The sequence below is a fragment of the Pelobates fuscus genome, chromosome 2 (genome assembly GCF_036172605.1).
Source record: "Pelobates fuscus isolate aPelFus1 chromosome 2, aPelFus1.pri, whole genome shotgun sequence".
Lineage (NCBI taxonomy): Eukaryota > Metazoa > Chordata > Amphibia > Anura > Pelobatidae > Pelobates > Pelobates fuscus.
The window spans coordinates 35704995-35849173 of record NC_086318.1 but is presented as its reverse complement, the minus strand read 5'-3'; the positions used below and the strand labels follow the sequence as shown (position 1 = coordinate 35849173).

The 144179-nt window shown below is 41.9% G+C and overlaps 2 protein-coding genes across 2 annotated transcripts; both read left to right on the top strand.

The window, feature by feature from the left end:
- Positions 1-28590: 28590 nt before the first annotated feature.
- LOC134586128 (cytochrome P450 2K1-like) lies at positions 28591-46047 on the top strand. The gene is made up of 3 exons (XM_063441638.1): positions 28591-28747; positions 42409-42550; positions 45866-46047. Exons 1-3 carry the CDS (start codon positions 28688-28690, stop codon positions 46045-46047), a joined length of 384 nt encoding a protein of 127 aa, XP_063297708.1. The 5' UTR covers positions 28591-28687.
- A 36499-nt stretch (positions 46048-82546) lies between these two features.
- Positions 82547-137742, top strand: LOC134586525 (cytochrome P450 2K6-like). The gene is made up of 9 exons (XM_063442084.1): positions 82547-82752; positions 88023-88185; positions 113670-113819; positions 114686-114846; positions 121163-121339; positions 127165-127306; positions 130808-130992; positions 132896-133037; positions 137561-137742. Exons 1-9 carry the CDS (start codon positions 82576-82578, stop codon positions 137740-137742), a joined length of 1479 nt encoding a protein of 492 aa, XP_063298154.1. The 5' UTR covers positions 82547-82575.
- Positions 137743-144179: the final 6437 nt, after the last annotated feature.

Below are 144179 nucleotides of genomic sequence, written 5' to 3'. Positions count from 1 at the left end.
AGCGGCGCCTGTGTAAATTCGGCTCGCTAGATCTCAACCTATCTTGGCTAAGTGGGAAGGCGTGTAAATTTGGAACCCACTAGACTATTGATAGAGTAGATAGACTAAGAGGGTATTGTTGTAAATTCCGCCCTCTAGTTCGCTATATGTGGTGCTTGGGCAGTGTGGCTAACCAAAACGTATGTAGATAATTTTAGGTAGTCCATCAAGGTACTGGCCAATAGATTAGTTGGGAATTGTAAATGTGCTAAAGATTGTTGTAGTAGCGTGCATATCCTGCTAGATAGCGTGAGCTCTGCCGCCTAGCGAGAGTGTGAATAGTGTGTAATTGTATTATAGCGCACGGTACCATAACCATGTATAATTACTGACACTGTAAATAAGTACTTATAATTGTCGTCTATGTTGTATGTTTAACACCATAACCACTACTAATTGAACTGTGACTTTAAATTGTATTCTAACCAATGCTAACCGTACTATAACTACTGTTTGTAAAGACAATGTTACTGGGGTATGTTATAGACGGGTAATTCAGATATAGGGAATTATAGCGTGGGTGACCGTATAGTTTTGCCAAAGGTCACAGTATTAGATACTTAGTGACTGGTGTAACAGCTGTGTGTACGGGAATTCCCTGAGTGTTTTGTTGTGTGCGTTTCGCTTAGTAACTGTACCACGTGGTGCTGTTGCCGAGGGTGTGACCGTTGGAAGAGTGTGACCGTTGGAAGAGTGTGTGTTTAGTTTCTGTTGGAGACGACGCTCCATTGTTAAGTATGGGCGCGTCGGATTCGACGATTTTGGATCCCTTAGGATGTATGATAAAAAACTTTAAAAAGGGATATACTGCATGTGATTTTGGGGTAAAGATTTCTCCAGCACGCTTGTCTACTTTGTGTAGTAGGGAATGGCCTACTTTGGTTGCCGCATGGCCACCACGTGGCAGTTTGGATCCTAATCTGGTACAGCGTGTACACGTGGCTGTATCAGGTAGGCGTGAACTTTACGGCCAGTAAATGACTCGCCAAAATGGATCCGAGTATGCCACGAGGAGCAATGTTGCCTCATGGTGGCCAGGACTCGCTTGTCCACTAAGGCCGTAATCACGCCCATTTTGGACACGCCCCCTGAGATCCCCATGCCGCCCCCTTACTCCTCCTCCACCGGAAGAGGAAGAGAAGGTGCTGTTGGAAACGCTCCTCCCCTTGCCCCGTTGTCCCCACCTACTCCCTCCTCTAGGTCAGAGTCCAGCCCCCTTGTTTCAAACCCTCCCCTTCCGGTACCTACTTCCGTTAACTCCACATACCCAGATTTGGCACCATATCTAGTTTCCGGTCAGGCTCTTCCTAGCCCGGCCCGGAATATTCTACTCACCATCCTTCCCCTTAGTAAGGCTTCCCCATCCCCTTGTCTTACTACCCCTCGACCGGAACCCCTAACTGACGCATCTCTACGAAGCCCCATACTAACCCGACAACTGACCGGTACCCTCCAACCCCGACATTATCAAATGCCTCTTCGATTGACTCCTGGCCCGACACACATTAACGATGACGGCCAGATACAATATGCTGATCCAGTCTAGGTCTATGTCCCTTTCACAACCACCGATCTCTTTAATTGGAAGACCCATAACTCCTCTTACCGAAAAGCCTCAAGCCATGACGGATTTGTTTACCTCAATAGTCCAGACACACAATCCCACTTGGGCTGATTGCCAGCAATTATTAATGACATTGTTTAACCCCTTAAGGACCAAACTTCTGGAATAAAAAGGAATCATGACATGTCACACATGTCATGTGTCCTTAAGGGGTTAATAATGAGGAAAGGACTAGGATAAATCAAGCGGCAATTAAAGCGCTGGAAGAAGAGGCCCGTACACAAAATCAGGCCAACCCAGCAGCATGGGCCGCAGCCCATTATCCAAACAACGATCCAAATTGGAATATCAATGGCGCAGACATGGTCCATTTAAAAGCTTACAGGGACGCTATTCTTGCTGGCATGAAAGCTGGAGGAAAGAAGGCGATTAACATGTCTAAGACGGCTGAGGTATAAAAGAAATGTGATGAATCGCCCAGTGTCTTTTATGACCGATTATTGGAGGCATACCGTTTGTATACCCCCTTTAATCCGGAGACTCCTGAGAATTCCCGAATGGTTAACTCTGCCTTTGTCAAGCCAAGCCTACGGGGATATAAAGTGCAAGCTACAAAAGTTAGAAGGGTTTGTAGGGATGTCCATAACTCAACTGATGGAGGTAGCAAACAAGGTATATATGAATAGGGAAACCGAGACAAAGAAGGAGGAAGAGCGCAAGATGCGTAGAAAGGCAGATATGCTAGCGGTAGCGATCGCAGGCGTAGATAGAAGGGAAAAGTAAGTGTATAGGGGAACGGATAAAGGCGAGAGTAAATGGAATAGGGAACCCCTGAGTAGGAATCAATGCGCGTACTGTAGGGAAGAAGGGCATTGGAGAAGTGAGTGTCCACAAAGGGAACATTATGAGAGAGACAGACCTAGGGCAGGATATAGCAGTAATTATAGAGGTAGAGCGAGAGGTAGAGGAGGCCCTGGAGGGAATAGTGGTAGCAATAGAGGAAGTGTTAGTGGAGACAGGTACTATCCAGCAGAGACCCCACGATAGAGAAGATAGGGACTTTGTAGGTTTGGCTGACACAGTCATGGAGGACTATTGATACCGACCGGGCTCCATCCCCCTTGGCCGAGCGGAGCCTATGGTCGATGTAGCAATAGGGGGAAAAAGGAGTGCGTTCATGATCGATACTGGTGCTGAACATTCAGTAGTGACGGACCTAGTTGCTCCTCCATCTGGAAGAACTATCACCGTAATAGGAGCAACTGGAAGGAGTGCTGCTAAACCGGTTCTTAAAAGTTGACTCTGTACATTGGGAGGCCACGTAGTGAAACATCAATTCCTTTATATGCCTGAATGTCCAGTCCAACTGCTAGGACGTGATTTGTTGTCTAAATTACAAGCACAGATAAGGTTTCTACCTAATGGAACAACATCTTTAAAGTTCAATGGACCTTCAGGTTTAATGACAATATCTGTACCAAAGGAAGAAGAGTGGCGACTTTATACAGTGTTGACTAGCCAAAACCCTAAGAGTGATGAATCCTTGTTCAATATACCAGGAGTGTGGGCAGAGAACAACCCACCAGGACTTGCTCGCAATATTCCACCAATTCGAATCGAACTGAAACTTGGGGTTTATCCAGTGAGCTTAAGACAATACCACATCCCACAAAAGGCCAAGAAGAACATACAATCATATTTAGATAAGTTCATACGGTATGGTATCCTAAAATTCTGTACTTCCCCCTGGAACACCCCATTGTTGCCTGTTCAAAAGCCCGGTACAGATGAGTATCACCCTGTGCAGGACTTGAGAGCAGTCAATGATGCGGTCGTAAGTATACACCCAGTTGTGCCCAATCCATATAACCTGCTTGCTTTAATTCCAGTCGGGGCTACCTATTTTACTGTCTTAGATCTCAAAGATGCCTTCTTTTGCCTTCGAATTGCTGCGGAAAGCCAGTGTATCTTCGCATTCCAATGGGAAAATGCTGTAACGGGCTCGAAACGCCAGATGACTTGGACAAGACTGCCCCAAGGGTTTAAAAATTCACCTACCCTATTTGGATCAGCTTTAAGTAAAGACTTACTGGATTTCAAGTCCATCCCAGGAGAGTGTGTACTATTGCAATACGTCGATGATTTGTTGATAGCGACAGTTACTAGAGAAATTTGTCAGCAAGCAACACATGATTTACTACACATTCTCTGGAAGGCAGGATACAAGGTGTCCAGAAAGAAAGCTCAGTTGTGTCAGCCAACTGTCAAGTATCTGGGATTCCATATCTCTGAAGGTCAAAGAATAATGGGGCCAGAGAGAAAAGAAGCTGTATGCCAAATACCAATACCCAAGAATAGAAGACAAGTGCGGGAATTCTTGGGGGCAGCAGGCTTCTGTAGGATATGGATTCCCACTTATGCGATATTGGCGAAACCTCTTTATGCAGCTATAAAAGGCACAGAACACGATCCCTTCCTGTGTACCCCTGAACAGCAAAAGGCATTTGAAGATGTGAAAAAGGCTTTGATGAGTGCCCCAGCATTAGGTCTACCTGATCATACACGTCCATTCTACTTATATGTACACGAGCAAAGAAGAATGGCTGTGGGAGTATTGACACAGTACTTGGGATCATGGCAACGACCTGTTGCATATATGTCCAAACAGCTGGATGCAGTGGCTAGTGGTCTTCCACCTTGTCTAAGAGCCGTGGCTGCCGCTGCCCTGCTGGTAGCCGAAGCTGATAAACTCACTCTGGGTCAAGAACTCTATGTGCGAGTCCCGCACGCAGTACAAACGTTGCTAGACTATAAAGGCAATCATTGGTTTAGTAACAGCCGCATGACTAAGTATCAAGCTATGTTGTGTGAAAACCCAAGAGTGCATTTAGAGACTGTTAACACCTTAAATCCAGCTACCCTTTTGCCACAACCTACTGAGAGTCAACATGATTGCCTGGAGGTGATGGATGAAGTATTCTCAAGTAGACCAGATCTTCGTGACTTTCCCATCCAGAACCCTGATGTCCAGTACTATACGGACGGCAGTAGTTATGTGAAAGAAGGGATTCGCTATGCAGGATATGCAGTAACAACCATAGACAAGGTGATAGAAGCCCGGTCATTGTCAAAAGGAACATCGGCACAGAAGGCAGAACTAATTGCACTCACACGAGCGTTACAATTGGCTGAAGGTTTAAGAGTGAACATCTACACGGACTCCAAGTATGCGTTTTTAACCAATCATGCCCACAAAGCTTTGTATAAAGAAAGAGGATTATTGAATTCAGAGGGTAAAGAAATCAAGTACGCAGCTGAGATATTACAACTACTGGAAGCTGTGTGGGAACCGAAAGAAGTTGGTATCATACATTGTCGGGCGCATCTGAAAGGAGATGGTGATGTAACCAAAGGAAATCGGATGGCAGATAATGTAGCTAAGCGTGCCGCTGAATCAGGAAGACAGGAGTATGTGGAACATGTAGCTGCTCTTATACCGACTCCACTGTCTCAATGGACTCCAGTTTATACAGCTCAAGAAGAAGAGTGGTTAAAGACTGAAACTGGGAAATACCTGGAGAACAAATGGTATCAGTTAGAAGATGGAAGAATAGTTATTCCACCATCACTAGCTGTAGAAATTGTCCAGAACTATCACAACGGGACACATTCTGGAAGAGATAGTATGGAAGAATCTCTCAGGAAACACTTCTATATACCAAGATTGTCCAACTTGACTCAAGCCATTGTACGAAGATGTGTGATATGTGCCAAGAATAATGCAAGGCAAGGACCAGTGAAACCACCGGGAGTCCAGTATATGGGGGGACTCCCTATGTCCGATCTTCAAATAGACTATACTGTAATGCCTAAATCCGGTGGACATCGCTACCTACTAGTAGTTGTGTGTACCTATTCAGGTTGGGTAGAAGCATGTCCTACTCGTACAGAGAAAGCAGGAGAAGATGTACGATTCCTGTTGCGAGAAATAATGCCCCGATATGGACTACCATGCTCTATAGGATCGGATAATGGTCCAGCCTTTGTTCACCATTGCCTACAACAACTGACTCATATGCTTGGTATTAAGTGGAAGCTTCATACAGCATATAGACCTCAGAGCTCTGGTAAAGTAGAAAGGATGAACAGAACTATTAAGAACCAATTGGCAAATAAGTGTCAAGAGACTCAGCTTAAGTGGAATGTTCTTTTGCCCATAGCTCTGTTGTGTATTCGTAGTACACCTACCAGAAGGATGGGTCTTTCACCTATTGAAATCATGTATGGGTGTCCACCTCCCGTACTTGTTAACTTAAGGGGGGATTTGAGTCAGTTGGGAGAAGGAATTACCCGGCAGCAGGTTGTAGAGTTGGGTAAAACTATGGAGGAGGTACAGAAATGGGTACAAGATAGATTACCTGTGAATATTTATCCCCCTGTTCATAGTTATCATCCAGGAGATCAAGTATGGATTAAAGAGTGGAACAGTGTACCGTTATGGCCTAAGTGGAGGGGTCCTTATGTTGTTCTTTTGTCTACCCCTACAGCTATAAAGGTGGCTGAAGTGACTCCGTGGATTCATCACTCCAGGGTTAAACCAGCAGCAGTAGATTCTTGGCAAGTTCCAACAGATCCAGAGAATCCCTGCAAGATCCGGTTAAAGCGCACGACTCAGTCGGAGTGACGAGGAGATATCGGGATTTCAAGTGTGTTTAAAGAGATCAGCAAGTGAGTGTTTTGACGGCCATAATAAAGCCTTACCACTTACCCACGTGTCATAGCCAGGGTGTCTTGAAGGGACCTCTGTGAAGGGAAGAGAGGACCTGCAGAACTCCATTCCTTGCAGCCCTTACATCCTGGAAGCTGAGGTGCCATCGCACGGACGAAGACTGAGGATGAAAACATTGAAAGAAGTGCTTTTGATAATGTATATTTTTGTGATTTTAATTATTCAGGAAGGTAGAGGTACCGACACACCTAGCTGTGAGGTTTGCATTAAGACTACTATAACAGGTAATCATATTTCCCAGACCCTTATTTGGCATTCACAATATGAGTGTAAAGGATATGTATCTAGGTGTAGATACTTAGGTATAGAGTATAGTGTATGCCATTTAGGAGTAGGAGTACCTAAGTGCTTCAATCCAGAGTATCAACCCGTACAATTTGGTTGACCCTCCGGAATGGAGACCCACAGGGGACCCTAATAAACAAAACAGTATTAGAAACCGTACATTCTTCGGGTGTTCTGCTATTTGATGCATGTAAGGCGATATCAAGTGGTAGAAAACCGTGGAATGTATGCGGGGATCTTAAGTGGGAGAGAACGTATGGGTCTAATGATAAGTATATTTGTCCCAGTAGTAAAAACAAGTACGTAAATCCAAAATGCCCAGATAGGGATTATAATTATTGTCCATATTGGTCTTGTGTGGGGTGGGCAACTTGGGGACAGACAGTAGATAAGGATATGATTGTTACTAAGTTGCCTACCAAACCATATTGTAAGTCTATGGAGTGTAACCCAGTCCATATACTTATTAATAATCCTGAACAATTTATAGATAGGTTCGGAAACTTATTTGGGTTCCAGATATATGGTACGGGTTTGGATCCTGGGACAATATTATTTATAGGGATAGAGACCGATACCGTAGCATCCCAAACTCATCAGTTTTTCCATTTTTTTTATGAAGAGGTGAGTGTAGAAAATAAGATCCCCCATAATGCTAAAAACCTGTTTATTGATCTAGCTGAGAGTATTGCTGGTAGTCTTAATGTGACCAACTGCTATGTGTGTGGAGGTACTAACATGGGAGACCAATGGCCCTGGGAAGCAAAGGAGGTAATGTATTCTGGTTCTGAGACACTTGAACAAATAATATCTTCTCAAGCCGATTATCAAATGAGTGTTAGAGGTAAATCTGAGTGGCGATTAAAGACCTCCAATATAGGTTATGTTTGCATAGCAAGGAAAGGAATATGTTTAATACATCTGTAGGAGAATTAACTTGTCTAGGGCAAAAAGCTTATGATGATAATACAAAGAATACAACCTGGTGGTCGGCTTCAAATGTCTCAGAACCACCTAACCCGTTTGCAAGTTATGCCAATTTAAAGGACGTGTGGTTTGATCTATCTATCACATCTAGTTGGAAAGCCCCGGCAAATTTGTACTGGATCTGTGGTAAGAAAGCCTATTCGGAGTTACCACAGGACTGGGAAGGGGCATGTGTGCTAGGTATGCTCAAACCATCCTTCTTCTTGTTGCCTATTGAAACAGGAGAGACTTTGGGAGTTAAAGTATATGATGTGAATCATAGGAAGAAAAGGGGCCCCCTAGAGATAGGTACCTGGGAAGATAATGAATGGCCTCCCCAGCGTATTATAGATTATTATGGGCCAGCTACATGGGTGGAGGATGGTACGTTTGGATATAGAACCCCAATATATATGCTCAACCGTATTATAAGGTTACAGGCAGTGGTTGAGATAATTACCAATGAGACATCACAAGTGCTCAATCTCCTAGCGAAGCATAATACTAGGATGAGGACAGCCGTTTACCAAAATAGATTAGCTTTGGATTACCTATTGGCAGTAGAGGGAGGTGTATGTGGGAAGTTTAACCTAAGCAATTGCTGTCTTCAAATAGATGATGAAGGGCAAGCAATAGCTGAGCTTACTAGCCATATGGTTAAACTAGCGCATGTGCCTACTCAGGTATGGAAAGGGTATAATCCAAGTAGTTGGTTTGGTAATTGGTATGAGCAGTTTGGAGGACTTAAGGCATTGGTAGGTGGAGTCATGCTAATCTTAATTCTGTGTCTTCTTCTACCATGTCTTGTTCCTTTGGTAGTTAGGTCTGTGCAGGGCATTATAGAAAATATAGCAGAGAGAAAGGCTGCTGCACAGATAATGGCCATATATAGATATGAGGCTCTAAATCAGGGAGAACCAGTGCAGGAAGAGGAATGTTGAGGGATTCATGTCATTAGTCGCAAAGTCTGGTCTGGTTCATGGCAACCTGAGGTATATGCAAACTATGGTTAAGTGATGCCTCCGGAATTGTGAAAATATCAGAGGCATCAAAGGGGGGAATGTGGTGGAATCTCGGTAAAAATAAATTTAGTAGGCCGAGATTACCACGTGGCATGTGTACGTGCATATAATGGTGTATCGGTTGGTTGCTGGCACGTGGCAAAGATACAATCAGTAGTGTACGGAGCATGTGCGAGAATACCGGATGTAGTATTCCCCTCCTCCATTCTGCTGGGCAAGCCATGCGGTCAAACAGGAAGCTAGTTCTTGTTCGATTGATTGGGTAAGAGTATGTGTGGGTGGAGCTTATTAAGGGAGGAGTTACATGCCTATATAAGGAGCCTACACTATTGTCCGGGGCTCAGATCTTGTTGTATTTTGGTGACATTAGTCCCTCTGAGTCCCGTTCGGTGAATCGAATTAAGAATCTCTTCCTTCCTGAAGAAACCTGTGTCCATCTCTCTGTGCTTGGCTTCCGTCAGTTTCTCCGGTATCATAAGGTGTGTTAAGTAGTACTATTCTTATCAGTTTAATCCCTGTTACGAGTAGAGGACTATTTCCTTGTTTCGCCAAACCCCTTCAAAGATGGAAAAAGCGGTATGAGTGGAAGAAACAAGGAAATGTGGTCAGGTGGTGGTGCCAGCCCCACCGAGGGATTGTACCCAGGTATGCTAATAAACTGAAAAAAGAAAAAATCTCCCAAGAAGGAGATATAAAACTGGCAGAGGAAAAGGTTAGACAACTATAATAAAGTGATACCTACAAATCCTAGTGAGCATAGGTGTATAATAGAGGGAGAAAGGGAAAGCAGAGTAATGCTTCCTAATACCGTGGTTAGTACCCTTTGTTAAAGTAAATTGAGTAATGGACAAAAGTCTTTATTGTATCATTTATAAATAACAAAGGGATACTATACTCATCCCCCTATAGTGGCTAATGGTGTAATAATGGTAATACTATTACCTATTATATAATATTGCCTGGGGCAAGGAAATTCCCTCTAAATAGATGGGTATAGGCAGAGAGTATGGAGACCGGAGTGATGCTGTCATAAAAAGTGTCAATAAGGTGATATAAAGTTAAATGTATCACAGACACACGGCCACCCTTTCTCTTAGCTAGTTTCCAGAAATGCTGGATAGGTAGAAGGGCTATAAAGACTCAGAGAGGTCTAAGAAGAATCCTCTAAACTATCCCTAATCTCCTTAAACACCTTCAAGGGTGTTCTAAGCTAAAGCTCAATCTAAACGTTTAGATGACTGCCTGATTTCCCATCACAGATGCTGGCTAGGAATAACAGTGTGCAAGACAAAGAGTGGGTCTAAGTGCCCATAGTGAAGTGAAAAAGAGAATAACGAGCTGGCGCCCATCGATTTTAGGAACTGGGAGATGGAAAAAGATGCTTGGTCGGTCCTCCTACTTCAAATTTGGGGCACTGCGCGTGCAATCAAATGTGCCACCAGATAGGAGTGGTGTGTTAAGTAGTACTATTCCTATCAGTTTAATCCCTGTTATGTGCCTTTTTTTTGGTTTGGTTTTTGAAGCCACAGTGCAGCACCAGAGGCCCGAAAAATTAGGCATGTACACATGCCTGAAAAATTAGGTGTTTGTTTCCCAGGCAGAAAGTGCCCTAAAACATTGCGGCTTGAACCCTAGTTGGTGGCGGATAAGTCACGCAAGTCAACCGGCATTCGGAGCTAAAATACAGCAACGTGTGGACCATTTTTAGCCAAAGGCAGCTCATCTCATGAGGCCTTTTTTAGTCAAATGTATCGCCCACTGTCAGTCCCTTCGGGATCCATCCCTCATTCATCTTAATAAAGGTGTGGTAATCTAGACTTTTTTGACCTAGGCGACTTCTCTTCTTAGTGACAATATCTCCTGCTGCACTGAAGGTCCTTTCTGACAGGACACTTGAAGCGGGGCAGGCCAGAAGTTCTATCGCAAATTGGGATAGCTCAGGCCACAGGTCAAGCCTGCACACCCAGTAGTCAAGGGGTTCATCGCTCCTCAGAGTGTCGATATCTGCAGTTAAGACGAGGTAGTCTGCTACCTGTCGGTCGAGTCGTTCTCTGAGGGTGGATCCCTAAGGGCTGTGGCAATGTGTAGGACTTAAAAAGCTCCGCATGTCCTCCTTCATCAACACGTCTTTAAAGCGTCCTGTCCTTGCCGGCGTGGTCGTGGGAGGAGGAGGATGACTTTCACCTCTTCCCCTGTTAGATTCCCGTTGTGCTGTGACATCACCCTTATACGCTGTGTAAAGCATACTTTTTAATTTATTTTGCAAATGCTGCATCCTTACCGACTTGTTGTAATTTGGTAACATTTCAGCCACTTTCTGCTTATACCGGGGGTCTAGTAGCATGGACACCCAGTACAGGTTGTTCTCCTTCAGCCTTTTTATACGAGGGTCCCTCAACAGGCACAACAGCATGAAAGACCCCATTTGCACAAGGTTGGATGCCGAGCTACTCATTTCCCATTCCTCCTCCTCAGTGATCTCAATGAAGGTATGTTCTTCCCCCCAGCCAAGTACAACACCACGGGTACCAGATAGGTGACAACGAGCACCCTGGGATGCCTGTTGTGGTTGGTCTTCCTCCTCCTCCTCAAAGCCACATTCCTCCTCTGACTCCTCTTCCTCACAATCCTCTTCCAGCGTTGCCACAGGTCCAGCAAGCGATGCTGATAAGGCTGTTTCTGGTGGTGATGGTGACCACAACTCTTCCTCTTCCTCTTCACGCTCATCTACGGCCTGATCCAGCACTCTTCGCAGGGCACGCTCCAGGAAGAAAACAAATGGTATGATGTCGCTGATGGTGCCTTCGGTGCGACTGACTATGTTTGTCACCTGCCTACAGGCATTGCGCATGAGCGTCCAGTAACGTGCCAAAAAAATTCCCAGCTCCCAAGAGGCTGTCCTAAAACCCCGGTCATACAAATATTCATTAACGGCTTTTTCTTGTTGGAGCAGGCGGTCGAACATTAGGAGTGTTGAATTCCAACGTGTCGGGCTGTCGCAAATCAAGCGCCTCACTGGCATGTTGTTTCGCCGCTGTACATCTGCAAAGTGCACCATGGCGGTGTAGGAACGCCTTAAATGGCCACACACCTTCCTGGCCTGCTTCAGGACGTCCTGTAATCCTGTGTACTTATGCACAAAGCGTTGTACGATCAGATTATACACATGTGCCATGCACGGCACATGTGTCAACTTGCCCAACTTCAATGCCGCCAACAAATTTGTTCCGTTGTCACAAACCACTTTTCCGATATCCAGTTGCTGCGGAGTCAGCCACTTTTCCACCTGTGCATTCAGGGCAGACAGGAGTGCTTGTCCTTTGTGACTTGCTTTCAAGCAAGTCAAACCCAAGACGGCGTGACACTGTGACACTGTGGAATAGTACCTGGGGAGCTGGGGGGGTGCCGTTTATGTGGAGCAAGACGCAGCAGCAGAAGAGGACTCAGCCGAGGAGGTTATGGAAGAGGATGGAGTAGGAGGAGTAGAGGAGGTGGCAGCAGGCCTGCCTGCAAGTCGTGGCGGTGTCACCAACTCCTCTGCAGAGCCACGCATTCCATGCTTGGCAGCCGTCAGCAGGTTTACCCAATGCGCAGTTTACATGATATACCTGCCCTGACCATGCTTTGCAGACCAGGTATCAGTGGTCAGATGGACCCTTGCCCCAACACTGTGTGCCAGACATGCCATTACTTCCTTTTGCACAATTGAGTACAGGTTGGGGATTGCCTTTTGTGCAAAGAAATTTTGTCCGGGTACCTTCCACTGCGGTATCCCAATAGCCACAAATTTTTTGAACGCCTCAGACTCCACCAGCTTGTATGGTAAAAGCTGCCGGGCTAATAGTTCAGACAAGCCAGCTGTCAGACGCTGGGCAAGGGGGTGACGTTCTGACATTGGCTTCTTACACTCAAACATGTCCTTGACAGACACCTGACTGTGGGCAGATGAGCGTGAACTGCTCAAGGCGAGAGACGGAGTGGCGGATGGTTGAGAGGGGGCAAGGAGGACAGCAGTGGTTGATGTGGCTGAAGATGCTGGACCAGGAGGAGGATGGCGGCTTTGAGTTTGTGTGCTGCTTGTACTCATGTGTTGAGCCCATAGGCGTTTGTGATGTGCGATCATGTGCCTACGCAAAGCAGTTGTACCTAGGTGGGTGTTGGACTTCCCACGACTCAGTTTCTTTTGGCACAGGTTGCAAATATCATCGCTGTTGTCAGAGGCAGACACACACAAAAAAAGCCACACTGCTGAGCTCTGCAATGACGGCATTCTGGTGGTGGACACAGCATGCGTTGATTGGCGTGCTGTCGGGCTGACCCCGGGTGCCAATGCATGCTGTCTGACTGTGCCACTAGCTCCTTGCGACGACCTCCCCCTGCTTCCAACTCGTCTCCTCCTCGCTGTCTCCCCATCTGAACTTTCGCCCTGTTCTTCTTCTTGCCCAGCGGGCACCCACGTGACATCCATGGACGCATCATCATCAACCGCTTCACTTGTATCTGACAACTCAGCAAAGGAAGCAGCAGCGGGTACAACATCATCATCATCACACCATATGTCCATGTGTGTAATGCTGCCTGCCTGTTATCTACATCCTCTGACAATAATGGTTGCGCATCACTTATTTCTTCAAACGGATGTGTAAATAACTCCTCTGACATACCAAGTGAAGCGGCTGTGGTGCTAGTGTTGGTGGTGGCGGCAGGCGGGTGATTGGTATCTTGAGAGGTGCCCGAAGCTAAGCTGGATGGTGCATCAAGGTTGCGAGCGGAAGCTGTAGAAGATTGGGTGTCCTGTGTTAGCCAGTCAACTATGTCCTCATAACTTTTCAAGTTCAGGGTACGTGGCCTCTGAAAACTGGGCATTATTCTAGGGCAATAGGGAATCACAGCACCACGACCACGAAGGCCCCTGCGGGGTGGCCTGCCTCTGCAATTTTTTTTTGATTAGTGGTACTATGCGTGCAAGCTACTGTGAGACCAGATATGAGTGGCACTGTGCAGTGGCAGAGGTTGGCAGAGTACACGCTGTAGGCCTGACACACCCTCTTGAAGAAAACTAACTGCTATTTAATCTATAACAGTGAAAAAAGTTTTTGGGTTTTAAATGCACACTATTGTGACACCAGAAATGAGTGTCAATGTGCACTGGCAGAGGTTGGCAGAGTACACGCTGTTGGCCTGACACACAGACGCTTGCAGACAACTAACTGCTATTCAATCTATAACAGTGAAAAAAGTTTTTTGTTTTTAAATGCATGCTATTGTGCCACCAGATATGAGAAGCACTGTGCTCTGGCAGAGTACACGCTGCTGGCCTGACACACAGACGCTGGCCTGACACACAGACGCTTGCAGACATCTAACTGCTATTCAATCTACAGGGAGTGCAGAATTATTAGGCAAGTTGTATTTTTGAGGATTAATTTTATTATTGAACAACAACCATGTTCTCAATGAACCCAAAAAACTCATTAATATCAAAGCTGAATATTTTTGGAAGTAGTTTTTAGTTTGTTTTTGGTTTTAGCTATTTTAGGGGGATATCTGTGTGTGCAGGTGACTATTACTGTGCATAATTATTAGGCAACTTAACAAAAAACAAATATATACCCATTTCAATTATTTATTTTTACCAGTGAAACCAATATAACATCTCAACATTCACAAATATACATTTCTGACATTCAAAAACAAAACAAAAACAAATCAGTGACCAATATAGCCACCTTTCTTTGCAAGGACACTCAAAAGCCTGCCATCCATGGATTCTGTCAGTGTTTTGATCTGTTCACCATCAACATTGCATGCAGAAGCAACCACAGCCTCCCAGACACTGTTCAGAGAGGTGTACTGTTTTCCCTCCTTGTAAATCTCACATTTGATGATGGACCACAGGTTCTCAATGGGGTTCAGATCAGGTGAACAAGGAGGCCATGTCATTAGATTTTCTTCTTTTATACCCTTTCTTGCCAGCCACGCTGTGGAGTACTTGGACGCGTGTGATGGAGCATTGTCCTGCATGAAAATCATGTTTTTCTTGAAGGATGCAGACTTCTTCCTGTACCACTGCTTGAATAAGGTGTCTTCCAGAAACTGGCAGTAGGACTGGGAGTTGAGCTTGACTCCATCCTCAACCCGAAAAGGCCCCACAAGCTCATCTTTGATGATACCAGCCCAAACCAGTACTCCACCTTGCTGGCGTCTGAGTCAGACTGGAGCTCTCTGCCCTTTACCAATCCAGCCACGGGCCCATCCATCTGGCCCATCAAGACTCACTCTCATTTCATCAGTCCATAAAACCTTAGAAAAATCAGTCTTGAGATATTTCTTGGCCCAGTCTTGACATTTCAGCTTGTGTGTCTTGTTCAGTGGTGGTCGTCTTTCAGCCTTTCTTACCTTGGCCATGTCTCTGAGTATTGCACATCTTGTGCTTTTGGGCACTCCAGTGATGTTGCAGCTCTGAAATATGGCCAAACTGGTGGCAAGTGGCACGCTTGACTTTTCTAAGTTCATGGGCAGTTATTTTGCGTCTTGGTTTTTCCACACGCTTCTTGCGACCCTGTTGACTATTTTGAATGAAACACTTGATTGTTCGATGATCACGCTTCAGAAGCTTTGCAATTTTAAGAGTGCTGCATCCCTCTGCAAGATATCTCACTATTTTTGACTTTTCTGAGCCTGTCAAGTCCTTCTTTTGACCCATTTTGCCAAAGGAAAGGAAGTTGCCTAATAATTATGCACACCTGATATAGGGTGTTGATGTCATTAGACCACACCCCTTCTCATTACAGAGATGCACATCACCTAATATGCTTAATTGGTAGTAGGCTATCGAGCCTATACAGCTTGGAGTAAGACAACATGCATAAAGAGGATGATGTGGTCAAAATACTAATTTGCCTAATAATTCTGCACTCCCTGTATAACAGTGAAAAACGTTTTTTGTTTTTAAATGCACGCTATTTTGCCACCAGATTTGAGAAGCACTGTGCACTGGCAGAGTACACACTGTTGGCCTGACACACAGACGCTTGCAGACAACTAACTGCTATTCAATCTATTACAGTGAAAAAAGTTTTTTGGTTTTAAATGCATGCTATTGTGACACCAGATATGAGTGGTGGCACTGGACAAGTGGGCACAGTATCCACTGTGAGCCTGACACACAGACACTTGCAGACAACTAACTGCTATTCAATCTATTACAGTGAAAAAAGTTTTTTGTTTTTAAATGTACGCTATAGTGACACCAGATATGAGTGGCAAAGTGCACTTGCAGAGGTTGGCTAAGGTTGGCAGAGTACACGCTGAAGGCCTGACACCCACTTGAAGTACACTGACTGCTATTAGCTTACAGTGAAAAACTTTTTTGCTTTTTAAAGGCACGCTATTGTGACACCAGATATGAGTGGCAAAGTGCACTTGCAGAGGTTGGCAGAGTACACGCTGAAGGCCTGACACCCACTTGAAGGACACTGACTGCTATTAGCTTACAGTGAAAAACTTTTTTGCTTTTTGAAGGCACGCTATTGTGACACCAGATATGAGTGGCAAAGTGCACTTGCAGAGGTTGGCAGAGTACACGCTGAAGGCCTGACACCCAGACGCTTGCAGACAACTAACTGCTATTCAATCTATTACAGTGAAAAATATTTTTTTTTGTTTTTAAATGTAAGCTTAAGCTATTGTGACACCAGATATGAGTGGTGGCACTGGGCAAGTGGGCACAGTATCCACTGTGAGCCTGACACAGAAGCTGGCAGACAACTAACTGCTATTCAATCTATTACAGTGAAAAAAAATATTTTTAAATGCAAGCTTAAGCTATTGTGACACCAGATATGAATGGTGGCACGGGGAAAGTGGGCACAGTATCCACTGTGAGCCTGACACAGAAGCTGGCAGACAACTAACTGTTATTCAATCTATTACAGTGAAAAATATTTTTTTGTTTTTAAATGCAAGCTTAAGCGATTGTGACACCAGATATGAGTGGTGGCACTGGGCAAGTGGGCACAGTATCCACTGTGAGCCTGACACAGAAGCTGGCAGGCAGGCAACTGCTATTCAATCTATTACAATGAAAATATTTTTTTTGTTTTTAAATACAAGCTTAAGCTATTGTGACACCAGATATGAGTGGTGGCACTGGGCAAGTGGGCACAGTATCCACTGTGAGCCTGACACAGAAGCTGGCAGACAACTAACTGCTATTCAATCTATTACAGTGAAAAATATTTTTTGTTTTTAAATGCAAGCTTAAGCTATTGTGACACCAGATATGAGTGGTGGCACTGGGCAAGTGGGCACAGTATCCACTGTGAGCCTGACACAGAAGCTGGCAGGCAGGCAACTGCTATTCAATATATTACAATGAAAATATTTGTTTTTGTTTTTAAATACAAGCTTAAGCTATTGTGACACCAGATATGAGTGGTGGCACTGGGCAAGTGGGCACAGTATCCACTGTGAGCCTGACACAGAAGCTGGCAGACCACTAACTGCTATTCAATATATTACAGTTAAAACATGTTTTTGTTTTTAAATGCAAGCTTAAGCTATTGTGACACCAGATATGACTGGTGGCACAGGGCAAGTGGGCACAGTATCCACTGTGAGCCTGACACAGAAGCTGGCAGACAACTAACTGCTATTCAATCTATTACAGTGAAAAAAATATTTTTAAATGCAAGCTTAAGCTATTGTGACACCAGATATGAATGGTGGCACAGGGAAAGTGGGCACAGTATCCACTGTGAGCCTGACACAGAAGCTGGCAGGCAGGCAACTGCAATTGCATTACACAAAAAAAAAAATAGCAGACTGATGTTCTAGCCCTAAAAAGGGCTTTTGGGGTGCTGTCCTTACAGCAGAGATCAGATGAGTCCTTCAGGACTGTAGTGGACACTGAATACACTAGCCTAGCTATCAATTTCCCTATCAAATGAGCAGCAGCTACACTTTCCCTCCTCTATCTAAGAATGCAGCTTCAGAATGAATCCAAAATGGATGCTGGGAGGGAGGTGGGAGGGTCTGGAAGGGAGGGTCTGCTGCTAATTTGCTGGAATGTATCTGCTGACCGTGAGGCACAGGGTCAAAGTTTAGTCAATGATGATGAATAGGGGGCAGATCGAACCGCGCATGTGTTCGCCCGCCGTGGCGAACGCGAACACGCTATGGTCGCCGGGAACTATTTGCCCGCAAAAACAGTTCGGTACATCACTATGTAGGGGGAACAGTCCTTATTCTGCTCTGTCAGTGTGTATCAGGGATCCTTAGGATAGGTGTCAATCCATATCTGCCAAGTGACCCTATGTAGGGGGAACAGTCCCTATTCTGCTCTGTGTCAGTGTGTATCAGGGATCCTTAGGATAGGTGTCAATCCATATCTGCCAAGTGACCCTATGTAGGGGGAACAGTCCCTATTCTGCTCTGTGTCAGTGTGTATCAGGGATCCTTAGGATAGGTGTCAATCCATATCTGCCAAGTGACCCTATGTAGGGGGGAACAGTCCCTATTCTGCTCTGTGTCAATGTGTATCAGGGATCCTTAGGATAGGTGTCAAGCCATATCTGCCAAGTGACCCTATGTACGAGGAACAGTCCCTATTCTGCTCTGTGTCAGTGTGTATCAGGGATCCTTAGGATAGGTGTCAATACATATCTGCCAAGTGACCCTATGTAGGGGGAACAGTCCCTATTCTGCTCTGTGTCAGTTTGTATCAGGGATCCTTAGGATAGGTGTCAATCCATATCTGCCAAGTGACCCTATGTAGGAGGAACAGTCCCTATTCCGCTCTGTGTCAGTGTCTGGGGGGAGTATCTGCAGTAATACAGAGTGTTTGGAGGGAGTATCTGCAGTAACACAGGGTGTCTGGAGGGAGTATCTGCAGTAACACAGGGTGTCTGGAGGGAGTATCTGCAGTAACACAGAGTGTCTGGGGGGAGTATCTGCAGTAACACAGAGTGTCTGGGGGGAGTATCTGCAGTAACACAGAGTGTCTGGGGGGAGTATCTGCAGTAACACAGAGTGTCTGGGGGGAGTATCTGCAGTAACACAGAGTGTCTGGGGGGAGTATCTGCAGTAACACAGAGTGTCTGGAGGGAGTGTCTGCAGTAACACAGAGTGTCTGGAGGGAGTATATGCAGTAACACAGAGTGTCTGGGGGGAGTATCTGCAGTAATACAGAGTGTCTGGGGGGAGTATCTGCAGTAATACAGAGTGTCTGGGGGGAGTATCTGCTTGTAACATTTATATGCACTGAAAAAAAATAAAAAAATAATAATAATAAATTGAAAAAAAATGAATGCAGCTTCCGAATGAATCTTAAATGGATGCTGTCCAGGAGGTGGGAGGGTCTGGAAGGGAGGGTCTGCTGCTGATTGGCTGGAATGTGTCTGCTGAATGTGAGGTACAGGGTCAAAGTTTACTCAATGATGACGAATACGGGGCGGACCGAACATCGCATATGTTCGCCCGCCGCTGCGAACGCGAACACGCTATGTTCGCCGGGAACTATTCGCCGGCGAACCTTCCGGGACATCACTAATACCAAAGGACAAAAGGGCCAGGAAAGCATATTGTGCATTTGTTTGAGGACTGCTTGTAGGATTGCATGTGTGTACAGTGAGCTGATTGTGGTGTTTTGTGTAAATAGTTTGTTTTCAGTTGTGTTGTGTTTGTGGTCTACTCTGTGTAGCTCAGGACTAGTGACCAGAAAGCAGCCACGGACTGCACAAATTCAATCTAGTGGGTCTCATTTTATATATAGTGGCAAAAAAGTATGTGAACTCTTTACAAATGACTGAATTTACATAGTTACATAGTTACATAGTTACACAGCTGAAAAGAGACTTGCGTCCATCAAGTTCAGCCTTCCTCACATATGCTTTTGCTGTTGATCCAAAAGAAGGCAAAAAACCCAGTCTGAAGCGCTTCCAATTTTGCAACAAACTAGTAAAAAATTCCTTCTTGACCCCAAAATAGCAGTCAGATGTCTCCTTGGATCAAGCAGCTATTAGCCCACTAATTAGAAATTGTATCCCTGTATGTTATGTTTTTGCAAGTATTTATCCAACTGCAATTTAAACATCTGTATAGACTCTGACAAAACCACCTCTTCCGGCAATTTGTGTATAAATTTGTTTTAAAATCTGGTTTAGGCTTATCTAAGATATGTTAACCAACAAACACAATCTGTTTGTACTAATTACACACAAATGAAAATGAATGTATTGTTCTTATGTGCATATTGAATAAATCATTCAAATAGTCACAACATAGGTTGGGAAAATTATGTGAAACCTTAGGCTAATGACTTCAACAAATGCTAATTAGAGTTGGAAATTGGCAAACCTAGCCAGTTAATGAAAGGAGATTGGGGGTGTGAATTAAAGCTACTTTGACTTACAAAAACACTCAAACATTAAAAGCATCTGTTGATGTAAACTGTAAACATCAGCATAAATTGTTTGTGATGGCACAATATATAAAATATTACTAATTTGAAAGTGTTGCCAAAAGGCACTGTATATTCAATAAATTTGCATGAAAAACAAAGTGCAATTCAATACTATTTCAATCACAATTAAGTATTTCAAACTAAAGTGTTCAATAATTACATAGATCATATAAATCCATTTAGCATATATGTAAAAGAAAACAATATATATAGTGTAACACTATATATACATGTAAAATATCACTAACACAAGTGGAGCAGGCAAGACTGCTCAGGCTGTAGGTGGTTCTCTCCACCACTGTAATGGGTGGTTCTAGTAGATGCCACAGATGACAGCAGCATCTTCCAAAATTCTATATTTGCCAACATATTAAAACAGTTTCAAGTGCAGTTAAAAACAAGGAAAACATTGATTCTAAGTCAGAGGTGGAGCAATGATGTAGCAGGCATAGCTGTGTCCTCATGGAACGTGGCTGAGGGGGTGATGGAGGGAGCTGACGGAGTGCAGAGAGGACTGCACGGGCTGCTTGGTGTGCTATGCAGTTTCCAAGGAAACCATGAAATAGGCCACATTGACTGCCAGAGGTATGCCACATTGCCAGCTCTATCACAACCGAGTGTGAAGCAAGGAGCAACGGAGGGAGCACGACCTGAGAACGCCTAAGCTACTGGTCGACAGGGAGAACCCCCAGGAGCATATAACAGCAAGCTATACTAGATCATAACTGGAGTTTAAAAGCTAAGTGCCAAATTATATGTGAATATCTTTAATTTGCAAGAATAATAGAACTCAGGGAGCAATATATGTTTTAAAACCTGCCTGATTCTGCTTGCAGTGCTGTGTTGATTGTCTAATCTACTAAACTATGCTCTGGAAGGTGGGTTAGCGTCTCCTCTGTTTTTTTTTTATTTGTTTGGATTTTTCATTTATGTATTTAATTTACGTATTTATTTATTCTCTCTTTATGTTTGTTTTTCACACCTTCTCCTACTATTCCACTAACTTCAGGGATATGTAGATGTAAGAGATAATAGGAAAGACACAATATATCTGTTTACTAAAGCAAAGAGGATTAGAAAGGGTTAAAAGAAGGAAGGAAAGATTCAACAAATGAGAGGAATAATACCAAAGACACCATCATACTAAAGCATTTATAATCTTTAGAGAGAGATTAAATAAATTAAGAAACAAAATGGCCACAAAAAGACACAAAATGGCAAACAAGTGAAAAAAGAAAAAAAAAACTAAAAATAAACCAGAAAAATGGCCCTCTTTTTTTCTCACCATAACCCCCCCTCAAATCTGGAGGAATCTCTCCTCTCAAATATTCCACTAGAGGGAGATATCAACAAAGGAAAATTTGAGGAAAGTAAAGAGTTAAGAGAAGAAAGAAATGACTATTATCATCTACTCGGACATCTAGATGCACAATTTGGGAAACTGAAAGAAAAAATCCAAGCCAACACTCTGGAGATTAAGAAAGAGCTGATGACTCTTACTCCACGATTGCAAAACATTGAAGAAGAATTAGACCTGATGGAACATAGGGTAAGGGCCCACAAAGATGAACACCTGGCACTGGAAAGGAAAATGGCTGATACGAAGAACAAATTGATAGACTTAGAAGACAGGTCAAGACAAAGCAACTAAAAAATGAGAGTAATATCAGAACAAATAAATACAAAAAACCTGTAGCCATAAATAGAAGACTTTCTCAAACATCTGGCGGTGGAATGGGGAAATACCACAGAGTGAATAAACCTAAAGGTGTCCCAGACCAACGTCCAAGAGATGTATTGATATTCCAGGATCTGCCATGGCCAACTAGATAAAAGAGGAAAACCTTTTCTGATGGCAGATCAATTTTGAGAGATAATAATATTGAATACCGATGGGGGTCCTTACAAAAATTAAACCAAGCAGAAGACCTAAAAAGCTGGCTAACCATAAATAAAATTGAATGTGGCTCCAATGACCAGTTAATAAAACAGCGAGGTTCCAACTAATTAAAATAAATTGGCAGTAGCGATATTCAATTTTCCTAATTGGAGAGGATGGAAGAGAGGAATCTATGAAAATAAGAAATTCTACAGATAATTCTGTGTGTATGTATGCATTATGTATAAATATGTGCACACCTTCATCTTTCTTTTTCTATTTTTTTTTTCCAAGTTATTTATTTTGTTTGTGTGGCTAGGGCACATTGGGATAACGGGTAAACAAAACTAGACAACGTACTAAGAGAAACTAGAAACTAAGGAAAATAAAACCAGATAATATGGTTAATGTTAAAATGTAGATCATGTTTAGGAGTGGATTAAGCACTTACTCAACCCAATAAGCAAAGCATTAAGTGAATTGTAACAATCCATACACATAGTTCCTCAACAATTAAGAGTGAAATGTAGACTTGTGCAGTTCGTTTCATTCCGAATGTAAATTCGGCCAAATTTCGTGAAATTTGGACATTCGGATGCTAACGAATGTTCGAATTCCCGAATTTCTGAGGTGCTGAAGTTCGAATCTCAGAAGTGCCGAGCCGAACCGAAGTGCGGAATTTCCGAAGTGTTGAATTGCTGAAGTGCCGAAGTGCTTCGGATTTCTGAAAATTATCACAACAAGAGAGAGAGAGAAAGTTACGTGAATGATGACAGGAATCTTAACCAATAAGCTCATTCCTGGCACTGGGAGCCCTATAGATGTGTAAGTAGTTGTGGTGGTGGTCCATGAACTGGGAGCCCTATAGAAGTGTAAGTGGTTGTGGTGGTTAGGGTTAGGGTTTTGGGGTTAGGGCTAGGGAGCCCTACAGATGTGCAAGTGGTTGTGGTGGTAAAGTGCTTCGGATTTCTGATAAGTGGCAAAACAAGAGAGGGATGCTTATGAATGTCCAAATTGCTGAATTCTCGAATTGCCGAAGTTACGAATTTCGGAAGTGCCGAACCGAACTGCCGAAGTCCCGAATTACCAAAGTAAAATTTGTACATTCGGATGCTCATGAATGTCTGAATTGCAGAATTTCCAAAGTGCTGAAGAATAGTGCTGAAGAATAATGTTGAAGAGAGAAAATAACTAATCTCTTCTGTTTAGAAAATAAAAATGAAGGCACACCGGACTTTACAGTCTGGTGTGCATATAAATGTTTAATTAGATATCACATGAAAAAAATGGCAGCCACTGCAAATAAAAAAGAAGCACCTGCCCTCTCCAAACTATATAGAATAATAAGTGATTATCAGAACAAATAAATACAAAAAACCTGTAGCCATAAATAGAAGACTTTCTCAAACATCTGGAGGTGGAATGGGGAAATACCACAGAGTGAATAAACCTAAAGGTGTCCCAGACCAATGTCCAAGAGATGTATTGATATTCCAGGATCTGCCATGGCCAACTAGATAAAAGAGGAAAACCTTTTCTGATGGCACATCAATTTTGAGAGATAATAATATTGAATACCGATGGGGGTCCTTACAAAAATTAAACCAAGCAGAAGACCTAAAAAGCTGGCTAACCATAAATAAAATTGAATGTGGCTCCAATGACCAGTTAATAAAACAGCGAGGTTCCAACTAATTAAAATAAATTGGCAGTAGCGATATTCAATTTTCCTAATTGGAGAGGATGGAAGAGAGGAATCTATGAAAATAAGAAATTCTACAGATAATTATGTGTGTATGTATGCATTATGTATAAATATGTGCACACTCCCAAACATCATCACAGAAATGCAATTTTACGGAAAAATTTCATTTTTTCAAGCTAACCTCGCAAAATGTGACCTGATGCCAATCTATCTTCCTGACTCCATTTGTCAAAAAATCAAGTCCAACTTTGCATTCCAATGGACTACGACTTCCATTAAATATCTGGGAATACACATACCACACAAATTGAACTCTATATACTCAGTGAACTTCCCACCTCTAATTGATTCAATAACTAAAGACCTATCCAGATGGCACAAACCTTGCTTTGGGTTATTTTGTCGTGTAAACATTATTAAAATGAATATCCTTCCTCGTATCCTTTACCTATTACAAACAATCCCGCTACTAATCCCATCAAAATTTTTCTCTACCATCAAGTCTTTATTTTTGAAATTTATATGGGCACACAAATCTCCACGCCTAGCCTACCAGACGCTGATTAAAACTCGAGAACAGGGAGGATTAAATCTACCAGATTTATACAATTTCTACAAAGCGACCCATCTACAAAGGCTTCATGAATGGTCGAATACTTCTAGCAAGCTCCAATGGGTAGAGTTGGAAAATAGCTTCTCAGAAGTTCCGCTCCACATACTCCCTTGGATTCAAATCGACAATCAACTTATGAGAAAACTCAACAGACATCCGACGATCTCGACTTCCTTACATATTTGGCTCAAACTGAGATCCCAAACAGAAGTAGCTCCATACCCGTCACCAATATACCCTTTAACATCAAATCCCTACTTACTTGAAGGTACTCATGGGAAACAATGGGGTCTACAATACGAAGGCCCTTTCCTGAAACTATGCGAAGCAACGAAAAAGAACAAACTAAAACCCATAAAAGAACTTACTGGCACAGACGAACATTCTGGGATTCAGTGTTTTTTCTATGAACAAATGAAACACTTCATAGACTCTAATCTGCTCTTACCGAAGGGTACAAGATCTCCTACCAAATTCGAATGTCTTTGCATCGAGCACCCGCCAAAACTCAAAACCCTCTCAGCTATGAACTCAATCATTAAAGAAGCACAATCACAAAATCTTCCCGCTTTCACACAAAGATGGACAGAGGAACTCAAAATTACCCTTAATAATACACAATGGAAACAGGCCTTTACATTCATCCACAAATCATCGACCTCTACGCACGCACAAGAATGCAACTACAAAAAACTGACCCGTTGGCACAACTCGCCAGTTAACCTACACACATATTATCATAACTCCCTTGACCTATGCTGGAGATGCAATGCCCCAGGAGCCCACCACTCCCACATATGGTGGCAATGTCCAATAATATACAAATACTGGGAAAGAATCCACAAGATCATTATACTTATATTCCAAAAAACCTTCCAATGCACACCTGAACATTATATCTTTCTTCTCCAACCGAAAGAATTTACTAAACTAGATCACGCACTATTCTGCCATCTAGCAATGGCGGCATCGCAGCTCCTCCCTAAATATTGGAAACAAATTCAACCCCCTTCGATTCGGGAGTGGGTGTTAAGAGTCGAAGATATCAAATTGATGGAAAAAATCACATCAGCTAAACTAGGCAGACTCTCTAAATTTCACTCTATCTGGAATCATTGGAATACATATAACACCCTTAAACCTCAGGTAACCGAATAAATAGTTACAAACATACTAAAGAACTACTCCTAACTTACTAATAACTGATGATATAAACCATTAACATAAAATACATGCCGAACTACTTGCACTATTTTATATAAGTCATAACTACTCCTAAATTTTCTTGATCTTCCGATTTCTATTTATACACACATAAACTATGTTGATATAAAGATGTACAGTGACAATGTTTTTCATATTTACACTATTAACTATTAACTTGTGTTATTTAGGATGATATTTACCATACACAGGTTGTTGTTAACCTAAAGTCCCGTTCCAAGATTCTCTGGATTGATAATTAGACGAACTGCTAGCTTGGAATTTTCAACCATCCTAAGCTCAATGAGACAATTACTTTACTGCTTTATTAATGTTTAATCGTCACTGTTAACTTTCATATTTTATCATAAAACCTTCAATACTTACTCTCTAACATTATGTATAAGTATTATGCAAAAAGTACTTTGAAATTGTATATTCTTCATAACATCCATTATAATGTTTTTCTTGGAACATGTTAAAATAAGCGTATAATTTTCTGTTATTTCGCTATATCTGAATGTAAACTTGTTATGTATAAAATACAAAACAATAAAAACATTGAAATAAAAAAAAAAAATATGTGCACACCTTCATCTTTCTTTTTCTATTTTTTTTTCCAAGTTATTTATTTTGTTTGTGTGGCTAGGGCACATTGGGATAACGGGTAAACAAAACTAGACAACGTACTAAGAGAAACTAGAAACTAAGGAAAATAAAACCAGATAATATGGTTAATGTTAAAATGTAGATCATGTTTAGGAGTGGATTAAGCACTTACTCAACCCAATAAGCAAAGCATTAAGTGAATTGTAACAATCCATACACATAGTTCCTCAACAATTAAGAGTGAAATGTAGACTTGTGCAGTTCGTTTCATTCCGAATGTAAATTCGGCCAAATTTCGTGAAATTTGGACATTCGGATGCTAACGAATGTTCGAATTCCCGAATTTCTGAGGTGCTGAAGTTCGAATCTCAGAAGTGCCGAGCCGAACCGAAGTGCGGAATTTCCGAAGTGTTGAATTGCTGAAGTGCCGAAGTGCTTCGGATTTCTGAAAATTATCACAACAAGAGAGAGAGAGAAAGTTACGTGAATGATGACAGGAATCTTAACCAATAAGCTCATTCCTGGCACTGGGAGCCCTATAGATGTGTAAGTAGTTGTGGTGGTGGTCCAGGAACTGGGAGCCCTATAGAAGTGTAAGTGGTTGTGGTGGTTGGGGTTAGGGTTTTGGGGTTAGGGCTAGGGAGCCCTACAGATGTGCAAGTGGTTGTGGTGGTAAAGTGCTTCGGATTTCTGATAAGTGGCAAAACAAGAGAGGGATGCTTATGAATGTCCAAATTGCTGAATTCTCGAATTGCCGAAGTTACGAATTTCGGAAGTGCCGAACCGAACTGCCGAAGTCCCGAATTACCAAAGTAAAATTTGTACATTCGGATGCTCATGAATGTCTGAATTGCAGAATTTCCAAAGTGCTGAAGAATAGTGCTGAAGAATAATGTTGAAGAGAGAAAATAACTAATCTCTTCTGTTTAGAAAATAAAAATGAAGGCACACCGGACTTTACAGTCTGGTGTGCATATAAATGTTTAATTAGATATCACATGAAAAAAATGGCAGCCACTGCAAATAAAAAAGAAGCACCTGCCCTCTCCAAACTATATAGAATAATAAGTGATTATCAGAACAAATAAATACAAAAAACCTGTAGCCATAAATAGAAGACTTTCTCAAACATCTGGAGGTGGAATGGGGAAATACCACAGAGTGAATAAACCTAAAGGTGTCCCAGACCAACGTCCAAGAGATGTATTGATATTCCAGGATCTGCCATGGCCAACTAGATAAAAGAGGAAAACCTTTTCTGATGGCACATCAATTTTGAGAGATAATAATATTGAATACCGATGGGGGTCCTTACAAAAATTAAACCAAGCAGAAGACCTAAAAAGCTGGCTAACCATAAATAAAAATGAATGTGGCTCCAATGACCAGTTAATAAAACAGCGAGGTTCCAACTAATTAAAATAAATTGGCAGTAGCGATATTCAATTTTCCTAAGTGGAGAGGATGGAAGAGAGGAATCTATGAAAATAAGAAATTCTACAGATAATTATGTGTGTATGTATGCATTATGTATAAATATGTGCACACCTTCATCTTTCTTTTTCTATTTTTTTTTCCAAGTTATTTATTTTGTTTGTGTGGCTAGGGCACATTGGGATAACGGGTAAACAAAACTAGACAACGTACTAAGAGAAACTAGAAACTAAGGAAAATAAAACCAGATAATATGGTTAATGTTAAAATGTAGATCATGTTTAGGAGTGGATTAAGCACTTACTCAACCCAATAAGCAAAGTAGCAATAAGCAATAAGCAATAGTAATTTATCTCTATATCCTAGCATTAAAATGCCTTCATTGTCATTCGGATACTGAGATTTTTTCCACTTGACAAAAGGGGAGGTTTTCTAAGGGCTCTAAGCATATCTTGGACACGGTTATATTGTATCCTCTCTACAGTTCTTTTCAATAAAGTTACAGTGTATCACTGTTTAGGCTAGGATACATATTTATCTAGTGTTACTATGCTTTCCCTATAAAATACCTTTCTTACTCCTTTTTGGCACTTACCCAAGGTATATATATTTTTTGTACAACTAGTGTTCTTTTTCAAATACCAGTTGGATTGGGAGTTTCCCCTTATCTTTGTTTAAAGGGGAACTATCCAATCTACAGATTTCTCTGCAAATCATGTGTTAATTGGTGTACACCTTTTTTTTGCTTTATATTGTGTGCTTTAGCATTATCATGTTACAGTGCTGCTTATTAAAGGTTAATACGTGGTTAGGGGCTCACAAAAATAGCTCAATTTAAGTCTAATTAGAGATTGTGCCTTTTAGCTGAAAGCAGCAAGGTGAATTGATAGCGTAAATAGTTTACATTTATTAAACAATGTGGAAATCATTATAGATTTAAAATGTATTGTAAATTGCCATTAACAATTATCTGTAATCTTACTGCCTGCAGAAAAAGTCCAAGATGAGATTTCACAGGTGATAGGATCCACACAACCAAGATATGACCACCGTTTGCAAATGCCATATACCAATGCGGTTATACATGAAATCCAAAGATTTGCCAATATTTGCCTATGAATTTGCCCCAATATACTACTAAAGATGTGAACTTTAAAGGATATTTTATTCCAAAAGTATGTTTTCTCTATATATATAACTACATGTTTTGTATTAGTGTTTGTAGAAATGAATGGGGTTATTCTCTAAAGGGAAAATTCAAAGTGAATTTCATATTTGAGGCCAGAGTAGCTAAACACTGAAAACATAGCTGACTCACAGAATGTTTCCAGTTCAGCTACTTTTGACCTTACATTTTATATTCTCTTTGAATTCTCACTTTGGTAAATTACCCTGTTGGACTTTGTTTCATTATACTAAGTGTGTCCTCTAATATGGATAATTTTCCATGGCATCATTACAAAATGTTCCCTAGAAACGTACAGTTGATGTATTATTAATTCCAAGTATAAAATAAAGTTTAATTTTAATTTGTTTCACAAAATTAACTTGGTAGTGAAAAGGCACCAGTAACTTTGGTTTTTGATTTCTAAAAGAACCTAGAAAGATTAGATTAGGGTGAATACTCATATCCTAAATTGAAGATATTGGGGTGTTCATCTACATCTTCCAGAGTCATTTACTAAAGTGTGAATTCAAAGTATTTTTTACATTTTACAATAAAAATGGCAGAACTGAAAATATAGCGGACTAAGATTTTTTACAGTTTGGTCACTGAAAGCTAAAAATTGAAATTCACTGTCAATTCACTTTAAATTAGTAATAATTTCTACTTTGGTTAATAATAATGTAAATTTCTCATCTCACCTAAATTATCTTTACTTTTAAAACTGAGCAATGTATATATGATGCTGTTTAACCCCTTAAGACCACAGGGTGTTCTATGCCGTCCCTATTTTGATGGCTCTAAACGCTGCAGGGCGGCATAGAATGCCCTGCAATCTTATGTACTTACCCGGTCGCCGGCGATCCCAAGCCAGCGATCGTGGTATGGGGACTCACCTGGGAGACCAGGAAGTCCTCCTCCATCCTCTTAAGCCCCCCCTGGGCCATGTGATCGTGAGGTCCTTGCAAGGACCTCACGATCACATGGACGGCATAGCCTTCCAAGGCATTGCCAGCAGTGGGGAGTGCCTTTAATGACAGGTACTCCCCCTGCTGGATGAAAATTTTTTTAAAGATGTTAAAACAGTGTAAAATTAAATAATATATACTTAGATCATATATATAGATATATATTTAATAGATATATGATCTAAGTATATATACACACATATACACACATATACACACATACAAATACACTAAGTGTATTTTAATATTAATATATACATAATTATAAATATATATATATATATATATATATATATATATATATATATATATATTCAAAAATCTCTGGCACTCTTCCCCCACAAAACTTCAAATAAATCTCCGACCAAGGTGCCTCTCCGTGCAAATATGTAATCCAAAAAAATGAGAGCACTCACTGGTTTTCAATAAATCTTGTGTATTAAATATAAAGCATATAAATCAACGTTTCGACCGTCAAACGGTCTTTATCAAGATCTTGATAAAGACCGTTTGACGGTCGAAACGTTGATTTATATGCTTTATATTTAATACACAAGACTTTTTTGAAAACCAGTGAGTGCTCTAATTTTTTTGGATTATATATATAAATAAATATAAAAATACAAGTACAATGATATATACAAGTACAATGATATTGATTAAATATATATATAATTTTCATTATATATATATATATATATATTTATATATAATAAAAAATAAATATGTAAATACGTTAAAAAATTAATTTTTAAAAATAAAAAATAAATAAAATATATATATACATGTGTAATTTCGTTCTAACTGTATTGATATCAAAATACAGATAGAACGAAATAATATATCTATATACATAAATATATATGTATATATCACTATATATATACCTATATATAAAGAAAAATAATTAAAAAAAATTATATATATATATATATATATATACATATATATATATATATATATATATATATATACACACTAATTCTACATATATATTTATGTAATAATTTTACATAATTAGGTCATTTTATTAATTACAATTTGCAGAACCTGCCTGACAACCCAGGATGAAAGTTCAAGAAATTTTATTTGCTAGCACTATTTTTAACCCTGTAACTTTCCAAGACACCATAAAACCTGTACATGTGGGGTACTGTTTTACTAGAAAGACTTCGCTGAACACAAATATTAGTGTTTCAAAACAGTAAAATGTATTACAACGACAATATCGTCAGTGACAGTGACTTTTTTTGCATTTTTCACACACAAATGGCACTTACACTGACGATATAATTGTTGTGATACGTTTTACTGTTTTGAAACAGTAATATTTGTGTTCAGCTAAGTCTTCCGAGTAAAACAGTTACCCCTCATGTACAGGTTTTATGGTGTTTTCAAAAGTTACAGAGTCAAATATAAGGTTTGCGTTTCAGTTTTGTCACATTAAAATTCACCAGGTTGGTTATGTTGCCTTTGAGACCGTACGGTAGCCCAGGAATTAAAATTACCCCCATGATGGCATACCATTTGCAATAGTAGACAACCCAGGGTATTGCAAATGGGGTATGTTCAGTCTTATTTAGTAGCCACCTAGTCACAAACACTGGCCAAAATTGGCATTTAAATTAGTTTTTTGCATTTTCAAATATTAACACTAACTTTGGCCAGTATTTGTGACCAAGTGGCTACTAAAAAAGACTGGACATACCCCATTTGCAATACCTTGGGTTGTCTACATGTGCAAATGGTATGCCATCATGGGGGCAATTCTTATTCCTGGGCTACCATATGGTCTCAAAGGCAACGTAACCAATCTGGGGAATTTCAGTGTGAAAAAAACTGAAAAATGTAACACGCTATATTTGACCCTGTAACTTCCCAAAACACCATAAAACCTGTACATATGGGGTACTGTTTTACACGTGAGACATTGCTGAATACAAATATGTGTATTTTATTGCAGTAAAAGTAAACAGTATTTTGACATTCACAGTTAATATGTCACGTAGAACTAAGAAAATTATTTTGTTTCATATTAAATAGTGATGTACCGAACTGTCCGCCTGCGAACAGTTCCCGGCGAACTTAGCGTGTTCGCGTTCGCCGCGGCGGGCGGACACATGCGCAGTTCGATCCGCCCCCTATTCGTCATCATTGGGCAAACTTTGACCCTGTGCCTCTCGGTCAGCAGACACATTCCAGCCAATCAGCAGCACTCCCTCCCTTCCACACCCTCCAACCTCCCTCCCAGCATCCATTTTCGATTCATCCTGAAGCTGCATGCTTAGTGAGAGGAGGGAAAGTTTAGCTGCTGCTGATTAGATAGGGAAATTGATAGCTAGGCTAGGGTATTCAGTGTCCACTACAATCCTGAAGGACTCATCTGATCTCTGCTGTAAGGACAGCACCCCAAAAAGCCCTTTTTAGGGCTATAACTTCAGGCTGCTTTTTTTTTTTTTTCCTGTGTAATGTAATTGCAGGTGCCTGCCTGCCAGCTTCTGTGTGAGGTTCACATTGGATACTGTGCCTACTTGCCCAGTGCCACCACTCATATCTGTTTTAACAATAGGTTAAGCTTTAGATTTAAAATAAAAAAATTTTTTTCACTGTAATAGAAGAGCAGTTGCCTGCCTGCCAGCTTCTGTGTCAGGTTGGATGCCTTGCCCATTTGCACAGTCAGTGCCACCACTCATATCTGTTTTAACAATAGGTTAAGCTTTAGATTTAAAAGAAATATTTTTTTTTTCACTGTAATAGAAGAGCAGTTGCCTGCCTGCCAGCTTCTGTGTCAGGTTGGATGCCTTGCCCATTTGCACAGTCAGTGCCACCACTCATATCTGTTTTAACAATAGGTTAAGCTTTAGATTTAAAAGAAATAATTTGTTTTCACTGTAATAGAAGAGCAGTTGCCTGCCTGCCAGCTTCTGTGTCAGGTTGGATGCCTTGCCCATTTGCACAGTCAGTGCCACCACTCATATCTGTTTTAACAATAGGTTAAGCTTTAGATTTAAAATAAATATTTTTTTTTTAACTGTAATAGAAAAGCAGTTGCCTGCCTGCCAGCTTCTGTGTCAGGTTGGATGCCTTGCCCATTTGCACAGTCAGTGCCACCACTCATATCTGTTTTAACAATAGGTTAAGCTTTAGATTTAAAAGAAATATTTTTTTTCACTGTAATAGAAGAGCAGTTGCCTGCCTGCCAGCTTCTGTGTCAGGTTGGATGCCTTGCCCATTTGCACAGTCAGTGCCACCACTCATATCTGTTTTAACAATAGGTTAAGCTTTAGATTTAAAAGAAATAATTTGTTTTCACTGTAATAGAAGAGCAGTTGCCTGCCTGCCAGCTTCTGTGTCAGGTTGGATGCCTTGCCCATTTGCACAGTCAGTGCCACCACTCATATCTGTTTTTACAATAGGTTAAGCTTTAGATTTAAAAGAAATCATTTTTTTTCAATGTAATAGAAGAGCAGTTAGTTGTCTGCAAGCGTCTGGGTGTCAGGCCTACTTCAGCGTGTGCTCTGCAGACCTGTGCCAGCGTGCTTTGACAGTTGCCAATCATATCTGGTGTCTCTTTAGCGTGCTTTTACAAAGAAAAAAGGTTTCCAGTGTAAGCTAATAGCAGCCAGTCAGTGTCCTTCAAGCGGCTCTGTCAGGCCTTCCTTCAGCGTGTGCCCTGCACAACCCTGCCAGCGTAATTTGACAGTTGCCACTCATATCTGGTGTCTCTATAGCGTGCTTTTACAAAGAAAAAAGGTTTCCAGTGTAAGCTAATAGCAGCCAGTCAGTGCCTTTCAAGCGGCTCTGTCAGGCCTTCCTTCAGCGTGTGCCCTGCACAACACTGCCAGCGTGCTTTGACAGTTGCCAATCATATCTGGTGTCTCTTTAGCGTGCTTTTACAAAGAAAAAAGGTTTCCAGTGTAAGCTAATAGCAGCCAGTCAGTGTCCTTCAAGCGGCTCTGTCAGGCCTTCCTTCAGCGTGTGCCCTGCACAACCCTGCCAGCGTACTTTGACAGTTGCCACTCATATCTGGTGTCTCTATAGCGTGCTTTTACAACCAAAATTTTGTTTCCAATGTAATAGAAGAGCAGTTGCCTGCCTGCCAGCTTCTGTGTCAGGTTGGATGCCTTGCCCATTTGCACAGTCAGTGCCACCACTCATATCTGTTTTTACAATAGGTTAAGCTTTAGATTTAAAAGAAATTATTTGTTTTCACTGTAATAGAAGAGCAGTTAGTTGTCTGCAAGCGTCTGGGTGTCAGGCCTACTTCAGCGTGTGCTCTGCAGACCTGTGCCAGCATGCTTTGACAGTTGCCAATCATATTTGGTGTCTCTTTAGCGTGCTTTTACAAAGAAAAAAGGTTTCTAGTGTAAGCTAATAGCAGCCAGTCAGTGTCCTTCAAGCGGCTCTGTCAGTCCTTCCTTCAGCGTGTGCTCTCCAGAACTGTTCCAGTGCACATTGCCAATCATATCTGGTGTCTCTATAGCGAGCTTTTAAAAAAAAAAAAAAAATTTTTTCACTGTTATAGATTGAATAGCAGTTACTTGTCTTCAAACGAGTGTGTCAGGCCTACAGTGTGTGCTCTGCAGAACTGTTCAAGTGCACATTGCCAATCATATCTGGTGTCTCTATAGCGTGCTTTTACAAAGAAAAAAGGTTTCTAGTGTAAGCTAATAGCAGCCAGTCAGTGTCCTTCAAGCGGCTCTGTCTGTCCTTCCTTCAGCGTGTGCTCTCCAGAACTGTTCCAGTGCACATTGCCAATCATATCTGGTGTCTCTATAGCGTGCTTTTAAAAACAATTTTTTTTTTTCACTGTTATAGATTGAATAGCAGTTACTTGTCTTCAAGCGGGTGTGTCAGGCCTACAGTGTGTGCTCTGCAGAACTGTTCCAGTGCACATTGCCAATCATATCTGGTGTCTCTATAGCGTGCTTTTACAAAGAAAAAAGGTTTCTAGTGTAATCTGGTGTCTCTATAGCGTGCTTTTAAAACCAAAATTAGTTTTTCACTGTTATAGATTGAATAGCAGTTACTTGTCTTCAACCGGGTGTGTCAGGCCTACAGTGTGTGCTCTGCCGAACTGTTACAGTTCACATTGCCAATCATATCTGGTGTCTCTATAGCGTGCTTTTACAAACAACATTTTTTTTCACTGTTATAGATTGAATAGCAGTTACTTGTCTTCAAGCGGGTGTGTCAGGCCTACAGTGTGTGCTCTGCAGAACTGTTACAGTTCACATTGCCAATCATATCTGGTCTCACAGTAGCTTGCACGCATAGTACCACTAATCCCCAAAAAAATGACAGGCAGAGGCAGGCCACCCCGCAGGGGCCGTCGTGGTCGTGGTGCTGTGATTCCCTTTTGCCCTAGAATAATGCCCAGTTTTCAGAAGCCACGTACCCTGAACTTGAAAAGTTCTGAGGACATAGTTGACTGGCTAACACAGGACACCCAATCTTGTACAGCCTCCGCTCGGAACCTTGACGCACCATCCTCCTCCAGCTTAGCTTCAGGCACCTCTCAAGATACCACTCACCCGCCAGCTGCCACCACCAAAAATAGCACCACAGCCACTTTACTTGGTATGTCAGAGGAGTTATTCACACACCCGTTTGAAGAAATGAGTGATGCGCAACCATTATTGCTAGAGGATGTAGATAACAGGGATATGTCTCAGGCAGGCAGCATTAAACACATGGAGGTACGGTGTGATGATGATGATGTTGTACCCGCTGCTGCTTCCTTTTCTGAGTTGTCAGATACAAGCGAAGTGGTTGATGATGACGATGCGTCCATGGATGTCACGTGGGGGCCTGCTCGGCAAGAAGAAGAACAGGGCGAAAGTTCAGATGGGGAGACAGAGAGGAGGAGGAGACGAGTTGGAAGCAGGGGGGGTCGTCGCAAGGAGCTAGTGGCACAGTCAGACAGCATGCTTTGGCACCCGGGGTCAGCCCGACAGCACGCCAATCAACGCATGCTGTGTCCACCACCAGAATGCCGTCATTGCAGAGCTCAGCAGTGTGGCATTTTTTTGTGTGTCTGCCTCGGACAAAAGCGATGCCATTTGCAACCTGTGCCAAAGGAAACTGAGTCGTGGGAGGTCCAACACCCACCTAGGTACAACTGCTTTGCGTAGGCACATGATCTCACATCACAAACGCCTATGGGATAAACACATGAGTACAAGCAGCACGCCTACTCTAAGCCGCCATCCTCCTCCTGGTCTAGCATCTTCAGCCACGTCAACCACTGCTGTCCTTCTTGCCCCCTCTCAACCATCCGCCACTCCGTCTCCCGCCTTGAGCAGTTCCCGCTCATCTGCCCACAGTCATGTGTCTGTCATGGACATGTTTGAGCGTAAGAAGCCAATGTCACCAAGTCACCCCCTTGCCCAACGTCTGACAGCTGGCTTGTCCGAACTATTAGCCCGCCAGCTTTTACCATACAATCTGGTTGAGGCGTTCAAAAAATTTGTAGCTATTGGGACACCGCAGTGGAAGGTACCCGGCCGGAATTTCTTTTCACAAAAGGCAATCCCCAACTTGTACTCGATTGTGCAAAAGGAAGTCATGGCATGTCTGGCACACAGTGTTGGGGCAAGGGTCCATCTGACCACTGATACCTGGTCTGCAAAGCATGGTCAGGGCAGGTATATCACCTACACTACGCATTGGGTAAACCTGCTGACGGCTGACAATCAAGGAATGCGTGGCATTGCAGAGGAGCTGGTGACACCGCCACGAATTGCAGGCAGTCCTGCTGCCACCTCCTCTACTCCTCCTACTCCGTCCTCTTCCATAACCTCCTCGGCTGAGTCCTCTTGTGCTGCTGCGTCTTGCTCCACTTCAACGGCACCCCCCCCCCAGCTCCCCAGGTACTATTCCACATCCCGGATACGGCAGTGTCACGCCGTCTTGGGTTTGACTTGCTTGAAAGCAGAGAGTCACACCGGACAAGCACTCCTGTCCGCCCTGAACACACAGGTGGAAAAGTGGCTGACTCCGCAGCAACTAGATATCGGCAAAGTGGTGTGTGACAACGGAAAAAATTTGATAGTGGCATTGAAGTTGGGCACATGTGCCGTGCATGGCACATGTGTGTAATCTGATCGTACAACGCTTTGTGCATAAGTACACAGGCTTACAGGACGTCCTGAAGCAGGCCAGGAAGGTGTGTGGCCATTTCAGGCGTTCCTACACGGCCATGGCTCACTTTGCCGATATCCAGCGGCGAAACAACATGCCAGTGAGGCGCTTGATTTGCGACAGCCCTACACGTTGGAATTCAACACTCCTAATGTTCGACCGCCTGCTCCAACAAGAAAAAGCTGTTAATGAATATTTGTATGACCGGGGTGCTAGGACAGCCTCTGGGGAGCTGGGAATTTTTTTGCCACGTTACTGGACGCTCATGCGCAATGCCTGTAGGCTCATGCGTCCTTTTGAGGAGGTGACAAACCTAGTCAGTCACAAAGAAGGCACCATCAGCGACATCATACCATTTGTTTTCTTCATGGAGCGTACCCTGCGAAGAGTGCTGGATCAGGCTGTAGATGAGTGTGAAGAGGAAGAGGAAGAGTTGTGGTCACCATCACCACCAGAAACAGCCTTATCAGCATCGCTTGCTGGACCTGCGGCAACGCTGGAAGAGGATTGTGAGGAAGAGGAGTCAGAGGAGGATTGTAGCTTTGAGGAGGAGGAGCAAGACCAAACACAACAGGCATCCCAGGGTGCTCGTTGTCACCTATCTGGTACCCGTGGTGTTGTACGTGGCTGGGGGGAAGAACATACCTTCAATGACATCAGTGAGGAGGAGGAGGAACGGGAAATGAGTAGCTCGGCATCCAACCTTGTGCAAATGGGGTCTTTCATGCTGTCCTGCCTGTTGAGGGACCCTCGTATAAAAAGGCTGAAGGAGAACGACCTGTACTGGGTGTCCACGCTACTAGACCCCCGGTATAAGCAGAAAGTGGCGGAAATGTTGCCGAATTACAACAAGTCTGAAAGGATGCAGCATTTGCAAAATAAATTAAAAAGTATGCTTTACACAGCACAACGGGAATCTAACAGGGGGAGAGGTGGAAGTCATCCTCCTCCTCCTCCTCCCACGACCACGCCGGCAAGGACAGGACGCTTTAAAGACGTGTTGTTGATGGAGCATCGTCACAGCCCTTCGGGATCCACCCTCAGAGAGCGACTCGACGGACAGGTAGCAGACTACCTCGCCTTAACTGCAGATATCGACACTCTGAGGAGCGATGAACCCCTTGACTACTGGGTGTGCAGGCTTGACCTGTGGCCTGAGCTATCCCAATTTGCGATAGAACTTCTGGCCTGCCCAGCTTCAAGTGTCCTGTCAGAAAGGACCTTCAGTGCAGCAGGAGGTATTGTCACTGAGAAGAGAAGTCGCCTAGGTCAAAAAAGTCTAGATTACCTCACCTTTATTAAGATGAATGAGGGATGGATCCCGAAGGGACTGACACTGGGCGATACATTCGATTAAAAAAGGCCTGAAGAGATGAGCTGCCTTGGGCTAAAAATGGTCCACACGCTGCTGTATTTTAGCTCTGAATGACGTTTGACTTGCGTGACTTATCCGCCACCAACTAGGGTTCAAGCCGCCATGTTTTAGGGCACTTTCTGCCTGTGAAACAAACATCAATTTTTCTGGCCGCTGCGACAGCAGTGGCTGCAACAATACCAAATTTTTCAGGCATGTGTACATGCCTAATTTTTAGGCCCACTGGTGCAGCACTGTGGCTTCAAAAACCAAACCAAAAAAAAATCCTCCAAGATGGCACCAATATACCAGTGGTCTAAGAATCTTCCCACCTTGGCCTAAAAAGGGGAGGTGATTCAACAATTAAAAATCTCTGCCATTTACACGTCCACTGATAGGAGACGCGGAAGGTATTAAACTGATATGAACAATACTAAACCCACACTCCTATCTGGTGGCACATTAGCTTGCCCGCGCAGTGCCCCAAATTTCAAGTAAGAGGACCGACCAAGCATCTTCTTCCATCTCCCTGTTACATAAATCAATGCCATATCCATAGAAATTGTAGAGAATATCCAGGATAGTTTTACAGGGCCAAATCATGTCGCCTGTTGAAAGAGGTGACCTTGCTCGGGTCCCAGGTGTGCGGTTCCTAAAATGGCTGCCATATACACGTCCACTGATAGGAGACGCGGAAGGTATTAAACTGATATGAACAATACTCCACTCCTATCAGTAGGTCCGTCCCATTGTGATTTATGCCCCCCACCCACCGCGCAGGGATGGGGGCCGGGGGGGAGGAAAGTAGGCCCCCCCATTGTGAATTATGGCCCCCACCCACCGCGCAGGGGTGGGGGCCGAGGGGGGGAGGACAGTAGGTCCCCTCATTGTGATTTATGGCCCCCACCCACCGCGCAGGGGTTGGGGAGGACAGTAGCTCCCCCCAGTGTGTATCATGGGCTTTGAGGACAGGTGTCAATCCATACCTGCCAAGTGACCCTATGTAGGGGTAACAGTCCCTATTCTGCTCTGTGTCAGTGTGTATCATGGTCTCTGTGGACGGGGAACAGTCTCTATTCTGCTCTGTGTCAGTGTGTTTCATGGTCTCTGTGGACGGGGAACAGTCTCTATTCTGTTCTGTGTCAGTGTGTATCATGGACTCTGTGGACAGGGAACAGTCTCTATTCTGCTCTGTGTCAGTGTGTATCAGGGGCTTTGAGGACAGGTGTCAATCCATACCTGCCAAGTGACCCTATGTAGGGGGAACAGTCCCTATTCTGCTCTGTGTCAGTGTGTATCATGGTCTCTGTGGACGGGGAACAGTCTCTATTCTGCTCTGTGTCAGTGTGTATCATGGTCTCTGTGGATGGGGAACAGTCTCTATTCTGCTCTGTGTCAGTGTGTATCAGGGGTTTTTAGGACAGGTGTCAATCCATATCTGCCAAGTGACCCTATGTAGGGGGAACAGTCCCTATTCTGCTCTGTGTCAGTGTGTATCAGGGGCTTTGAGGACAGGTGTCAATCCATACCTGCCAAGTGACCCTACGTAGGGGGACAGTCCCTATTCTGCTCTGTGTCAGTGTGTATCATGGTCTCTGTGGACGGTGAACAGTCTCTATTCTGCTCTGTGTCAGTGTGTATCATGGTCTCTGTGGATGGGGAACAGTCTCTATTCTGCTCTGTGTCAGTGTGTATCAGGGGTTTTTAGGACAGGTGTCAATCCATATCTGCCAAGTGACCCTATGTAGGGGGAACAGTCCCTATTCTGCTCTGTGTCAGTGTGTATCAGGGGTTTTGAGGACAGGTGTCAATCCATATCTGCCAAGTGACCCTATGTAGGAGGAACAGTCCCTATTCTGCTATGTGTCAGTGTGTATCAGGGGTTTTGAGGACAGGTGTCAATCCATATCTGCCAAGTGACCCTATGTAGGGGGAACAGTCCCTATTCTGCTCTGTGTCAGTGTGTATCAGGGGTTTTGAGGACCGGTGTCAATCCATACCTGCCAAGTGACCCTATGTAGGGGTAACAGTCCCTATTCTGCTCTGTGTCAGTGTGTATCATGGTCTCTGTGGACGGGGAACAGTCTCTATTCTGCTCTGTGTCAGTGTGTATCATGGTCTCTGTGGACGGGGAACAGTCTCTATTCTGCTCTGTGTCAGTGTGTATCATGGACTCTGTGGACAGGGAACAGTCTCTATTCTGCTCTGTGTCAGTGTGTATCATGGTCTCTGTTGACGGGGAACAGTCTCTATTCTGCTCTGTGTCAGTGTATATCATGGACTCTGTGGACAGGGAACAGTCTCTATTCTGCTCTGTGTCAGTGTGTATCAGGGGCTTTGAGGACAGGTGTCAATCCATACCTGCCAAGTGACCCTATGTAGGGGGAACAGTCCCTATTCTGCTCTTTGTCAGTGTGTATCATGGTCTCTGTGGACGGGAACAGTCTCTATTGTGCTCTGTGTCAGTGTGTATCATGGTCTCTGTGGACAGGTGTCAATCCATACCTGCCAAGTGACCCTATGTAGGGGGGACAGTCTCTATTCTGCTCTGTGTCAGTGTGTATCATGGTCTCTGTGGACGGGGAACAGTCTCTATTCTGCTCTGTGTCAGTGTGTATCAGGGGTTTTGAGGACAGGTGTCAATCCATATCTGCCAAGTGACCCTATGTAGGAGGAACAGTCCCTATTCTGCTCTGTGTCAGTGTGTATCAGGGGTTTTGAGGACAGGTGTCAATCCATATCTGCCAAGTGACCCTATGTAGGGGGAACAGTCCCTATTCTGCTTTGTGTCAGTGTGTATCAGGGGTTTTGAGGACAGGTGTCAATCCATATCTGCCAAGTGACCCTATGTAGGGGGAACAGTCTCTATTCTGCTCTGTGTCAGTGTGTATCAGGGATCATTAGGATAGGTGTCATTCCATATCTGCCAAGTGACCCTATGTAGGGGGAACAGTCCCTATTCTGCTCTGTGTCAGTGTGTATCAGGGATTTGACTATCTTTATTCAGATTCAAAAATTACAATTTTAGGAAAAATTTAACAAACATTTACAAGAACATGTTATGCACATAATAGAAACAACGTGAACCTCTTTAAAGCCACAAACTTAAGACAAAAAATACGTACACACAATGTGTAAGGGTTTGAAAGAATATTCTGAATCCTTACATGTTTACTTTATCGTTTGTTTGATTTTTGTGAACCATATATAAACTACAAGCAGCGTGAAAACTATAAAAACTCAAGTGGCCATGCTGATCAAATTAAATAGTATGCTTTACCCAGCGTATAAGGGTGATGTCACAGCACAACGGGAATCTAACAGGGGAAGAGGTGAAAGTCATCTTCCCCCTCCCACGACCCCGCCATATGTGCCAAGTGACCCTATGTAGGGGTAACAGTCTCTATTCTGCTCTGTGTCAGTGTGTATCATGGTATCTGAGGACGGGGAACAGTCTCTATTCTGCTCTGTGTCAGTGTGTATCAGGGGCTTTGAGGACAGGTGTCAATGTTAGGTGATTTCTGCCCTTTATGGATTAAAAGCAGACTCTGCATCAACTATGTAATTTTCCATGGGAGTTTTGCCATGGATCCCCCTCCGGCATTCCACAGTCCAGGTGTTAGTCCCCTTGAAACAACTTTTCCATCACTTTTGTGGCCAGAAAGAGTCCCTGTTGGTTTTAAAATTCGCCTGCCCATTGAAGTCAATGGCGGTTTGCCCGGTTCGCCGGTTCGCGAACATTTGCAGAAGTTCCCGTTCGCCGTTCGCGAACCAAAAATTTTGTGTTTGAGACATCACTATTAGTTAATCTATGAAGTGGCCTATTTTATTTAGCAAGAACTGCTTTCTTTTTTGCTTTAGATTTCTATACAGGATTTGATTTAGACTGTCTGAATGTGATGTGACATGAAGTCATGCTTCGGGTTCGCGACAACACTAATATTAAATTATGTTCCATACCTAAATATTTGATGTTAAATGAAAGCCCTGTTTCCCCTGAATAAAATGATATATAGTAAGTGTGGGTGCATTTAATATGAAAGAAGTGAATTACGGTTGGACAGACATATAGCGCAAATGCCAGGTTTTGTTTACGTTTTGTTTTGATCACAACTTGTACATTTGGCTGCGGTCTTAAGGGGTTAAGTACTAAAAATGATGCCAACTACTTCTACATAACATTAATATTGACATTACATTCTCTAGGGAATTACTATTGTCCCATTACTGTACTCAGTTCTTCGTGATAAAACTCAGTTTGCCGAACCAGAAAAGTTTAATCCAAATTATTTTCTGGATGCACATGGGAACTTTGTAAAAAAGGACGCTTTTATGCCATTTTCTGCAGGTATGTAAAAGCCTTGTGAAGTTATTTATTAAGGATGACAGTTTCTAATAATCAAACCTTAACCACGTATAGCATTCTGACAATTACGTAATGCTTATTTTATTTGTTATTCTCAAAAGTTTTTATTTTGTGGATCTGCAATGAACAGTCAACCATTTTGAAAATTGTAGTTTAAAACTGTTATTTATTATTGTTTTTTAATCTCAATTTCAGACTACATTTGTGTCAGTTGTTTTTTTTTTCTTTTTGGGGACAGAAAAAAATTAAGACTTCAATTAGTAAGCACTATTATTATTCTTTACAGGTATTTTAGACATAGTGGCCCCTCCTCTCACTACTATCAGTAATCAGGGGGAAATTTAGGAGTGGGTAGTTGCTAGGGAAACAGAGACCGCTGAGAGGTTGATATATTAGAGGGACGGTGAGGTTGAGGTAGCTCAGTTGGTAAATTCCCTGACTGTTCAAAAAATGGAAAGGAGAGTGGACTACTGGCAGCCCCTAGCATGTTGGGTGGGGGCATAAGGAAGGACTGTCCCCCCACAAACTTTCTAAATTTTAGGGGTTTTTTTTGCATTCTTTGTGATGAGTGTCTTACAAGAACTGACCAGTCAGCATGTTATGTAACAATAATATTACCAAGGTTTTTTTTTTCAACTCAATAGCAGTTAAATGCAGGGCCAGATTAACATAGGGGCTGATGGAGCTGCAGCTCCAGGTCCAGGCCCGTTGAATAGGCCTCCAGAATTTAGATGCAAAATATATTTATTGTATAAAATTATTTTAAAAATATTTAAAAAAAAGTATAGGCACTAATGGGCACTATGGGGGTGGAACCCAAAGCAGACAATAGTATATATAGCAAAATTGGAGTTCCACTTACCCCTATATTTTTGCAGCCCAGAGTGTCAAAAATACACATAAAATAACAAATATAAATATGCAGAAGATTGAAGCAGACGCGTTTCGGCTAACAGCCTTCCTCCAGTGCTTGTCTTCATGTTCTGTTGGGTCTTCTTTTATAAGTCCTATCTGTCCCGTTCACCTGGATTCAATTTCGTACCGGCGTCGCGTCACTTCCGGTTTAGCGGGTGATGTCACTTCCGGTTTTTCGGCCGGCTGGAACGCACGCTGAAACGCGGCGTTCAGGATGTTGGTTGCTCTTAATTATTATGATTGAGTCCCCATAGCAACCTTAACCTCCATATTTGCAGGATATCATAACGAAATAAGAAAAATAAAGATTAAAAATATAATCTATAAATGGCCTACACAATGCAAGTATTATATTAACTAACATCAATCTCTTTGTGTTTAAAATTAAAATAGAGCAATGTATTCTTAGAAGAACTATTTAATTACATACATTAAACAATGCAATGTGTAACCACAGAAACTTCACATTTAGATAGCAATTAGACAGAAAGCAAGTATAGCCTTCTAAACCTGGTAATTCAAATAAAATAAATTCTAAAAAATATGTATGGATTCTATAAAAAATGTATAAACTCAAAATCTAAATTCAATCCCTTCGGGGATAGGGTATTAACATCGAAAATCCACTTGCCCTCTATCTTCGCTAGCTCTTTGACATTATTATCACCCCTCCAATTCTTACATTTCTTGAAGATGACAGTGTATGACAGTAAAGAAGGATCACCGCCATGTTTCTCAGTGAAGTGTGCTGATACACTATGTTTCATATACCCCCTCTGGATATTGCCCACATGTTCCGCAACCCTGGTTTTAAATGCTCTGGTAGTCATCCCAATGTAAAATAATTTTATACAATAAATATATTTTGCATCTAAATTCTGGAGTCGCATCTATCTGGATCACCTGGATCGTTAGCCAGTATTGGCACGCCTGAGCCTGTTTTACAGAGCCTGGCACGGCTCTGGAGAATGTGAGTGAGAGTCACACACTTATCTATTACACATTTTTTATTATACAGTTTGCACTATGTTGTTGTCTTTTATTTTTTCTCTATTTTAGTTTATACCCAAGTCCAGTTCCACGCTGTTTGCATTACAGTCCAGTCCCATATTGGTCCTATATTGGTAATATTACAAATGTCTCAGTGTCCCCATGTCTCCCAGTGTCTCCAAATCTCTGTGTCCCCATGTCTGTGTCCACAAGTGCCCCCATGTCTCCCAGTGTTCCCAAGTGTCTCAGTGCCCCCATGTCTCTCAGTGTCCCCATGTCTCATGGTGTCCCCATGTCTACTCATTGTCCCCTAGTATCCTAGTGACACGGAACACACTGAGACATGGGGACACTGGGAGAAATGGGGACACAGACACTGGGAGACTAGGGGACTGGGCAACATGGGGACATTGACACTGTGATACATATGACACTGATGCCAGACTGGCCTTCCAACAATTCTTTGGACAGACATACCCCCTTTTTGGGCATGTTTGCCCCTTTTGGCAGTTCTGGTCACATGATTCGCATCAGTGGTCTTTTACCCTTCCTGCATCACTGGACACTGCTGTTAGGGGGTATGGATTTACTTGAAAGATGAAAACATAAATTAGAGAGAGATTAGCATAGAGTATGTGTTTTCTTATAGCTGCATCCTTTGAGTTTCCCTCCAACACCAACTCCATCAGATACATGACACTTGAGAGGTATGACTGTTTTAGTGTTTTTGGTCGGTAAGATTCTGTCATTAGGCCCCATCATAATTGTCAGCACCAGGCCCACTGGGCTCTTAATCTGGCCCTAGTTAAATGTATTTATTTATCTGATTTGACTGTCTCTGGTCATAATCTAGTTGGAATATGGAATATGTTTGTTGTTTGGTATGAATGCGAACCTTATTTTCTATAGGATGTACATGTGTAAATGACTGATTTTAATCGAGACACTGAATGAATGTTTGCTGTTAGTGAATATGAGAACATCAGTCGAAATCTACCTGGAAAAATTCAGTGCTTATTGAATAATCCTCTCAATGTGGGCATAGATCCTGGGTGTTTGTTTTCTTTTTCATTGGATTTCACGGGTGACAGGTGTATTGCTTTTCTTTCTTTTAACCCCTTAAGGACAAATGACATGTGTGACATGTCATGTTTCCCTTTTATTCCAGAAGTTTGGTCCTTACTTAAGGGGTTAAAGCTGTTAGGTGTCATTTTGTGCTTTTTTGTTTTTCCCAATAAATTTGCCATTACTAGATCTTTTCACTATAAGATTAAAATGCAAGGGGTACAACAGGCTATATAAAAATCAGAATTAGCAACTTATGTTGTTGTATTTATATATTGTGCTTATCTTTTTGTTGTGTTTTTTTTTTTTTTTTTTTATGGATTGCAGGTCGCAGAGTTTGCGCCGGTGAAACTCCAGCAAGAATGGAGCACTTTTTGTTTTTTACAAGTCTTCTACAAAAATTTCACTTTTGTCTACCTTCTGGCGTTATTGATGTTGATCTCACCCCTGGAGTTGGAATTCTGACACCTCCTTTCCCATATAAGATGTGCGCAATACCAAGAGCTTAACTGCATACGCTGAAAACATAGTTAAAAAATTATTTTTTTGTTTTATAATGTGCATAAAGTGAGAAATAGGTGGTGAGGCTGCTCATTAACGGCAGGCACATATAGAAAAAAGCTAGCATGCTACACAAAAAAAAAAAGCTAAATGCACATAAAGCATAAAACAGTGATCCAGGACTCCCACTGTGATGGTTCTCCTCTTGATCTCCAGCTTTTTCCCCTTGATCTACAGCTTATACATTTTTAAAAATGGAAAAAAAATAAAGGTACTGCAATTGAATTTATTGCAATTGAAAGATGCTGTGTATATTTGATGTTACCTGTGTGTGTTCTCATAGATATGTACTTTTGAAATTTTAAATAGAACTGGAATCTATGTCATCAGCTCCCCTCTAAAATTAAAACCCAGTGTTTATATATATTTTATATTTGGACTGCCTGTAGTTCAACTGCAAACTCAGTTTTTCCGCCTTCTCCTACTTCTGTTTAAGTGTTGTTCTGTTTAGTTAGCTATTCACACAATTCTATAAACCTGAAACTGAGGAAGTCTGTAATTCATACTGCACATATCAGGAATAATAGCTTGGGTGATGCCCTGCTATTTCTCCCAGGGAAAAAGCACACCATCTAAAACAAAGGCCTCAATACATCCTTCTAAATTCTGCATATGTATTCAAACATAGACATTTCCAAATCTGCACGCTTCACCCCATGTTTTATTTTTATGTAGTTTTGAGTATACATTTTCTTTTAGCATCCCTAGTGAAATGTGAGAGATGACTGTTCGATGTGTATCTTGATGATCCAAGATATGGCCTATTCATCACTTTCTTTGCACACACTTTCAACAAACATATAATATTCCTATTTTTGCTCCAATATTACAATATTACAGACCTATGTGATACAAAGCTGCCATATGAATATAAACCTCCTAGTATTATTTGTTGGGCCCATAGAGAATTGTTGTGCATTGTGGAATAAGAGCAGTACTTCCAAATAAAGGTTAGAGAGCAATGTGATTGGCTAGGTTCCTTTCTGGACAAAACTAATTGCAGAAGCTGCAAAACGTGGGGTTTACAAAACCCTTTATTTTTATGTTTTATTATTTATTCATTGATTTTGCATATATATTTAGAGAATTTTCTAACCAACATATTCAAAAGGGCCAACAGCAGCCTAATTTGTCTCTTAAACTAACGTAACTCTTTGTAAAACCAATGTTCTACCAATTTTGGGAAGAGTGCTGTATCTTCAATCTATTCTCCCACTCAGTTCTAATGTGAAATCAATACATTTCTCCCGTTTGATCATAAATTCATAGATACACTCATGTAACAAAGACTGGTCCAAAACAATTGGCATTTATTCCCCTGAGAAGGAATGAAGATATGCCATTGATCTCCTCTGAAGAAAAGAACAAGCAGTAATGATCGCTCAGAAGAATTGATAAAGCAGCAATAATGGGATCAGGCAAAAGATTATTGAATACATCTACATATGTACATTTTTTAAATGTCTTAGAAACCGATTAAGGACCAAGCAGTGCGTAGTGTATTTTTAGTTATAGGGTTATGTCATAAACCAGAAAGCATCATGAACTGACAAGGGTCGTGCCCGTTTTACACCAGAAAAAGCTGAATTAAAACATTATTCACACTTTTGCCCTAAATTTAAGTGAAATGTTATTGTTATTTCTCTATGATTAACAGTTTAGTAAATTACCATTTTAGTAAAATGTATGGATCATGCTTCTAACAGGGCTGTAAAGATATCAATGTTGATATCACTGTTTTGTCCATATAGTGTATCTTGTCAATCTTTATTTTATTGAGGCATGTGGTTATGGTGATACAGAATAAAGAGAGGGAGACATGCGGGGGTTATACAGGTTGTACACATCATGGCAAATTGCAGTATCTCCTAAGGTTAACGGCCTCGTTTTTTAATTATATAAACAAGCTTAACTGAGAGAGTACAAAATAAAGTTAAACGGTCAAGATGATGGGCAGTCAGTGTGGTATACATGGCTTAACAACGTAGGTTCTTAGCAGTAACAGGCGAGTGATTGTTATAATGAGGCATAGGTTTAAACCGAGCTAAGAATTTACACCAGACTTAATAACAAGAATATCTCAGGATTATCTAGACTAGTATGTAGCATGTTAAGTTAACAGTGCTGTGTGAAGTACACGTTAGGTAGGTTCTATATTATGCATTTATACATGAACAGTTTCAGCTGTCTCTAGCCAGCAACAAAAACAAACAAAGTGAGCTGCGAACAGGTTGATTCTAAACATACATGTGCATATGAGAGCATATTATACACAGGCTTAAGGTCCCTAACACGTAATGTATGTATTCAGTTTCGGATAAAAAGGCTTAAACAAACAATAACATTATAAACACAAGCCTATCATCGCTAAACATTTAGGTGGTAGGTAACACAGTAGACAGGGTAGATATTATGCCGCTCTCAGGGTAAAGAAACATTTTGCTCTATGAATAAAATGAAGTAACAGTTGTCAGTGCAGGTCTAACAATATCCTGACGGCATATCTGTGATGAGCGATGCGCTCGAGTATTGCATGTGATAGGAAGACATATTAGCTGTAAACACATGCTGTTGCAATTAGATCTATCAATATGTCGAGCGTGTGTGGACTTGTGTAACTTTAATTATCTGGCTAGGTATACAAAACATATGAATATGAATAGAGGCTTGCCGGTATCCGAATTGCACATGTTAGGAAGTCCTGCAGAGGTTTGGATGGGCTAGGTAGGTAAAATACGTCTGTCAGCTGTGGAAAAGTGTGTCGGTAAGTTCTTAAAGCGGGAACCATTATATTCCACTGCGAGAGGCTGCGCTTCCCATGATTCGTGCCTCATGTCCCAAAGTGACCCCTTTATCCTATGCCCTCGAGAATGTCTTCCGTGCTGTGTTTTCCACTCAGGGGCTCACCCATCTCGGCTGTCGGGTCTGGGTGCCTCGTGGACCTCCATGTCCGCCTGCTCAGGCAGTGATAGATTGCTGTCTCCACTGGATCCCCTATCCGTGCGGTATGAGTCTCTCTGGTGTTGGGACGCCGGCTCCTACCGGTTCTGGCAGCGGATTGTACTATGGTTGGTTGCTTAGGTGAGGCTGGCTGTGTTTCGCGCCTGGTGATTGTCGTTTTCGGGCGCCGCCATTTGCTTTTCCCTGCCGGCATGAGAGGGAGTTTTCTCCTGCGCCATTTTATTTTGGCTCGCTTGGACTTACTAGGTGAGTAGAGTGGATGGGAGGGTCCTTTGCTGCCGCCGCGTGGGTGCTGTGAAGACCGGGCACCATATCTTGCTGCAGTGTTCTGTCTCATATGCAGTTCTAGCTTGTGCCAGAATGTTTGAAAGATGGCGTCCAAGTGTGCCGCATAGTCAGAGCGGTCTGCTTGGTCTCGTGTTGCGGAGTCGGGTGCGTCCGCCATCTTGGGTGTCGCTGCTTGTGTTCTGCACGAGGGTGTCACAGCTGCCTCTGCCTTGTCCAGGGCTGCGGTCGTCCAGCTCGGCAGGGACCGGGATATCCCCCACCGGTCCAGGGGGGGGGGGGAGGCAATACAAGAGTGCTCCCTCTTCAGCCAGAGAACCGGGAGAGCGGCCGCCTCTCCTCGGCTCCCACCCGTGTAGGCCGCAGTCTGCGATGTGGTCGATTCAGCCACGGAAGGTCTCATAACGGGTATCCCCCGATGCAGCATCACCCCCTGGTTAGGATTATCGCTATCCACAGCCGGTACGCTTGGGTGGTCGGGCGTTAACACCCAAATCTTGGCCTCAGGCTCAGGAGCTCTTAGCAGGCACGTCTGCTTTGCTCGGCAGGCAAGCTCCGCCCCCCCCATATAGTGTATCTTGAACGTGAAATAATTGTGTAATGCCAAGTCACTCTCCCCAAAATGGATGAAAACATAAGTAACACAAAACTCAAACAAAATCAAAATGTGCTCAAAAGTGAAAAATTACTAAAAACTATTATAATAGATGTCTTGTCCATATGTACATTCATTATCCATTATAAAGGCTATTACTATGATATACTGTACTGTAGACAATATCAAGAGTACTACTCACTCCATATGTATATGTATCAAAATATTACAAATGTGTAGTACCATATATATACCACTAGATGGCTACAAAGGCTTAAATTGAAAATACAATAAGACTGTATAAGATTGACCAAACGTACTCTAAACTGAAAACAAAAGTAATCTATAGTATAAAGTTTAGACAGAGAATTGTATATTATGTTAATATAGTGTACCTATAATCTTAATTTTAATAATGACAGGAGGCGAGTTCTTTGCATAACTTTCTTTACTTATGCCTCCAGCAACACAAGTCAGTCAAGAAACTTTAAACCAATCAGAAACAAGCATCACATCCATATAAACCGTGATCTGCACATCACTTCCTCTTTCTTTGATGTGAAAACAGTCTATGAGACTATCAGGAAACAACAAAAACTTGAATAACTTTGAAATGGTCCTGTTTGTCCAATTCCGGATCACTGAATGACGATTGCACTGAAAAGAACAGAATCAAGTGAAAGGTGGTGGAAAAAAACGTGTGTCCACATATTAAACTTTATTCAGTTTAGACGTTTTGATAATTTATAATATAATCTAACAGATATTACATTTCTAGACTACATAACCACAATAGAAAGGTATTAACCTACACGACATATGATTATACAATATTATACAAAGAAGTGTCCCTGTAATGTAAATCATGGTAATATAAGAAATGTAAACAATGCATGTAATAATATCACATGAGTATAGGGAGGGAAACCCAGGGAGGGAAAATACTAGCCTCCTGCCATTATTAAAATTAAGATTATAGGTACACTACGTTAGCATAATCTATAATTTTATTACATGACAGGAGGCTTCCTATTTTGCATTTTCAACGCTGTGGCAAAAACGAAAAGGACGCGTGTGAAGTCTGGTGGAAATAAAAGACTCTGAAGGTATCTTCTCTGGTCCAATCCGCTGTACGTAGAATATCAGCTAGGGAGGCCCCCGCTGTGAAGGCCCGAGAAGCGGCCACCCCCCCGCCCTGAAACACGACTCCACTCCCGCTAAGGATAAAAGCCAATGTACCCATCTAGCCAATGTGGTCATAGTGACTGGCTTGTACGGTTTGGTATAAGAGACCAAACGTTGACCTGATCATGAAGACTGAATGGGAGTAGTAATCTCTACGTAGTGAAGTAAAGTGCTCACGACACAGAGACGGGGAACCCCCGGGAAAAAGTGGTATGACACGGATGAGGAGTCCGTCTTGGTTCTACAAGACACCATAAAGGAAACACCCTCTGGGGATACCGAAAAACCGTCCACATCGAACGCTCGAACATCCGAAATAAAATAAAAGCAATGTGAGTTTGGCTGATAGTTGTCGGAGCGAGAGATCTGATAAATTATCCGTCTAATTTAGAAGGAAGCGAATAACCAAATCTACGTCCCACGGTCGATTATACTTCGGAGCCGGGGGTCTGGATAGTTTGATACCCCATAGTAAGCGGCACATCAAAGGATCCTGTCTGATCTGAGTGCCGTTTATCGGAACGTGTGCAGCCGAAATTGCCGAACGTATCACATTCATGGAACGAAACGACCAACCTGTTGAAAAAAAGGTTAATAAAAAATTTGGCACTCTGGTAACAGGTGCTGTAAAGGGAGCGTAATCCCTCACCATACACCAGTGATTCCAGATATTCAATGTGGATATGCAAACAAAATAGGGTGAATCCAACTAGGGGAAATAAAAATAGAACATAGTGCAACTCTGTAAAACCCAGATAAGGTAATTATTAGTGCTAATGGGTCACTCACACTTTGATTGAATAAAAAGGGCATTCAGCAATCATTGGAGATCTCAAGAGGTGTCTCTCTCTTAGTAGTTGACATTGCAGGTCTCAGCAGCATGTACAACAAAGTGCATCCAAAATAAGGTGAAAGTAAATTGAAGTATAGTGTACAAATCAGTCAGCATCAAATACAGATAATATCTATCCAACGTGTTTCATCCCACTCAGGGACTTCCTCGGGGACAGTTTCCCATTCAAAAGACAAGTACAAAAATGCATAAAAGCATCTCCCCCTCCCTCTTAAATACACCCCACAATAAGTCCATTATTACTATCCATATGGTGCTGCTATGTTGGCGGATGCTGTCCGCAATCAAAACTTGATTACTTCCTGTTTCAGGGTGTCTGACGTCATCACGTTCCGTACGGAGCGCCGTTCGTGCATTCCACATGCGTTCCAAAGATCTGTTGTGTTCACATGTGGGCTTGTGAGTTCCACCATGCGTTCCATTGTGGAACAGTCCATAATTGCACAAGATTGTGGGTAAATAGAAACGGATGGGTATGGAAAGGGGAAGAGATATTACTGATCATATAAAACAAACATATCCAAAGTATACATATATATAAACATCGGACACCCTGTAATCAATTTCAGAGGGCCCTTGGCGGTGCCCTTCCAGTGTCTCTTGGATGCTGAGGTGTCTATTTTGGAGTAGTCGGGATGCTTGGTGTCTGCGGTAGTTGCGGTGTCAGTGCCCGCCATGTCGGGGGAGTTGTGCACCAGCGTCTTTGCAATAGCTTTCTCCACTGAGGCTGCCACTCCCACATTTATCATTGACTAGAAGACAGGAGAGGGTGGTTGAGGTTGGTCGCTCATTGTGGGCTATTAAATCTTCCCGTCTGTGGAAGATAGAACAGGTTCAGGTACAGAAGTACAGGTGTTGTTACACAGTGGACCTCCACGTACAACTTGGGGTCACCCAGTGTAGTCCGTCAATCAGAATCACTTGGTTTAAGGTAATGGTAGTAAGTGTTTTTTTTAAGGAGGGGGTCACCCTCTATAAGACCGGGATGAGCGGTCAATTGTAATTGGGTCAGAACCTGTGTAAGGTGAGGCATGAGAAGTCTTTATATCGACATTTGCCACCGGTAGATCCCCACTACTCCCACAATGCTTTGCCAGCTATGGATCTACCATTTGCCCATCCTTGCAGGTTTGTATTTAGCATTAGGCAGTGTTTGAATGTAAGCATGTTTTTATATGGAGTATGTGTGTGTGAATGTAGGGGTGTGTTTTTATGTAGTGTTGACATTTGCATTGAGATGTTTCTGAGATGTATGCATATATATACACATTCATACACACACTGATACACATACAGATACACAGATGCAGATACCCGGACAAACAGATGTATGCACAGACCAACAGATAGATACACAGGTAAACACACTGGCACAGATGCAGATACACAGATACAGATAGATAGACTAATAGATTCACACTGACAGACAGATACACAGACACACAGGCAATGACATGTTTTCTTTCATAAACCTGTAATATACAAGTATAATTGTTTTTATAAAAAGAACTATAAAATATAATTTTATTTATTACCTCAATGAAATTCTTACATTGCTAAGGTCGAACAAACAACAATTATGGCCATCCCCATATGCATGATTAATAATACTAACAATACATAGTGGACCTACAGAGAAGTGGACAGAGTTTTCCATTAGTTAAAATGCTACTTTAATGTAAAGTAAAGAAAAATACAACATTGGCATATCTCACATCAAAAGTGAAAGCCATGTTTTCACACACTTTGAGGACACAGACCTCTCTTAACTATGCCATCTTTTTCCTACCCTATATTCTACCTCAACTTCTCACTCCTTTGAAATTGCATTGCCATATATTTTACCATGCGAGAAAGATTTGGGCTTGTTGGATGATCATATAATCTGACAAGACATCTGAGACTATACTTCCTCCTCATCTATATGTGTAACATATAAGGAACAAAAAACGAAGGTATTCTTAAACAAATTAAAGAAACTACAGACCACTTTTTTCAAGAAAATAGAAATAATAAAGTTTCCCCATCAATGACTTTGTGTGCATACAAATCAGTAATAAGAGGAATTTTATATGAGTTTAACAGCTAAAGAAACTAAATTAAATAACAAAAAGGCTAATCTAGCAGAGCGGTCAATTGTAATTGGGTCAGAACCTGTGTAAGGTGAGGCATGAGAAGTCTTTATATCGACATTTGCCACCGGTAGATCCCCACTACTCCCACAATGCTTTGCCAGCTATGGAACTACCATTTGCCCATCCTTGCAGGTTTGTATTTAGCATTAGGCAGTGTTTGAATGTAAGCATGTTTTTATATGGAGTATGTGTGTGTGAATGTAGGGGTGTGTTTTTATGTAGTGTTGACATTTGCATTGAGATGTTTCTGAGATGTATGCATATATATACACATTCATACACACACTGATACACATACAGATACACAGATGCAGATACCCGGACAAACAGATGTATGCACAGACCAACAGATAGATACACAGGTAAACACACTGGCACAGATGCAGATACACAGATACAGATAGATAGACTAATAGATTCACACTGACAGACAGATACACAGACACACAGGCAATGACATGTTTTCTTTCATAAACCTGTAATATACAAGTATAATTGTTTTTATAAAAAGAACTATAAAATATAATTTTATTTATTACCTCAATGAAATTCTTACATTGCTAAGGTCGAACAAACAACAATTATGGCCATCCCCATATGCATGATTAATAATACTAACAATACATAATGGACCTACAGAGAAGTGGACAGAGTTTTCCATTAGTTAAAATGCTACTTTAATGTAAAGTAAAGAAAAATACAACATTGGCATATCTCACATCAAAAGTGAAAGCCATGTTTTCACACACTTTGAGGACACAGACCTCTCTTAACTATGCCATCTTTTTCTTACCCTATATTCTACCTCAACTTCTCACTCCTTTGAAATTGCATTGCCATATATTTTACCATGCGAGAAAGATTTGGGCTTGTTGGATGATCATATAATCTGACAAGACATCTGAGACTATACTTCCTCCTTATCTATATGTGTAACATATAAGGAACAAAAAACGAAGGTATTCTTAAACAAATTAAAGAAACTACAGACCACTTTTTTCAAGAAAATAGAAATAATAAAGTTTCCCCATCAATGACTTTGTGTGCATACAAATCAGTAATAAGAGGCATTTTTATAAGTTTAACAGCTAAAGAAACTAAATTAAATAACAAAAAGGCTAATCTAGCAGAGCTGTATATAAAATTGGATAGCTTGCTTTGCCAAATTAAAAAGAACCCATCGAATAGTATTACTAATACAATAACAGAAGTTGAAACATCAATAAACGAACATCTAATGGCAAAGGCTAATAAGGCCCTGATTTGTATGAAGCAGAAGTGGTATTATAAGGGAAATAGAGCGTAAGCACTAAAGCCAAAAAGGTTATTACTAAAATCATTCATAAAGGCAAAGTTTTATTAAGGTCAGAAAAAATAGGGGAAGCCTTTAAAAACTTTTATCATGACTTATAAAATATTCTGGTCAAATTAATAAATCGGACATCAGTGAGTTTTTTAAGAATATTAAAATCCCGAAAATTACTCATTTGCAATTACAAGAGCTGAATAAAGCATTTCAAGAGGATGAAATGATATTTTGTATTAATAAACTTAAAAAGAATAAATCCCCAGGGCCAGATGGATTTAATAACCTCTTTTATAAACTATTAAAATATAATATTAAAGTAGATTTGATTGAGGTTTTTAATTCTTTCGGGACATCTAATGACATCCCGGCAGAACTGTTGCAAACAAATATAGTCCCAATCCCAAAGCAGGAAAAAGATACAGAAAAAATTAAGAACTACGGCCCAATTTGCCTTTTAAATACCGATATTAATCTTTATTCGGCAATGATAGAGGAACGCTCGAAAAAAATCATATCAGACGTGATTAATAGGGATCAAGTCGGGTTTGTCCCAGGTAGGTCCTCCACTCATAACATTAGAAGATTGGTGGACATTTTGAACTCCGTGCAGAGGATGGGAACTCCCATGTTGAACCTGTCTTTAGATGCTGAGAAAGCATTTGACAGGGTCAAATGGGAGTTCATGAGGCAATCACTTCAGGCAATTGGGTTAGAGGGAAGACTTTTTGAAAATATCTTGGCTCTATACACCGTACCAACAGCTAGAGCTATGGGAAATGGCTTTAGATCGGAATGGTTCCCATTTTCTAACGGAACAAGACAGGGATGCCCATTGTCTCCGCTACTCTATATAATATCGTTAGAACCCCTGGCCTTGGCCATTAGAAAAGAAGAGAAAATATCAGGTTTTGATTACAACAAAGAAAACATAAAAATACATTTATATGCCAATGACGTGATCCTAACAATAGAAAAACCTTTACAATCAATAATACAACTTAGGAAAATGATTGAGAACTTTTCCCCGGTTCCGGTATATAAAATAAATACTGACAAATCAACTATCTTAGCTAGTAATATAAATATAGAAGAAAAAAGGAGATCATAAAGACGTTTGATTTTGTCTGGGTTGAGAAATCATTTAGTTACTTGGGAAATAATATCTGCACAGATCCCCCCAAAAAATTGAGATTAATTTTCTCCCACTTCTTATTTAAATGAACAAGCTTTTAAGGGGATGGAGAGTGATGGAATTTTTGTGGTGGGGCCGGATTAATATTATTAAATCTTATATTTAACCAAATTGGCTATATGTGTTTAGAACGATTCCCTTGAGGGTACCTGATAGTTGGTTGTTAATGATTCAACAGTCCTTCTTTAAATTTATATGGCAAGCGAAAAAAACAAGAATGGCAAGAAAATTTCTAGCGATAAATCAATCCCATGGAGGGGTAGGATTCCCAATAATTCAACAGAACTATAAAGCAAGTGTTATTTTCCACTGTATTATTTCGCAACTGGCAGGCTCCAAATTAGAAAGATGGTATGCTGTGGAATAAGAAATGTCAGATAATAAAGATCTATTAACGCTTTTTTGGTCTACTCAAGAAAGAGACACTGATAAGACTCAATTAAGATCTGAAAGCATGGTGATAGAATCCATTAGAGAAATATGGAGCAAGATAAAAAAAAAAGTGCAGAACTCAAAAAATGTATTATTAATACTGTGACAGAGTCTATGGGAGGGTAATAGAAGGAAGGTATTTAGGACCCAGAATCCTCCATAGCCTCTACTCATTCACCTGCCCAATTAGCAACTGCTGAGGCTTTAATTAGCAGGTCTCAGAGCAGAAAGGAGGAGATACAATCTGACCTGCAGAGAGAGCAGCTCTGTGCAGAGCAGCACCAAACAAAGTGCTAAAGGTTGGTGAAACCAATGTTTATTTTGTTGATTTGTGTAGTTTATCCTGGTTTAGTAAGGGACATTACTTTATGTTCAGTTAGTGCTCAAATTTGAGCTAGGATTTTGTTTGTAGACTTTCCTTTCTGTTTTGCTAGAGTTTTGAACAAACTGATTGCTGCATGGATTTTTGTGCCCAATGTAAATAAGCCACATCATTTTTGCATAAGAGACTGTTGTTCTATACCTGTTACCCTAGAGGACTGTGTTGCTTTGTCCATAAAGCTCACAAGATGGTGGAGGATGTGGGCATTTAAAGCACATTTATACGGTCTGTGGGTATAGAGGCCTGAGGTACTGTGACTCTGCAAACTGAGACTGGTTGTTTGAAACAGAGGCCTGCAGGTGTGGTGTGTGGTATTTACCAGGTGGCTGGAAAAAAAAAAGCAAGATGGAAGAGTTAGTAAAAGCCTTGGTACAGGCTACTACTACCCAGCAAGACACAAACCGTGTAACAGCGGCTCAGATCAGTAGCCTCATGGAGTCACAGCGACAGGCTGTTGCGGCCCAACAGGAGACAAACCGCTTATTGGCCATACAAATAAACTGCGTTATGGAAACACAGCAGGAAGACAGAGTAAAGCTAACAAGTGCTTTGCAACAAACCATACTGTCAAGTGTGACTACCCCTACTATGGATAGAGGGCGCCAGATTAGAGTTACTGACTTTTTACATAAAGTGAGTGAGGTTGATGACATGGAGGCTTACCTGACAACCTTTGAAAGGATTGCTACCCGAGAAAGATGGCCTGCAGGTCAGTGGGCAGGATTATTAGCCCCTTGCCTCAGTGGAGAATCCCAAGAAGCTTACGATGATTTTCCTCTCAGTCAAGCACAAGACTATGACAGATTGAAAGCAGAAATTCTAACACGGCTTGGAGTTACGCCTGCAGTGCGAGCCCAAAGATATAATGATACCGAGAAATCTACTAGGTCACAAATGTATGACCTCTTGAGACTTGCCCAGAAGTGGCTACAGCCAGAAATCAACTCTGCTGCAGTAATCATTGAAAAGGTGGTTATGGATCAGTTTCTCAGGAGTCTGCCAAAAGAGCGCTACGGCTATGGGTCAGTCAAGCGGATCCAAAGGACCCAAAAGAAATGATGAACTTGACAGAGAGATACCGGTTTGCTAATAAAACTCAGAGTAAAGAACCTTACCTCAATGCCAAATTGCAAAGTAACAGGAAACCTGCAAAGAATTCTGGAGGGTTTAAAGAAACAGATGAAAAAAAAGATTCTGTACAGACCCATAGACAGACTGACTACGTGGAAAATTGGGTGCCCAAGTTCCCAACCTGGCCACAAGGCCAGACTGAGAGACAGATAAAGTGTTATAGGTGTCAGGAGATTGGACATATTGCACATAGCTGTCCACAGACTGATGAACCTATGGAATGTAATTTGGGGAGGGGGGAGAAACATGGTGCATTGTTGGTATACACACAGATGTCTGCTTTAACAAGTACTGGTGGTATTAACCATGTCAAATCTGTAAATATGGAGGGGAGGAGTGTGCAAGCACTCTTAGATGAGGTTTCATTGGTAAAGAGATCTTTACTTCAGAGTGAGCAGGTAGATAAAATTCACGTGTTGGATATAATATGCATACATGGTGACACCCACACGTACCCCACGGCCGAGGTGGAATTTGCTACCGTGGTAGGGGTGATAAAACATAGAGTTGGGGTGGTACCATCATTGCCTTATGATGCTGTATTGGTGCGTGATTTTTCCCTATTTCGTAAAATTTGGGAAGATACTGCAATAAAACAGGATAAGCGTACAGAGGTAGAGGCAGAAACAGTGGGTTTAGAGAATGTTTTCCCTTTTTCTACGATTGATTTGGAACAGTATAGTGAAAATGAACCCACTGTAGTATGTTTGGGTGAGGAAGGGGAACACAATGAAAGTGATTCCTCCCAAGTAGAAAATCTAAGGGAAGAGGTGGAGTTCCATCATGGTATCAGTTCAGGAAATTTTCGGGCTGCCTAATGGGAGGATCAAACCTTGGTAGCTGCCCGTAACAATGTTCAGGTAGTGGAAGGTACTCCTTTTAACCCGGAAACCCAATTGTCCCTTCCCTATTTTGCAGAAAGGAATAATTTACTTTACCGAGTAGAGAGGAGGGGGGTTGAAGAGGTTGAGCAATTACTGGTACCTAAATCCCACAGGAACTTAGTCTTAAAACTAGCTCACATGTATTAGGGGGGCATCTTGGGATTGAAAAAAAACAGGGAGAGAGTACTAAGAAGATTTTACTGGCCAGGAATCTACTCTGCTATAGAGCGATTTTGCAAGTAATGCCCAGAATGCCAAAGAAAGGCTCCATTCCAAGCTTTCCGTAATCCCCTCATTCCTCTTCCCATTATAGAAGCCCCATTTGAAAGAATTGCTATAGACTTGGTTGGCCCTTTACTTAAATCCGCTAGGGGGCACCAATATTTATTGGCAGTACTAGATTATGCTACCCGCTATCCCAAAGCTATACCTTTAAGAAATACCTCAGCTAAAACCATTGCCAGAGAGTTAATGTTTATGTTCAGCCGGGTTGGAATACCTAGAGAAGTACTTACAGACCAAGGTACTCCTTTTATGTCACGAGTGATGAAAGAGCTATGTAACTTGTTGAAGATTAGACAATTGAAGACTTCAGTGTATCATCCACAAACTGATGGGTTAGTGGAAAGATTTAATAAAACCTTAAAAGCAATGCTCCGTAAGGTAATTGATAACGATGGTAAGAATTGGGATCGGTTGCTCCCATATCTAATGTTTGCTATCAGAGAAGTCACCCAAGCTTCTACAGGGTTCTCACCTTTTGGATTGTTATATGGCAGACATCCTAGAGGTCTCCTTGATGTTGCGAAGGAAACATGGGAACAGGAACACACGCCTCATAGGAGTGTTATTGAACATGTGGCACAAATGCAGGATCGCATTGAGGCCATAATGCCAATTGTCAGGGAAAATATGGAGAGAGCACAGGAAGCCCAGAAAGCTAGTTAAAACAGGAATGCTAGACTTAGGGTCTTTCAACCCAGAGACAGGGTTATGGTACTAATCCCCACAGTAGAAAGTAAATTCCTTGCAAACTGGCATGGCCCATATGAGATCATTGAACGAGTCAATGAGGTGAATTATAAGGTGAGACAACCTGGTAGAAGAAAGCCCAAACAAATATACCATATAAATTTACTTAAACCCTCGACATACAGAGAGGTTTTGATGGCCATGACAGACAAAGTTCCTCTAACCAAAGTAGACAAAGTACTAGAGGTTAACATTGCTGACACTCTAGCACCTCATCAGAAAAATGAGGTCTGAGAGTTTGTTGCTAGAAATCGGGATGTGTTTGCTCCAGTACCAGGAAAGACTCATGTTATTGAACATGACATAATTACGGAACCTGGAAAAAGGGTTAACTTAAAACCCTACCGAATCCCAGAGGCAAGAAAAGAAGCAATTAAAGCAGAGGTCCGAAAGATGCTTGAGCTAGGGGTTATCGAGGAATCACAAAGTGAATGGAGTAATCCTATAGTGTTGGTACCCAAGCCAAATGGAGAAATCAGATTCTGTAATGATTTCAGAAAATTAAATGAGATATCAAAATTTGATGCTTATCCCATGCCTAGTGTTGATGACCTAATAGAGAGATTTAGGACGATCCAGATATCTGACTACATTAGATCTGACCAAATGTTATTGGCAAGTTCCCTTAACAGAGCGGGCCAAAGAAAAAACTGCTTTTTCCACACCAGAAGGTTTATTTCACTATAAAGTCTTACCTTTTGGATTGCATGGTGCACCTGCCACCTTCCAAAGAATGATGGATAGAATCCTTAGATCCCATAGTGAATACTGCCTACCTTGATGATGTGGTTATACACAGCACAGATTGGGAAATACACCTTCCCCGAGTTCAGGCAGTAATAATGTCTATACGAGATGCAGGTCTAACTGCCAATCCATCCAAATGTACAATAGGTTTGGAAGATGCTAAGTATTTGGGCTACACTATTGGGAGGGGTCTCCTGAAACTACATAAAAGTAAGGTAGATGCTATTTGGGATTGGCCACGTCCTGTGACAAAGAAACAAGTCAGGGCATTTTTAAGCTTTGTGGGCTACTACCGTAGATTCATACCTAACTTTGCTATGATCGCAAACCCGTTGACAGAGCTAACTAAGGCAAAAGGCCCTGTTATGATAAAGTGGACTCCCGAGGTAGAGAAGGCATTTAGTACCCTGAAGGAGGTTTTGTGTGCTGACCCAATTTTGGTTGCCCCAGATTTTACGAAATAATTTTTGGTACAGACAGATGCGTCTGATGTGGGCATAGGAGCGGTTCTTTCTCAAGTACACAGAGGAGAAGAACATCCCATTATGTACCTGTGCAAAAAGCTGAATCCCCATGAACAGAGATACTCAGTGGTTGAGAAAGCATGTTTGGCCATAAAATGGGCACTAGAAACACTTAAGTATTATCTATTGGGGAGAAGGTTCAAACTTGTCACAGATCATGCGCCCTTGACGTGGATGAGACAAAACAAGGAAACAAATGCCAGAGTAACTAGGTGGTTCCTTAGTCTTCAGCCATATAACTTCTCTATGGAGCATAGAGCTGGTAAAGACCAGGGGAATGCAGATGGTTTATCCAGAGTCCATTGTTTGTGGTCAAAGGTCGCTACGACCGATGGGTCTAAGCTGGCGGGGAGGATATGTGACAGAGTCTATGGGAGGGGAATAGAAGGAAGGTATTTAGGACCCAGAATCCTCCATAGCCTGTACTCATTCACCTGCCCAATTAGCAAATGCTGAGGCTTTAATTAGCAGGTCTCAGAGCAGAAAGGAGGAGATACAATCTGACCTGCAGAGAGAGCAGGTCTGTGCAGAGCAGCACCAAACAAAGTGCTAAAGGTTGGTGAAACCAATGTTTATTTTGTTGATTTGTGTAGTTTATTATCCTGGTTTAGTAAGGGACATTACTTTATGTATAGTTAGTGCTCAAATTTGAGCTAGGATTTTATTTGTAGACTTTCTTTTCTGTTTTGCTAAAGTTTTGAACAAACTGATTGCTGCATGGATTTTTGTGCACAATGTAAATAAACCACACCATTTTTGCATAAGAGACTGTTGTTCTATACCTCTTACCCTAGAGGACTGTGTTGCTTTGCCCATAAAGGTCGCAATACCTTACCAATTTCAATACTGGAAAATAATATGCAAGATCTAAGACTAAAAAACTGGAGTAGGGTAGGTATACAAACTATAGAAGATATAATGACAGGATCAAATGTTAATCCATTCGAATAAATATGTATCAAGCTTGGTCTTCCAGAAACTGAAAAATATAATTCTATGAGGATTAAAAGTTACCTAATTAAAGCTCTGAATAAAGAAAAATAGGAATTTAGCAGCAAATTAGGAAATTTATCAAAAGGAAAATATATGAAAAACTTGCTAAATAAGTGTTACTTGATATTGAGACAGGGGGAGGAAGACCTTACATTCCCGGCTATGGAGAAGTGGGAGAAAGATCTGAAAATAAAAAAAAAGATCGACAGACAAGATTGGAAAAAAGCATGGCTAACAGTTGCTAAATATATCAATTGCTTGAATTTAGCGGAGTAGCACTTCAAGATAATTAACAGACTTTATTTGGTCCCTAGCCGCCTAAACAAAATAGATCAGAATATATCAGACATATGTTGGAGATGTGACGGGGAAGTGGGAGACTGTGTACATATTTGGTGGAGTTGTCCCCTAATGGGGGAATTTTGGAAATTGTTTCTATCCAAAATTGAAGCAATAACTGGAATTAAATTCCCCCTCTCTCTCGAAATTATCTTACTGCATTTATACCTCAATCAATATAACTAAAAGGACTGTTGATATAGATAGGTGGCTAAACAAGCTGACTTTGATAGATTAATTTAGGATGCAAAGTAAGGACTAAAAAGAATAGGAACAACAAAAAGTAAAGATAACTCATATATCAAAGGAAGAAATATTACGGAGGACAATTAGGGAGGGTATGTCACCATATTTGTGTTTGTAGAGTATATATATATTTTTTTCCTTTTTTCTCTTTGTCTTGCTATCTGGAAAATTAATGTTTTATAGAGTAAAATAGGTTATATGAGCAAACGAAAAACATTAATGATGACTAATGTACCAATGCCTGAGATGCAGGGACCTCAGCGTGTTATATAAGGCTGGTACTGCCTGGAAAAAACAAACAAACATATAAGGAACAAGGTTACAAAACCCTACTATGCTGGTATCAAACTGATTTTAAGCTTTTTAAAATGCATCAAACACTTATTTGCCTTTGCTAGAAGGAATGTGGTGCACGGGGAACTTATATTCATTGTTGGTAGACGTGCTTTCAAATTTAGTTGCTTTGGTCTGCTGTGTCTTCACTTATTTTTTCTATCGTACCCCACAAGAACAGAAGATCACCTTGCCAAGCCAGAGGGCTATAGCAGAACTGTTGGCTGATAGTAAACTTCCAAAATATGACTATGACTATGATTATCCATAAAGTAAATAAGACATTGGAATTTGATAAAAAATTACTGCTGCAGCACGATACTCTCAGAATTTTCCAGAAAGAAACCAAGCTCTTGGTTTCTCCTTTTACATTTTTTTTTTTTATTTATTTATTTTTATTTATTTTATTTTTATTTCGATTTTGCAAGTTAAACATTTCAATTCACATACACTTATATTAACATGTGTGACGATATCACAGTATACACATGAGTTTCATATACATTTTGAATAACATTGATGATGTAGTTTGTTTTAACAATATTGTATAAATCTTCTTTTGAGATCAATAGTAACTCTTTGCAAGTTAATGTAAATCAAACAAAAACATAAACATAAACAATAACAATAACAATTCCCGCCTACATGTATTTATTGGAGTGTCGGTATTATAATTATAATGAAAGGGGTTTAATAACATTGTAAATTTATACATGGAACCCCCAATATCAGATACGAGTTCTGGGTGTTACTTCATCTCTATCCACTTGTAGAATTACTTGGGGTTGTTCAGAAATGAATTCCATGGGTCCCAAATTGAGTGGTACATTTGAGAGTTACCAATTGAAGCTAGTCTAAGTTCCTCCATCTTATTTATGTATTTAATTTTCAGAAACCACTCTCTTCTAGAGGGCCTGTTACTGGTTTTCCACAGGCCAGCTATCACTAGTCTGGCTGCAGTTAGGAGGTATAGTGCTAGGGAGTGTTTGAATTTTTTTACGGGAATAGGTAGGAGGTAAAATAGAAGAGCCTCCGGCGAGACTGTTGGAGTAATGCCGCTTAATTGATCAGTGATTCTCTGTACCTCTCTCCAAAATCCTTTTACTCTGCTACATTCCCACCATAAATGTTGGTAATTTCCCTGTGCCTTCAGGCATCTCCAACATAGCGGAGATGTATTTGGGTCAAATTTGTTTACATCTAAAGGGGTTATATACCATTGAGATAAAAATGTGTAATTAATCTCTTGTATCGTTATGCTAGAATGGGATTTTATCATTTTCATGAAGATCGCTTTCCATTGTTTTTCCTCTAGTGGTGCGGGAAACCATTTGTTATTCCTAATTGTATACCATGGAAGTGTACTATTTGTGTTGTCTTGTATTAGTTGATAACAAGTGGATATTGTTTTCGTTTTGGGTGGAGAAGAGCAAAGTATTTCAAATTGAGTTTTTTCTCTAGGATGCCAATGTGAAAGACCCTCTTTAGATAAGAAGTGTTTAATCTGGTGGTATTGTAGAATTTGAGTCATCGTCGGCCTCGTCGAGTCTGCTAACTCCGTTAGAGGTTTGAGTCCCTCTGTGGTGATTAGATCTTGTATTGTCACTCCCTCATTTTGAGGTCTATGGTGTAGATTAGTTAAGAGTGCATTGTCTCTACCTGGGGGAAATCTAGGATTGTTAGATATCGGGTAGTATGGAGAAGGCGTTGGTGTGAAGTCTGTATGTAAGCGTATAGTTTTCCAAATTTGAAGAGTGGAAGCAATGGTTGGCAATTCTCGTGTTGATTGCTCCACATTTTTAGGTGAGTCCCATGGAAGGGAATGCAGTGGAGTTTGTAATTGTGCTTGTTCTATATTGACCCAGGCTTTTTTGTCCCCATTTCTTGACCATTCTAGAATCCTCCCCAGGTGTACAGCTTGGTGGTATGTTTGTATGTTGGGGCATCCTAGCCCCCCCCCTTTCCTTAGGTTTAGTTAGTAAGTTAAAGGAAATTCTTGGTCTTTTATTGGCCCAGATAAATTTGGTAAGTATTGATTGTATGTTCCTAAAGAAAGAGCCCGGGATGGGAATAGGGATGGTATTTAAAAGATATAGAATACGTGGCAGGATGTTCATTGAGATAATGTTAATCCGTCCCATCCAGCGGAAGTGCGGTTTATTCCATCTGTTTAAGTCTTTTTGGATTGCTGATGTTAAATCGGGGAAATTCTCTTTGTATAAGGTTTTATGTGTATTAGTTATTTTAATCCCTAGATATTTAATGGATTGTGTGGCCCATTGAAAGGGAAATATAGCTTTTAATTTCTTTACTTGGTTTGGGGGGGTGTTAATGTTGAGAATCTCACATTTGTCGGTATTGATTTTAAAATTGGAGAGTTTGCTATATTCCTCCAATGTTTGAGTTAGTTTGGGTAAACTGTGTGTGGGCCGTTCTATAGTGAAGAGTAAATCATCAGCAAAGGCCGATACTTTATATTCTTGTCGTTGAATTTTAATGCCTTTAATGTCTGGGTGTGTTCGGACTGCCTGTAGTAGCGGTTCTAGTGTTAGAATGAATAATAATGGGGACAGCGGACAGCCCTGGCGGGTGCCGTTGCTTATCGTGAATGGTCTGGAGAGTTGTCCGTTTACCTTAAGACGGGCAGTGGGTAGCGAGTAGATGGCCTTTATCCATTGTAACCATCTCCTACCAAATTCCAGCGCTTCTAGGGTATTGAACATGAAGGACCAATCTACTCTGTCGAATGCTTTTGCTAGAAGTAGTGTCGGGTTGTTGGTGTATTTTGTATTGTATATTAAGTTGATAATTTTTGAAGTATTGTCTTTCGCTTCTCTAGCTGGGACAAAGCTTGCTTGATCTGTATGTATGAGATTTTGGAGGAATGGCTTGAGTCTAGTTGCTAGCATTTTAGTAAATAATTTGATGTCTACATTTATCAGGGAAATAGGCATATAGCTGGCACAGTTTTCAGCGTCCTTTCCTGGTTTGGGTAAAAGTGTGATCGTTGCCTCTAGAGCTTGTTTTGGTATTAGTTCGTGTTGTGAGATTGAGTTAATTGCTTCGAGTAAATGTGGACTAAGCTCCGTTAGGAACATCTTATAGTAAGATGCTGAGAACCCGTCGGGTCCCGGGCTTTTATTGTGTGGAGTTTGTCTTATTGCTGAACTAAGCTCGTCCATGGAGAATGGCTCTTCTAATGATCTTGTTGCGGCCGCTGGAAGGATAGTGTCAAATTTGGTTTCAAGGTATCTTTTAATGTCTTCTGTGTTGTTTCCTTTCTCTTTCAGGTTATAGAGAGATGTATAATATGCATGGAACGTGTCTGCTATGTCTTCTGTGGTATGTGCATACGATTTATTTGGACGTTTGATTTTAGGGATGTATGTGAGCATCTGTTTTTGTTTTAAGGCCTGTGCTAGTAATTTCCCACATCTGTCTCCCTGTGTGTAATGCAATTGTTTTGTCCATAAGATAGCTTTTTTCGCGTTTTCTTGTAGAAGAGATTTGAGATCTGCTCTGAGTGCTAACAGCCTGCAGTACACCTTGTCTGACATATGTAGTTTGTGGTCCTCTTCTAACTGTGAGATCTGATTGTGGAGTTCGTCTATTTTTTTGTTTCTTTCCCGTTTAATGTGTGATCCCCATTTTATTAATTCCCCTCTGACCACTGATTTGTGTGCTTCCCATTGTGTGAAGGCGGTGGTGTCTGGAGTTTTGTTTTCTTGGAAGTAAAATTGTAATACTTTATCTATTGAGTCCTTTACTTTTTTTGTTTGTAGTAAGTTGGGGTTTAGTTTCCATATCCCTTTAGGGCGGGGGAGTGAAGGGATGGTCATAGTGAGGTAAATCGGTGAATGGTCTGACCAAGTCATTGGGCCTATGGAGGTTTCTGATATCAGACCTAGGTCTCTATGTCCAACTAGGAAGAAATCTATTCTGGAATAAGATTTGTTCGGGATGGAGTAGTGTGTATAGTCCTTCGTTGAGGGATGGAAGATTCTCCAGCAATCAGATAGTTGATGGTTTTTGATGATGTTTTGCATTTGGGTTCTGGCTGTGTTAAGATGGGTGCTGTGTGTCGAGGTGCTGTCTCTTATGGCATCTAGCGAAATATTAAAATCTCCCCCTATTATGAGAGTACCATTTGTGAGTTGTTTAATTTTTGCCATTATTTTTCTCAATGCACCGCATTGGTGTTTGTTGGGAAGGTATATAGCGACTAGTGTTATAGGTTCCGTTCCCACTGTACCTTGTAATATGATGAACCTTCCCGATTCATCTGATGTATGTGAGGAATATGTGAATGAGACTTGTCTTCCTATTAATATTGCTACCCCTCTCGATTTGCTCTGATTATAATTGTTGTAGTATACGTGGGGGAAATTTGGATGTTTAAGTTTCGGGGCATCTGGTCCTCTCAGGTGCGTTTCTTCTAGGAACGCTACGTCTATTTTGTTTTTAGTCAAGTCAGTTAATACTATTTTCCGCTTTTCTGGTGTGTTTAGTCCTCTTACATTTATGGAACATATTCGTATTGAACCCATCTTCGATTTGGGGTTTTCGTTTAGTGCTTGTTGCTATTCGCTGTTTTCTTAGGGGGGTTATTTGTGTTTAAGGTAACCCTTGTGTACGACACTAGTAGCGGGGTGTCGTTTAAGTTGTTTGTATGAGGTTGTACAATGGCCTAAGTATGGCCAATCAGAACAAAAATACAGAAATTATTAAACAATATGAACAATAACTATTTACAAGACAATTGCAGTTTGTATCGAATACGATGTACTACGAGGGGAGGGTACAGCAGGGTGTCCGGATCCCCTCGTGTGTAAATTAGAGGTCTACCTGTAAGTGTGGTCTATGCGTAACGATGTGGGTGCAAATCTGGACAGACCTCCGATTAGGAGACGGTACTATTGCCTGAGTGGGTCCAACAGTAGGAGCTTGCTCAGGAGAAGTTATATTTATATGATGTAGAATTTATTTATGTAATTTGTAACGCTCTTGGACCTTGAAGGCCCTATACTGTGTCCTATGAGAGCGTGGACACTGTGTTTGTTTGTGTGTTTATTTTAAGTAATATCTTCGTCAGTAATACGGCCTACTCTTCTCCTTTGTTGCTAAATAGCTTTCCCTGAGGCGGTACGTTGACGCTTCACGTTAAGTACTGGTCTTATAACAAGTGTGGAGTTTAGTCGTGTTATGGGCTAGGTATCTGTGTGGTATTAAGTGATAGTTTTGTTGTAACAAGTTTTGTTTGATTGGATTAGTTCCTATGAGATGTACATTTGAGCATTCAACTGTAAATTAACATTGTTTCGGGTGCGATTGTTATATACACCATGTTAATAAATTAACATCTATCTATATTGAATTCAGTGACCCACGTGGAGTCTCTCGACGGAAGCTGGCAAGCCGGAAGCCGGAAGCTGGCAAACAGCGTTTTCACAATTTTTCTATAACAATAAAATACATTAGATTCTATGTATAGTTACCCTTTCAATTGCTGTAGAATGAGCGGGTGGGTAAGGTGTATATTGCAAATGAAAGTTCTGAGTCCATTTCGCTTTAGCGATATTGTCCCTTTTCTTTATAATGTCCTTTCAGTTTATTTTCCTGGGGGTCATGGGATGTTTCCTTGATCTTAGGAAGGGCGATGCAGGTGGAGTCTTCCAGGACGTTCTTTTCCTCATATCTACTATCTGCCTGACTTGTTTCTGGTAGTGGGTTTTCGTCTTTTCGGGTTCAGACAAGTCGTACCAGTCGGGTATGTCCATGCTGGGTAAGCCTAGACATTGAGTAAATGCATCTACTTCCGCAGAAGAGGTTAATGTGGCTTGTACTCCTTGGTGGGAGGCCATTAGAGCAAAGGGAAATCCCCATCTGTATTTGATATTAGCTTGTTGCAAAGCTAATGTTAGTGGTCTTAGTGCCCTTCTGCCCCTTAGAGTCAGCCAAGCCAAGTCTGGGAGGATCATTATCTTTGTATTATTAAACATTATGTCTGAAGTGTCTCTGGCCAGTCTCATGATCTCCTCCTTTTCATTGTAGTAATGTACTCTACAAATTACATCCCTGGGAGAGTCTTGAGGTAGGCCTTTGGGTCTCAGGGCCCTGTGTGCTCTGTCCATTAGAATAGGTGTTTCCTCCGGCCTCTGTAATATTTTGTTGAATAGGGATTGTAATATGGAGGGTAGGTGATTTGCGCGGGCAAGATGGCGCCGCCATGCTTCCAGTTAAGTCTCCTCCGAGAACTTTCACTGTGTCTTTGAAATATTTATCGAGTCCGTTAGAATTTCTCGGCGTGCCCGATTCCTGGGAGTGCAGGGATTGGGTTTGCTTCATTTTCTTGCCCATTAAAGATTAGTTTTCTCTTGTTTTAAGCCAGCTTTTCTACCGCCGGACGGGAGCTCTCAGCAAGTGCGACCGCTCACATCGGGTGTCAGGCCATGCCCCCCTTTACATTTTTTTTTCATCCCTTATCAAATTTCTCTTTTCTTTCCTTGTACATGGTCCATTATCCCTACTGCTTCCCTTATCCCTCCTCTTCTAGAGGGTGAAATGTAATGCATGTGACCACCTCTATAAAAGTAAGTTTTAGCACTTTGCTAAAACAATTTAAAGTCCATCATTCTACAGTGAGGCAGTTTATGCAAAAGTGGAACACATTCAATACAGTTGCCAAACTTACCAGGAGTGGACATCTTAGTAAATCCACCCCACACCATGCAAAGGGTTACATCTCACACGTAACAGGCCTCAGTTAGCATGTTAAATGTTAAGGCCCTGGGGAGATAGCGCAGCTAAGCGGACAAGGGCACATGTAGGAGTGTGGGGATAGATGCATGGGAGTGTCTTGTTGAAGTGCACTCATGCTGTTTATTCAAGCATCAAGTAATACAAAGAAGTGTCGACGTTTCAGTCCTTGCCGGTGTTGAAAAAAGTCCAGCAAGGACTGAAACGTCGACACTTCTTTGTAATAATTGATGCTTGAATAAACAGCACGATTAGAAATATTATTGAGTCATGTGAGTGCACTTCAACAAGAATATATATATATATATATATATATATATATATATATATATATATATATAAAATGTCAGAGAGGGCCTTCTTTTGTTTAGTGCCAAGTATCTTGGGAATCAAGAAACAAAAAAACATACAATAGTGTAAAAGTGGAGGCAAGAAGCCAGCAAAATGTATGGAAGAATCCAAAATAAAATCAACATAAATTACCTATAAAATTATTTAACTTGTATTTATTATTATTATTATTATTATGATATTATAGAGCGCCGTCAAATTCCGCAGCACTTTACAATGCGTGGACGAACAGACATGAAGTTGTAACCAGACAAGTTGGACACACAGGAACAGAGGGGTTGAGGGCCCTGCTCAATGAGCTTACATGCTAGAGGGAGTGGGGTAAAATGACACAAAAAGGTAAGGATAGTATTAGACTAATGACAGTTGCAGAAGAGGAATTTTAGTTTAATAAAGGTTATTACCATTTTCTTTGTTACGTTTACTTTAGGAGGTAATCTTCTAGAGTGAGATTGAATCCCATTCACTTTTGAGTGAGTGGTTTTTTTATCCCACTCTTTCAGTAGGTAGTTATTTACTTGTTGTGGGGTTAAGCCCCTGTGTTACCTCTTGTAACCTACTTTGGGGTTTTGACGTTGGCTAGTCCAACATCACCACTCCTATCTCATATTGATTCAGTGATTGATCAATAATTTCAGCTGTTAATTGTGGATTCTTGTTGGCTTCATTGTAAAACTTTGAATACTTCTTTTTGTGAGTTACCCGAAGGGACATTATACGGATCATCATGGTTTTGTAGTTATAGCCTACTACAGGCTATAGAAGCGTCGCCCTGAAGTAGCGTTGTGTGTATTTGCCTGCCCATATCTTTAGGGGCTTCGAGGAAGCAGATACAGTCATAATCGATGCGGTGCGCATGCCATTCGAATGTGACATCACACAGAAATATCAGTCCCAGTATTTATGAGCTTGCGAGTGCGCACAAATCCATGCAACTGCGCACGCGTTAATGTTCATACAAAAAAATGAAGAATCGAGAGGTTTTAAAAAAATGAAATGCGAAATTGTAATTTTTAAAAGCAACTTTAAACAAAGTGCAATTAAGTGTTTTTTTTAAATAAAGCATTAAAGATTGCCCCCACGAAGACATCCAATCCATTTTAACTTTTATTGACATAAACAATGAGAAACAATGAGAAAAATAGTGAAAACCCTAAAAATATAGATAACGTAGAACAAGTTGATAATTTTAAGAAAAGTTAAAAAAAAAAAAAAAAAAAAACATCTTCCTTTTATCCATCCTATTTTAAATCTAGCACATTAGGAATTTTTGATAAAAAAGTATTCAAAAACATTAATGCACTAGGCAATAATAAGAGGATAAATATATTTTTAACCTAACTTAAAAAAAAAAAAAGGGAACCTAGAAAGGAACTACAAAATGATGAAACTATTGTAATTACAACAGCCGATAAAGGCAGAGGCTTAGTCATCCTATCAAAATAATTCTACAAGGAAGAGGCCTACCGACAACTCAAAGATATTAATGCATATGTAAAACTCACCAAAGACCCTACCCCCGACATCAAGGCTAAAAAACAAATATTAGACAAAGAGAAACTTAAAAAAATGTTAAATTCACAAGAATACCATCATGGGGGTAATTCTCATTCCTGGACTACCATATGGTCTCAAAGGCAACATAACCAGTCTGGCAAATTTCAAAGTGACATGCTATAAATTACCCTACAACTTTCCAAAACACCATAAAACCTGTAAATAGGGGGGTACTGTTTTAATCGTGAGATATCGCTGAAAACAAATATGTGTGTATTATTGCAGTTACAGCTAACAGTATTATGACATACACAGTTAAAATTCCATGCAGGGGAAGCGGAGCCATCTGCCGATCGAGCCGGACGCACACTGTGGGAGCTCCAGACTGATAGCCCTGCTAAAGGCTGTAATCGGCCACAAGAACCACAGCTGGTACCCGGAGAAAGGATCTACCTGCACCTCAAACGATGGGGAAACGCTACAAAAAACTCCGGGCCGATAGGAGCCCGGGAACCCAAGATATCGGCACATTCCAGCTGCAGCCGACCAGGCCCGCACCAGCAAAGATGGCACCGGCAACGGCCTCCACCTCAGATTCATTTGATGCAGAGAGCTTACCGGAGGAACTATCCACCTTCCCAGAGGTACTTACTACCACCCACCAGCCCCCAAAAGAGGGAGATACTGCCCCCTCGACCAAAGCAGACATCACAGCCCTTTTGCATGAGATAAGGGCCATGTCCAAGCAGATGTGGCTGGGGTGAGGGAAGAAGTGGCCACCCTCACTGACAGGATTGTCAGATTGGAGGATGACTTGAACATGACGAAAGTGGCCCAAACAGCCACAGATACTGCCCTAGGCTCGCTGCAGAAGAGCAATGAGGACGTGCTCAACCGCTTGGCTAATATGGAGGACAGGATGAAAGCAAGAACGTGAGAATTAGGGGAGTCCCTGAGACCATAACTGCTAAAGAACTGCCACATTTTATCCGGATACTCCTTGCTCCAGTGCTCCCCCCAAAGCAGGCGAAACAAGTTGTTATGAACTGCTGCTTCCGACTACCTAAGGCCCCCAGAGCCCCTCCAGAGTCATCACTAGACATTCTTGTAAAGCTTGTTCGTAACTCAGACAGAGGCGCTATTCTGACGGCAACCAGAGATACCCCCAGCACTACCTTTGAGGGGCACCAACTGACATTTTATAGGGACATATCCCGCCATACCATCAACTGGCGACGGTCACTACGCCAACTCACCCAGCACCTCCAGGAAAGCAAAGTACCGTATAAATAGGGCATACACAAGCTGACGGTAGAAAGAGGGGGCAAGACACACTCACTCACCTATCTGAATCCCACCATTTCCTACGGGACCTGGGACTGCCTGTGAGCACGTTCCCATTGCCGCAACAACCCTCCTGGCCAGTAGACCACATTACTCCGTTCATCCCAAGAGAGGCCGCAGGGGGATCCCGCAACTCGCCTCTGTGAAGAGGACTAATGCATTAACTTGTCCATCTCACCACACAAGCTCCATGCGAGCTCACTTTCTCTCTAGGTGTTAGCATGGACACTAAATATTGTTTGGTGGTTTTATGGTTTTTAAATTTTTTTAAAATATATTTTTAAGGTCTTAATCTAAATTGGCTCCGTTAGTAATAGCTACACTAGTTCTGCAGAGTTGTATACCCCCCACTTACCTACCCACCGTGCCCAATTCGACCAGCAGCTCCCACCAACAAGCAGACAGCAACCACTTTTCATATTGGTTCTGATTTTGATATTAAAATTAGTACAATTCGCTACCAATAACAGTAGACTGAGGATGAGAAAACAGATATGACCACGGCAGTATGCCATAGGTACCTCAAGCAGTCCCCTCACCCCCACCCCCTCCTATTAACCCAGATGACCGTAGGTTTTAACACCCTTTGAATACGGCTGACTACCGTTTCTGTACTGTACAAGCAGGGGCGGACTGACCGGCCGGGCACTTCGGACATGGTCCGAGGGCCCGGCCGGGAGGGGGGCCCGCCATCAGGGGGCCCGGCCGCCCCTTTAAATGCTGCAGCCGCCTGAGCGCTCTCTTAAGAGCGCTCAGGCGGCTGCAGCTTCTCATCTCCCCTCCCCGTAGCGTGGCCGAGCTGCTCTGCGTCCGCGGTGCCGGCCGGAGTGATAGGAAGGTGCACACACACTGAGTGTGCACCTTCCTGTCAGTCCGGCCGGGTACAGGAAACAGAAACTGCAGCTCCTCTGGGTCCTTCTTGCGCGAGCTCAGATCGTTGCTGCGGTTACCACGGCAACGTTACGGCTCTTGCGAGAGTAAACTCTAGCCCTGGAGCTACGGGCTAGAGTTCACTCTCAACACTGTGACCACCAGGTATTCCTGGTGGTCGCAGTGGTGAGAGTGAACTTTAGCCCCATAAACACACTGCCCCCACACACCATACACATTCACACACTGCCCCCCATACACACACACTGCCCCCACACACACCATACACATTTACACACATTGCCTCACACACACACACATACACTGCCCACCCATACACACACAGCCCCCCATACTAACATTGCCACACACATACACAGCCCCCTCGTACACACATTGCCCCACACACCCTACACATTCACACACTATACCCCCTCACACACACTGAACCTTTCACACACACTGCACCGCTTACATATTGCACCACTGCTCCTATACCCTACTACAGCCTCATATCCCAGCAGACCCCAGGTAAGTTGTCAAACTGTTCTTAAACGGTTTAACTCCTTACTCTGGGAGGGGGCCCGGCCCTCCTGGCACCATAACGACTACACAGAGTAGTAGTGGTTATTGTGCATGGATTATTTCTTTAAATAATCTACGAGTGCCCCAGTAGCCAGCAAACCAGCCAGCCCACAGGCTGGCCAGTAGACAGCCAGACAGCCTACAGGCCACCAGTTAGGCTTAAAGCCAGCAAACCCACAGCCTGCCAACCGCAGCCAGCAAGCCACAGCCTGCCAGCCAGCAAGCCACAGCCTGCCAGCCGCAGCCAGCAAGCCCACAGCCTGCCAGCCGCAGCCAGCAAGCCCACAGCCTGCCGGCAGTAGCCAACAAGCCCACAGCCTGCCAGCAAGCCCACAGCCTGCCAGCCGCAGCCAGTAAGCCCACAGCCTTCCAGCAAGCCCACAGCCTGCCAGCCGCAGCCAGCAAGCCCACAGCCTGCCGGCAGTAGCCAGCAAGCCCACAGCCTGCCAGCAAGCCCACAGCCTGCCAGCCGCAGCCAGTAAGCCCACAGCCTTCCAGCAAGCCCACAGACTGCCAGCCAGCAACAGTAATTAAGGTAAGAGGAGCCAACTTGGCCTAGGTATCAGCTATGTTGTGTTGCTATATTGTGAATAGGAACCAGAGTGTTGGAGAGACCCCCCTCCAGGCCCCATTAGACTCCATTGTAGTCTCTAATGGGACCTGGAGGAAATTCTTTCTAACACACTCTCTAAAGGACACTGAGATAGCCTCTGCTAGAATGCTCCCCCCCCTCCATGGCCCATTAGCCCTCAATTGTAGTCTCTACTGGGGCCTGGAGGCGACTGTTTCCAGCAAGGACACTGAGATGGCCTCTGTTAGAAAGACCCCATTCCAAGCCTATTAGACTCCATTGTAGTCTCTAATAGGGCCTGGAGGGGATTCTTTCTAACACACTCTCTAAAGGACACTGAGATAGCCTCTGCTAGAAAGACCCCCCTCCATGGCCCATTAGCCCTCAATTGTAGTCTCTACTGGGGCCTTGAAGGGATTATTGCACTTTTGTTCCTTGTGTCTAAAGATTGTGTAGGGTGTGGCTGGAGGCGGGACATGGGTGGCGCTTGCTGCGGAGTATGGGTGGGGCCTGTAAGGGGGCCCTTGATTTATTTTGCCCGGGGGCCCTGAGGGTTCTCAGTCCGCCCCTGTGTACAAGTGAGATTATCATCTATATTATAAAACGTGCTGTATAACTGATATGTTTTGTTACAATGCTATGACCAATGTTACACTGTTGATGACATGTCTTATGGCAAGTTGTGCACCTTACAAAGCACAACAAAAATAAAGAATTAAAAAAAAAATTCCATGCAGAACTAAAAAAATAACAATTTCTCCCATATCGTTATATTTTATTCATATTTAATTATGTTTCTCAGCTAACAATTTGATGTTAAATGAAGACCCTGCTTTTCTGGAATAAAATGATATATAATAAGTGTGGGTATACTTAATATTAAAGAGGTGAATTACGGTTGAACAGACATACAGCGCAAATTCCATTTTTTGTTAACATTTTGTTTTGATCAAAACGTATACAATTGGCTTCGTCCTTAAGAGGTTAACTTTAACTAAATAACATATATTTTGTTTTAAAGAGCCTCTTCAGGCACCCAGACCTCTTCTGCCCATTGGAGTGGTCTGGATGCCAACTCCCACTACCCTTAACCCTGCAAGTGTAATTATTGCAGTTTTTTTATAAACAGCAATAATTACCTTGCAGGGTTAACACCACCTCTAGTGGCTGTTTAGGGCACTTCCTGGTCCATAGCACCGAAAACCTGTGCTAGAGCGTCGCTGGACGTCCTCACGCTGTGTGAGGACCTCCAGTGTCCCTCAATTCCCCATTTTCAATGCTTTCCTATGGAGAGCTCTAATACACATGCGCGGCATTGCCGCACATGCGCATTAGGCCTCCGCGGCTGGCGGGCAGGATCATTCTTGCCCACCGGCCAACATAATGAGGAGGAGGAGGAGCGGCGGCGACCTGAAACCACCGCCGAGGGACATCTGCGGGGGTCTCAGGTAAGTGACTGAAGGGGTTTTCACCCTTTCAGCAACTGGGGATTGGGAGGTGGGAGGGAGAGGGGACCTGCAGTGGCAGGAAAAAGGATTGTTTTCCTGGCACTGGAGTGTCCCTTTAAGGGTTTTTTTTTAGGTTTTTTTTATACTGTTTTCTGAACTTTTTTTTTTATAAAAAAACTCTTCTAAAACTATCTAAAATGTTTCAACCCTAGTCACCCTAACACTAGATTCCCCAATTTCCCACTAGCTTCCATCCATCCAAACTAACTAAATAACTTAATTAAAACAAATAAAACAAGAAATTAAATAAATGTAACCCCTGTGGGTAAAAATAGAAATCAGATCATTGCTAAACACAGGGCTTACACCTAGCAAAGCAGAAATGTTTTGACTTTAAATAAATGACTTTTTTTTCACTTTTTATACTTTTCTAAACTTTTAAGAACTTTTTTTATATTTTTTCACTTTTTACAAACTTGTTTAAACTTTCAAAAACTTTTCAAATTCCTAGCTACCCTCACACTGAATTGCACAATTTCGCCTAGCTTCCACCCACCCTAGCTTACTAAAACACTTAAATTAAAGTAAACAAATAATACATCTATTTAATCCCTAAGGGGTTTAAAACAAAATAAAGTTAACCCCTGAGAGTTTAAAAAAAAAAAAAAGTACTGCGATCCATATTGTAATCACTGCTATCAGTGATGAAATGGTTATTCCCTGGTAATTTTTGTATCAGGAATGGGCTTGTGTGTTAAAATCTTCTATTTGTGAGCAATTCCTTCTTTTGTTAAAATTTCTACGACTCAGAAGAAATTGCTCACAAATAGAAGATTGTAACACACAAGCCAATTTTTTAAAAGACAAATTAATTGAGAAAAATTACTCACCAACCCATCTCAACACCACCATAAACACCATTACCAATAAAGATAGAGCAGACCTCCTAACTTACAAAACCCAACCTACTACTAACTCCATGCCTCTCCCTGTCATTTTCAATTTTAATAATAAAAGTGGCCATATCAAAAAAGTTATCAAAAAACACTGGCACCTCTTAAAAGAAGATGAAATACTAAAAAATATCATACCAGACAAACCAAATGTTGTTTTTAGAGGTGCCCCCAATTTTAAATCCATTCTGACCACAAATTTTACTAAAGAAACTAAACCTGTTATTAACTCTTTTATGCCCAATGCCAGCGGTTTTTACAAATGTAAACAATGTATTGTATGCAAGAACACAGACCCCTATGTCCCTTCCAAAACCACTAGTTTTAAATCCAACAGGTGGGGATTATACCACCAATGCCTATTCATAGAGCAGTACCTCTGCTCTATCTTTGTGAGTATTATTTTATCTTCTATTTTACTCTCTTATCCCATCACAATTGAGAGCACTATTGTTGCTTTTTATCCTTCTCTCTTGGAGCTTTGGATTACCAGACGGTGCTGACGGACGTACTGCCGCTACATATCCCATAAGCGGGGATTATACTGCTGTACGCTATCCACACCAGAGCTGGCCATAGCTCCCTCAAATGTGAGTTCTTTACCTTTCTCTACCTATTGCACACTGAACCCCATCACAATTGAGAGCACTATTGTTGCTTTCTATTTTCTTTTCCGAGTTTTGGACTACCAGACGGTGTTGACTGAGACCCCCTCTCTACATATCCCATAAGCGGGGATTATACCGCTGTACACGATTCACACCAGAGCTGGCCATAGCTCTCCCGAATGTGACTTCTCTACTTCTGTTATTTATTGCACCCTGAATTTTACATACTGCACCATTGGTCACCTCTACCTCTCTTGTATTTTCATATACATAGACTGTCAGTCTCTTCATTTACCTGTCAGAACACTCTGATTGGATGGCTTAAACCCACCAATCAGAGTGCTTTGAGCCTAATTGCAGGATGGGGCAAGGCTTTATCAGCTTTCCCCCGCACTGCAGAGCTCAGTCTGCGCGGAGCCCTCCATGGGTGAAGATGGATAATTTTTCTTTCTTTTTTTTTTTTTTTTTTTTTTATTGCGTCGGTTATTATGGTTTTTAATTTGGCCTTTTTTGGGGCTGAAAAAAGAAGATTTTAGAAGAAATAAAACATTGAATGGTAAGTTTTATTTTATTTACAGGTACTTAGTTAAAGGTTCCCCCCCTCATTATTTTTAGGGTGAGTGGGGTAGGTAGGGGGGGGGAGGAGGTGAATAGTGGTTTGGGGACCCCTAGTCACCTGGGGGGTAACATTTTTTTAGGGCCCCCACACGCCGCTCAGGGCTGGGGGCCGGGGGGAGGACATTAGGTCCTCCCCTATTGGTATTTAGGGCCCCCACCCACTGCTCAGGGGTGGGGGCCAGGGGGGAGGTCATTAGGCCCACACCCTTATTTTACTGTAGAGTCCCCACCCACCGCTCAGGGTCCTATAGCGAGTAGGGCCAGGGGGAGGACATTAGTTCCCCCTTATTAGTATTTAGGGCCCTCACCCACCACTCAGGGGTGGGGGCCAGGAGGGAGGACGTTAGGTCCCCCTTATTTTACTGTAGGGCCCCCACCTACCGCTCAGGGTCCTATAGCGAGTAGGGCCAGGGGGAGGACATTAGGTCCCCCTTATTAGTATTTAGGGCCCCCACCCGCCGCTCAGGGGTGGGGTCCAGGGGGGAGGACATTAGGTCCCCCCCTAATTAGTATTTAGGGCCCCCATTAGGTCCCCCCCTTATTAGTATTTAGGGCCCCCACCCGCCGCTCAGGGGTGGGGGCCAGGGGGCGGACATTATGCCCCCCCTTATTATAATTTAGGGCCCCCACCTGCCACTCAGGGGTGGGGGCCAGGGAGGAGGACATTAGGTCCACCGCCTTTTTAGTATTTAGGGCCCCAACCCGCCGCTATGGGGTGGGGGCCAGGGGGGAGGACATTAAGTCTCCCCCGCCTTATTATAATTTAGGGCCCCCACCCGCCGCTCAGGGGTGGGGGCCAGGGGGAAAATAGTTTTAAAAGCACCCACTCGCACGTCGCGGGTGGGGGCTCGGGAGGGAGGACCTTATTTTTCTTTTTTTAACAGTGAGCAGCCGCAGGCTTACTAGACATGCCCCTACTCACGGTATAGCGAGTAGGGGCATAATTTACTAATACTAAGTAATCTTTACTTAGTATTAGTAAATTTGGATGAAAGACCAATTCAGGTCTTTCAGACTTTTAGTAGATAACTCCCTAATACCGTGGGAATTAGGGAGTTATCTACTTATTCATCCCTGTCATTACCTTGACAGGCTAAGTAACTTACATTTTATATGAATGTTTGTTACTTGAAGTGTTGCAAATGCTTACAGCTGAATCTTGGCTATGTTTGTATACTTTTTATTTAAAATTGTATACAATGTAACATTCTTCTTCTTTCGCTGTGTAAGTATATTTGTACTTAGGCAATACTGTGCTTCAGAACTTTGGCACACACATGGACTTTCCAGCATGACAATGACCCTAAGCACAAGTCCAAGTTGACCCTCCAGTAGTTACAGCAGAAAAAGGTGAAGGTTCTGAAGTGGCAATCACAGTCTTCTGACCTTATTATAATCGAGCTAATATCATCGAGCTTAACCCCTTAAGGACACGTGACATGTGAGACATGTCATGATTCCCTTTTATTCCAGAAGTTTGGTCCTTAAGGGGTTAATAAGACGACCAAAGACTTTGTGTGACCTGGAGGCATTTTGTCAAGACGAATGGGCAGCTATACTACTTGCAAGAATTAGGGGCCTCAAAGACCACTATTACAAATAACTGCACACTGTCATTGATGCTGTAAGACTATACATACCTTTGTTTTTTTCTGTTGCCATGTTTTGTTTTATGATTGTACTTTTGTGTTATAACCTACAGTTGAATATGAATCCTGTAAGAAATAAAAAAAAGTGTTTTCCCTGCTTACTCATGTTTTCTTTAAAAACAGTACATATATTACCAGTTCCCCAAGGGTATGCAAACTTTTGAGCACAACTGTATATATTTGTTTATGTTTTACACATTCAAGGGCTAAATATCAACTGTTTTGTTTCCTTATACTGTCTGTCACAAGGTTGGGGAATCCGTGTATAGATTCATAGATTCCCTGCTGCCTCACCCCAATACTAGCGAGCACCTAATACTCTGCCAGTTTCCAATTTGCTGTCTATATGCACCTGAGTAGATGCTCCACTCTTTGTATTCAATACACCATTTGTACTACATTAAAGAATTATTTTGAAATCAACATTTAGGTGATATTCCTCCTTTTTGGAATATGCAGAAATCAGTGGAGCATACTAGGTGTCCAATTTATGTACTGCGATTATAGGTGTTACTTTCATTCAATTAACACTATTTTGTGGGAGATTTATTATTGTATCTTTATTTACCACCTATTTGGTATAAGAAACCAATGTTGATTTGTTTAGTGGATTTAATTCATTACAACTTACTATTTTTGTAGTCTTTAACATATATATATATATATATATATATATATATATATATATATATATATATATATTTATGGATACTTTGTTATTTGTTCAGTTTGAGGTATCTATGATGTAATAAAAAAGTTAAGTTTTAATGACAAGTGTCCATTCATAGTTCCACTCATTTTGCTCCCTCACTGTATCCTCTAAAACACTTCACTTTCTTCAGCTTTATGATGGATTTTTTTTGTGGGTCACATTGTGGGTCACAGCATAATTTCTCTGATATGTATTTTACATAAATATGTTTATTTTAAAGCAAAATGAATTCTTTCTAAATGCATACTGCTGATCCATAATCCATGTCCCCACCATTGCCCCCCAATAACACACGAGACACCTTTTTAGTGGATAAGGGCAACGGCCACAGCTTTATTAAATGTATAACTTTTAACATTATCCAAATCTGTCAGCTGTTGAGCGGTTGCCCAACAGACCGTTCACCCAACCTTTTTCCATAAGCCTAAACAGCCGGCACTCCGCCATCAGCTCCCGTGCGGGCTGTCATCTCCCCAAAGCGACTCTTCGTCTTCACATTTTCTTTGCGCTGTCCAGGATACCGCCAAGCTGTGACAAAACAGAAAAAAAAAGCTAGACACCAAACAACCAACTGGGTGGGCGGACGGGAAAGTCAGTACTCTCCTGTCCCGTGTCTCTGCTGACTGGTGAGTCTCCTCCCCCAGCCTCTTACCAAACTGACTACTTTGCAGCATTGTATAATTTTGTTATCCAGCCCCTTATTCATGTGCAGCAGTCATGCTCCCCCTTCCTAAGTTTTCCACGGGGAAACTATTCCTTCCTAATCTTGCTGCTCTGTAGTGACAGTGTGGGAGGTGCCATCCCTGTGTATCATTAGACAGGGTGTGTATGGAAAAACATCAAACCATCTCAGAACTTGCATTAGTGGGATATTTTTTGCTTGCTGTGTTGAATGCGATTATACAACCCACTGGAATACAGAATAACAAGCTATTATAGACATTGTGACATCCAAAATGGATACTACATATTTAATAATATTGGCAATGATATGCATATTAACACTTTTATTTCTTTACAATGTCTTGTGGGACTGGACACCACCAAATTATCCTCCTGGACCCAAACCTTTACCCCTGATTGGAAATCTAAACATTCTGGATATAAAGAGACCATATTTAACACTAATGGAGGCAAGTAATCACGTATAAATATTATGTTAAGGAATTTATAGTGTTATGTAATGTCTCTATTTCCATGGAGAGGGGGAGGGAAAGACAACATTTTATTTTACTAAAGAGGGAAAAAAGTTACAAAAATTTTAATAATCTCAATATATAAAAGTTTGACATTGAGAAAGATGCATATAAATGTTTTTTTTATTTCTATTATATATATATCAACAAATATTTACTATCACAGGAGTATGATCGCAGTGGAGTGTTAATAATGTCATCGATTCCTGAATGTGTACAATCATATGAGTGGGGTGCTCATGGGGTGAGCCCACATTTTTACAGTTATATGAGTGTGGTGATCATGGGGTGAGTGCATGTTGGCACAGTTTTAGGAGCGAGTTGAACATAGGGTGAGTGTAGCATACATTAAGCATACATTGGATGTATCATTCAGTCAACTGCTAATTCTTCGAGTTTACATCTATTCATGGAAATAAAATGGAAAAAAGCAACCATCTTAAGCCATATTTGGGATGGGCACCTGGGACACTAGGGTGATGTGCTGCACAGGATCCAGACAACCAGGCCTACAGACAATTGTGTGATCATGGTAGCTGAAATCCATTGCTTAGGTCAGTAGGTGGGACTCTGGTCAGATCCCACAAAAGTAAAAGTTTTATTTAATTGGTCTGTCATCAGGACCAAAAATTTACAAACTGTGCACATCAGATACGACTCATTAATTCATTATCGTGGACTTACATATTTCAGGTAGACTTTCTGTGGAAACCAGGTTATCCTTAATGCTCAAATGGAAGAAGTACTTGAAATTGTGCATAAATGCCCTACAAGGAATTACAGAATGTGCCAATTACACTGAAATACGTGATACTAATCCTAATACTTTTCTACCAGTTTCCTTCTTAATTGTCCTATCTGTTTCCATTCACTTCCCCAAATTGTTAGCTATGTATAGCCAGTGGGAGGCCTCATATGAGATATTGTGGCAATATGTTCTAATTCATTACAAATCCGCTCTTTGATCCAAGAAGTAATTAGGAGTGTTCTCCCTTCTACTCCCCAGTACTACTACTCCCCTCTCTTTCAGCTGTTGCCAAATCATATAAACAATTCATTATGAACAGGCACGCACACAAGTTAGATGACATGAGAATTTTATTAACAAAAGCAAAAAGCAAACCAGCCAAATTAGGGTGCTCACTCAAAAGATGCTATTTCTCCAAGGACCTAAATAATCTATAGACAATACCAAAGGAAGAGCACAACCATACTGATAGAAAATAAACATTATTAATTGGGTCTAATAAAAAGAGGTATCCCAAGATACAAACCAGCAAAAGGACAATCTTGGTAATAATATCACATTACAGAGAGTTACAAAATGTATCAAAATTCTCTATACATAGCAAATAACTACAAAAAGAAGAAATGCTAATCCAGATACAAATTTGATTAGTTATCCAGAAAGAGCAACCCAACAAATTCCTTTATCAAAACAGCCTCATAAAAGGCATTATTGCTGAAATGTTGGGGGCTTCTTTTTGATTGTTCTCCCTCTACTCACTACGTCTGGCATTTTTCCTCTTAAGGTATGCATGATTTGTTGGGCTGCTCTTTCTGGATATCTAATCAAATATGTATCTGGATTAGCATTTCTAACAGACATGTATCTGTAAACAGACGAGTTGGATGTACAGGAACAGAGGGATTGAGGGCCCTGCTCAGTGAGCTTGCATGCTAGAGGGCATGGGGTATAGTGACACAAAAGGTTAGGGTAGGGTAGGAAAGTAGTTTGCTAGGATAGTATTCATTGAGGGCTTAGTGTTTTGTTTTGATGACAGTTTCAGGAGAGAAATCAGGGTATGGGGAGGGAAAGCTGTTCAATGCTTGTTCATGTGATGTACATAAGGATTCTTTTAAAAAAAATATTAGCTTTGCTGAGAAAGGGCAACAAATATATGAGCAAATAAGGAATTGCAATCTATCAGATGACATTAATAAAATAAAGACTTGATCTAAACTGGTTTTGTTTTGCATGATCATGTGCTTTTGAAATAACATCTTGTTTCAAGTGTGTATTCTGACTTTGTTTAATTATCTGGTATTTTTTTTCTCAAAACAAACATCTTCTTTTTGTTCTTTTTTCATGTGCCTTAATTATATTTTTAAGCTTAATAGTTTTGTTTTGGGTTTTTTAAAACAAACAAGTCTCCTCCAAGGGTTAGAATTCCACAAATAGTTCACCCATAAAATAATGAAGTAAAGAAATAAAATATGTTAACATAAAAATGTTTTAAAAGGTGTATTCTTTAAAGAAAAAAAAAAGAAGTCTTTGTATACATACAACATTTTTATATACCTGATTTTGAAGTCATGCAATAAATACAGAGTACATATAGCAAAACAGATATAAGCGTATTTAATCTGGGTTTGGTAAATTCCTCCCACCATTGGAACTTGGTGAGGACTTTGACTTTATTCCGAAAAGACTGAGCTCTGGAGAACCCCCTCACGTGTTTGGCAGATTGTATTTATACACAAATACAAGCAAGAACAAAACAATACTGACACTATTGGATAAAAGTCCCATCAGGTCTGTATGAGAACAATGCCAAATAATCTAATCTAAGCATCTTGTTTTCTTTTGGTTTCTCACTCATGCTCTCTTTTCTATATCAAATGTGATATTCAGTCTCACGATGTTCATAAAAATGATATAAAAAGTTCCATCTATGGCATGACAATATATTGAGTGACTACTTTTCACAACAGAGAAAAATATCTGTTCTGATACCATACAAATGTAGTTATTGGGGCGTGGCAGGGAGCTCAATGGAGACAGAATTGTAAGGCTGTGCTTTGGACCGGTGGCATTCTACTGCAAGTTTCCACAGCTTAAATCCCCACAGTAGCAAACATTAAGATAAAGAACACTGCAAGAAACCTTGAGAGAGGACCTATCTTAATTAGACAGAGATAGAAAAGCCAAGGTTCAGGCTATCCTAGACCGAATCGCTATTTGGAAGAAAAAGCAGATCAACTTTGAAGGCAAAGTGGCAGGGCACAAATTTAGTGACTGCCGAAATAAACACATATCAGAGGTAACAGCAGCAGTAAGTCATTTGAGGGGTAGAAAGGTGGATGCTGGAGAAGGACAAGGAGGCCAGCATCTCGAACCACTTCTTTCCAAAATGGTTGTATAGTGGTACACATTCACAAAGTTTGGAACATGGTGCCCTCCTCCATCCCATATCTCCAACATAGAGATGGTATAGACTTATTTATTTTATGTAGCCTACTGGGCATTCAGTACCAGTGGTATACCAGATTGCAGTAGCCCCAACATGTTGGTAGGACTTGGTGGTAGCTAACATCAGCAGACGGAATCCCTCAGATGTAATATCAGGGGGTGGTATTAGGAAGTGGTATTAGAGATTGGGATTTAACACTAAAATAACTATCAGTGTGTTAGTTAATGAAGACCAGGAAGAGGCAGCATTTTTAAATAACTAGTTTTACTCAATATATATATATATATATACATTTGTTTTCCTCAGTATATATTTATATATATATATATATATATATATATATATATACATATATATAGACTGAGGAAAACTAGTTATTTAAATATGCTGCCTCTTCCTGGTCTTCATTAACTAAAACACTGATATTTATTTCTAATCTCTAATACCACTTCCTAATACCACCCCATAATCTTACCTCTGGGGTATTTCATCTGCTGATGTCAGCTACCACCAAATGCTACCACCATGTTAAGGCCCGTTGCAATCTGCTTTACCACTGGTACCAGTTTTAGTTGTTGTAGCACCGTATCTTGAGTCATCCAGTCACAATTGTTTTGCAGGTTTTTTTCCATATATATTGCCTTCTTTTAGATCAAGATTAAAAACATGAGAAAGGCTGAACTCGTTAAACACATGTCTCATTTCATCCTCTGTAAATGTATGTACATTTTGCAATTAGGATTTGGATTATAGGTAGGATTAGTGGTTGGATAATAGGAAGGACAAGGGTTGGATTATGGGTACGATTAGAGATTAAATTAGGTGTTGGATTAAAGTTGGATTAGGGGTTGTGGAAATTGGTTAGATTATGTGTTGAATTATGGATATGATTTTTGGTTGGATTAAGGGTTGAATTATAGCTTGGAAGTCTAGCTTCTCTGTTGAGCAGTCCAAATATTTGTACTGTATGAACTTGCACATTCTGCTCACCCCAATCAAGTCAATCTTCTTTCCTTAAACAGTCCTGGTGTGAGTGTATTATTATTATACTTATTATTATTATTATTATTGTGATTTATATAGCGCCAACAGATTCCGTAGCGCTTTACAATATCATTAGAGGGGGGATTTAAATATAAATAGGACAATTACAAGAAAACTTACAGAAACGAAGGGTTGATGAGGGCCCTGCTCAAACGAACTAACAGTCTATAGGAGGTGGGGTATAAAACACATTAGGACAGGAAACAGCAGTCAAATTAGGTGGGAATGAAGCAGAGCTGGAGGAGAGAGTAGAGAGCTGCCCATTAGGAGAGAGCAAGAGACAGGTATGTGAAGTAGAGGTTAGTCTGGGAGGCCGTAGGCTTTCTTAAAGAAATGAGTTTTAAGGCACTTCTTAACTTATTGAAGACTAGGGGAGAGTCTGATGGCAGTAGGCAGGCTATTCCATAGGAAGGTAGATGCCCGCAAGAAGTCCTACGGGTACGAGTAGCGGACAGAAGAAAGTCACGGGCAGAGCAGAGAGACCGAGAAGGGGCATACCTATGGATCTGTGAGGAGATGTAAGAGGGGCTAAAATTATTCAGTGCTTTATAGGTATGGGTTAGCACTTTGAATTGGCTGCTATAGTATACAGGAAGCCAATGTAAGGACTGACAAAGGGGTGAGGTGTGAGAGGACCGACAAAAGAGGAAAATCAGTCTGGCGGCAGCATTCTTTACAGACTGTAGCGGGGCAATATGGCTATTGGGAAGACCAATTAGGAGAGAGTTACAATAGTCCATGCGAGAGATTACTAGAGCATGGACAAGCTCTTTAGTAGCATCTTGTGTAAGAAAGGGGAGGATGTGGGCGATGTTTTTGAGGTGGTATTGGCATGATTTGACAACAGACCAGATGTGAGGCTCAAAGTTGAGGCCAGAATCAAAAGTAACACCAAGTGCACATTACGTTATTCTAAACTAGATGAAAATTTTGCACAGAATAACATGATTTTGTTTTCTTCTCTTTCAGCTGTCTAAACACTATGGATCAGTGTTCTCCATACAGATGGGAATGAATAAAATTGTAGTTTTGACTGGATACGAGACAGTTAAGGATGCTCTAGTGAACCATGCTGATGAGTTTGGAGAAAGGGCAGATTTTCCTTTAATTCACAATATTGATAATGGAGCAGGCAAGATAAACAATATATAATTTATTATTCTATGGTTGGGAACAGAGAGTGGAAACATTGTATCCTAAACGACAAACTTTCATATGAAAAGAAAGAAAGACCTTTGTATACATGTTTAACTTAAAATAATGCATTTTCAGCGATCTTTGTGCCATAGGTAGTCAGATTAACTTAAAATTAAAGGAACTTTAGTTACTTTAACAACTTCATCTTTTTGAAGTTGTTGTAGTCCCAACAGTTCTGCCCCAGTCCTAACCCCCAAGACCCTTTATTTCATTAACAGAAAGCTTTGCAGTGTTAAGACCATGCCTCAAAGCATTCTGGGTATGAGAGCTGACATGAGCAGTGCCATCACTATCAACCATAGAGAATCATTGGACGCAATGATTTTCTATGGAGTAATCGAAGGTGCACCATGATGAGTACTGCACAAGCAAGTGGCTTCCATGTGATCCAGTGGAATAAGCTGTGGCTAGGGAATTGTGGGTTTCCATTCATGAGAGCTGTGAGGAAGGGAAATTTTAGCAAGTTTGGAAGGATGGGAGCAGTAAAATCACTCTAAGTGTCATAGACGCAATTGTTTCCACTGGAACCTCTGTTGGTGCAGCTCTGGGGGACATCCTTGGAACTCCCCATTTTGCCTGTTTGAGTCTGGCGGCCTTGCTTACCATGCATGGCATGTGTGCTATAGGTTGCCAACCCCTGTTGTATTATTATTATTATTATGATGTTATTATTTATATAGCGCCATCAAATTCTGCAGCGCTTCACAATGGGTGGACGAACAGACATGTAGTTGGAACCAGACAAGTTGGACACACAGGAACAGAGGGGTTGAGGGCCCTGCTCAATGAGCTTACATGCTAGAGGGAGTGGGGTAAAGTGACACAAAAATGTAAGGATAGTATTAGACTAGTGACAGTTGCAAGAGAGGAATCAGTTGGGAACTATTAACAGTTTAATTGATACTCTTTTATGAAGAAGTGGGCTTTTAATGGTTTTTTGAAGGAGTGGAGACTGGGTGAGCATCTCTCGGAGGAGGGAAGCAAGTTCCACAGGAATGGTGCAGCCCTCAAGAAGTCTTGAAGGTGAGCATCAGAGGTGGGTGTATGGACAGAAGATAGACGTAAGTCTTCAGCAGAGACCTAGATGGGACATACTTGTGTATGAGGGAGGATAGATAGGTGGGAGCAGCATTATGTAGGGATTTGAAAGCAAGAACCAGAATTTTAAATTGAGCCCTATATCTTACAGGAAGTCAATGTAGGGACTGACAGAAGGGTGAGGCGTGGGAGGTGCGGGCAGACAGGAAGATGAGCCTCGCTGCGGCATTCATTATGGACTGTAACGGCGCAAGTTGGGAGCACGTAAGACCACTGAGAAGTGGATTACAGTAGTCAAGGTGAGAAAAGAGAGTTGAATGGACCAGCACCTTAGTCGCATCTTGAATCAAGTAGGGTCGGATGCGCGCCATGTTTTTGAGATGGAAACGACAGGATTTGGTGATAGACTGAACATGAAGCTTGAAGGAGAGGTCAAAGCTTGAAGCTTGAAGGAGAGTCAAAGAGGACACCTAGGCAGCGACCCTGAGTGGTGGAGCTGATGGTAGCACTGTTGACTTGGAGGGAGACAGACACAGGAGTAACAACACTTGAGGGAGAAAAGACCAGAATTTCAGTTTTGGTCAAGTTTAGTTTAAGGAAGTTGGCAGCCATCCAGTTAGAAATAGCAGAGAGGCAGTCAGAGACACTAGTCAAGAGGGACAGGGAGAGATCAGGAGAGGACAGGTAGATTTGTGTGTCATCTGCATAGAAATTTTATTGGAGGGGGGCGTGGCCTGGACGCCGAGTGAAATGACAGCATAGACGGTGAGCTCCCCGCTGGCTCTGCTTAATTCCTCGCTGAGCTGCATGTCGGATCCTGAAATGGGGAAATCACACAGGGTAACACAAGCCGCCAAGTCTGCTGACACCATGAGGGGGTCCCCAGCCCCGTCAGTAAGGCAATACCTAACTAAGCCGGCCGACCTTGCATCACAGGCCTCCAACGATTCAGAGGCTGCGGACTTCACTCCGACACCTACCTGGGGAGGGGAACCTGCCCCACATGGCGCACTAGCGATGCCTCCGGAATGGATGCAAATGCTCAGCAACCTACCGACGAAATCAGACTTAAGAGAGGCAAATAAAGCCCTGCAACACTCCATTACGGAGGAACTGCACGCAATGAGGGAGGACCTGCAAGTCTCACAACTGGAGGCGGACACCGACCATGTGCAAACAGTGCAGATGGTGAACTCGGACGCCATAACTAAACAAGCAGACCAACTCCGACAGATGGCTTACCACATCGAAGACCTCGACAACAGAGGCAGAAGACAAAATATTAGAGTACGGGGTATTCCCGAGAGCACATCAAACTCAGAATCAGTGAAGGAGATCCTGACAGGCCTCTTCAACAAAATACTCGGAAGACCAGAGGCCTCCACCATAGAGTTCATTAGGGCACACCGAGCTCTCCGCCCTAAGGGGACTCCAGAAGATCCCCCAATAGACATTATATGCTGTTTGGCCAGTCCTACAACGGGCCAGGGAGATGGACGGGGCACTGATTCAACTATTCCCAGACCTCTCCCCAGCGACACTGGCCTACCGCAGGGCCATGCGCCCACTTACAAGGATCCTACAGTCAAACAAACACCATTACCGCTGGACTTTCCCGACTGGCTTACAAATTTTCATGCCGACAGGCCCCTTCCTGGTGTGGGAAGCAGACGATCTGCCAGAGCTGACCCGGGAGCTGCAACTTCCCCCGATCCAGATGCCATGGCCGGACCCACTGGCCTTTTACTTACCAGCTACAAACGCTCAATTACTCCAGCCGAGACCGCAAAGACAGCGACGGGGCCGACAACAGGCGATGTGCCCGTCCGGGGCCTCAGTGTAGACCACGAGGCATGGTGCTCAGGCCCCCGCCGGGGTCCAGGACCCATCCACACCTCGGGTAACACCGCCCCTTGACACCCAGACACCATGCTCCAGATAATCCCAGCACCCACCAGGTTCTCCCGATGCCAACCTGGCACAAGAAGGAGGGACGGGTCTGGCCTGACCCCTGGTGACTCTATGCCAATACAAAAAGAGAAGTCCTGCGCTTAAGCAGCAAGGACTACAACACACATCAGCCCCAATATATAGTAAAAACCAAAGAAAAGAAAATGTTACTTGCGCTTTCTCCTTAATCCCTATGTATATTTAGACAAATGGAGGTCATTTAGTTGCTCCAATGGCCATTGGAGGGAATGCCCGCCTGCCAACGTCAAGGCAGACCCCCCTAAGCGGGTCCTAACACTGACCCTTCAGCCTGCTTCCTTGAGCTTCTGGCAAAGATATCTTTAATGAGACAGAAAGGGGTATTTTTTATATACACCCCTTTACTTATTAACCCTTAATAGGGAACACATGGGATGGGTAGCAGCATTGTAACCAGGCTGTGTGATGCAAAGTAAATACAAATACAAAAAGAGAAGTCCTGCGCTTAAGCAGCAAGGACTACAACACACATCAGCCCCAATATATAGTAAAAACCAAAGAAAAGAAAATGTTACTTGCGCTTTCTCCTTAATCCCTATGTATATTTAGACAAATGGAGGTCATTTAGTTGCTCCAATGGCCATTGGAGGGAATGCCCGCCTGCCAACGTCAAGGCAGACCCCCCTAAGCGGGTCCTAACACTGACCCTTCAGCCTGCTTCCTTGAGCTTCTGGCAAAGATATCTTTAATGAGACAGAAAGGGGTATTTTTTATATACACCCCTTTACTTATTAACCCTTAATAGGGAACACATGGGATGGGTAGCAGCATTGTAACCAGGCTGTGTGATGCAAAGTAAATACAAATACAAAAAGAGAAGTCCTGCGCTTAAGCAGCAAGGACTACAACACACATCAGCCCCAATATATAGTAAAAACCAAAGAAAAGAAAATGTTACTTGCGCTTTCTCCTTAATCCCTATGTATATTTAGACAAATGGAGGTCATTTAGTTGCTCCAATGGCCATTGGAGGGAATGCCCGCCTGCCAACGTCAAGGCAGACCCCCCTAAGCGGGTCCTAACACTGACCCTTCAGCCTGCTTCCTTGAGCTTCTGGCAAAGATATCTCTAATGAGACAGAAAGGGGTATTTTTTATATACAGCCCCCTGGACTTACAATGCTGGTGGACCACCGGAGCTCCACATATGCACCCTGGGGACTGAGACGTGCTGTCCTACCGGGAGGCCGGAGGGACCTTGCACCGGCGGTAATGTTTTCCCTGGTAGCCTTAATCCCTATGTATATTTAGACAAATGGAGGTCATTTAGTTGCTCCAATGGCCATTGGAGGGAATGCCCGCCTGCCAACGTCAAGGCAGACCCCCCTAAGCGGGTCCTAACACTGACCCTTCAGCCTGCTTCCTTGAGCTTCTGGCAAAGATATCTCTAATGAGACAGAAAGGGGTATTTTTTATATACAGCCCCCTGGACTTACAATGCTGGTGGACCACCGGAGCTCCACATATGCACCCTGGGGACTGAGACGTGCTGTCCTACCGGGAGGCCGGAGGGACCTTGCACCGGCGGTAATGTTTTCCCTGGTAGCCAGAACTGTGAGGGCCGCGAGGCCATGTAGGGGGGACCCGGGGCAGTGGGAGGATGGGGGGTTGCTGGGGGTCTGTGCCCCGGCTGGGTCGGTGGTCCCCCTCCCTGATGCGTGACGACCCGTGTAGGAGAGTACGTGGGGAGGGGTGCCTCCGGCCGGGCTGGGGGGGCCCGGGCCCTCGGAGAGGGAGATGTAGGCCGTAATGGTTGGCGCATATGGGCAAACTTAACAGGGGGGGTAAATCTGAAGTGGGTGGGGGAGAATGGGCCCCGCGGGGGCAATGGGTCCACCGTGCATGGCAGAGATAAGGCTCTAGTGTAATACCTGTTTTCTTTAATTTTTAAGCAAAAGTTCCAATGTTTAAATGTTACCTGGTTACTATATATCCCCCCACAAACTCAAATCTCCTGAACCACTAGAGATTCGACATGCAACAAGGCTAAATGGCCCTAGGGCTAAGTTTTATGCAGCGAGGGACACATGCACACGATGAGCCAATAAGGGACGGCATAGGAAGTGAAACCCAGGACTCAGGGGACTGGTGCCACAACAGTCCTCACACTCACAAGCGCAGTTAAGAGGCTCGTGACCTCCCTCGACCCCCGACAGGAAGGGGCAACCAACCCCGAGCAGGGAGTCACCTCACGCCCCTGGTGGGAGGGTTACTAGCCCTTCTCTGGCAGCCCACGTCCTAGACAGCGATCAGACAGACGCTGGTTCACTACATACGAACTACCTACCCCTCCCTTTTCCATAGACTACCTCCTCCAGACCGACATCCTGGGGTCCCCTAAGGGAACTGACATGTCACTACGCCAAGCAGACCTATGCATCACCACTATAAATGCAAGGGGTCTAAACAAACCCGAGAAACGCACGAGCGCCCTGAGAGACTTCCATAAATCCAGAATAGACGTGGTTTACATCCAGGAAACGCACTTTAAAGAAGGGCTCCGGCCTAAAATGACAGACCACAGATATACCAAGGGATACTATAGCGAATACAAGACAAGCAAAGCGAGAGGGGTCGCCATACTAATTCATAAACGGGTACCATTCCACGAAGCAGAGACCAAGACGGACCCGGACAGACGATATTTGTTCCTGAAGGGCACCATAGCTGAAACCACATATACATTTGCAAACATATATGCCCCTAACCAACGGCACTATAGGTTCCTAAACCGCACCCTACGCAAACTACAAACCTTCACGGAGGGCATATTGATTTTAGGGGGGGACTTTAACTTGTCCAAGCACCCTAAATGGGACTCATCCTCCGGGTCATCCAGGGTCCCGACACAACACCTAACTCTCATAAAAGCCTTTCTAAAACGCTCACAATTGATAGATTGCTGGAGAGCACACCACCCAGATGAAAGGGACGACACGTTCCTGTCCCAACCACACAACACATATTCACGACTAGACTATTTCTTCACAACACACCCCCACCTAACCCTGGTGAAGACAACGGAGCTGGGAACAGCAACGTGGACTGATCACGTGCCGGTAACGCTCACTCTCTCCTCACCATTATATAGACCCAGGGCGTCCAAATGGAGACTGAACGACTACATGCTGTCCCTACCAGACGTCCTGACGGAGACGGATAAGATACTGAAAGATTACTTCACGACTAACACACCAGACCAGACATCGCCCACATACATATGGAAAGGTACATAAGTGCGTGATAAGGGGCCACCTTATACAAAAGGGGTCTTGGCTAAAGCGACAAAGAGAGACGCGCATTACGACATTAATACAAGACATACAGACAACAGATGACTCTAACAAAAGGGACAGCGTCCCCACACACCAGGCCAAGTTGCTCCAGTTGAGAAGGGAATTGTCTACACTCCTGAACGCCAGACACCACAGAGAAGCAGCAAGACAAAAATAATTTTTTGAGGCTAACAGCAACAAAAGTGGAACACTGTTGGCGAGAATGCTGGCCAAACGTAGACAGCAGACATATTGTCAGGGTACCTGAGGTCTCTACCTCCGAAAGAGGTAGAGACTTAGCCGTTCATCCATCCGGACGGTCTGATTTCCCCCTTCCTCGCGGTTTATCCGGTCATGCAAAGCCGGCCGCGAGGGAGTGACTCCCTTTTATAGCATGACGTCCGGAAGTCGACGTCAGGACGCCAACCCGGAACGACCTGTCACTCAATTGCTTCAGGACCAATCAGGACGCCTTGGAGGCGTGTTTACTTATCTGAACAGGGCATTTAACAGTGCTTCTTTCATTAGCTCATTGCCCTGTCGTGGTTCTAGCTTGTTCTAGTCACTCAGTGCTCGTGTATTCTAGTTATCCCTTTTGGTTTTGACCCGGCTTGTTTGCTCTACTCTGCTTATCTCTGTTACCCTTGATTCGGCTTGTCTCTCACTTACCTGTCTTCTGTTACCCTCGACCTCGGCTTGTCTTTGACCATTCTCTACTGTACTACTTACGTTAGTCCGGCCATTCTAAGGTCCGGTATACGTATCTGGCTACTGTTTGTACTCTGCGTGTTGGATCCCTGTCCCGATCCTGACATTACGACAGGGCCAATGGATCCTGCAAGTACAAACAGTCAGCTTGCTTCTCCTGATCCTAGGTTTGAAGCCATGGATCACAGAATGGATCAGATGGCGCTAGCGCTACAGGCGTTATTATCTCGTGCCAATAACCCACCAGAGGAGATATGTACTACTCCTATCTCTCCTGTAAGTTCAGGCCTAGAGGTAGCCACAGTAGGTGCTTCTTCTCGCATTACCCCACCAGTACGTTATGGTGGGGCTCCTGAGAAATGTCGTGGTTTTTTAAACCAAATTAGCATCCACTTTGAATTGCAACCTCGCTCCTATCCTACAGATAGGGCAAAGGTAGGATTTATTATCACCTTACTCATTGAGAAGGCTCTGAGATGGGCCAACCCACTATGGGAGAACGATAACCCGTTAGTATATAACTATAACGCATTTGTAGCTGCTTTTAGAAGAACGTTTGACCCTCCGGGTAGAAAGGTTAATGCAGCCAGATCACTGTTGCGCCTGAGACAGGAGAACCGAACACTTGTGGATTATGCACTAGAGTTCAGGTCTCTGGCGTCAGAGGTCAAGTGGAATGAGCAGGCGTATATGGATGTATTTTTGAATGGGCTATCAGATGTAATCCTTGACGAGGTTGCTACTAGAGAACTTCCTGAAAATCTAGAGGATTTAATTTCATTCATTTCTCGTATAGATGAACGTTTAAGAGAGAGACAGAACACTCGAGAGAGGAACCGGAGACCTTCCTTTAGGTTAGCCCCCGCATTTCCCAGCCCTGACTCCACGGTCTCTCTGCTTCCTGAACCTATGCAGATAGGCTATACCCGCCTCTCTGAGGAGGAGAGACAGCACAGGAGAAGGGAGGGGTTATGTATGTATTGTGGAGCCAGAGGTCATTTATTCTCGAACTGTTCTAACCGCCCGGGAAACGCTCGCACCTAAGTTTCTCTAGAGGACAGGCCTTGGGTGTTTCTATTTTGTCCTCTACTCCTAATTATAAAGATCACAGGCTTCTGCTACCAGTTTCCTTAACTTGGGAGAAGGAAGTAGTAAAGGCTATGGCGTTGATAGATTCCGGAGCTGCTGAGAATTTTATCGACCAAGCCTTTGCCACTAAACACAATTTCCCATCCCAGTTAAGGGAGACACCCTTGGCCGTTGAGGCCATAGATGGTAGACCACTACTGGACCCTGTTATCTTTCGTGAGACCATACCCATTAACTTAAATGTTGGTATCCTACATGTGGAGAATTTATCTCTTATGCTCATTTCGTCCCCTTCTGTTCCCATAGTTCTGGGGTATCCATGGTAACCCTATTATCGATTGGGAATTAGGGGAGATACTCTCGTGGGGCCAGAACTGCCAGGAGAGGTGTTTACGCAAGGTTTCTCCATTGGCTAATATTAACACACATGGTAGTCCTACTCAGTCCACAGAAAAGCAGATACCGTTCCTGTACCAAGACTTAAAGGCAGTATTCGACAAGAAGAATGCCGATTCTTTACCTCCACACATGTCATTTGATTGTAAAATTAAGCTTCTACCTGGGACTATGCCCCCGAGGGGTAATGTATATCCTTTATCTGTTCAGGAGAACTCTGTTCTAGAGGAATATATTCGTGAGAATTTAGAGAAGGGATTCATTAGGAGGTCTTCTTCCCCTGCCGGGGCTGGGTTCTTTTTCGTTAAGAAAAAGGATGGCACGCTGAGACCTTGTATTGATTACCGAGGCTTGAATAAAATAACTATCAGAAATGCGTATCCTATCCCATTGATTACCAAGTTGTTTGATCGTCTTAAGGGCTCCAAAATCTTCACCAAGTTAGATCTCAGAGGGGCATATAATTTGGTGAGAATCCAGCATGGACACGAGTGGATGACGGCGTTCAATACCCGGTATGGCCACTATGAATACACAGTTATGCCGTTTGGACTTTGCAATGCTCCTGCAGTATTTCAAGATTTGATTAATGAGGTACTTAGGGAGTTTCAACATGATTGTGTTATTGTCTACCTGGACGACATACTGATACACTCTAGGGAGATTGAGACTCACCATAGACAAGTCAGAAAGGTATTACACAAACCGTTACACCCTTGTGGGTTCTTCTCTAAGAAATTATCTGGGCCTGAAAGCAGATATGACATCGGCGACAGGGAACTGTTAGCGGTCATTAAGGCTTTAAAGGAGTGGAGACATTTACTAGAAGGGACATTACACCCTGTTACTATTTTAACAGATCATAAGAACTTGTCTTATATTGGGGAGGCTAAGCGCTTATCCGCCAGGCAGGCTCGTTGGTCCTTGTTCCTCACTCACTTTAATTATGTACTTACTTATAGACCTGGTTCTAAGAACTCTAAAGCCGATGCTTTGTCTCGTCAATATGAACCGTTCACTATAACTGAGCCAGTCCTTTCCTCCATAGTTCCTAAGGGTAATATCATCGCTAACACGAATCTCAGGATTCACTCTCCGTTGCTTGCCGAGATCATGAAATTTCAGCATCTTGCGCCCAAACAGACTCCTGGGGATCGACACTTCGTTCCTGCCACTCTCCAACTAGAAGTATTACGCTGTTTCCACAACAGCAAGGTGGCTGGACATCCTGGCATTCGCAAGACGTATGCTCTGATCTCTAAAGATTTCTGGTGGCCTGAGTTACGTAAAGATATTAAAGAATTCATCGGGGCATGTGAGGTTTGTACCAAGACCAAGCAACCTCATTCGCTTCCATGCGGATTTCTGCACCCTTTAGAGGTTCCTGAAAAGCCATGGTCCTGTTTGGCTATGGACTTCATTGTTGATTTGCCTGTCTCTAAAAAGCAGACTGTTATCCTCACTGTGGTGGACAGATTTACTAAGATGGCTCACTTCATTCCCTTACCTAAACTCCCATCTTCGCCCGAATTAGCGGAGATATTCGCTAGGGAGATTTTCCGTTTACATGGGATACCTTCCCAAATTGTATCTGACAGAGGTTCCCAATTTGTTTCCCGTTTTTGGAGATCCTTCTGCTCTCAACTAGGCATCAAATTGAATTTCTCTTCTGCCTACCATCCTCAGTCCAATGGAGCTGCTGAACGCACCAACCAAAAGGTTGAACAATATTTACGTTGTTTCGTTTCTGAACACCAGGACGATTGGGTCGGTTTGATTCCTTGGGCGGAGTTTGCTCACAACAATCTCGTCTGTGATTCTACGCATTCTAGCCCCTTCTTCATGAATTATGGCTTTCATCCTTCCATTCTTCCTTCGGAGCCCTCTTCCCAAGGGGTACCGTCGGTGGATGTCCATGTTGCCAATTTAAGGAAGTTATGGGACCAGACTCGACAAATTCTTCTGCACAATTCTATGCTGGTTAAAAAACACGCTGACAAACGTAGAAGGGCAGCACCGGTGTTTGTTCCAGGCGATAGAGTATGGTTAAGTACTAGAAACATTCGGTTAAAAGTGCCTTCCATGAAGTTCGCTCCTCGCTATATTGGACCTTACAGGGTACTGACTCAAATTAACCCAGTTGCGTATCGTCTAGCTTTGCCTAATGCCTTACGCATTCCTAACTCATTTCATGTTTCCTTGCTAAAACCACTAGTATGTAACAGATTCTCCTCCACGATCGCCCCTCCTCGCTCTGTTCAGGTGGAGGGTCAGGAGGAGTATGAAGTCAATTCCATCGTCGATTCTCGAATCTCCAGGGGGAGAGTACAATATCTGGTCGATTGGAAAGGATATGGTCCTGAGGAGAGAAGTTGGGTACCTCAGGAGGAGGTTCATGCTCCCCGTCTCCGCAGGGCATTTCACTCTCGCTTCCCTTCTCGTCCTGGTGCCTTCCGCCCGGTGGGCGTATCTGAGAGGGGGGGTACTGTCAGGGTACCTGAGGTCTCTACCTCCGAAAGAGGTAGAGTCTTAGCCGTTCATCCATCCGGACGGTCTGATTTCCCCCTTCCTCGCGGTTTATCCGGTCATGCAAAGCCGGCCGCGAGGGAGTGACTCCCTTTTATAGCATGACGTCCGGAAGTCGACGTCAGGACGCCAACCCGGAACGACCTGTCACTCAATTGCTTCAGGACCAATCAGGACGCCTCGGAGGCGTGTTTACTTATCTGAACAGGGCATTTAACAGTGCTTCTTTCATTAGCTCATTGCCCTGTCGTGGTTCTAGCTTGTACTAGTCACTCAGTGCTCGTGTATTCTAGTTATCCCTTTTGGTTTTGACCCGGCTTGTTTGCTCTACTCTGCTTATCTCTGTTACCCTTGATTCGGCTTGTCTCTCGCTTACCTGTCTTCTGTTACCCTCGACCTCGGCTTGTCTTTGACCATTCTCTACTGTACTACTTACGTTAGTCCGGCCATTCTAAGGTCCGGTATACGTATCTGGCTACTGTTTGTACTCTGCGTGTTGGATCCCTGTCCCGATCCTGACACATATATAGATAGAATTAGAGATGGAAAGGGGATAGTGCACCGCCTCCCTTCCGAAATACAAAAAATCATACGCTCCTACTACAAAGATCTCTACCTCCTACCAAGCCCGCAAGATGCGCAATCGCGAGCCAACCTCATGACCCAGATAACTGACTTCCTCCAAACCAACACGCACACACACATAGAACGAGAAGTAGCAGAAGCATTAGAGGAACCCATCGCTGTTGAGGAAATCGCAATGGCAGTCAAAGCCTCCAAACCGGGCAAAAGCCCGGGTCCTGATGGCCTCTCATTAAGCTACTACAAAAGCTTTGCGGGGACCCTATATGCGCCAATGCTATCCTCTTTTAACGCGATTAGGGAAGGGCACCATCTGCCCTCGCAGTCCCTAATTGCGCACGTCATGCTCATCCCAAAAGAGGGGAAGGACGGCGACTACTGCAATAACTACAGACCCATATCACTCATAAACAGCGACACAAAGCTACTAGCGAAAATACTGGCGACCCGCCTGCAACCGCACATTCCCACCCTGGTACACCCGGACCAGGTGGGGTTCGTGATGGGGCGGGAAGCCAGGGACAACACGATCAGAGCTTTGTCATTAGCCCACAGGGAGTCAGAGGAAGTCGGGGGCCTTCTCTTGGTATCCACGGACCTTCGACAGAATCGGGGGGACCTACCTATTCCAGGCCCTTACACACCTTGGCATGGGGGCACACATGAGAGGATGGATAGAGGCAATATATAGACAACCCAAAGCTCAGATTATTGTGAATGGAGCACTTACAGAAGACTTCACAATACAAAACGGCACTCGGCAGGGATGCCCCCTGTCGCCAATTCTTTTCGTTTTAGCTTTAGAGCCATTCTTACAAGCAATAAGAACTAACCAGGACTAGTGATGTACCGAACTGTCCGCCGGCGAACAGTTCCCGGCGAACTTAGCGTGTTAGCGTTCGCCGCGGCGGGCGGACACATGCGCAGTTCGATCCGCCCCCTATTCGTCATCATTGGGCAAACTTTGACCCTGTGCCTCTCGGTCAGCAGACACATTCCAGCCAATCAGCAGCACTCCCTCCCTTCCACACCCTCCAACCTCCCTCCCAGCATCCATTTTCGATTCATTCTGAAGCTGCATGCTTAGTGAGAGGAGGGAAAGTTTAGCTGCTGCTGATTAGATAGGGAAATTGATAGCTAGGCTAGGGTATTCAGTGTCCACTACAATCCTGAAGGACTCATCTGATCTCTGCTGTAAGGACAGCACCCCAAAAATTCATTTTTAGGGCTATAACATCAGGCTGCTTTTTTTTTTATTTCCTGTGTAATGTAATTGCAGGTGCCTGCCTGCCAGCTTCTGTGTGAGGTTCACATTGGATACTGTGCCTACTTGCCCAGTGCCACCACTCATATCTGTTTTAACAATAGGTTAAGCTTTACATTTAAAATAAATATTTTTTTTTCACTGTAATAGAAGAGCAGTTGCCTGCCTGCCAGCTTCTGTGTCAGGTTGGATGCCTTGCCCATTTGCACAGTCAGTGCCACCACTCATATCTGTTTTAACAATAGGTTAAGCTTTACATTTGTAATAAATATTTTTTTTTCACTGTAATAGAAGAGCAGTTGCCTGCCTGCCAGCTTCTGTGTCAGGTTGGATGCCTTGCCCATTTGCACAGTCAGTGCCACCACTCATATCTGTTTTAACAATAGGTTAAGCTTTACATTTAAAAGAAATATTTTTCTTTCACTGTAATAGAAGAGCAGTTGCCTGCCTGCCAGCTTCTGTGTCAGGTTGGATGCCTTGCCCATTTGCACAGTCAGTGCCACCACTCATATCTGTTTTAACAATAGGTTAAGCTTTAGATTTAAAAGAAATAATTTTTTTTCACTGTAATAGAAGAGCAGTTGCCTGCCTGCCAGCTTCTGTGTCAGGTTGGATGCCTTGCCCATTTGCACAGTCAGTGCCACCACTCATATCTGTTTTAACAATAGGTTAAGCTTTAGATTTAAAAGAAATAATTTTTTTTCACTGTAATAGAAGAGCAGTTGCCTGCCTGCCAGCTTCTGTGTCAGGTTGGATGCCTTGCACATTTGCACAGTCAGTGCCACCACTCATATCTGTTTTAACAATAGGTTAAGCTTTACATTTAAAAGAAATATTTTTTTTTCACTGTAATAGAAGAGCAGTTAGTTGTCTGCAAGCGTCTGGGTGTCAGGCCTACTTCAGCGTGTGCTCTGCAGACCTGTGCCAGCGTGCTTTGACAGTTGACAATCATATCTGGTGTCTCTATAGCATGCTTTTACAAAGAAAAAAGGTTTCTAGTGTAAGCTAATAGCAGCCAGTCAGTGTCCTTCAAGCGGCTCTGTCAGTCCTTCCTTCAGCGTGTGCTCTCCAGAACTGTTCCAGTGCACATTGCCAATCATAGCTGGTGTCTCTATAGCGTGCTTTTAAAACCAAAATTTTTTTTTCACTGTTATAGATTGAATAGCAGTTACTTGTCTTCAAGCGGGTGTGTCAGGCCTACAGTGTGTGCTCTGCAGAACTGTTCAAGTGCTTATTGCCAATCATATCTGGTGTCTCTATAGCGTGCTTTTACAAAGAAAAAAGGTTTCTAGTGTAAGCTAATAGCAGCCAGTCAGTGTTCTTCAAGCGGCTCTGTCAGTCCTTCCTTCAGCGTGTGCTCTGCAGAACTGTTCCAGTGCACATTGCCAATCATATCTGGTGTCTCTATAGCGTGCTTTTAAAACCTAAATTTATTTTTCACTGTTATAGATTGAATAGCAGTTACTTGTCTTCAAGCGGGTGTGTCAGGCCTACAGTGTGTGCTCTGCAGAACTGTTCAAGTGCACATTGCCAATCATATCTGGTGTCTCTATAGCGTGCTTTTACAAAGAAAAAAGGTTTCTAGTGTAAGCTAATAGCAGCCAGTCAGTGTCCTTCAAGCGGCTGTCATTCCTTCCTTCAGCGTGTGCTCTGCAGAACTGTTCCAGTGCACATTGCCAATCATATCTGGTGTCTCTATAGCGTGCTTTTAAAACCAAAATTTTTTTTTCACTGTTATAGATTGAATAGCAGTTACTTATCTTCAAGCGGGTGTGTCAGGCCTACAGTGTGTGCTCTTCAGAACTGTTCAAGTGCACATTGCCAATCATATCTGGTGTCTCTATAGCGTGCTTTTACAAAGAAAAAAGGTTTCTAGTGTAAGCTAATAGCAGCCAGTCAGTGTCCTTCAAGCGGCTCTGTCAGTCCTTCCTTCAGCGTGTGCTCTGCAGAACTGTTCCAGTGCACATTGCCAATCATATCTGGTGTCTCTATAGCGTGCTTTTAAAACCAAAATTTATTTTTCACTGTTATAGATTGAATAGCAGTTACTTGTCTTCAAGCGGGCGTGTCAGGCCTTCAGTGTGTGCTCTGCAGAACTGTTCAAGTGCACATTGCCAATCATATCTGGTGTCTCTATAGCGTGCTTTTAAAAACAATTTTTTTTTTGACTGTTATAGATTGAATAGCAGTTACTTGTCTTCAAGCGGGTGTGTCAGGCCTACAGTGTGTGCTCTGCAGAACTGTTCAAGTGCACATTGCCAATCATATCTGGTGTCTCTATAGCGTGCTTTTACAAAGAAAAAAGGTTTCTAGTGTAAGCTAACAGCAGCCAGTCAGTGTCCTTCAAGTGGCTCTGTCAGTCCTTCCTTCAGCGTGTGCTCTGCAGACCTGTGCCAGCGTGCTTTGACAGTTGCCAATCATATCTGGTGTCTCTATAGCGTGCTTTTAAAACCAAATTTTTTTTTTCACTGTTATAGATTGAATAGCAGTTACTTGTCTTCAAGCGGGTGTGTCAGGCCTACAGTGTGTGCTCTGCAGAACTGTTCAAGTGCACATTGCTAATCATATCTGGTGTCTCTATAGCGTGCTTTTACAAAGAAAACAGGTTTCTAGTGTAAGCTAATAGCAGCCAGTCAGTGTCCTTCAAGCGGCTCTGTCAGCCCTTCCTTCAGCGTGTGCTCTCCAGAACTGTTCCAGTGCACATTGCCAATCATATCTGGTGTCTCTATAGCGTGCTTTTAAAACCAATTTTTTTTTTCACTGTTATAGATTGAATAGCAGTTACTTGTCTTCAAGCGGGTGTGTCAGGCCTACAGTGTGTGCTCTGCAGAACTGTTCAAGTGCACATTGCCAATCATATCTGGTGTCTCTATAGCGTGCTTTTACAAAGAAAAAAGGTTTCTAGTGTAAGCTAATAGCAGCCAGTCAGTGTCCTTCAAGCGGCTCTGTCAGTCCTTCCTTCAGCGTGTGCTCTCCAGAACTGTTCCAGTGCACATTGCCAATCATATCTGGTGTCTCTATAGCGTGCTTTTAAAACCAAAATTTTTTTTCACTGTTATAGATTGAATAGCAGTTACTTGTCTTCAAGCGGGTGTGTCAGGCCTACAGTGTGTGCGCTGCAGAACTGTTCAAGTGCACATTGCCAATCATATCTGGTGTCTCTATAGCGTGCTTTTACAAAGAAAATTTGTTTTTCACTGTTATAGATTGAATAGCAGTTACTTGTCTTCAAGCGGGTGTGTCAGGCCTACAGTGTGTGCTCTGCAGAACTGTTACAGTTCACATTGCCAATCATATCTGGTCTCACAGTAGCTTGCACGCATAGTACCACTAATCCCAAAAAAAATGACAGGCAGAGGCAGGCCACCCCGCAGGGGCCGTCGTGGTCGTGGTGCTGTGATTCCCTTTTGCCCTAGAATAATGCCCAGTTTTCAGAAGCCACGTACCCTGAACTTGAAAAGTTCTGAGGACATAGTTGACTGGCTAACACAGGACACCCAATCTTGTACAGCCTCCGCTCGGAACCTTGACGCACCATCCTCCTCCAGCTTAGCTTCAGGCACCTCTCAAGATACCACTCACCCGCCTGCCGCCACCACCAAAACTAGCACCACAGCCGCTTTACTTGGTATGTCAGAGGAGTTATTCACACACCCGTTTGAAGAAATGAGTGATGCGCAACCATTATTGCTAGAGGATGTAGATAACAGGGATATGTCTCAGGCAGGCAGCATTAAACACATGGAGGTACGGTGTGATGATGATGATGTTGTACCCGCTGCTGCTTCCTTTTCTGAGTTGTCAGATACAAGCGATTACCTCACCTTTATTAAGATGAATGAGGGATGGATCCCGAAGGGACTGACACTGGGCGATACATTCGATTAAAAAAGGCCTGATGAGATGAGCTGCCTTGGGCTAAAAATGGTCCACACGCTGCTGTATTTTAACTCTGAATGGCGTTTGACTTGCGTGACTTATCCGCCACCAACTAGGGTTCAAGCCGCCATGTTTTAGGGCACTTTCTGCCTGTGAAACAAACATAAATTTTTCTGCCCGCTGCTACAGCAGCGGCTGCAACAATACCAAATTTTTCAGGCATGTGTACATGCCTAATTTTTAGGCCCACTGGTGCAGCACTGTGGCTTCAAAAACCAAACCAAAAAAAATCCTCCAAGATGGCACCAATATACCAGTGGTCTAAGCATCTTCCCACCTTTGCCTAAAAAGGGGAGGTGATTCAACAATTAAAAATCTCAATGCCATTTACACGTCCACTGTTAGGAGACGCGGAAGGTATTAAACTGATATGAACAATACTAAACTCACCACTCCTATCTGGTGGCACATTAGCTTGCCCGCGCAGTGCCACAAATTTCAAGTAAGAGGACCGACCAAGCATCTTCTTCCATCTCCCTGTTACATAAATCAATGCCATATCCATAGAACTTGTAGAGAATATCCAGGATAGTTTTACAGGGCCAAATCATGTCGCCTGTTGAAAGAGGTGACCTTGCTCGGGTCCCAGGTGTGCGGTTCCTAAAATGGCTGCCATATACATGTCCTCTGATAGGAGACGCGGAAGGTATTAAACTGATATGAACAATACTAAACTCACCACTCCTATCTGGTGGCACATTAGCTTGCCCGCGCAGTGCCCCAAATTTCAAGTAAGAGGACCGACCAAGCATCTTCTTCCATCTCCCTGTTACATAAATCAATGCCATATCCATAGAACTTGTAGAGAATATCCAGACTAGTTTTACAGGGCCAAATCATGTCGCCTGTTGAAAGAGGTGACCTTGCTCGGGTCCCAGGTGTGCGGTTCCTAAAATGGCTGCCATATACACGTCCACTGATAGGAGACGCGGAAGGTATTAAACTGATATGAACAATACTCCACTCCTATCTGTAGGTCCGTCCCATTGTGATTTATGCCCCCCACCCACCGCGCAGGGATGGGGTCCGGGGGGGAGGAAAGTAGGCCCCCCCATTGTGATTTATGGCCCAACCCACCGCGCAGGGGTGGGGGCCGAGGGGGGGAGGACAGTAGGTCCCCCCATTGTGATTTATGGCCCCCACCCACCGCGCAGTGGTTGGGGAGGACAGTAGCTCCCCCCAGTGTGTATCATGGGCTTTGAGGACAGTTGTCAATCCATACCTGCCAAGTGACCCTATGTAGGGGTAACAGTCCCTATTCTGCTCTGTGTCAGTGTGTAACATGGTCTCTGTGGACGGGGAACAGTCTCTATTCTGCTCTGTGTCAGTGTGTTTCATGGTCTCTGTGGACGGGGAACAGTCTCTATTCTGCTCTGTGTCAGTGTGTATCATGGTCTCTGTGGACGGTGAACAGTCTCTATTCTGCTCTGTGTCAGTGTGTATCATGGTCTCTGTGGACAGGGAACAGTCTCTATTCTGCTCTGTGTCAGTGTGTATCAGGGGCTTTGAGGACAGGTGTCAATCCATACCTGCCAAGTGACCCTGTGTAGGGGGGACAGTCTCTATTCTGCTCTGTGTCAGTGTGTATCATGGTCTCTGTGGACGGGGAACAGTCTCTATTCTGCTCTGTGTCAGTGTGTATCATGGTCTCTGAGGACAGGTGTCAATCCATATCTGCCAAGTGACCCTATGTAGGGGGAACAGTCTCTATTCTGCTCTGTGTCAGTGTGTATCAGGGGTTTTGAGGACAGGTGTCAATCCATATCTGCCAAGTGACCCTATGTAGGGGGAACAGTCTCTATTCGGCTCTGTGTCAGTGTGTATCAGGGATTTGACTATCTTTATTCAGATTCAAAAATTACAATTCCAGGAAAAATTTAACAAACATTTACAAGAACATGTTATGCACATCATAGAAACCACGTGAACCTCTTTAAAGCCACAAACTTAAGACAAAAAGTATGTACACACAATGTGTAAGGGTTTGAAAGAATATTCTGAATCCTTACATGTTTACTTTATCGTTTGTTTGATTTTTGTGAACCATATATAAACTACAAGCAGCGTGAAAACTCAAGTGGCCATGCTGATTAAATTAAATAGTATACTTTACACAGCGTATAAGGGTGATGTCACAGCACAACGGGAATCTAACAGGGGAAGAGGTGAAAGTCATCCTCCCCCTCCCACGACCCCGCCATATCTGTCAAGTGACCCTATGTAGGGGTAACAGTCTCTATTCTGCTCTGTGTCAGTGTGTATCATGGTCTCTGAGGACGGGGAACAGTCTCTATTCTGCTCTGTGTCAGTGTGTATCAGGGGCTTTGAGGACAGGTGTCAATGTTAGGTGATTTCTGCCCTTTATGGATTAAAAGCAGACTCTGCATCAACTGTGTAATTTTCCATGGGAGTTTCGCCATGGATCCCCCTCCAGCATACCACAGTCCAGGTGTTAGTCCCCTTGAAACAACTTTTCCATCACTTTTGTGGCCAGAAAGAGTGCCTGTTGGTTTAAAATTTGCCTGCCCATTGAAGTCAATGGCGGTTCGCCGGTTCGCGAACATTTGAGGAAGTTCGCGTTCGCCGTTCGCGAACCGAAAATTTCGGGTTCGCGGCAACACTAACCAGGACATCACAGGGATAGATAGAGGCAGCACACATCACAAGGTTGCGGCTTACGCCGACGACCTTCTCTTCTTTGTTTCCAAACCCGAAATCTCGCTCCCTAATATAATTAAAGCTTTTAAGGAATACGGAGAGATATCAAATATGAAAATAAACTTCGCTAAATCATATATCCTCAACATCTCCATACCCCAACATCGGGAAACACCACTCCGCCAGAGCTTCTCGTTCCAATGGGCAGACTCTAAAATCAGGTATCTGGGCATTTGGCTCACACAAAATAGCACGGACCTCTTTAAAGAAAACTTTGCCCAGATGCTGGCTGTGCTCAAGAGGGATGCGGGGGAATGGTCCTACCCCCACATCTCCTGGTTCGGCCGTGTCCAGATCATTAAAATGAACTTTTTACCGCGGCTGCTGTATTTGATGCAGACAATACCTATACGTATCCCTAGGACATATTTTTCAACCCTACACAGGACCCTGAGAGAATACGTCTGGAAAGGGAAGATGCCCAGGCTTAAATTCTCACAACTCACGCAGCCTAGGGAACGGGGAGGCATGGCACTGCCAGACTTCCACCTCTACTATGTAGCGTGCCACCTCCGTAGAATACTGGAATGGTCCAAACTCAACATCCGCAAACAATGGAAAGTAGTGGAGGAGGCAGACCTGCAGATCCCTATAGCGCTTGCCCCATGGTTACCTAGAGGGAGACGGGACAAGACACCCATATACATGGGGAATACCCTACAAGTATGGCACGGTATAGCAGACAGAGCCGGCCTAACCCCGCACCTGTCACCTCTGCTTCCCTTGACACATAAAGCGGACACATAATGCAGATTTCCCACCGGGACTCGACCCGCTAACTCTTAGGAGTATTATCCCAGACCAACTACCTAGGCTCCACCACATCCACATGCCAACGGGCCGGAAGACTCTCTCAGATCTCACAGGAGACCGGCCCCCGACCTTCATACAGAAATTCACATATGCACAACTGACAAGCTATCTCCAGACTCTACCTCAGGGGAGTTCAAGCAACTGTGTCTCGACCCGGAACCACTCCCACGTGGGATATCCAAATGATATGGCCTGCTACAAAAACAGATCCCAGTAGAGACACCTAGGTTTAAGGGAAAGTGGGAAACGGCCTTGAACCGACGGGGAATGGGACAAAATATGCACGTTGACACACCATTACGCTGTCTTCAGCAGACACCAGGAGACGCATATAAATTGCTCACGCATTGGTACCGCACTCCGGACATACTACACAACATACACCCAGATCACGCCACACAATGCTGGCGATGCGGGACAGGAACAGGGACACACATACACATCTGGTGGTTCTGTGAGAAGATACAACCCATTTGGCGAGGGATACACAAAATGCTACAGAAATTCTCAGATCACCCTCCACCTTTTGACCCAGCGGCAATGCTCCTACACCACACTACTGTGCCTAGCAACAAATACAAAAGATCACTGACTATAAGGATATTAAATATTGCAAAACAACTCATTCCCCAACACTGGAGGGACACAGAGGCCCCTACCCTTAGGGAATGGTTTGTGAGAATGGAAGACCTCAGGGTGATGGAAGACATACACATGACGGCTACAGATAGGGCACAGCGATACCTGGACTTCTGGACACACTGGATTCTGACAACGACAGCGGACAAATTCTTGGACGTACTCGGGGAGACCAGTCAACTCTAAAGACCCTTGACCCCTAGAGGCATAGGTTGACAACCCCTACGCGATTCACGCCAGAAAGCAATACCTGACCACTACACCCCGACCCCCCACCACCACCCCACCCACCGACGACGGACGCCTGACTGACTGATGGGCGAAGCCATACACGAACCTTAGCTTGACCTTGGTCGCTCACACCGAAAGCGGACATAACGAGGCCAAATGCACTAACGTACATAGATTTCTGAAATGACCCTTAGACTGACACATCGGGACTTAATGTCCCAAGACGATACAATGCACGTTGAACGCCTGAGACCTGTGAGTCTCCCGTAACGCGCAATTAGGAAAGACAGAGGCCGGAGAGCCTCCACACACGTTACATCTATAGTTGGACCTACGAGTCCTGCCTGAACCCATGCTCCGAAATGCCAATTCTGCTCACCGATTTTGTTTTACGGTTACTAAGCAACCTAGTGTACTGATATTGACATCACCTGACTATTTAATATATATTAACAATCTCACTGTTTACACGTCATGCAGGGACCTGAGTGTCCCATAGTGATTTACTGTGCCACACGTCTGAGAGACCTGCTAGTCTACCATGTATATTTCTTAGACAGAAAAGGGGGCCTGCGCGCCTCAATTCTCAACACCATCTGGGAGAACGAAAAGTCTCATCTTTACGAATGTTTAATGTTGTATACCATGGCAATAACTCCTGCAAACTACATAACAATAAAAATTATATTTACAAAAAAAAATAAAAAATATTGGAAGCCAAAGGAGCTGATGAGTTTACCAAGGGAGGCAGTATAGATGGAGAACAGTAGGGGACCAAGGACTGAACCTTGGGGGACAACAACATAGAGATATTAGTGGAGAAGAAGCAGAGCCAGAGAAAGAAACACTGAAAGAGTGCTGGGAGAGGTAGGAGGAGCGCCAGGAGAGAGCAATATCTTGTAGATCGATATTGCGGAGGATGAGAAGAAGCTGTTGATGATCAACAGTGTCAAAAGCCACAGACAGGTCAAGGAGAATTAGGACAGAATAGTGATCACAAGATTTTGCAGCGAGTAGATCATTGGATACTTTGGTCAGTGCCGAAAATCCAGACTGAAGTGGGTCTAGCAGAGAGTTGGACTCGAGGAAGTCTGTCAATCTCGCATACACAACTCTTTCAAGGATCTTGGATGCAAAAGGCAGTAGCGAGATAGGACGGTAGTTGGATGGGTAGTTAGGGTCAAGGTTGGGCTTCTTTAGAATTGGGGTTACAGTTGCATGTTTGGAGGGCGATGGAAATATACCAGAGGAGAGAGAGAGATTGAGAATTTTAGTGAGAGGTGGAGAAAGAGAAGAAGACAGAGTACGGATGAGATGCAAGGGAATTGGATCTAGGGAGCAGGTGATGGGGCGGAAGGACTGGAGCAGAGCAGAAGCCTCTTCCAATGTAGCGGGTGCTAATTAACATAGAACAGCAGAGGGAGTGAAGTTAGGGGAAGTATTGTAAGGGGAAGAAGAAAGATGAGAGATCTCTTCCCTGATTGTAGAGATCTTGTCAGGGAAGTGAGTTGCAAAGACTGAGGTGGTCAAGTTAGTAGGTGTAGGAGGAACAATAGGGCAAAGAAGAGAGTTAAATTTGTGAAATAGTTGTTTGGGTTCGCGGGAGAGTGTGGTTATGAGGGTATTGAAGTCATTTACTTTTGCAGAGGAAAGAGCCAAACTGCATGAGCTCAGCATAAATTTATTAAAGAAAGACACTCCTCTTCCTCTAAAGACTGGGATCCTTGGAAGGCTTATATGAAAAATAGGATACAATTGGGCAGGGCCGGATTAACATAGGGGCTGATGGAGCTGCAACTCCAGGCCCAAGCCCATGGAATAGGCCCACTGCTTTTAAAAAAAAAAAATATATATTTTTTTTTTTTTTACACACACTACACTTAGGTTTGCCAGGTATTTCTTAGGGTTGCCAGATATTTCTCAGAAGTATTTCTCAGGTATTTAAGGCTGCCTAGCCAGTGCTGGTATTGCAGTTATACCGGAAATACAAATGTCATTCTCAGCATAAACAGAGATTATTCTGCAATACCAGCGCCAGCCATTAGGGGTCGCTGTTTGTGTGGAGAGAGGAAGGGATAAGAAGTTACAGCATCTCCTTCCCTGCCTCTCTCTACTCACTTATCTGTGGGAGTAGCTCTGCACAGAGAGTCCAGACAGAAACTCCGAGCCTGCAGAGACAGCCTACAGCTCAGGTAAGTGAGGGATGGGGCAAAATGCTGCAGGGAGACATGGGAAAACAGAAACTAGGGAACATTGGGAGACACTAGGGGACACTGTGAGACATGGGAACACTGAGACACTAGGGGACACTGGAAGACATAGGGACACTTGGGGACACAGACACTAGCGGGCACTGGGAGACTTGGGTACACAGCCACTAGGTGAAACTGTGAGAGATGGGGACAGTGAGACACTTGGGGACTCAAAGAGACATAGGGACACTTGGTGACAACGAGACACTAGTAGGCAGTTGAAGACCTGGGGACACTGAGACACTAGGGTAAACTGTGAGACATGGGGACTGTGAGAGACTTGGGGACATTGAGACATTGGGACAATGGGAGACATAGGGACACTGGGGAACATGGGGACCCGGAGACACTAGGGACACAGTGGCCCCCTAGTCTCTCAGTGTCCCCATGTCTTCCAGTCATTGTCCCTAGTATCTCAGTGTCCCCATGTCTCCCAGTGTCCCCATGTCTCCCAGTGTCCCTGGTGTCTGTGTCCCTAGTCTCTCAGTGTCTCCCATGTATCTCAGTGTCCCCTAGGTCTCAGTGTCCCTATGTTTCACAGTGTCTCAATGACTCTAAGTGTCCTAGTGACATGGGGACACTGGGAAACATGGGGGCACAGACTCTAAGGGACACTGGGAGACATGGGAATACAAACACTAGGGGGCACTGGGAAACATGGGGACACTGAGACACTAGGGGACACTTTGCGACATGGGGACACTGGGCAACTTTGAGACCTGGGAGACATGGGGCACTCTGGTGTCCCAATGTCTCCCAGCCAGTGTCACTAGTAACTCAGTATCCCCATGTCTCCCAGTGTCCCTGGTGTCTCTAAGTGTCCGTAGTGTGCCAGTGTCCGTAGTGTGCCTATGTCCCTAATGTCTCAGTGTTTCCTAGTCTCCTAGTGTCTCAGTGTCCCAATGTCTTCCAGGGTCCCCATGTCTCCCAGTGTCTCAGTGTCCCCTAGTATAAAAGAAAAATCATAGGCACTCACTGTGATAGATTTAAGCAGCTTTATTGGACACCGCAACATTTTGACCTGTACCCAGGTCTTTATCAAGTCTCCAGGGTCCCCTATATATCACAGTGTCCCCTATGTATCACAGTGTCTCAGTGCCCCATGTCTCCCAGTGTCCCCTCATGATTCAAAATCACCCAGTGTCTCCATGTCTCCCAGTGTCCCAAAGTGTCTCAGTGTCCCCAGGTCTCCCAGTGTTCCCTAGTATCTCAATATCCCCATGTGTCCCAATTTCTCTCAATGTCCCCTAGTGTCCTAGTGACATGGGGACACTGGGAGACATGGGGACACAGACACTAATGGACTGGGAGACATGGGGACACATACATACCTTTTTGGGTATGTTCGGCCCACCCTTTTACCCCATCCAAAGCAGTGGACACTGCTCTTAAGGGGTATGGATTTACGTGAAAGATGAAAGCATGAGATTAGCATAGGGTATGTGTTTTCTCATAGCTGCATCCTATGAGTTTCCCTCCAGCACCATCTCCATCAGATACACGACGCTTGGGAGGTAGGGCTGTTTTAGTGTTTTAGGTCAATAAGATTTTGTAATTAGGCCCATCATAGTTGTCAGCACCAGGCCCACTGGGCTCTTAATCTGGCCCTGCAATTGGGGGTATATAAGCCATGGCACATTCCCCCTTACCTCCTCTTTTTTTTCCTTCGGTGCTGGTAATGTTTTGTTTTATTTAAAGATACATTTGAGGACTGCAGGATGATAATACATTTTGGCATAAGAGAATATGTTTATACATGTTAATTCAACTGTTTTCTCCCACTCTATTGTGAACACTGTTTTGCTCCTCAAAAAATAAAAGAATGTAAAAAAAAAAATGAATGTAAGTTAATTTCCATTTGTTTTTTTATTCTTTATATTCGTTTCTTAGCCCTTTGAGTGTGTGCAATAAAACTTTATCACGTATCACGTACTAGGAAATAATAACCAATTTCCATGCAGGTTTAGCATTTTCTCGTGGAGAGAACTGGAAAGTTATGCGGCGATTTACTCTTACAACCTTAAGGGAATTTGGAATGGGGAAAAGCAGCATAGAAGAGAAAATCATAGACGAATGTGATTATTTGGTTCACCGATTTCAATCATTCAATGGTACGGTAATATAATTTTGTAAGATTTCGAAGTGTGCTTTTACAAAGTAATTTAGGTTGGCAAACAGACTGGTGTCTATCAACTTAAAAATGTATTTAAAAAAAAATCTTAAAAATCTAAAGAATCTGATAAAACAACCTCTTAAGACAGAGAATGTCACATATTTATAGTTCTTACTGTAAAAAAAACAACAAAATAAAACCATTCCTGTTCATTGGGAAATGTCTTCTTTCTTCAAATTATTGTTTTTGTAAATTATTTGGTGAATGACTAATCTGTGATTTCATGTAAGTTAAAGAAACCCTTTGGGCACCATAACAATTTTACTGAAATTAAGTTGCTATGGTGCCTGGAATTGACTTACTTTTATGGGTAAATCTGTTCATGAATGGTTTAACCTTAAGTCTTGAATCCAGCATGGTTTTTCTCTGCCCCTTTCCTTCTGCTTCTTTGAGACCTTTGGAAAAGGAATGTATGGAATTGTCAGCTGCTACTCTAAGCCAATCAATAGCTCCCCATTCATATAAAAAAAACTAAGAATTTTTTTAAACAATTTCAAGCCAGTTTTTTTTAATATGGAGCTACTGATTGGCTTAGAGAATCAACCGATGCTATCAGACAATCAGTGGTGCTCCTGTCTTAGGCTACCTCTTTCAAGAATCTCAGAGAAGCAGAATGACAGGAAAAGTGATAATTGGCACTGGATTCAAGGCTTTAAGCACTAAAGGTAAGCCAGTGCTAAGGACCCTTCTTGTTCCATAAACTTAATTCTAATGAAGTTGTCAAGGTGCCCAGAGTGTTCCTTCAAAATCTAAGCAGGGCAATAAATTTGACTTACAGGAGTATTTGTTTCCTTTTTTTTTTAGGAAAGCCAGTTGACAACTCTGTGCCCATTATGTCAGCTATTGCGAACATAATAGTGTCAGTAATCCTAGGACACAGGATGGAGTACGATGACACAACCTTTTTGAAACTTATGAGTCTGACAGTTGAAAATATAAGGCTAGCTGGATCTCCGATGATTTCGGTAATATGCAACAAAGAACCTTTACTTATACTGGATAAAATTGACTATTTGCTAAAACTCCAAGGCTTATTTATTAGAAAGCAAAATGTCAAAATGAAAAGAACAAAAATCAACTAGCCATTAATGTCTATTGACTGGTAGGGAGCAGGGCATCAGATGTTAGTGCCCCTTACACACTGTATACATACACTAATCAGCAACAAGACTAAAACTACTGACAGGTGAAGTGAATACCATTGATTATGTTGTTACAATTGCTCTTGTCAAGGTATGGGAGAAATATCTTAGATTAGGTGGATGGACGGGGATGTGTGTGTCATTTACTTGGGGAAGAGCAGGCAGCAGAGAGCAAAATGGGAAGAAGGTAGGCCAGAGGAGTCAGTGTTATACTAAGGGCAATGTTCTGCTGGGAAACATTGGGTTCTGGCAATCATATGGATGTTACTTTAATACGTACCACCTATGTAGAGATTGTTGCAGACCATGTACACCCCTTCATGGAAGTTGTGCTCTCTAAAGGCAGTGGCATCTTTCAGAAGGATAATACATTCTGCCACACTGCAAACATTGTACAGGAATTAAAAAAAAGAAGACTCACAAGGAGTAAGTGTGTGAGAAAGCGCTTAAGACGTGTCTAAAAAGTAGTAGCGGCTCTTGACACCCGTGAGGGAATACCTTTCCTCCTCACCAAAATATGAAACCAAACCAACAATTATCAAGATAGAATCTTAACAATAAATGAGTGGAACGCTTGATAGTATTTACATACTGAATTTAGTGTGGAAATTCTAGTGTACCTGAATACATAAAAAGGGGGATAAAAACACAGAAAAAATGCTAGTGCAGATGGTACTGATATACAGATAAAGTGCAAAATAATTAGGAGAGAAAACTCACAATTTCCAGAGCCTGAGAATTAAGACTCTATACAAGCACGGTGGTGCTCATATAGGTGGCACCCACCTTCCTCTCTCAGGTTAAAACAGACAAAACAGGAAAAGCTTAAAGAATAGTATATTGAGGAAGAAAAGAAGTGTCAAAAGTATACAACAAAGGGACTCTCACCTTTTTAAGAGCCTATTGATTCCTTGGCTCTAAGGTGGGAACTCTTAGTGTAAATATTTTGGAGTGACACTTCCCTATCTGGAACTGAAGTGCTAAAAGACTAGTGTTTATTTATCAAAAAATAAAATAATAAAAATAGTTAAAATAAAAGGACAAGTCCACATCAGGACTGGACTTAAGAGACTGTTACATGCATGTCATTTTATTGTCACCCCACAATTTTGTCACTAAGTGTTCCCACCTTAGAGAAAAATCACTCACAAATGTGGAGCAGGTAAGACTGCTCAGGCTGTAGGTGGTCCTCTCCACCAAAATAATGGGCTGGTCCAGTAGATGTCACACATGACAGAAGCAGTATCTTCCAAAATTCTTTATTTGCCAAAACAGTTTCAAGTGCAGTTAAAAATAATGAAAACAATAAGCTTCAGTGAGTTCAGTCCCCTCAGTGATGTAAGGTGATGTAATATCTGTATCCAAGCTTGAGCGCCGGTTTTCTTAGCACTGTGGGTTCTGATTTTTGGCTACAATTCCCTCCAGGAGGCAAGGGCAGTGACGTTGGACATTTCGCAACAGAGTGATGGACGTAATAAAGCTTTTTCGCTGGTCCAAGCTTCTTTAGACATCCCTGCTACTGGTGGCAGTCACTTTTGACGTCATTCCTATAGACCTGTACAGCCCAAAAGTCAGAGAATGAAACATTCTAACTGGATATTGCTAAAAACCTCATTAGTATAAAAAAAGAGAACAAGGCAATCAGAGTAAATTTGCCTAAGCACCATACATAGTGGGGAATATTTACTAAAATAATGAAATACAAATAATTACATTAAATTACAATTGAGACTATATGATATGTAATACTAATACAAAGAAGTATGCATATGTCCAACGCTTATATATTAACCCTTTCAGGACCGCTGACGGTTCAGGACCGTCAGCGGTAAATCGTGCGTTTGGACCGCTGACGGTCCTGAACCGTCATAACGGTCTGGGGCTACTTACCTGATCGCCGTCGGTCCCATGGCGGCGATCAGTGCTCCACCCGGTCCAGGGGGGTTGCCTGTCTGCCCGGGCAGTCCCCCCTCGGCAGATCAGGACCCCACGGCCATGTGATCACTCGATCACATGACCGCAATAGGTGTCTGTGTATCTGCCTGCAGGGGGACTGTCTGTGCTGACAGGCAGTCTCCCTGCAAGTGAAAAATCAAAAAAATAAAGTTAAAAAAAAACAGTGTAAAATCAGTGTAAAAAAATAATAATAATATGTGTATATATATGATATATATACATGTATTATATCTATATATAATATATGTATATGTATCATATATATAATGTCATATTAAGTGTATTTTTATATTTATATATAAGTATATTAATATAAAAATACACTTATATTTAAATTACACACGAATATATACAATATATATAATTGCTATATATATGGTATATATATATTATTATAAAATAAAAATAATATGTTAATAAAAATAAATAACAAAAAATAAAAATAATTTTTAATAATTATAAAAAAATATTTATATATGCAATTTTATTCTAACAGTATTTTGATATATATATATATATATATATATATATATATATATTTATATCAAAATATACTTAGAATGTAATGATATATATATATCTATGTATAAATAAATAAAAACAATACGAAATATACAAATGTCCATATACATAATTACATAAATAATTTCATAAATATACACGTAGACGTCAAATATATAAATATGTATATATATTAAAATTCTACATGTGTATTTATGTAATATTTTTACCTAATTAAATAATTTTAATGATTGCAATTTGAGGGACCTGCCTGCCAACCCAGGCCGAAAGTCCAGATAATTTAATTTGCTAGCACTGTGTTTAACCCTGTAACTTTCTATGACACCCTAAAACCTGTACATGGGGGTACTGTTTTACTCGGGAGACTTCGCTGAACACAAATATTAGTGTTTCAAAACAGTAAAACATATCACAGCGATGATATTGTCAGTGAAAGTGAAGTTTTTTGCATTTTTCACACACAAACAGCACTTTCACTGAGGATATTATTGCTGTGATACATTTTACTGTTCTGATACACTAATATTTGTGTTCAGCGAAGTCTCCTGAGTATAACAGTACCCCACATGTAGAGGTTTTATAGTGTTTGTGAAAGTTACAGGGTCAAATATAAGGCTTGATTTTACTTTTTTTTTTATTGAAATTTGTCGGATTGGTTAGGTTGCCTTTGAGAGCGTATGGTAGCCAAGGAATGAGAATTAGCCCCATGATGGCATACAATTTGCAAAAGAAGACAACCCAAGGTATTGCAAATGGGGTATGTTCAGCCTTTTTTAGTAGCCACTTAGTCACAAACACCGGCCAAAGTTAGCGTTTCTTGCATTTTTAACACACAAACAAATATAAATGCTAACTTTGGCCAGTGTTTGTGACTAAGTGGCTACTAAAAAAAACTGGACATACCCAATTTTGAATACCCTGGGTTGTCTACTTTAAAAAAAAATATGTACATGTTAGGTGTGTTTCGGGGATTTATGACAGATAACGGTGTTACAAGGTCACTATTGATACATTTAAAATATATATATATTGAAACAGCAATTTCCTACTTGTATTTATAGGCCTATAACTTGCAAAAAAAAGCAATAAAGCATGTAAACACTGGGTGTTTTTAAACTCGGGACAAAATTTTGAATCTATTTAGCAGTTTTTTTCATTAGCTTTTGTAGATAAGCAAAAGATTTTTCAAGTAAAAGTCCAAAAACATGTTTTTTTTTTTATTTTTTCACCATATTTTATTATTTTTTTAAATACAATATTGGACATAATACAAATAATGGTATGTAAAGAAAGCCCCTTTTGTCCTGAAAAAAACAATATATAACTTGTATGGGAACCGTAAATGAGAGAGCAGAAAATTACAGCTAAACACAAACACCACAAAAGTGTTAAAACTGCTCTGGTCCTTAACGTACAAACATCGCAAAAACAGGCCGGTCCTGAAGGGGTTAATCAATTTAACACATATAAAATAAACAATAAAAAAAATAATTTTTAGTGATATTCTTTACTTGTCATAAACATTTTTATAGTGCCATTTTTTTACTTGTAAACTTTGGTATATCTGATGTGAACCATGCCTCGCAAAAAACAGCTTTTAGAAGACTTGCAATGAAGAATGAAGAAAAATGGTCAGAGCTGTGGCAGCTGACATTTAATGTTGATAAGAGCAAGATAATGCATCTTGGACGTAAAAACTCAAGGTCAGAGTATAGAATATTTGATAGCATCCTTTTTTTTTTTTTTTTTTTCAATTCTCTTTTTATTTTGAATTTATCACCATAATTTCACTTATACAAAAAAGCATTTAAAAATTCATATTCATACACATAAACACTTATACAAAAAACACAATCACAACACATGTGATAGCATCCTAACCTCAACATCTGAGAAAAGGGATTATGGGGTAGTTATTTCACATGACTTAAAGGTAGGCATACCATGTAATAGAGCAGCAGGAAATGCTGGCAGAATGCTTGGTTTTAAAGGGAGAGGTATTAGCAGTAGAAAGAGGGAAGTGCTCATGCCATTGCAAAGAACACTGGTGAGACCTCACTTGGAGGATTATGCACATTACTATAATTTGGATGGAATTCAGAGAAAGGCTACTAAACTGGTTCATGGATTGCAGGTTAAAACTTACCAAGAAAGGTTAAAGGATCTTAACATGTATAGCTTGGAGGAAAGAAGGGACATGGGGTATAGATAGAATTTAAATACATAAAGAGAGTCAACACAGTAAAGGAGGAGACTATAAATTAAAATTAAAAGAAGAAATACTACCACAACAAGAGGACATAGTCTTAAATTAGAGGGGCAAAGGTTTAAAAATATCAAAAAGTATTACTTTACTGAGAGGGTGGTGGATGCATGGAATAGCCTTCCAGCTGAAGTGGTAGAAGTTAACATAGTGGAGTTTAAGCATGCATGGGATAGGCATAATGCTATACTAGAAATAAGATAAAGCCAGGGACTAATGAGGGTATTTGAAAAAATTGGTCAGACTTGATGGGCCGAAAGGTTCTTATCTGCCGAAACATATCTCCCCTGGCTGTGACTCACATAGCCTGGATGGAAATAAAGTTTTTGTTTTTTTTTCCGATTAGATGCTAAGCTACTTTAGAATATTTTTTACGAGTTCTGTAAATTGATATTTATTAACACAAAAGAGGCTCCTGCTGGTTCTAGAAGTATATTAACAGATCAGGGGGTGCTAAATTCTAAATTAAAGAGGGTGTTAATAAAGGAAGATTAAATATTAGATGTTGTGTCACAGGAAGTGTTTAGAAAGGCTGTACAAGTCACATACAGAGAGGTGTGACTATGAGTATATAAACAATAGGATTTTACAATAAATGGCAGAGACAGCAGGGGATCTATACACCAATGCTGCTTCATTAATCTAAAGTTGTTTTGGTTACTATAGTGTCTATTTAAGTTCAGTGGATGGAACATCATCCTGATTTGGGGATATTTTGATGCTTTGAGGTCTGGACCACTTGCCATCAATAAGGCAAAAAATGAATTATATCAGGGTGGCTGTGTACCAGCTGAAGTAGTAGTTTGGTGATGCAGCAGGACCATGATCCTAAACATTAAGGTAAATCCATTACAGAATGGATTTAAAAAAAAGTTTGATTCTGTGGAATAGCCTCAAGAGAGCTATTCACACCAGAAATCATAAGAATATGGCTGAGCTGAAGCAGTTATGTAAGAAAGAGTGGTCCTCCTGAACATTGTGCAGTTTTAATCTACATCTACTGGAAATTGCTTGGTTGGCTATTAAATCCAAGTGTTGCTGTTTCAAGTTTCCAAGTCTTACTTTTTCCAGAGCTTTGTGAATGTTTAATGGGATGTCTCCAATAAAGACATGACATATTATAATTGTTTGCGTGTTGGTAGCTTAAGCACATTGTGTTTATCTATACTTGTGACTTTGATGAAGATGAGATGACATTGTATGACCAATTCACGCAGAACACCAACTAAAAGGACTCACATACTTTTTCTTGCCAATGTATGTATGTGTGCATATATACACACATACACAGCCATTATAAATAAGACATTCCTTATAATGTTTAAATAGTGTGTTGACATTTTGGAATACTACATTTTTATAAAATATTAAATTTTAATTGTTTTGTTTCTATTTCAGCTATATAATATGTTTCCCAACTTTTTGAGATTATTTCCTGGAAGTCATATAACCATTAGAAAAAACGTAAAGGAGGTAAATGATTTCATAACAAAGACATTTGTAGAATATCTGAAGGAATTAGATGTTAATGACCAGAGGAGTTTCATAGACGCATTCCTTATACGGCAAAAAGAGGTATGGTGTACATTTTTTATAAAACTATATAATTCACACACAAAAAAAAAACACAATGCACAAGCTGCACCGTTTTAAAGAGATCTATTTGGCTAACAGCACCAGATAATTAGACAATTAACTCCAACCCCAAACAAATACAATAGGTGCAATAACATTATCAATATATAGACAAAGGGACAACCATGAACATATTTATCTTAATTGTAATACAGTTTAAAACTTGAAGGTAACAAAAGAAATGACAAAAATAATATAGGATTGTGATTCTCTTTTGTACCTGCTCCTGGCAAAGCACCAACACAGTTGCTGGCCACATGCAGCAGCTGTCCAGAAAAATTATCTTTAGATTCCAATGGTTATTGCAGCCCAGAATCTCTCAAAAGTGTGCATAAACTCCCTGATCTGCTTGAAGATATTTTGTGGTAATTTTAACAAAGAAAGTGAACCTACAATATCTACAATGGCAGTTTACATATTAGTACAGTTAGATAGCATTCATTTAAGAAACAACAGTGATAACCAGCAATACAATGCAGTAATAACACTGAATTATTTACCCAATCAAAGCAGCACTTTATAATTAATCAGTATACAAGGTGAAGATTGACACTACAACATATTATATTATATATAGTAAACCACCGACAGGTAGTTGAGAATGGCAGGGCAAATGTTTTGCCCTGATGAAAGCTCCATGTGGGAGCTGAAACGTTGACTTTTTAAATGGATTGAATAAAAGTTACATTTTATTTGAAAATCTCTATAAAGTCATTTCTGCTATGTCTACATGATCCTTGCCAGACCAGCACCGGGCACCACAGGATTACAGCAGGAGTGCAAGCCCTCGCTATATATATATATATATATATATATATATATATATATGTATATGTATAAAAATATAAATCATACATACACTGAACAAAATTCTAAACGCAACACTTTTGTTTTTGCCTCCATTTTTCATGAGCTGAACTCAAAGATCCAAGACTTTTTCGATGTGCACAAAAGGCCTATTTCTCTCAAATATTGTTCACAAATCTGTCTAAATCTGTGTTAGTGAGCACTTCACCTTTGCCAAGATAATCCATCCACTTTACAGGTGTGGCATATCAAGATGATGATTAGACAGCATGATTATTGCAAAGGTGTGCCTTAGACTGGCTACAATAAAAGGTCACTCTAAAATGTGCAGATTTACTGTATTGAGACCAGGGGTGGCTCTAGACTTTGTGAGGCCTTAGGCAAAACTCAAAAATGAGGCTCTTACTAACACCATTTGTGAACAAAATAGGGGTTGCCTTGTGTGTTTATAAAGAGCTGTAGGTATATTGAATGACAAGCTTGCAGACTTGCTCTCTCCTCCCAGGGCAGACTGCTTGTAGGGGCCTCGCACCCAGTGGCATAATGAGCAAGCCACTGGGCCCCCTCCCGATGTCGGACCCTCGATCATGGACCGAGGACCCGACATGTCAGTCTGCCTTATGGTGATTTAGGTGGCCGCAAGGCCCAAGCCAGCTCGAGGCCTTAGGTGGCCGCCTAAATCACAAAATTAGAGAGCCGCCTCTGATTGGGGGGGGTTCGAAAACCAGTCGGTATCTCGTGTGACCACCATTGCCCTTACGTAGCGCAACAAATCTCCTTCGCATAGAGTTGATAAGGTTGTTGATTGTGTCCTGTGGAATGTTGGTCCCCTCCTCTTCAATGGCTGTGTGAATTTGCTGGATATTGGCAGGACCTGGAACACGCTGTTGTATACACCGATCCAGAGCATCCCAAACATGCTCAATGGGTGACATGTCCGGTGAGTATGCTGGCCATGCAAGAACTGGGATTATCATGCTGCAACATGAGGTGATGGTCGTGGATGAATGGCACAACAATGGGCCTCAGGATCTCATCACTTTATCTCTGTGTTATCTCTGTGCCATCCATAAAATGCACCTGTGTTCGTTGTCCATAACATACGATTGCCCATACCATAACCCCACTGCCACCATGGGTCACTCAATCCACAACGTTGACATCAGCAAACCGCTCAGCCACGCAACGCCATATATGATGTCTGCCACCTGCCCTGTACAGTGAAAACTGTGATTCATCTGTGAAGAAAACACCTCTCCCAAATGACAGACGCCATTGAATGTGAGCATCTGCCCACTCAAGTCGATTACAACGACAAACGGCAGTCATGTCGAGACCCTCGATGAGGACGACAAGCATGCAGATGAGCTTCCAAGAAATTTGTGCAAAAATTATTTTGTTTTGCAAACCGATTGTTGCAGTTGCTGTCCAGGTGGCTGGTCTCAGACAATCTTGGAGGTGAAGATGTGGATGTGGAGGTACTGGGCTGGTGTGGTTACACATGGGCTGCATTTGTAAGGCTGGTTCGATGTACTGCCAAATTCTCTAAACCGCCTTATGGTAGAGAAATAAACATTCAATACATGGGCAACAGCTCTGGTGGACATTTCTGCAGTCAGCATGCCATTTGCACGCTCCCTCAAAACTTGCGACATCTGTGGCATTGTACTGTGTGATAAAACTGCACATTTTAGAGTGACCTTTTATTGACCTTGCAATAATCTTGCTGTCTAATTAGTATCTTGATATGCCACATCTGTGGGTTGGATGAATTATCTCAGCAAAGGAGAAGTACTCACTTACACAGATTTAAACAGATTTGTCAACAATGTTTGAGTGAAATATGCCTTTTGTGTACATAGAAAAAAGTCTTAGATCTTTGAGTTCAGCTCATGAAAAATGGGGGCAAAAACAAAAGTGTTGCGCTTATAATATTGTTCAGTGTATATGTTGCAGTTAAAGTGAGAAATCAGTTAATGTGCACATTAACTAGTTACTCTGCAGATTAACTGATTTGCTCAGTTAAAGTGCGGAATCAAGAGTTTGCCGCACTTTACCCAGGTAATGTGCACATTAACTGCTTCCGTCTAGTTAAAGTGCAAAATGTTTGTTTCTTTCCCTCGATAAAAAGAGGAAATTATTTATTATAAAATCGTCCTCGCAGAACCTGTTTCACCCTTTCAGTGTAGTCTCTGCAGAATCGTTCACTTCTCGTCTGAAGGCAGAAAGATTCTGTGTGAACCTGCCTCGATTCTTTTTTTGAAGAAGTTCCTTTCAATGCCCTCCACCATCAAATTCTCAAAGCATGGATGCATGGCTTGTTGCTTTTCAGATGGGGGCTGGCTACTAACAATGCAGTTCTGTAAGTCCGAGAAATACTTCTCTCATTGAGGAGAATCAGACCAAGGAGAAGTCTGCTCATGGACCACTGATTCCGACAGTCTTCAAATATATGATGATATTGAGAACAGTGGAGAGCATCTGCTGGGATAATTTCAGGGTGTTGCTGCATAATGTGCAGGAAGCGCTCGCTCTCTTGTGGTGGTGGGGGCTCCTCATTTCTTACCAGTTCAGGATAACTGTTTGTAGAGGTATGTGACTATGTGGTCCAGACAAGAACAGAACAGCAGCCTGTGCACACCATGGTGTCCCCCAGAGCTGTGAGCCACTCAGAGAGTTGGAGGACAGAATGATTTTTTTGCACTTTAATGAGTGCCTAGTAGGAAATGTGCAGATTACCTAGGTAAAGTGCAGATTACCTAGGTAATGTGAGAAATATTTGAGAAACAAAATAATGTTCTAAACTTTAACTGATCGCCCTAGTTAATCTGCAGATTAACTAGGTAATGTGCACTATAACTGATTTCTGCACTTTAACTGTACCATATATACACATACACACATACACACATGCACACGTAAACACACACTGATCAGCCGCCACAATATTAAAAACCACTGACAGGTGAAATAAATAGCGTTGATTATATCATTACAATGGCACCTGTCAAGGCGTGGAATATATTAGACTGCAAGTGAACAGTCAGTTTTTGAATTTCATGTGTTAACAGCAGAAAAAATAACAGGCAGAAAGATCTGAGTGACTTTCACATAGTTACAAAGGCCGAAAAAAGAGACGTGTCCATAAAAGTTCAGCCTTTCTCACAATTGCTGTTTATCCAAAGGAAGGCAAAAAAAAAAAAAAAGTTTAAAGCTTTTTCTGATTTTGCATTTGAACTATTAAAAATGCCTTCTCAACCCCAGAATGGCAGTCAGATCTTTCCTTGAATAAAAAAATTGTTACCCCACATATAAAAAAATAAATCATATCCCTGAATATTATGTTTTTACAAGTATTCATCCAGTTGATGTTTAAACATCTGTACAGATGTGAACCCACCTTTTCAGGCAGATAATTCCACATTCGTATTGTTCTTACTGTAAAAGAAACCCTTTTCTTTGCCTTGGACTAAATCTCCTTTCTTCCAGTCTAAATGCGTAACCTTGTGTCCTGCGTATTGTCCTGTTTATGAATACATTTTCAGACAATGTTTTGTATTAGCCCCGAAAACATCATATCCCCTCTGAGGTACCATTTTAAAAACAGACTTAACAAGGGCCAAATAGTAATGACTAGATGACTGGACCAGAGCATCTCCAAAATGTCTTGTGGGGTGTTCCTGGTATGCAGTGGTTAGCACCTATCAAAAGTGGTACAAGGAAGGACAGCCGGTGAACCAGCATCAGGGTCATGGCCCCCTGCTGCTCATTGATTCATGTAGGGAGCGAAGGTTAGCTCATCTAGTCCAATTATACAGAAACTACTGTAGCTCAAGATGCTAAAATGGAATGCTGGCCACGATAGAAAAGAAGAGTGTCAGAACTAAACCATGAAACAATGGAAGAAGGATGCTCAGTCTGATGAATCATGTTTTCTTTTACATCAGGTGGATGGCAAGGTGTGTGTGCGTTGTTTACCTGGGAAAGAGATGGCAGCAGGATGCACTTTGTCTCGTATCCCCTACCTGATGGCAGTGGTCACTTTCAGCATAACAATGCACCCTGCCTGTCAGGATCGGGACAGGGATCCAACACGCAGAGTACAAAGAGTAGCAGATACGTATACCGGACCTTAGAATGGCCGGACTTAACGTAATACTACGTATAGAATGGTCAGGGACAAGCCGAGGTCGAGGGAACGAGAAGACAGGTAAGCGAGAGACAAGCCGGGTCAAGGATAACAGAGAAGACAGGTAAGTAATAACAAAGCCAGGTCAGAACCAAAATACAAGAGAATACAAGAGCACTGTGTGACTAGGCTGGCTAGAACCACGACAGGGCAATGAGCAAATGCTGAGAGCTCCCTTAAATACCCTGGTTCTAGAGACTAATCACGCCTCCGCCGAGACCTGATTCGTGTCCGGGATTTGACTGACAGGTCGGGCTAGAATAGCGTCATGACGTCGACTATTGAGCGTCACGTTACAAAAAGGCATAGTTCTCTCGCGGCCGGCGTTTACATGCGCGAGGGGACCGCGAGGAACGGGAGAATCATGCCGTCTGGATGGAAAAACGTCTAAGTCTCTACCCGTCTCAGGGGTAGAGACTACAGGTACCCTGACACTGCCACACTGCAAAATAATATTCAGGAATGGTTTGAGTAGCATGACAAGGTGTTGTCTTGGCCTCCAAATTTCCCTGGTCTCAATCTGATTGAGCATCTGTGGGAAGTATTGGAACAACAAATACCATTCATGCAACGTATGCAAATAATGTTGTGGCTGATTTAAACAGAAAAGGGAAATTGATATAGAATGAACACATGGCAAAAGTGCCAAAAAATCCTTGGTCACAAACACATTGCAGCTTAAAGGGTTAATAAACTCTTTATTTTGGTGACTGTAAAACAAAGTATACTAACGATACTAACGAGACTTTTTTGCCTCATTACTTTGCAGGAGGAAAATAACCCTAAAACATATTTTCATAATGCAAATTTGATGGGTCTTATAAGAAACTTTTTTGCTGGTGGGATAGACACAACAGCCACGACCCTACGCTGGGGTCTTCTTCTAATGCTTAAGCACCCAGACATTCAAGGTAAAAGCTCACAAAATATTTAAATATACATTTTAATGAATGACAATACAGCAATCGATTCACCAAACAATAGATAGAAAAATGTTGGCCAAATTTTTGTGTCTTTTGTTTGACCACTATGACAAGTATTATACTATACTTCAAGGGAACTATTGTCAAAAATACTCCTATTTTTAAAGAACTATAAAGATTATGCATTAAAACGTATGTAGAAAAAGGCTGGTGAGATAGCACAGTGAGTGTAATGTAGAATCTGTTCAACCCTTGGGGGTCGCAGGTTTACACCCTGGCAGGGATGACTCAGCTATTCATCCTTTCTAGGTAGATAAAATGAGTACCATTAAATTGGGTAACCATAAATAGTAACACTAACACCCTCTGGATGTTGTACAAAAATAACATCCCCGTAATGTACTTGGAAACCAGAGTAATATGAATGTACCTTTCCTGGTTATATACTTTGCTATTATTATTTATTTTGCTTTTATTATTTTCAGAGTTCTGCAGCTGGAAAACCATTGGCTAGTATCTCTCTGATTGTGTCCATAAGCTGAATATGAATAAAATAGAGAAAACTCCTTAGCTGTGTCTAAGCTGGGGGGGTTTACAGCTGTAACACTTTTTACAAATTACTGCAGTTATAAGTCATTCTAAGGGCTGAAAATGGGTGTAGGGTACTCTTTACATCACAACATTTGCAATCATACAATGTTTTTATTAACCCCTTAAGGACACATGACGTGTGTGACACGTCATGATTCCCTTTTATTCCAGAAGTTTGGTCCTTAAGGGGTTAAACGTGCACAATGAAGAATTATGGTTAATTAAAATCGATTCATCAGAAAATGATTTTTGCTATGGGTGATTCGGGGTTTGTCCATGGAACGTTAAGTTCGGATGCCTTTCATCCATGCGATTGTTTTCAGAAAAACACTTTTAACAATACCAAAAAGATACAAAAATGCACCTATCAGTCTTTTAATTTTTCACTCCAGTACTCCTCCAAGACCTATCACATGCTATGTATTTTAAAACTGTATCTCCTTTTCTAACACAGAATGAAACCAAAGCTTGATCTCATTTTCAATCTTGATCTCAATGCACTTCCCCAAATGCCTATGCACATTTAAATAACGGGAGGTTATTAGCACCACTGCAATGATCATTAAAGCGCGAGCTCACCTGCCAGGTGAAGGCAAACTTCTTAGTTGAGTTCTACACTCGGCAGCAGCACTGTAACATGGCTGTTAAATACAAAAGCAAATACAAACACACAAAATTAATTCTTACTACTTCTGGGCGGCCGCTATGGCTACAGGAGCATTAACGGTTATTGCATTTTAGATGGAAGCAGGTGAATTGTTAGTGTAGGACTCACTTAAGAGTTTTGACTTGTAAAAAAGGGCAGGTGAGCTTGCACTTCAATAGCCATTGGAGAGGTATTAAAAACCTCCTCTTAGGGCGGAGCTAGCAATGGACCTGAACAGACGCACGATCCCCGAGCTCCGTTATCTATTAAGGAAATCCTCCTGATGTATACTTAATTCCTAAATGGGACAAGGGGGGACCTCATCCCCTGACTGATATTCACCACCATGGGCCACAAAACCAAAGAACCATGGCTGGATATAACACTCAATAGCCGGGATATTATCATTCTCTTCAGGCACTCACAACAGGCCGCATAGCCCAACATGGTGTTGCAGGAAGACGTATCCTCATACTCCTCTGAGGATTTCACCTCCGATCTGGGATCTGGGATCCTACAATCCACTGCCAGTGGCAAAGTGTGCTTCCACAGCTGAAGACTGGGAGCCAGACACTGCAGCCCTTCTCAAGGATATGCTGGGGGAGCTGCGTGCAAACATTGCAGCAGACATTTCATAATTTAAGGCCTCTATAGAAATGGCCAACACTAGACTCACCCTCTTGAAGATCACTACAAACACCCAAGATTCCAGACTGTCAATTATTGAGCAGAAATTGGAGGTGATCCAGAAGGTCCAGAGAGACACAGATGATAGAATGGAGGCGCTGGAAGATTCAAGGAGACACTATAACTTAAAGCTTTGAGGCATCCCAGATACTATCATCATGGAGGAACTGCTGCATTCTATTAGAGGACTTTTTGCTGCCTTAATGCCACCCAAATAAGCAAAATCGATGAAAATGGAGGGCACGTTTAGAATACCAAAACCACTGAACACCCTGGATTTGGCTACAGCAGACCTTATAATCCACTTCCAATCTACCCAGGATAAAGCCCTGTTCCTCTTAGCAGCACTGGGGAATCCTCTGATCCAGTTCAAGGGATCATCCCTTCTTGTTTTCCCAGATCTCACACAGAACACATTGGTATGGAGAAGGTCACTGAGACTGATGCTGCAAGTTCTACAGGCTAAATATGTCACATGTCGCTGGGGGATCCCCAGAACACTGCTGTTCTCCTATCAAGGAAAGAATAACCTGGTGCGGAATCTCCAGGAATTGGACACTTTAATGAGCAATATGGGCCTCCTTGCGGATTCTGGAGCAAGGAATACCCGATTGTCAACTCTGGATCCCTCAAAGATCCCCATCTTCACACCACGGTCTTCCTCAAGCCACTCACATGAATTTACGGTCACTTGACTGATTACATCTTTGCGATTACCAAGCACAGGGAGCTGGCCTCACAGAGCCAGGGAAGGCAGTTTGCAATTTCTTTTACTTTTATGTGACGTTCCAGTAGTACATTATTTTTCAGTTATTCTGGAAAAAAAAAAGAAGCTCTTGTTTCCGTTGCTAGCTTATAATGCCTCATATGACACGTAAATTTAGGTGTAAAATAGAAGGTATATCTCTCCCACCCCCAGCCTCACAATCTACGAGCCACACCACACATAGTGACAACAATAGCGTGGGAGGGGGTCTTTTAGCCACGTGTTAGTAACTAACCTGTACACCCTACTGGTAGGGTTCACTCTATGTAACTCTGTCTGTGCACAAAACAAAATCCTCTCTTTGCTTACTGTCCCTGTATAAAGTTTGTATGCCAATATTTTGTCTTTAACTATGTTACTCAAGCTTGCATGCTCACAAGTAAAGTGAGAGAAAAATAAAGAATTAAAAAAAAAACTCCTGTTATTTATATATGTAGGGATTTGGGATAGAGCAAAGGTAATTTTTTTGCTTCTGTACTATGTATTTTGACTTATGAAAACTGTAACTATTCCTGCCGCCCCAGGAGAAGTGGGAGTTTGAGCACAGGGCATAATCTTGTGTTTGTATTTGCTCTTGTGTTACACAGCCATGTTACGGGGCTGCCTATTAAGGGTTAAAAAGTGTTTAGGGGTTCACAAAAATACCCATTTCTGTCTCATTAGAGATTTTAGCTGAAAGCAGCAAGGTGAATTGATAGCGTAAATAGTTTACATTTATTAAACAATGTGGAAATCATTATAGATTTAAAACGTATTGTAAATTGCCATTAACAATTATCTGTAATCTTACTGCCTTCAGAAAAAGTCCAAGATGAGATTTCACGGGTGATAGGATCTACAAAACCAAGATATGACCACCGTTTGCAAATGCCATATACCAATGCGGTTATACATGAAATCCAAAGATTTGCCAATGTTGTGCCTATGAATTTGCCCCATAAAACTACGAAAGATGTGAACTTTAAAGGATATTTTATCCCAAAAGTATGTTTTTTCTTTATCTAATTATATATTTTGTATTTATGTTTGTAGAGATTTATGGGGCAATTATCTAAAGTGAGAGTTTAAAGGGAATTTTTAAATTTAAGGCCATAGCAGGGGCGTACCTGGAGCACCCGGGGCGGATCCTTTATTTGACACTCCCCCCTCAACTTTAAAATGTAAAAAACGACCACAATTTTTTTAAATGTATTTAGCACTGAGCAGTGTTTGTATATTTTTAATGTAAGCATGTTTTTGTATGGAGTATGTGTGAGTGAATGTACGTATTGGCATTTGAATGCAGGCGTGCATTTTTCTGTAGTTTTTCTTTTTGAATATGGTGGTGTGTTTTTATGTAGTGTTGACATTTGGATGCAGGGTTGTATTTGTGTGTAGTATAGATGAAATGCTGAAATGTATGCACATATACACATATACTCTATATATACACACACTGGCACACATGCAGATACACAGACACATAGGTACACACATGCAGTTACATAGAAACACAGTCACACACAGATACAGACATATACTGATACACATACAAACACACATACAGGCACACAGAGAGAGACACACAGGCACACATACAGATACACAGACACACCGAAACAAACACAGACACACATACAGATACACAGACATACAGATACACATGTATAAGTGTGTGTATGCAGTGAATACAGTGTGTTTGCATAGTGGATGCAGTATGTGCGTCTGTATAGTGGATGCAGTCTGTGTATAGTGTATGCAGCTTGTGTGTTTAATATATGCAGTGTGTGTATAGTGTATGCAGCTTGTGTGTATAGTGTATATAGTGTATGGAGTGTGTGTATAGTGTATGCAGCTTGTGTGTATAGTGTATATAGTTTATGGAGTGTGTGTATAGTGTATGTAGTGTGTTTATAGTGTATGGAGTGTGTGTATTATGTGTGCAGTGCGTGTATAATGTATGCAGTGTGTGTATAATGTATGCAGTGTGTGTATAATGTATGCAGTGTGTGTATAGTGTATGCAGTGTGTGTATAGTGTATGCAGTGTGTATAGTGTATGCAGTGTGTATAGTGTATGCAGTGTGTATAGTGTATGCAGTGTGTGTATAATGTAAGGAGTGTGTGTATAATGTATGCAGTGTGTGTATAATGTATGCAGTGTGTGTATAGTGTATGCAGTGTGTGTATAGTGTATGCAGTGTGTGTATAGTGTATGCAGTGTGTGTATAATGTATGCAGTGTGGGTATAATGTATGCAGTGTGTATAGTGTATGCAATGTGTGTATAGTGTATGCAATGTGTATAGTGTATGCAGTGTGTGTATAATGTATGCAGTGTGTGTATAATGTATGCAGTGTGTGTATAATGTATGCAGTGTGTGTATAGTGTATGCAGTGTGTGTATAATGTATGCAGTGTGTGTATAGTATATGCAGTGTGTGTATAGTGTATGCAGTGTGTGTGTGTGTGTGTGTGTGTTGTGTGGAATGAGTGCTGGGAAGGTGAGCAGTGTGTATGGTTTGCCCCTCCCTGACACTTACCTGGTCCTGGTGGTCTGGTGGCACAGCTTTAGTATGACACTGGGCCAGAGTAGGCAAACTGAAAACATAACTGACTCATAGAATGTTTCCAGTTCAGCTATTTTGACCTTAAAGGGATTCTATAGTGCCAGGAAAACAAACTTGTTTTCCTGGCACTATAGGTTCCTGTAGTTACCCCCTCCATTACGCTTCTTTTCACGCTAAAGGGATTAAAAACTTTTCAATCACTTACCTAAATCCAGCAACGATGTACCTCGGCGCTGGGTCAGGCTTCGCCCACGCTCCTCCCCCAACTTTGATGTTTAAGTACTATAAAATGATGCCATCTACTTGTACATAACATTAATATTGACATTACATTCTCTAGGGAATTACTATTGTCCCATTACTGTACTCAGTTCTTCGTGATAAGACTCAGTTTGCCGAACCAGAAAAGTTTAATCCGAATCATTTTCTGGATACACATGGGAACTTTGTAAAGAAGGACGCTTTTATGGCATTTTCTGCAGGTATGTAAATGCTTAGTGAAATTTTCCATTAATGATGAAAGTTTCTAATAATCAAACCTTAACCACGTATACAATTCTGACAATTACTTTATGCTCATTTTATATAATATTCACAAAAGTTTTTATTTTGTAGATCTACAATGAACAGTGAACCATTTTGAAAAATGTAGTTTGACTATTATAGACTACATGTGTGACAGTTTTTGTTTTGTGTCTTTTATTTGGTCTTCTTGGGGACAGAAAAAAATTAAGACTTCAATTAGTAAGCGCTATTATTATTTTTTACAGGTATTTCAGACTTATTGGCTTCTCCTCTCACTACTATCAGTAAGAAGGGTTAGGTGGGGAAAATGTAGGAGTTGGTAGTTGCTATGGAGACTGCTAAGAGGTTCATATATTGAAGGGACTCAGAGGAAAGGAGAGTGGATCACTTGGAGCCCCCATCCTCAACATGTCCCCCACAGACTTTTTAAATTTTAGTTTTTTTGCATTCTTTGTGATGGCTGTCTTACAAGAACTGACCAGTCGGCATGTTATGTAACAATAATAGTACCGAGGTTTTTTTTTCCAACTCAATAGCAGTTAAAAAAAGTGAAACGTGAAGTGAAGCGCTAATATTTTAAACAATGTGAGGTATAAAAATGCAAGGATAATACCTTAAATTCATACATACAGGTCCATAAGTGTCATATAGTACCTTAAAATAAAACACAAAATAAAGCAAAATAGTGTATCCTGTGATATATAAAAAAAGGGTATATAAAATATATAGATTTCCCACTCACACTTTTGGGAGCTAATAGATATAGCTCAATAAAATAGCCTGTAGGATCCGTAAAGGCGATCCTAATCCCTTCTTTTGGTGGGAATTCTTCCTCTTCCTTGGTCTCTAAAATCAGGAGAGGTATATGGTGCAGTACCTTAGATAAAAGTTTTCGAAAGGATAAAATAAAATGGGTACTTACAAACCCAGAGCCTTCCAAATCGGCTCTGATCAGGAGCATATGTGGTTAAGGACCACAAACCTTCTTTGTTCTAATGAAAGTAGCAGGAACAATGCCAGTAGTGTTTTAAAAAATATTATAAATACTTTATTACATAAAACTATATAACATATAAAAACACTTTACTAGGCATAAAAAAGTCCAATTTCCATGAAGACAAATAATCTCCAACTTCCCAGGACGCGTTTCGCTATAGTAGCTTCCTCAACTGGATATTCAAAAAATGGAAAAGTCTTCATTCTCCTCCTTGGACCTGTTCCTGCTTTTATACAACTCCATAAATCCGTGTTATCAGTCCGGCTTGTAAATTCGCGGGCTATCTCCATGGTGACGGTGACGCCCTGCGTTCCAAGCCTCACTTTCAGTTCTTTCTCGTGGTTCCGCCATCACTTCCGGTCACGTGGGGGTATGCCGATACGTCATGCGTTCCAAATTTGCGGTTCATTGGGATCGTATTTCCGGTAAAACATAATATATGAGTAAACCATAAAAGAGAAAACTGTACTGTCCCTTAATCATAACTCTATATAATCATTATATAAAGTGATTAAATTATTTCCTTATTATCATATGTCTATAGATAGAAGAATAATATTTATGGACAAGGGAATACTTATATGTGCAATATAATCAAGTGTTCAAAGGCTAGTATAATCGTATATTCTTTTTATAAAAAGAGAGAGCAAATCCTTTTCTTATTCCAGCATATCTTTGTAGATAAAAACGTAGTATATAGAGGTGAAGGTGTAATTCTACATACTCACTACTAAAAGAATAGTATAAGATTCTGTTTTATAAATATAAAACGGACCGTAGACTCAAACTTATTTTTAAAATATTAAGAACTGTATATAAACATAGTATCATCTGAATTAAAAAAGAAACTTAAAAAGAATTGAAAAATAGATGAAAATCTAACTTTAAAATTCTATTTTAAAAAATGGCACATCTCGAAATCTGTATTTAAAAAGAAACTTAAAAAGAATTGAAAAATAGATGAAAATCTAACTTTAAAATTCTATTTTAAAAAATGGCACATCTCGAAATCTGTGTTAAGACCATAGGGAATCAGTGTGTTTAACTTAAAAATCCATTCCATTTCTTTTCTGCTCAATTTAGTATCAAAATCCCCTCCTCTCCAATCTTTTTCTAGTTTTTTTATTCCCAAGAATTTTGTGTTTTTCATCTCACAGTTATGGTGCCTTTTATAATGAGCAGAGACACTGTGATTCTCAAAACCTTTGACTATGTTCCTCCCATGCTCTTCAATTCGAATATGTAACGCCCTTGTGGTTTTCCCAACATATTGTAAACCACAAGGGCATATCATTAAATATATAAGATTATTCGAGTGGCACGTCAGAAATTCTTTAATTTGATACTCCGTTCCCTCTCTGCTTAGAAAATTCTTAATGTGTCTTTTCCTATTTGCGGTCCTCTTACAGGCCAAACAATATCCACACCCAAAAAAACCCTTTTCCGTATTTAGAAAAGTGTTGATTGTTCTCTTTTCTTTTATGAAACTTGATGTAAGAGCGGTACGGAGATTTCCAACTCCTCTATGTATAAAACGGGGCTTTTCTGGGAGAAATGTTCTGGCAATAGGGTCTTGTAAGAGAATGGGCCAGAATCTTGAAATTATTTTTCTAACTTTGTAGTTATCAGTACTAAAATTACATACAAAAGGTATATCTTTAAAATTCTCTTATTTTTTCTCTTTATATTTTAGTAGACTACCCCTTTCTATTCCCTTTACCTGCTTCCTATCATTTTCTAATTTTTTTTCCCCATATCCTTTCTCCAAAAAGTCTCGTTTAATTTTATTTGATTGGATTTCAAATGTTTTTGAGTCAGTGCAATTCCGCCGTATACGAAGGAATTGACCTTTAGGAGCATTTTCAAGCCATGGGGAAAAGTGGCAGCTGTCCCTTCCTATGTAACTATTAGCTTCTACTGTTTTAAAATTGTTTTTAGTTTTTATTTTATTGTCCTCTATATATATGTGTAGATCCAAAAATATGATCTCTGATTTGCTCCAATTATTTGTGAGTTTTATTCCCCATGTGTTAGTATTTAAATAGTTTAAAAATTCAATCAGATCGCTTTCCTCTCCTTCCCATATGAAAAAAATGTCATCAGTGTACCGGCCATAGGTAACCAAGTTCCGCCTCCAGCCATGCTGCCCATATATAAATGACTCTTCCCAATGGGCCATAAATAGATTTGCATAGCTGGGGGCGAACTTGGTTCCCATGGCCGTTCCATTTACCTGGAGAAAAAACTCCTCTCCATACCAGAAAAAATTATTTTTGAGGATAAGGTCTATTCCTTCCAAAATATATTCTCTCTTTACTTCCATTAAATCTGAAGAATTGTTTAAAAAGAACTTTACTGCATTCTGTCCATAGGAATGGGGGATGTTGCTATAAAGTGCGGTGACATCACTGGTAACTAAAAACCGGTCTGAATTCCAAGTACATTCTTTTAAAATATTTAAAATGGTGATTGTATCTTTTATATATGAGGTAGTCGTTTTAACAAGGAGTTGTAGATGAATGTCTAAAAAATGAGATAGTCTACTAGATACTGAGTCTATCCCTGCCACTATGGGTCTTCCCGGGGGGTTATTCACATCTTTGTGTACCTTTGGCAGAAAATAAAATACCGGTATTTTTGGATGTTTAATGTTTAAAAAACCATATTCTTTTTCATTAAGGATTTCGAGATCTTTGCCTTTATTAAAAAAGTTTAAAAATAGTTCATTAATATCTTTATTAGGATTATAATTGAGTTTTTTATATGTCTGTTCATCTGCTAGTATCCTTTCAGCTTCTCTACAATACGATTCCTTGGACATTAAAACTATCCCCCCTCTTCACTTTGTCACTTTGTCACATTCACTAAAATTAGCGCTAGTACACCCCCCTTGTTTTTACATTTCAATAGCAGTTAAATGTATTGGAATCTGGAATACGTTTGTTGTTTGGCACGAATGCAAACCTTATTTTCTTTAGGATTTGCATGTGTAAATGACTGATTTTAACCCCTTAAGGTCCAAACTTCTGGAATAAAAGGGAATCATGACATGTCACACATGTCATGTGTCCTTAAGGGGTTAATCGAGACACTGAATAAATAATGCTCATTTTGTTAAAATGGCTAGATTTCCTCACGTTTGCTGTTAGTGAATATGAGAACATCAGTTGAAATCCACCTGGAAAAAATCAGTGCTTATTGAATAATCCTCTCAATGCAGGCATAGATCCTGGGTGTTTGTTTTCTTTCTCATTGGATTTCACGGGTGACAGGTGTATTGTTTTTCTTTCTTTTAAAGCTGTTATGTGTCATTTTGTGCTTTTTTGTTTTTCCCAATAATTTTTCCATCACTAGATCTTTTCACTATAAGATTAAAATGCAACTGGTGCTACAGGCTATATAAAAATCAGAATTAGCATTGTTGTATTTATATATTGTGCTTATCTTTTTGTTGTGTGTTTTTTTTTTTTTTATGGATTGCAGGTCGCAGAGTTTGCGCCGGTGAAACTCTAGCACGAGTGGAGCTCTTTATGTTTTTTACAAGTCTTCTACAAAACTTTCACTTTTGTCTACCTCCTGGCGTTACTGATGTTGATCTCACCCCTACAGTTGGAATTCTGACACCTCCTTTCCCAAATAAGATGTGCGCAATACCAAGAGCTTAACTGCATACGCTGAAAACATAGTTAAAAAATTATTTTTTGTTTTATAATGTGTATAAAGTGAGAGAAATTAGTAGTGCAGCTGTTCATTAAAGGCAGGCGCATATAAAAAATAGCTAGCATGCTACACATTTTTTTTTTTTTTTTTAAAGCTAAATGCAAAAGCTAAAGCATAAAACAGTGGTCCAGGACTCCCACTGTGATGGTCCTCCCCATGATCTCCAGCTTTTTTCCCTTGATCTACAGCTTATGTATTTTTTAAAATGGAAAAAGAAATAAAGGTACTGCAATTGAATTTATCGTGGAGTTAGATGCTGTGTATATTTGATATTCCCTGTGTGGGTTCTCATAGATAAGTACTTTTGAAATTTTAAATAAAGGTGGAATCTATGTCATCAGCTCCCCTCTAAAATTAAAACCCAGTGTTATATATATTTTAAATTTGGACTGCCTGTACTTCAACTGCAAACTCAGTTTTTCCACCTTCTCCTACTTCCGTATAAGTGTTGTTCTGTTTAGTTAGCTATTCACACAATTCTATATACCTGAAACTGAGGAAGTCTGTAATTCATACTGCACATATCAGGAATAATAACTTGGGTGATGCCTTGCTATTTCTCCCAGGGAAAAGCACACCATCTAAAAGAAAGGCCTCAATACATCCTTCCAAATTCTGCATATGTATTGAAACATAGACATTCCCAAATCTGCACGCTTCACCCTATGTTTTATTTTTATGTGGTTTTGAGTATACATTTTCTATTAGCATCCCTAGTGAAATGTGAGGGATGACTGTTCTATGTGTATCTCGATGATCCAAGATATGGCCTATTCATCACATTCTTTGCACACACTTTCAACAAACATATAATATTTCTATTTTCGCACTAATATTACAATATTACAGACCTATGTGATACAAGGCTGCCATATGAATATAAACCTCCTAGTATTATTTGTTGGGCCCATAGAGAATTGTTGTGCATTGTGGAATAAGAGCAATACTTCTAAATAAAGTTTAGAGAGCAACGTGATTGGCTAAGTTCCTTTCTGGACAGAGCTAATTGCAGAATCTGCAAAGCCTGTGGTTTACAAAACCCTTCTTTTATTTTTATTATTTACTCATTGATTTTGCATGTATATTTAGAGAATTTTCTAACCAATATATTCAAGAGGGCCAACAGCAGCCTAATTTGTCTCTTTAACTAACGTAACTCTTTGTAAAACCAATGTTCTACCAATTTTGGGAAGAGTGATGTATCTTCAATCTATTGTCCCACTCAGTTCTAAAATGAAATCAATAAATGTCTCCCGTTTGATCATAAATTCATAGATACACTCATGTAACAAAGACTGGTCCAAAACAAGTGGCATTGATTCCCCTGAGAAGGAATGAACAAATGCCATTCATCTCCACAGAAGAAAAGAACGAGTAGCAATGATCGCTCAGAAGAATTGATAACGCTAAAGCAGCAAAAATGGGACCGGGCAAAAGATTATTGAATACATCTACAAATTTCAATTTTTTAAATGTCTTAGAAACCGATTAAGGACCAAGCAGTGCATAGTGTATTTTTAGTTATAGGGTTATGTCTTAAACCAGAAAGCATCATGAACTGACAAGGGTCGTGCCCGTTTTACACCAGAAAAAAGCTGAATTAAAACATTATTCACACTTTTGCCCTAAATTGAAATGAAATATTATTGTTATTCCTCCATGATTAACAGTTTAATAAATTACCGTATTAGTAAAATGTATGGATCATGCTTCTAACAGGGCTGTAAAGATATCAATGTTGATATCACTGGTTTATCCATATAGTGTATCTCGAAGGTGAAATAATTGTGCAATGCCAAGTCACTCTCCCCAAAATGGATGAAAACATACGTTTTATTAATAATTAAAAATAGTCTCTAGAGAACTTACACAAAACTCAAAATCAAAATGTGCTCAAAAGTTAAAAAAACGAAAAACTATTATAATAGATGTCTTGTCCATGTGTACATTCATTATCCATTTTAAAGGGCTATTACTATGATATACTGTAGTGTAGACAATAACAAGAGTACAACTCACTCCATATGTATATGTATCAAAATATTACACATGTGTAGTACCATATATACACAACTAGATGACTACAAAGGTTTAAATTGAAAATACAATAACACTATAGAAGATTGACCAAACATACTCTAAACTGAAAACAAAAGTAATCTCTAGTATAAAGTTTAGACAGAGAATTGTAGATCATACTAACGTAGTGTACCTATAATCTTAATTTTAATTACATGACAGGAGGCTTCCTATTTAGCATTTTTAATGCTGTGGCAAAAATGAAAAGGACGCATGTGAAGTCTGGCGGAAATAAAAGACTCTGAAGGTATCTTCTCTGGTCCAATCCACCGTACGTAGAATAAAAGCGTGAAGGCCTGAGAAGTGGCTGACCCCTGAACCGAGTGAGCCCGGAAACACGACTCCACTCCCGGTAAGGATAAGAGCCAACATACCCATCTAGCCAATGTGGTTTGGTATAAGAGACCAAACGTTGACCTGATTGTGAAGACAGAATGGGAGCAGTAACCTCTATGTAGCGAAGCAAAGTGCTCATGACACAGAGACGGGGAACCGCTGGGAAAAATGGGTATGACATGGATGAGGAGTCCGTCTTGGTTCTATGAGACACCGTAAAGGAAACACCCTCTGTGGATACCGAAAATCCGTCCACATCGAACACTCGAACATCCGAAATATGACAAAAGGACACTAGACATAAAAGCAATATGAGTTTGACTGATAGTTGTTGGAGCGAGAGATCTGAGTTATCCGGCTAATTTAGAAGGAAGCGAATTACCAAATCTACATCCCATGATTGATTATACTTCGGAGCCGGGGGTCTGGATAGTTTGATACCCCATAGTAAGCGGCATATCAAAGGATCCTGTCTGATCTGAGTGCCGTTAATAGGAATGTGTGTAGCCGAAATAGCTGAACGTATCACATTAATGGAATGATGCAACCGCCCTGTTGAAAAAAGGGTTGATAACAAATTTAGCACTATGGTAACAGGTGCTGTAAAGGGATCGTAGTCCCTCTCCATACACCAGCGATTCCAGGTATTAAATGCAGATATGTAGCTTTGTCTGGTATCTGGTGCCCACAAGTCCCATAGTAGGTCTCTAGTCGCTTGCGATAGGCCCATGACGGACTAGGCTCCCCGGAAAGACTCTAGGCCACTAATTCCATATGTTATTGTAGGATTAGTGGGTGGGATTCCCCTTCCGGGTTCGTTAGAAGGAGTGGAAATGATGGTAAGAGTAGTGGGTGATCCTGAGTGCCAACAGGTCCAGGAACCATGCTTTATTCTTCTATAATGGTGTGATCAGTATCATCGAAATCCTGGACACGTGGAGGCAATGGAGAACTATCACCAGCATCGAGAATGGTGGGAACGCATATGCTCCTATTGGGGGCCATGGTTGTAGAAACGCATCCACTGCTTCGCACTGGGGATACGGGAGCCAGCTGTAGTACTTCGGCAGTTGAGAGTCCGTCCATGACACGAAGAGATCTATGTGTAGTGGTCCTCTGATCGCTCTCACCATGGCGAATATCGATTCGTCTAGGGGCCAGTTGCTACTTTCTCGCCAGTGGCGAGAGAACCAGTCTGCTGTGAGGTTGTTGATCCCCGGTAGATATTCCGCTTTGATTTTAATGTTGCGGGGATGACAGAAACAGTATATGTCCCTTGTTGCCTCCATCAGGGTTCGTGACCGGGCTCCGCCCAAGCGGTTTATGTATTGGACTGCTGATATGTTGTCTATGCTTAGGAGTATGCAACAATGCGACATGTCATTGGCCAAACTGCGGATGGTAAAAGATCCTGCGATCAGTTCCAGGCAGTTGATGTGAAGGAGTTTCTCCTCCTCCGACCATGGGCCTCCTGTTGAAGCATGTGTACACTGGAGGCTGGCGTCTGATTCTAAGATGAAATCTGGGGTTGGTCCAAATATGGCCCTGCCGTTCCAGGCTTCCATATGAAGGAGCCACCATCGAAGTTCCGTTCGTACCTCTGCGGGAACTGGTATACAGTGGTCGTACAAGTGTCCGGACCATAGGTAGTGAACCTTCAGTCGTTGCATGGCCCGATAATGTAGTGGTCCCAGGAACATCGCTTAAATGGAGGACGATAGCAGTCCGACCACTGTGGCAAGGAGGCGAAAGGGGAATGGTGTCTTTCCGGAGCACACTTCATATCTCCTTTTGAATCGCCACTATCTTTGTAGTGGGAGGCGTAAGTCACATGTTCTCAAGTCTATTTTGAATCTGAGGAATTGAATAATTCGGGATTGAGATAGTGACGACGTTTCTCTGTTCACTATGAAGCCTAACGATTCCCAAAAATCGCACTAAAAACCTTGTTTGAGATTGTAGTCTGGATGCATTTTTGCAGAATATCAACATGTCGTCCAGATAGATGAGGCAGCGGATTTCCTTTGCCCTCAGGTGCGCCATGACTGGCTTCAGGGGTTTTGTGAAGCACCACAGGGCTGAACTGAGTCCGAACGGTAGACATGTGAACTGGCATGGGCGATCTTCCCAAGTGAATCGAAGAAATGGTCAACTCAGGTGTGCTATGGGGACGGGTAGGTAAGCATCCTTCAAATCCAAGCGTGTGAACCAGTCGTTTTCACAAAGCAGGTTTCGTAGGAGGTGGATCTCTTCCATCCTGAAATGTTGGTACGTTACGAAACCATTTAGTTGGCGCAAGTTGATGACCGGTCGGTAGTCTCCTGACTTTTTTTTTTACTACGAAGATATTGCTGAAAAAAACCTGTATCATCTGGAGCGAATTCCACCGCTCCTTTGTCGAATATAGTTCGAATCTCTTCGTCTATGAGCGTTTTGTGGTCTGTCGACGCCCGAAGAGGGGGTGGGCCTCTGATCTGCACTGGGGTGTCAGTGAATTCTATTACGTAACCCCTTATTGTCTGAAGGACTCAGGCATCTGTGGAAATCCTCTCCCAGTTCTGTGAAAAGAGAGACAGTCTACCTGCGGTTATACGCGAATGACAATGCATAGAGCGAGGTATGCTCACCTGTGTTGAAACGGCCACGTCCTCGGTTAAGAGCCCCTCTGGGACGAAAAGATTCCCTTGAGAAAGCGTCTCTTGTGGCTGGAAAGAAGGCTTGCAGATTTTGATTTCTGGGGACTGTAGGGCAGAAGTGGCTGGCGGCTTGACTTCTCTGCCGACCAGCCCTGACAAAAACCCCTCTGTTTGATGCGGGGTTGCGGAGCACTTGTTTGATGGATGTCTGAGCTTTATTTAGGGTAGTGAATAGGTGCACATGTTTTTTTAGTTCTCCAATGAATGAATCTCCGAACAACTGTCCGTTCGCCAAGGGGCCCATTTCCTTTTTGCCTAACTCCAGTAGTTTGGAGTCCATTTTCAGCAGTGCCGCTTTGCGTCTTTCTGCGCATATGGCCATGGTCGTGTTGTCCAACATGCATATGGCCTGTTGTATCCATTCCCTTACATTATGGGCATCCAGGGGAGCGCCTTGGGTGAGGGCCAGGTCGGCGAATTATAAAATCTTTGCCAGTGGACTGAGCATATCCAGTAGCCTGTCCTGGAAGGCTTTTTTGGAGACGTGAGACGGGACATAAACATCACCACTGTGGTATCGAACTCCGGGGTGTGGGCAATCTTGTCCGGCAGCATTGGACGTGGGCTTTCGGCCCAGAGCCGGGCACGTACTTCCTTCTCCATGGGTTTCCTTAACCAGAAGTGGATAAACTGTGCCAGGTGTTCTGGCAGTCTCCACTCAGTTGATATTGGGTGTCGTATCATGTGCAGGTCAAACATGGGTGTGCCATGCATGTCGAGGAAGGTACCATCCTCTAGTATATCAGACGATTTGCGAGAGCTCTTTCTGGCATCTTGCTCTTTTTCTTGGACATAGTCCATGTCTTCCCGTGGCAAATCATGCCAGTCGTCCTCCTCTGATGGAGACTCCTCTGCCTTCCATTCATCCATAATCTCAAGTGTGGGGGGAAGGATTGAATCCTCGTCCTCCGAGGGTGGGATATGAGGAGGAGAAGGATCCCGGCGTTTCATCTGGCGGCTGTGTTTGAGTGGTGCCTTGCCCCTCAATTTCAGAGGGCCCTTGGCAGTGCCCTTCCAGTGTCTCTTGGATGCTGAGGCATCTATTTTGGAGTTGTCAGGGTCCGTGGTGTCCGCGGTAGTTGCGGTGTCAATGCCCGCCATGTCAGGGGAGTTGTGCACCAGCATTTTGGCAATAGCTTTCTCCACTGAGGCTGCCACTCCTGCATTTATCATTGACTGGAAGTCAGGAGAGGGTGGTTGAGGTCGGTCGCTCATTGTGGGTAATTAAATCTTCCCATCTGTGGAAGACAGAACAGGTTCAGGTACAGAAG

Excerpts from the sequence above, each read along its gene's own strand:
- LOC134586525 (XM_063442084.1), top strand. The coding sequence starts at position 82,576 with ATGGATACTACATATTTAATAATATTGGCAATGATATGCATATTAACA. Across the intron at positions 82,753-88,022 it reads CATATTTAACACTAATGGAG|CTGTCTAAACACTATGGATC; the intron begins GCAAGTAATCAC and ends CTTCTCTTTCAG. Across the intron at positions 114,847-121,162 it reads CTGGATCTCCGATGATTTCG|CTATATAATATGTTTCCCAA; the intron begins GTAATATGCAAC and ends TTTCTATTTCAG.
- LOC134586128 (XM_063441638.1), top strand. The coding sequence starts at position 28,688 with ATGAATTTGCCCCAATATACTACTAAAGATGTGAACTTTAAAGGATAT. Across the intron at positions 28,748-42,408 it reads AAGGATATTTTATTCCAAAA|GGAATTACTATTGTCCCATT; the intron begins GTATGTTTTCTC and ends TACATTCTCTAG. Across the intron at positions 42,551-45,865 it reads TTTTATGCCATTTTCTGCAG|GTCGCAGAGTTTGCGCCGGT; the intron begins GTATGTAAAAGC and ends TATGGATTGCAG.